The 144,179-nt window shown below is 37.3% G+C and overlaps 1 protein-coding gene across 1 annotated transcript; it reads left to right on the top strand.

Annotated features, from left to right (window-relative positions):
- Positions 1 to 32,454: 32,454 nt before the first annotated feature.
- Positions 32,455 to 118,077, top strand: NPFFR2 (neuropeptide FF receptor 2). The gene is made up of 4 exons (XM_045992402.1): positions 32,455 to 32,541; positions 104,733 to 105,067; positions 114,262 to 114,361; positions 117,228 to 118,077. The coding sequence occupies exons 2-4, from the start codon at positions 104,740 to 104,742 to the stop codon at positions 118,075 to 118,077; spliced, it is 1,278 nt and encodes a 425-aa protein (XP_045848358.1). The 5' UTR covers positions 32,455 to 32,541; positions 104,733 to 104,739.
- Positions 118,078 to 144,179: the final 26,102 nt, after the last annotated feature.

The following is a 144,179-nucleotide window of genomic DNA, read 5'->3' as shown; positions in this document are numbered from 1 at the left end:
TGTGCACTAGTCATGCTAAGACTGATTGTGCTTAGGTGGAAGAAAGTATAATTTATAAATTTGCAATTATCTTGTATTGTTTAATCATAGCAAATGGCATTTTTCAAAGAGTGCTAATATAGAATATATTGTTGAGTTTCTCTACTTCATTGAGAAGCATATTAAATTTAAAACTCATTCAAATTTTGAATCTGAATATTAGCTGTTACAGCTTTTCTGCATCAAATCAATTATTTCTTTTTTGTGCATAAGTTATTATCCTGAAGAGCATAGAAAGGTGACTTTCAGTGAAAAGTGTACATAAATATATTTGGTTGCAAAATTTTATTTTTATTTTTTAAATTAAAAAAAAATATTTGATAGAACAATCAGGGAGAGCAGCAGAGGAAGAAGGAGAAGCAGACTCCCCGCTGAGCAGGGAGCCCGAAAATGTGGGGCAAATAAAATAGCCTTATTTTTAATGATAAAATGACCAATTAATCTCATAAGCATGAGTAAGAGAGTGTGCTTATCACTTATAGTTAGTGCCATAAAACTTATTTTTAAAAATTTAATGTATCATAATTTTAAATGAGCATGAATCATTTAAGCAGGAGGGGAAACAGGAGGAAATGATTATGTTAAAATATTCTAATGAATAATCATTACAGATTTGAAAGCAGCCTAATATTATGCAAGTTTTGATAAATTATCATGGAAACTTTCTGCCAGTAATAGATTAACAATGAAATACTGTTATCTACTTCTGTTTGCAAACCGACCCCTTCCTTACTCTTACTGCATGTGCCTGAAGTACAAGTATTTATTAGTAACTAAAGCACTCTATTGAAATGTAATTCTATGATCAGAAAAGATAGACTGGCAGGGATATGTTGGCATCAGGATTAGCTGAAGGGGACGGAGAGCTGATTTTATTATTATGAACCCTCTGAGTCATGGTATGGAAATAATATTTTTATCAGTTCTTCCTTCTGGAGATGGTACTATAAAAAGAATTCATTGCCTGTCTGCTTCTTTCCATTTATTGATTCTATAACTATGTACTCAATAGCTACCAGGTGCTGTGTTATGGTTGAACAGGCACGAAGAAGACATTTCCTGTGAAGCTTATATTTTCATGAGAGAGACAAATGATAATCTGATTTATGTAATAAAATGGCAGATAGGGACAATTACATTAAATGTTAAGGATAAAGAATGATTAAAAATAAAAGGGGCTTTTGTACCGAGTGATCAGGGAAAACACCTCTGTTGACATTTTAGCAGAGACTGTTGGAGTGAGATGGAACCATGAATTGATTTAGGCGAACAGAATTTAAGGCACATGGAAGAACTAGCATAAAGGCCTTGAAAAAGGAGAGATTGGTGCATTCATAGAAAGCTGAGGAGGTCAACGATGCTAGAGCAGAATGAATGAGGAGAAAATGAAGGGCTATGTGATGAATGCAGGTTAAGAAAAGAACTGGGATTTTTATCAGCATGTAAAGGAGAAAGCCCTTAGCAGTAGTAGCAACCCCCCTCCCCAAGAAGGTACAGTTGGCAATGTCTATAAAAGTGGGTTGTCATAACTGAGGGTTTGGTAACGACATTAGTGGGTAGAGGTAGGAGATGCTGTCAAACATCCTACAATGCCCAGGATAGCGATCAATAACAAAGAATCTTCCCTTCCAGAATGGCAATAGTGCTGAAGAAGAGAAACCCAGAGAATCACAGGACAAAGATCTTTGGGGTTACTCTGTAGAAATGGAGGTACAGGTAGAATTACAGGAATAAAAGTAGGGTGGCCAGATAGGAGATTATTGCAGAATAGTGGCTTGGACTATAGGCAATAAAGGGGAAAAGTAGCAAAGGAGCAATGCCATCAGGTGGTGATTTAAATATATGATCAACGGGCCTGGCTGTGTGGCTCAGTCTGTTGAGCAATGACTCTTGGTTTTGGCTCAGGTTGTGATCTCATGGTCCTGAGATCGGCCCTGGATTGGGCTCCACACTCAGCAGGAATTTTGTCAGGAGCTCTCCTCCCCCTTGCTTCTCCCCTGCTTCTGTGCGTGCATACGCATGTGTGTGTGTGGTATACACACACACACACACACACCCTCTTTTCTCTCTCTCTCCTTCCCCTTTCTTCCCCTCCCTCTCTCTCTCTTTGAAACAAATATTTTTTAAAATAAAATATTTGATCAAACAACTACAAATCAAAGGAATGGAAATTTTAATAATGAGATGTTATTTTTCATTGACAATACTGAAGGTAAGTGTTAAATTGTCCCAGGCTGTTCTGTGCTATCCAGAAAAAGTCAGTCTCCACCCACTCATGCAAAGCCCCATGGAAAAATGTCCTGATCAGCCCAAGGAAATGGACCCTAGTCCAATATGCCAGGACAAAGACTGGTATTTACACAACCATAGAGGCAAATCCTGTCAGAATCTTGATCTGGTAGCTACATGTCATGCAAAGCTTTGACCCCAAACACATGGATACTTTAGAAAGGGGCAGGGTGTGACTGGTGTTAAGCTTCTGACATATATTGCTACTGTAACCTAGTCCCCGATCCCACCAGAGGAGGGGTTAATGCTTATATTTTACTATTTAAAATGTACTTTATAATATAATTTCTCCCTTGTTCTTTCTTTTGAATTTTTGCTTACAAAATTATAGTAGATAGCGCTAGAGATTAAAGGCTTCAAGATATAAAGCAAACATTATATTGATTAGGCTGGGCTAAGGATTAATCTGATGATTTTTGGCAATGATACGATTCCTTATCATTCCCTAAATCTGATGTGGTGGCAACCTTAACTTCATTTTACTAATCAGTTAATAAAGGCTATATATATTGATGCCAGGGTTTTATTTTATTTTACTATTATTATTATTTTTTAAGACTTTATTTCTTTATTTGGCAGAGAGAGACACAGCGAGAGAGGGAACAGAAGCAGGGGGAATGGGAGAGGGAGAAGCAGACCTCCTGCCCAGCAGGAAGCCCAATATGGGGCTCGATCCCAGGACCCTGGGCTCATGACATAAGCCGAAGGCAGTCACCCAACCAACTGAGCCACCCAGGTGCCCTGATGCAAGGGTTTTAAATAAATAGAAAGAAATTGACAGCACACTGCAATCAGGATAAGTTCTTGAATCCATGGACGCATCCTTGCCCAATAAAGATGGTTTAGAACACGGAAGGCTAGTAATCAAGCAACACAGGGCAGTGAAGATCAGGAAACTTTGAACAGAGCTGATATCCCTTAGCCTCACCTGATAAAGTCCATACTAACTAGTCAGAAAGGCTAGGAAGTTACCACCTGGCAGTTTTGGTTTGTATGATATTTTACTCTATTGTCTCCCTCTGTGTTCATGGTTATGCTACCTATTGTAGAAGTCAAGGAATGTTTAACCAGGGATCTCTACGTTATAGAACCTTTGGCTAGGATGAAAGCACTATGTTTTCTTTTGGACTTTGCAAGCCCAAGGCAGCAAAATGGGAGAGGTGAAAGTGAGGCCAAGAAAAAAGATAAGTGTTAAAGAAGTTATACTTGAACTTGCTGTCTGCCACTCCACCACCAGCCACTAAGCGACACGGCGTATTTGTGGGAGGTACTCGTCCTTAACTTGGGAGATTTTTCTCAGTGCCTGGAAAAACCATGGAAGAGAGGGAATTAATTTGCCTAGCTCCCTCCATTCTCCCACTTCCCATTGGCCAACTACCTTCAACTTCTGGGTTTCATTTTATTATTTGGTTCCTTTTGTGGTTATCTGGAATACCATATTTCAATCCCTGTCGTACGGTGTTTCACTGAAACGCAGAAGTGGTGGCAGGAATCAGAAACTCTAGGCATGTGGCTGGTCAGCCTAACTGTTTCAAAGGGAAAAGCTCCATAGTACCCCTCCCCCAACTCTCCTAGGGTAGGTGATTGGTTGGTCACAGGCAGCAGAGGCCCTAGGAGTGAGATGGTTGGGTATGGAGGAAACAGAGGAAGAGACAAGTGGCTCAGGGTTTAGGGAATCTGAAGAGGTACATGACTCTTCTGCAAAGTCCTAATAAAAAAACACATAAAACACTGCAGTTTGGTTAATTTGGGGAGAGTTAATTGCTAAAGCTGTTTATTTGAAAAGCTTATTCCACAGAGGGGTGGGTGAGTTGTATAGGAGCTGTAGGCAATAGTATAACAGCACATAGTCCTATAGTACAGTAGCAGGGAACCTGCCACTACCCCAAGGCCCAAAGGCCAACAGGGGAGGGAGCTGGTACTAGGAGCTGGAAGAAGAGAACCTTAGAGCAAGAACACCTTGAAAAGAGAAAGGCCCTGATCAAAGGACACAGGCAGCCCTTGGCAACCCCACAGAGAGGGAACCAAATAAACTGACCTCATAACCTTCTCTTTTTTCATTGTCCTGCCGGAGCTCCCCATGGGCTGAATACAAGAAGGAGCCAGGAGCCCTTTGATGCTAATCAAAAGAGCTTTTCCTTTCCAGGGCACAGAACAGGGTAGAAGAGTGGAGTGGATCAGAAGGGACAAAGAAAAGCTCTGGCACACCATTTAATAAATGGAATTTGTTATTTTGTAATATGAAATTATTTAATTTTCCAAGTAAAAGAATCTCTTCAGGTTTTTCTATAGTGCACTCTGTCTCCTGCTTTTAAACGAGTCTTACCTACAAATCCAGTGGTTTTTAAATTTTAGTAAACATCAGAATCACCTGGAGGGTCTATTACAGCACAGACTGTAGGCCATTGACCAGAAGCCCAGTTCCTGACTGAGTAGTTCTGAGACTGGCTCAAGACTTTACAGGTCTAACAAGTCCCAGGGGATCCCATCGCTGCTGGTCTGGGACCACACTTTGAGAACGACTGCACTTGAGTATCACAAAAGCAAGCCTCAAATGCAAGCATCGTCTGAAGCAAGTGCTCAGGCTTCCCCTTCGCCTTTCACCATTTCTTGCCTGGCAATCTGTTGCTGGCCAAACCTGCTGTTCTTTCTCTCTCACCCTTGCCCATACATAAAGTTTTGATCCTTATTTATTTTTATATGAGATAGTTATAAATTCATGGCTTTAATGAATTCACTGACTTTAATCTTTGCCTTCTGTCCTTTCTGAACTAGCCTTGTAACCATTCCCCTGCATCTGGATTCTCACTCTCCTGCACTGTTTCTGGTTTAGCTCCATTGGCAAGGCTTTCCATCTCCTATTCTTTTTTTTTTTTTTTTTTTAAGATTTTATTGAAGAGAGAGAGAGAGAGAGAACGTACAAGCAGGGGGAGAGGTCGAGGAAGAGGAAGAAACAAACTCCCATGCCAAGCAGGGAGCCCTAGTCTGGGCTTGATCCCAGGACTGCAGAATCATGACCTCTGTGCAAGACAGACACCTCACCAACTGAGCCACCCAGGCGTCCTGTTCATCTTCTATTCTTTGCCATTATAGCTCCCCTTGCCTCTGATCTTTGGAAGGATTCCAGTTCACAGACTTTTAAAACCCCATTTTTGTTCATTCTAGAGTTTCCAGACATTCCACAGTGTCTTCCCCACCTCTGGGACAGGTAGGGGTGAAACAATCAACCACTGGGACTCTGACCCCGATCAACAAACACGATCACAATTCTAGTACCCAGAATGAGCAGACAAAAATGTAATAAATGCTACAATATAATAGAGAGGGAAATGATATTTTTCTCTAAGTCTAGGGGTCTTACACAGTATTTAAACAGTTTTGTTTGCTTACTTTTTTGGGTAGATTAAGCTGGAAGCAGTATGCGGGATGGATGGGAAAAGTGAAGAGCCAAAAGGGCTCTTTAGAGATTCAGAAAGAGAAATGTATTCTGGCGAGAACATTTAACATATGTTTAGTTTGTGTGATGACATACTCTTTGGAATCAGGGGAACAAATGTAGAAAAAGCCATTACTTGGTATACTAAGAATAAGTTTTCCAGTAGAAGAGATTTTAGGCTACATTACAGTCTTGTTGATAGCTAATATTTGGACTCCCCTCTCTGTAAGTAGTTTTAAGGCACCCATTCTGCTTTCCTTCCCAGAGCTCTGACTGAGATCATACACAACCTCTGCAACTGTGCATGTCCTTCCCTCCTACTCTTATCTATATGCGGTTGATCCTTGCTGTCCTGGACATGATAGTCAAGTTCATTTATCTTCTCTTAATTTGGGTGAAACCACAACCATTCTGATTAAATCATGTTGTTAAACTTCCCATGGCATATTACAAAGTAATGCTGACATTCGTAGTGATGCTGGAACGAATTCTGAGAGTAAAATCAGCATCTTGTCCACGCTGACAAAATTACAGCCTCCTGAGAAAGAAAACATACCTTAAACTTTGTGTTTAAGTTCTTGGACACCTAACACAAAAATCTCTGAATTAAATATATAATAGTGACTTTTGCCTCCCTGTTGGTTAAAAGTCTGTATTCCTAGTTTTGTATACTTAAACCTCTAATTTGGCATTGGTGTTGATTTATCTTTAACTGTGGTTCCCTAGAATTCACTTTATCTTTCATTTTGGGGGATATAAGGAAATCCTTCTGTTGAAAAAAACTCCAAGATTTTCCAACAAGAATTCTGGGAAGATAATGACATCAAACACCGCATGAAAGAAGTTCTTTCTCTAAGGGCCTTGTCTTGATTTGTGTATGGTGGGTCCCAACCTAACCCACTCAGTTTCTCAACTGAAAGCCTGAGCTAGAAATTCATGGAGGGTATAATATTTCTTCAATCTCCAACTTAAAAATTTGGCAAAACTAGAACATCTTCTAACTGAAGCTTACACACCATCAAATAAACTCTGTACATCCTACTCCTCCTGAGTACCCATCAAAACCACTCACCCACTTTCTCCCTTTCAAAATGCTGCTTAATCCCAGACATTCAATATGTTTGGCCATACTGAAAATTCATAATGTTCAACTGGTTGCCTGATCACCGAGTTCCTGTGCTTTTCCCTATTTCAAAGAAATAGCCGTAGAGCGAAGTTTTTTTCAAAACTTTTGTTTCAAGATGTTTATATTAAGCTAACAAATTTTTTGATATTTGTTTTCCACAGTGAGGTGGCTGAGCTCTTTTGAGGAAACATAATTCAAGAAAGTTTCGCAGTTGATTAAAGAACATAAAGTAAATGAAGTAAAACTGCTTATGAAGAGAAATGTTAATCCTGAATAAAGGAAGTGGGAAAGCACATTAGCAAATGAGAGTAAGAAGTGAGTAAAAAGTTCTCTATCCCAAATAACTGTATTTCCCAGATTCCATTCTCCCATTGGCTTCTAGGTGGGTTGGCTAATGGGAGGCGCTGGCCAGACTAGAAAGTAGAAGGGGAGAAGTAGCCAGAATATTTATCTTTTCTTTTTGTACCATCTGACTGTTTTTCACGGTTGCAATCCAGTTTCCCACCAGATTTTCCTTCCTTCTGTGGTCCCAGCTCCCTCTGGACAGGCTCTCTATTCTTCCAGCTTCTTCTGGGGGCTTTAATGCTGCCCCCCACTCCTTGACCCTCCGGTCCTCAGAGTGATGGCAGCTTCCACCTCTTTTCTCTCTGGTTTCTTAGCTTTTCCATCTCTTGTATATAATTCTTGACATTAAATTCTTTTTGATTGCAGTATCTCAAGTCATTTCAGTTATGATGTATATAGCGAGTGATTTCTTTCTACTGGCTTTTTTTAAAATATTTTATTTATTTATTTGACAAACAGAGATCACAAGTAGGCAGAGAGGCAGGCAGAGAGAGATGGAGAAGCAGCCTCCCTGCCAGCAGAAAGCCCAATGTGGGGCTCGATCCCAGGACCCTGGGATCATGACCTGAGCCGAAGGCAGAGGCTTTAACCCACTGAGGCACCCAGGTGCCCTGCTCTCTACTGGCTTTTAAAGTAAATTTTGTATTTTATTTTATTTTATTTTAAATATTTTATTTATTTGACAGAGAGAAATCACAAGCAGGCAGAGAGGCAGGCAGAGAGAGAGGAGGAAGCAGGCTCCCTGTGGAGCAGAGAGCCTGATGCGGGGCTCGATCCCAGAACCCTGAGATCATGACCCGAGCCGAAGGCAGAGGCTTTAACCCACTGAGCCACCCAGGCGCCCCTAAATTTTGTATTTTAGAGCAGCTATGGATTTACAGAAGTTTTATGAATATAGAGAGTCTTTGTATATACCCTGTACCTAGTTTCTCCCATTATTAACATCTTACATTAGTATGGTACATTTGTAATGATTAATGAATCACTATTAATGTACAATTATTTATTAAAGTCTATATTCATATTTCCTTTGTTTTTTACCAAATGTCCTTTTTCTAGCCTAGGATTTTATCCAGGATACCACATTACATTCAATTGTTTTCTAGAATCCTCTTGGCTATGATATCTTCTTAAACTTTGCTTGTTTTAAACAATCCTTACAGTTCTGAAAAGTACTAGTCAGGTAGAATTTTGTAGAATACATTGTATTTGGATTGATCTGATGTTTTTCTCATGGTAAAACTGCTTTTTGAGGAGGAAGATTAGAAAAGTAAAATACCATTTTTATTTTCTCATATCAAAGATACTACTATCAACATGATTGATCACTATCAAAGTTGTCCCTAGTCATTTGGCTATGGCAATGTTTGTCAATTTTCTCCATTGTAAAGTTGCTCTCTCTGTTTTCACACTGTACTCTTTGGAAGAAGATTATTATGTGTAGCTAAGGAATATGGGTACTGTATCAGTTTAAAAGCCTTTATCTTATAATTCTACAGGATTAGTAATGTTACTTAATTGTACAGTAGGTTGGCTGGCCTCAGTCTGCTCTAGAGAGTTATCTATGTTTATCTTAGCTGTGAGCTGTTTCTCTCATTTAATATGTTAAAAGCAGTATGTCGTGCTATGGTGAGTGCTGTGAAGTGTGTAAACCTGGCGATTCACAGACCTGTACCCCTGGGGATAAAAATACATTATATGTTTATTAAAAAAAAAAAATTTTGGAAGGGGAGGCGAACCATAAGAGACTATGGACTCTGAAAAACAACCTGAGGGTTTTGAAGGGTCAGGGGTGGGAGGTTGGGGGAACAGGTGGTGGGTAATGGGGAGGGCACGTTTTGCATGGAGCACTGGGTGTTGTGCAAAAACAATGAATACTGTTACGCTGAAAAAATAAATAAAATGGAAACAAAAAAAAAAAAGCAGTATGTCTGTGGGTTATCCACAATACCTTTACTCTAAAAGGAGTTGCCACCTTCTCTACTTCAAATTAAAAAATCTTAAATCAGCCAAAGCTCTTTTATTCAATTATTAAAAATTAAAATATTTGGATTACACAGCTTAAAGCAGGATTCCAGAGCTATACAAAGTTTAAGCCTCAAAGACTCCCCCTGGAAGGGCACTAGAAGGACAATTAGTTTTTTGTATGATAGAGTTGTCTTATTGTCCTCACAAGCATAGATAATAGAAAACATTCCAATGGCACACGTGTAAGAGACTCAGATGACTGTAAGTCGCTGACCAAGCAAACAGCAATAAGGACCAAGTGGGGTAATACTTAGCTTCTTTGCTTTTAATAGCAAGCATGACACAATTCTGCCACAGTGAATGGGTCATTAGTTTTGGAAATAAGTAGCTTGAATCAGAGGAATTAGTCATAATATTTTGAATGCAATATTCCTTTTGAGGGTATTTAAAAAGTGTTCCTCTTAAAGGATTTTAACAACCTTACTTGACAGATACATTAGGTAGTGGTATAGTATTGATATAAAAATCCCTTCTGTTAAATTTTGCATGTTACAACACTGGGCATTGAGTGAAAGTTCTCATTCAACAAAAACCTACAGACCATGTACAATGTGCTAAGCATGTCTAAGTTCTGCAGACTCCAGGGCAGTGGTACTGAAGGTGCTCGTCCTCAGTGAGACAAGCAAGGGGCTATGCCAGGATAGAAACCAAGACACAGTTATCTTTATCAAGCGTCTTGTTATCATTTTTCTTAATCTCTTATAATGTTTCATCATTTAATGGCATACTATTTACCTTCATGTATTTGCGTTCTTTCCAGACTTTTTCTTATGATTGGTTTCTAGTTTCATACCGTTGTGGTCAGAAAAGATGCAAAATATACTTTCAGAGTTGTTTTGTAGCCAAAATTGGACCACCCAGAAGAAAAGGGTAAATTTCTGGAAATATATAACCTTCAAAACCTGAATTGGGAAGAAATAGAAAATTTGATCAGACTGACTACAAGTGGAAATTGGTATAGCCACTGTAGAAAACATGGAGGTTCCTCAAAAAATTAGAAATAGAATTACCATATGATCCAGTAATTCCACTATTGGGTATTCAACCAAAAAAAACCAAAAACACTAGTTTGGAAAGATATATGCATCCTATGTTTACTGCAGCATTATTTACAATAGCCAAGATATGGAAACAACCCAACTGTCCATCCATACATAGATCAATGAATAAAGGAGATGTGTATTAAAATAATGTGGTATATATATACATGTGTGTGTGTGTGTATATATATATATATAGATATAGATATAATATTACTCGGGCTGCTAAAAAAAGCTATTGAAATCTTGCCATTTGCAACAACATGAATGGACCTAGAGGGTATAATGCTAAGTGAAATAAACCAGAGAATGACAAATAATTTCACTCATATGCAGAATTTAAGAAATAAAACAAAGAAAAAGGAGACAAACCACAAGACCCAGACTCTTAACTATGGAGAACAAAGTGGAGATGGCCAGGGGAATGTGGGAAGGGTGGGTAAAATTGGTGAGGGGGATCAAGAGTGCACTTATCATGATGAGCGCTGGGTAACATATAGAATTGTTGAATCACTATATTATGTACCTGGAACTAACACCGTATGTTAATTATAATTCATTTAAAAAAAAATCTGTTACAAAGAAATGTCAGCTTAACTTGAAGGGGTGGGGGTGGGAGGTTGGGGGAACCAGGTGGTGGGTAATAGGGAGGGCACGTATTGCATGGAGCACTGGGTGTTGTGCAAAAACAATGAATACTGTTACACTGAAAAAATAAATTAATTAATTAAAAAAATATCTAATTCACAAGCTCACCAAAATGGAAATTCACAGGCTTCCCCTTCTGATTTTCCTTTTATTTTTTAAATATCATGATGAAAAGATGTATGGTGCTGCTTTAAATCATATCCTTTTCTAATTTTATAGGGCATTGACTTACTAATTTTCTATGGCTTACTTTTTTTTGTTTTTTGTTTTTTGTTTTCATTTTATTTATTTTTTCAGCGTAACAGTATTCATTCTTTTTGCACAACACCCAGTGCTCCATGCAAAACGTGCCCTCCCCATTACCGACCACCTGTTCCCCCAACCTCGCACCCTGACCCTTCAAAACCCTCAGGTTGCCCCAACCTCCCACCCCTGACCCTTCAAAACCCTCAGGTTGTTTTTCAGAGTCCATAGTCTCTTATGGTTCGCCTCCCCTCCCCAATGTCCATAGCCCGCTCCCCCTCTCCCAATCCCACCTCCCCCCAGCAACCCCCAGTTTGTTTTGTGAGATTAAGAGTCATTTATGGTTTGTCTCCCTCCCAATCCCATCTTGTTTCATTTATTCTTCTCCTATCCCCCTACCCCCCCATGTTGCTTCTCCATGTCCTCATATCAGGGAGATCATATGATAGTTGTCTTTCTCCGATTGACTTATTTCACTAAGCATGATACGCTCTAGTTCCATCCACGTCGTCGCAAATGGCAAGATTTCATTTCTTTTGATGGCTGCATAGTATTCCATTGTGTATATATACCACATCTTCTTGATCCATTCATCTGTTGATGGACATCTAGGTTCTTTCCATAGTCTGGCTATTGTAGACATTGCTGCTATAAACATTCGGGTACACGTGCCCCTTCGGATCACTATGTTTGTATCTTTAGGGTAAATACCCAGTAGTGCAATTGCTGGGTCATAGGGTAGTTCTATTTTCAACATTTTGAGGAACCTCCATGCTGTTTTCCAGAGTGGTTGCACCAGCTTGCATTCCCACCAACAGTGGAGGAGGGTTCCTCTTTCTCCACATCCTCGCCAGCATCTGTCATTTCCTGACTTGTTCATTTTAGCCATTCTGACTGGTGTGAGGTGATATCTCATTGTGGTTTTGATTTGTATTTCCCTGATGCCGAGTGACGTGGAGCACTTTTTCATGTGTCTGTTGGCCATCTGGATGTCTTCTTTGCAGAAATGTCTGTTCATGTCCTCTGCCCATTTCTTGATTGGATTGTTTGTTCTTTGGGTGTTGAGTTTGCTAAGTTCCTTATAGATTTTGGATACTAGCCCTTTATCTGATATGTCGTTTGCAAATATCTTCTCCCATTCTGTCAGTTGTCTTTTGGTTTTGTTAACTGTTTCCTTTGCTGTGCAAAAGCTTTTGATCTTTATGAAATCCCAACAGTTCATTTTTGCCCTTGCTTCCCTTGCCTTTGCCGTTGTTCCTAGGAAGATGTTGCTACGGCTGAGGTCGAAGAGGTTGCTGCCTGCATTCTCCTCAAGGATTTTGATGGATTCCTTTCTCACATTGAGGTCCTTCATCCATTTGGAGTCTATTTTTGTGTGTGGTGTAAGGAAGTGGTCAAATTTCATTTTTCTGCATGTGGCTGTCCAATTTTCCCAGCACCATTTATTGAAGAGGCTGTCTTTTTTCCATTGGACATTCTTTCCTGCTTTGTCGAAGATTAGTTGACCATAGAGTTGAGGGTCGATTTCTGGGCTCTCTATTCTGTTCCACTGATCTATATGTCTGTTTTTGTGCCAGTACCATGCTGTCTTGATGATGACAGCTTTGTAATAGAGCTTGAAGTCCAGAATTGTGATGCCACCAACTTTGGCTTTGTTCTTCAATATTCCTTTGGCTATTCGAGGTCTTTTCTGGTTCCATATAAATTTAAGATTATTTGTTCCCTTTCTTTGAAAAAAATGGATGGTATTTTGATAGGGATTGGATTAAATGTGTAGATTGCTTTAGGTAGCATAGACATTTTCACAATATTTATTCTTCCAATCTAGGAGCATGGAACATTTTTCCATTTTTTTGTGTCTTCCTCCATATCTTTCATGAGTTCTTTATAATTTTCTGTGTATAGATTCTTAGTCTCTTTGGTTAGGTTTATTCCTAGGTATCTTATAGTTTTGGGTACAATTGTAAATGGGATTGACTGCTTAATTTCTCTTTCTTCAGTCTTGTTGTTGGTGTACAGAAATGCAACTGATTTCTGTGCATTGATTTTATATCCTGACACTTTACTGAATTCCTGTACAAGTTCTAGCAGTTTTGGAGTGGAGTCTTTTGGGTTTTCCACATATAGTATCATATCATCTGCGAAGAGTGATAGTTTGACTTGTTCTTTACCAATTTGGATGCCTTTAATTTCTTTTTGTTGTCTGATTGCTGAGGCTAGGACTTCTAGTACTATGTTGAATAGCAGTGGTGATAATGGACATCCCTGCCGTGTTCCTGACCTTAGCGGAAAAGCTTTCATTTTTTCTCCATTGAGAATGATATTTGCGGTGGGTTTTTCATAGATGGCTTTGATAATATTGAGGTATGTGCCCTCTATCCCCACACTTTGAAGAGTTTTGATCAGGAAGGGATGCTGTACTTTGTCAAATGCTTTTTCAGCATCTATTGAGAGTATCATATGGTTCTTGTTCTTTCTTTTATTAATGTGTTCTATCACATTGATTGATTTGCGGATGTTGAACCAACCCTGCAGCCCTGGAATAAATCCCACTTGATCGTGGTGAATAATCCTTTTAATGTACTGTTGAATCCTATTGGCTAGTATTTTGGCGAGAATTTTTGCGTCTGTGTTCATCAAGGATATTGGTCTGTAGTTCTCTTTTTTGGTGGGATCCTTGTCTGGTTTGGGGATCAAGGTGATGCTGGCCTCATAAAATGAGTTTGGAAGTTTTCCTTCCATTTCTATTTTTTGGAACAGTTTCAGGAGAATAGGAATTAGTTCTTCTTTAAATGTTTGGTAGAATTCCCCTGGGAAGCCGTCTGGCCCTGGGCTTTTGTTTGTTTGGAGATTTTTGATGACTGTTTCAATCTCCTTACTGGTTATGGGCCTGTTCAGGTTTTCTATTTCTTCCTGGTTCAGTTGTGGTAGTTTATATGTCTATAGGAATGCATCCATTTCTTCCAGATTGTCCAATTTGTTGGCGTAGAGTTGCTCATAGTATGTTCTTATAATTGTCTGTATTTCTTTGGTGTTAGTTGTGATCTCTCCTCTTTCATTCATGATTTTATTGATTTGGGTCCTTTCTCTTTTCTTTTTGATGAGTCTGGCCAGGGGTTTATCAATCTTATTGATTCTTTCAAAGAACCAGCTCCTAGTTTCATTGATTTTTTCTATTGTTTTTTTGGTTTCTATTTCATTGATTTCTGCTCTGATCTTTATGATTTCTCTTCTCCTGCTGGGTTTAGGGTTTCTTTCTTGTTCTTTCTCCAGCTCCTTTACGTGTAGGGTTAGGTTGTGTACTTGAGACCTTTCTTGTTTCTTGAGAAAGGCTTGTACCACTATATATTTTCCTCTCAGGACTGCCTTTGCTGTGTCCCACAGATTTTGAACTGTTGTGTTTTCATTATCATTTGTTTCCATGAATTTTTTCAATTCTTCTTTAATTTCCTGGTTAACCCATTCATTCTTTAGAAGGATGCTGTTTAGTCTCCATGTATTTGGGTTCTTTCCAGCTTTCCTCTTGTGATTGAGTTCTAGCTTCAGAGCATTGTGGTCTGAAAATATGCAGGGAATAATCCTAATCTTTTGATACCGGTTGAGACCTGATTTGTGACCCAGGATGTGATCTATTCTGGAGAAGGTTCCATGTGCACTAGAGAAGAATGTGTATTCTGTTGCTTTGGGATGAAATGTTCTGAATATATCTGTGATGTCTATCTTGTGCAGTGTATCATTTAAAGCCTTTATTTCCTTGTTGATCTTTTGCTTGGATGATCTGTCCATTTCAGTGAGGGGAGTGTTAAAGTCCCCTACTATTATTGTATTATTATTGATGTGTTTCTTTGATTTTGTTATTAATTGGTTGATATAGTTGGCTGCTCCCACATTAGGGGCATAGATATTTAAAATTGTTAGATCTTCTTGTTGGACAGACCCTTTGAGTAGGATATAGTGTCCTTCCTCATCTCTTATTATAGTCTTTGGCTTAAAATCTAATTGATCTGATATAAGGATTGCCACCCCAGCTTTCTTCTGATGCCCATTAGCATGGTAAATTGTTTTCCACCCCCTCACTTTAAATCTGGAGGTGTCTTCGCGTCTAAAATGAGTTTCTTGTAGGCAACATACTGATGGGTTTTGTTTTTTTATCCATTCTGATACCCTGTGTCTTTTGATTGGGGCATTTAGCCCATTAACATTCAGGGTAACTATTGAGAGATATGAATTTAGTGCCATTATTAGCCTGTAAGGTGACTGTTACTATATATTGTCTCTATACCTTTCTGATCTACTACTTTTAGGCTCTCTCTTTGCTTAGAGGACCCCTTTCAATATTTCCTGGAGAGCTGGTTTGGTGTTTGCAAATTCTTTCAGTTTTTGTTTGTCCTGGAAGCTTTTTATCTCTCCTTCTATTTTCAATGATAGCCTAGCTGGATAGAGTATTCTTGGCTGCATGTTTTTCTCGTTGAGTGCTCTGAATATATCATGCCAGCTCTTTCTGGCCTGCCAGGTCTCTGTGGATAAGTCTGCCGCCAATCTAATATTTTTACCATTGTATGTTACAGACTTCTTTTCTCGGGCTGCTTTCAGGATTTTCTCTTTGTCACTAAGACTTGTCAATTTTACTATTAGGTGACGGGGTGTGGACCTATTCTTGTTGACTTTGAGGGGGGTTCTCTGCATCTCCTGGATTTTGATGCTTGTTCCCTTTGCCATATTAGGGAAATTCTCTCCAATGATTCTCTCCAATAGACCTTCTGCTCCCCTCTCTGTTTCTTCTTCTTCTGGAATCCCAATTCTTCTAATGTTGTTTCGTCTTATGGTGTCACTTATCTCTCGAATTCTCCCCTCATGGTCCAGTAGCTGTTTGTCCCTCTTTTGCTCGGCTTCCTTATTCTCTGTCATTTGGTCTTCTATATCACTAATTCTTTCTTCTGCCTCATTTATCCTAGCAGTGAGAGCCTCCATTTTTTATTGCACCTCATTAATAGCTTTTTTGGTTTCAACTTGGTTAGATTTTAGTTCTTTAATTTCTCCAGAAAGGGCTTTAATATCTCCAGAGAGGGTTTCTCTAATATCTTCCATGCCTTTTTCGAGCCCGGCTAGAATGTTCAGAATCGTCATTCTGAACTCTTGATCTGACATATTACCCATGTCTGTGTTGATTAGGACCCTAGCCTTCGGTACTGTCTCTTGTTCTTTTGTTTGTGGTGATTTTTTCCGCCTTGTCATTTTGTCCAGATAAGAGGATATGAAGGAGCAAATAAACTACTAAAAGGGTGGCAAAGACCCCGGAAAAATGCGCTGTAACCAAATCAGAAGAGACCCCAAATTGTGGGGGGGAGAAAGGGGATAAAAACAGCTTCTGAAAAAAAAAGAAAAAAAAAAAAGAAAGAAAAAAATTTAAAAAATAAAACAAATAAAAACATATAAAAAAGAAAGAAAAAATATATTTAGATGAACTAGTCAAAAAATGTTAAAAAAGAAAAGGGTAAAAGTTTTAAAAAATTTAGCAGAAGAAGAAAAAAGAAAAAAGAAAAAAAATTGAAAAAAGAAAAAAAAATTGAAAAAAGAAAAAAAAATTGAAGTAGCCACAAGACTAAAGAATCATGGGGAGAAAGCCATGAGTTCCGTGCTTTGCTTTCTCCTCCTCTGGAATTGCGCTGCTGTCTTAGGAATTGAATCTGCTTTCTCCTTGATAGATGAACTTCGTCCTGGCTGGATATTTTGTTGATCTTCTGGGGGAGGGGCCTGTTGTAGTGACTCTCAAGTGTCTTTGCCCGAGGCGGGATTGCACCGCCCTTACCGGCGGCCGGACTAAGTAATCGGCTCGGGTTCGCTTTTGGGAGCTTCTGTTCCCTGAACGCTTTCTGTAGAGTTCCGGAGGACGGGAATGAAAATGGCGGCCTCCCAGTCTCCGGCCCGGAGGAGCCAAGAGCCTGGGGCCCCACTCCTCAGTGCGCCCCCAGAGGACAGCACCCAATCACTCCCGTATCCCCAGCCTCTAGCCGTGCTCCGAGCTCACCCAGCCCGCGACCAGTTCAAGGTAACCCCGAGCTGAGAGTTCAGTCCTCGGCTCTGTCTCTGCAGCCGGCTTCTCCGTTCTAATACCTGCGAGCTCTCTGACACTCCGACACCCCCGATCCTTCTGTGACCCTGCGGGGCCTGGGGCCACGCTGGCCCCGCATGGGCTTCACCCCGGTTTAGCCCCTGGAGCAATGTCCCTCAGTGGAACAGACTTTTAAAAGTCCTGATTTTGTGCTCCGTTCCTCCGCCGCTTGCCGGGAGCCGGCCCCTCCCCCCGCGGTCTATCTTCCCGTCGTTTTAGATTCACTTCTCCGCCAGTCCTACCTTTCAGAAAGTGGTTGATTTTCTGTTTCTAGAGTTGCTGTTCTTCTTTTCGCTCTCCTGTTGGATTTGTAGGTGTTTGCAATGTTTAGATAAGCTATCAAGCTGATCTCCTGCTACCTGATGTAGTCTCAGGCTGCTACTTCTCTGCCATCTTGACTCCTCTCTAATGCTTACTTAATAATGAGCAGATACTTATACAGAATATGATAAGACTTTAAAGCATTAATCAGTGTCTAAAGTCCCTAGTGTATCGTTTAAGAAATTGGGTCATCTAGGTTATTGCTAATCTTTTCTCTCGCTCTCAAAAGTTTAATTTTCTCTGTCACTATTATATCTAAATTTTTATATTTTTAGAATCAGCCTTCAGGGTCGAGGTTTTGTTCTTTATGCCAAATCTATTCTTTCCTTCTTAAGTGATAACTTCACTTTGTGCCTATTTGACACCTTGATTGTTAAATAGTAATTAAATGTACATTAAAAATCCCCATTTTTCCCCATTAAAAAACTTAAGCCATTAAGTATTTCCATGGATATTCTTTCTTGGGGGGTGGGAGGGAAACACCTATATCTGAGCAAAGTCTCTTTTGAAATAGTTCTCCAAAAGGGGAAACCCTCTTACACTGCTGGTGGGAATGCAAGCTGGTACAGCCGCTCTGGAAAACAGTATGGAGTTTCCTCAGAAAGTTAAAAATAGAGCTACCCTATGGCCCAGAAATTGCACTACTTGGTATTTATCCAAAGGATATAAACATAGTGATTCAAAGGGACACCTGCACCCCAGTGTTTATAGTAGCAATGTCCACAATAGCCAAATTATGGTAAGAGCAGAGATGTCCTTTGACAGATGAATGGGTAAAGAAGATGTGGTATATATACATATGTACAATGGAATACTACTCAGTCATCAAAAAAAGAAATCTTAACCATTTGCAATGATGTGGATAGAACTACAGGGTATTATGCTAAGTGAAGTAAGTCAGAGAAAGCTAATTATCATATCATTTCACTCATATGTGGAATTGAAGAAACAAAACAGATGATCATAGGGGAAGAGAGGGAAAAGTAAAATAAGATGAAATCAGAGAGGAAGACAAACCATAAGAAACTCTTCATTATAGGAAATAAACTGAAGGTTGCTGGAGGGGAAGCGGGGGGAGATGGCCTAACTGGGGTTGGGCATTAAGGGGGGCACTTGATATAATGAGCACTGAGGGTTATATGTAAATGATGAATCACTGAACCCTACCTCTGAAACTAATAATACACTATAGGTTCATTAATTCAATTTAAGTCAAATTTAAAAAAAGAAATAGTTCTCCAAATGTTAAAATAATAACAAATAATTTAAGATAAATGGTCTAGTGATAATAATTTCATAATAATGTAAATTTATGTGTATATAGATTGATAGGTTTAAGTGAAAACTGCTGTAATACTCCTTTGAAATTCAATGTTAAAAATGTTTACTGTTTGGTCTAGCAGACTCTTGCTGTCCCCAAAAAAGTGTTTGTACATTTTTTCATAAAAAACAGACCTGAAAGGTTATATGACTGCCTGGGTTTTTCTTTCTTTTTGTAATGGTAGTATAATCTTCTAATATCAGAAACATCCATCTGAAAAGTTTAATACTTTAGGACGTGTTCAATGGATCTCTTTGTAGACAAAAATATTTAAACTAAATTTTAAACTAAATTTTGTTTCTCCTCCAAATTGAAAATATTTATGTTTATCTGATTCTTTAGAACTTTTGAGGACTGATTTGTTATTCAGAGTAAAACAGAGAGTATAAAGAAATAGACTGACTAATCTATTTTCCTGTTCTATGTAGTCAAAATGGACCAATCAGATATTTTTCAATAATTTTAGTGCCTATATTTCATCAAAAATGTCAAAACAATGAATACATCCAATAAGTGGTAAATTCTTCTAATTTAGATACAGAGTACAATATTTTTTATTTAAAATACATTAATAACTTGGCATAGGGCTAGTATTTTAATAGGACATCTTGATCTGTTACTGGGTCAGGCAGAATGACATTATTAAATGAATTTGTTGTCAAGAGGCACCTTCTACAGATTTAATGTAAATTATGAATAAATCACTAATCTAAAGACATGTTAAAGCCTTAATCTAATTATAATGGCATTGAAATTTCTCAACTTTATATTCTTATAGCCCACATCCTTTGTTATAAACATGTAGAAAGAGAAATATTAGCTAATTGTTTTTTTTACATCCTTTAAAGTGTCCAAATTTCTTCATTTGCATAAATCGAGAACTCTTCATGGGTATGAAAAGTGACACTAAACATAAATCCTCATATCTTCTTTAATTATAAAAAAAATATAATATAACACATGTAATTCATATCTTTTAAAAATGATATAAACCTTATTCAAGTCTGCTGAGAAATTTGATCTTTGGTGACTAGTAAGAAAATACTTTAAGAAAGCAAGAGTTCAGAAATAAAACATTTATTCTGAAAGAAGCACAGATCTGTTACCTGTCTTGTATTGATTTTTTAAATTATGTAATTGACTCCTTATCTCTTGTATCAGTACATTTTAAAAGAGGGAAATGGGGATATATTTATCATCCAGCCCTCTGATAGACTGCTGTGAAGATTAATAGGATACTGTTTACAATGGAATGGCAACCATTAAGTAGTGTAAATTCTACTTCCCTCAGAGCTGGGTGGTGAAGAGTATTTTTCATTATTAAGTGTATAACTTTTTTTTTCCTCTTAGATCCCAAGAAAAGGGCAAAAATCATCTTGGAAGAGAGAGAGAAAGTAAATTAATAGGAATTGGGAAATTAGGAAATTAATAGCTAATCATTGAGGTCTCTAATGTATCAGACATTGTTATACATTATATCAGCTAACTTATTTAGTGGTCTCAAATACCTTACCTTATGAATAGATAATACTATTATCCCCACTTTAGAGATAAGAAAAGCAAATAACATGTTAAGTAACATGTTCAAAATTCACAAAGATGATAGCTATGGAACTAAGATTCAGTTCCAGGTAGTCTTGTCTCAAAGTCATGCCCTCAACTATGATGCTCAGTTGCTTTTACAACAAATATTACTAGTAACTATGTATTAATGACTTCTTATCTGTCTTTCTAGTCCTGACTTCCTAAAGCAATTAGTTCAACCAACTTGCTTTCCTGTTATATACCAATAACAATTTTAATCAAAAGTGATTAAATCAGGACCCCCTTACTTGAGGCTAATATGTAATAAAGGAGGCAGACAGGTAAATATAACCACGAAATGAGATGAATTTTAATAGATGAATGCATGAAGTACTGAGAGGGCACCCTTTTTAGAGGAAGACTGAGATAATCGAGCATCCTATGCAAATAGCTGGTATTGAAAGAGCAGGGCTTCATTTAGCAAAGCCCAAGCTCAGAAGGGATAGAATTTGAAAGCAAAGACATACTGATGAGAAATGAGAATGCAGAGGAGGGAGAGAACACACTAGAAAGCATACAGTGTTCAGTCGTCTATTTGGTATTTTTCACTTCTTTGAAAATCACATGTTTAAAACAGAGTTCATTTTCTTCTGGTAAAACGTGGTCCTTTTGTAGTGGTTCCCATTTTGGTTAATCATGCTCTAAACGACGACCTGACCAAGGGAAAACTATGTGAGCTATCTTCATTGCTTCTTTTTTGTTGTTGTTTCTTTTTTTTTTTTATTCGTTTATTTGTTTATTTGCAGCATAACAGTGTTCATTGTTTTGGCATCACACCCAGTGCTCCATGCAGTACGTGCCCTCTTCATTGCTTCTTATCTTCTCATTTTATACCAACAAGCTTCCAAGCTCTATCAATTCTACACCCTAAATATCTAGTCTCCATCCCTCTCTCGATCTAGGCTGCTCCCTCTTTAGTCATTACTGCATTTGTTTTCGGTATCTTCTGAGGCTATTCCTTATGCTTGTTCTCCCTCAGTGCCCTGTATGTATATAGGAAGCAATCATTCTTAAATACCAACCAGTCATTACTCTGCTTAAATCTTCAACAGCTCCCTATGACCCTTGGTAAAAATCTCCAAATCTTTAGCACACTCGGCTCTTTGCCTTCTGCTGCAATTTGTATTTCTAGTGGTTTCTTCACTACCTAATGCAGGCACACTGGAGTCCAGCTTTCCTGAACTATTTACAGTTATTCTAACACGGATATAGAAGAGCTTAGTGAGTACGCTTGTGGCCTACCTGCTCAGTCTGACTCGATTTCAAATCCTGTCAATTCACTTGTTAGTTGTGTGGTTTTAAGAAAGTTATTTAACTTCTCAGAGACTACCTATTTTCATCCAGAAAAGAAAAAATATACAGATTTTTTGTAAGAAGCAAATAAGCTCATGTACTTTACAAATTCCTAGCATTAAATTAGCATTTACTAACTTTTGTGTCTTTTTTCTTTTCTTTTTTCTCCTTGCTATGTGCAAATATGCTGTTCTGTCTCCTTGGAATTCCATCGTTCTACCCCAGGGTTTGTCTGATAATCTTTTCCTCATGCTTCATTATTATTTGATGTGCTATAGTACTCCAGTCGCAAATGGATGAAATATCCCTGCTCCCAGGGGATCTTGCCTGGAGTCCTGAAGGAGGATCTAGAGAATCTTATTAAGTCTCCCCATACTGCCTCTATTACAGTAGTGATCACACGAATGTAATGATTCATTTGCCTGCTTCTGAGCCCTGGAAAAGGGACAGTCTTTGCACTTACCGTGCTCTGGAAATATGGTAAGGGCACAATAAATACTTGTTGACTGAGTATTAACAACACGCTCAAGTAGATGTTTTGTTGGCATCTTACCAGTTTCTGCTATTTTCTCGAGATAATTTTAAGACTACCAAAAATCAGATCTTTGCACATTTATTCATTTATTAAATATTCATTGGGATTCTGTGCTAGGACACTTTGCTAGGTTCAGAGATAAAAACAACAACAACATCCAAAAAATATTTCGTTCATATTGTTGATATTTGAAGTCAAGGTTTGTTGTGTTAATAACCCCTGAGCCTGAAATAATGCTGCAACTATTGGTTAATAAACTATCCAGTTAAGAACTGATTTATCAATCTTGCAGACCCTTCCACAACCACTGTTCTTTTTTCTCATGTACATATGCTTGATGTACAGGTAGTATTACTAAAAGACCGAGTTTACCAAAATAACATGGTAAATAGCCTTTGCATGACTTTGTATATCAGTTGGGCCAAATTTAGCAGGTAATTTTGACACTGGAAATACTTACGAATCTATACAAGCATCCGCAGGTTGGAATAGGACATCTCAGGTATAGCTGTATAGATGCAGGTGTAAAGTGTACAGGTGAGATGTTTAGCCCTAGGTCCTCGATTTGATTTTGAGCAAAACACTTAGTTTCTTTTTCTCTTACCCTCCTCAGCTGGAAAAAGAGAAAAATGATCCCTTTGATCTCTTAGACCTCTCTACAGTTCTTCAGTATATGGGTTCGAGATGCATGACTTTATGCGTTTGCCCCCAACCCCTTGTCACTGAAATCCTCCAATGAACTTCTCTCAGTGCTCATTCTCTTGACTTCTCTAGGCACTGGGTGTTACTGTGTCCTTTTTGAAACTTTTCTGCTTCGATTTGATTTCCATGATGTTGGACACATTCTTTTCACACCTTTCTATTTTATCCTCATTTATTCCCCAGGACTATCCTGTTTTTTTCTATCATCCAGAGATCTCTTAAAGGTCTTTATTCAAGCTGTTTCTCTTTTCAGCTTTTCCCTTGCTGAGTCAACTTACTCCTACTACTTTAACTGTCACCTCATGTGGATGACTCCCAAAATCTCTATCGGAAACCGAATCTCTCTGGCATACTCCAGTTCTCTATTTCAGCTGCTTATTTGGCATCACCATCTGGCTCTCCTGGATTCACCTTAAATTAAGTGTCTAAAACTGAATCAGCATTATCTCCAGGGTGGACATCTTTCTCTGGACTTTGTTGACATTAATTGTATTAGCATCCTCTGGTTCCTGAAATTCCAAATGGAGTTACATAGCAAGTTCCTGCAGCATGTACCAACATCCAGAATCCTCCCTTATCCCTTCTTTTCCATTTCGCTGGCTCTTTAATGCAGTTCTCTCACCAAGACTACAGAAAAATCCCTGCCCACATACTCTCCCTGCCTACTGCTGCTCTCAACTTTATTCTCTCCCTAGGATTTGGTGTACTCAAAGTTTAGGTAAGGCTCCTTCTCCTCAGCTAGCCATGGCCATAGGGATCCACACATGCCCAGCTAGCCACCCTCCCATCCCAGGTCCCTAGCCGTAGTCCTTAAACCATGGGAGTAAAGACAACACAAACCATCCTAAATAATAGATAACCTAATGCATAGGACATACAGTAGAGATGCTGAAAGTAATTATTAAGATAGTTTAAGATATGGTCCTTTTATAGAAAAATGTTTTTCCTATTCATTCTAAGGATTCAAGAAATACATGTCAAATCAAATGCGTACAAATTATAATATATTGATCACTGATAGCACCATTGATTATATTCTCTTTTCCACTTCCCTATTCCCTCAAGTTTCTACTTTGGGGCATTTCTCAAAAGAATTCCCTCAAGTTCCTACTTTGGGGCATTTCCGTAGCAGCTTAAAATGTTAGGAGGAATGGGTGGTGCAGTTGCTGGAGTGTCCAACTCTTGATTTCAGCTGGGGTCATGATCTCGGTGCTGTAGGATTGAGCCCCACATGGGGCTCTGTGCTCGGTGCAGAATCTGTCTTAGATTCTCTCTCCCTTTGCCTCTTCTTCTCATGCTCTCTCTCTCAAATAAATAATCTTTTTTTTTTTTTTTTAATATTAAGAGAAGAAAAACATTAGATCTGGAACCAGAGATGCCTTCTGTTTTCAACATCACAGTCAGTTCTGTGAACTTGGGTCAATTTTCTGAGTGGGTCTGTTGTTGCTTTCTTTCATATCCGTATAATATGGAAATAATGCTTGTCCTGATTACTTCTCAGAGTTATTGGGAGGCTCTAATTAGATGTAAAAAGATCTTCAGAGACTCTCAAACCTCTGGGAATTTGGCTAATTGTCTAAATCAACTGGGAGATTTTTCTGAGGTCCTGTCCCCAGAAATCTCAGCTTTAAAGTCTGTCCTGTTGATCTGCCATTTGAAAACCTTATTATACAAAATTTTAACAGTGAGTAATATAACTTCTGGAGTCTAACATTTGTCTTTCAACATCTTTCACCATCATCATTTGTGAGTTCAATAGCCTTGAGATCATCTTTGGACTGCTTTTAGTTCTGAATTATATATATGTAATTCTGAGTTAAAGCTCAAAATTTTTTGATAAAGACAAGTTTTGGTCTTTACCAGAAAGGAAATTCTTCCTTCTGGCAGAAGGCTGATAAATGGATTTAGTCATTTCAGATGATTAGAGCACTTTACAGTCTAAGTTGACAACATAAACCCACTCTTACATACCATGGATTAAGCTAAATTCTCTAAAGTTATGGGTACTTCAGAAAACCTAGAAACATAGATATTTCAGAGGTAATAAAATGTCTTGAATGACAAAATGCTTCTCACTCTAATACTTCTTTGTGGTTTTGAATATCATCTTTCCAAGTACTATAAGGGTTTTATTTCCTAAGCATTCACCATAACATGATACATTTTTCCAGTAGCAGTACATAATTTTACCTGTCAAATAATTGGTACTGGAGCTTTGATAAACCATAATTTTTTAAGGCAGTAGCTTAAATGTAAGACTGAGCTGTTAGAATAGAAATCAAGCATATAACTAGAAATTACTCTGTAATTCTTTCTACAGTTCAATCTAACACAAAAGAGAGGTTAAGCAGGAAAGAAGTCCAATAATATCATTCTTTGATTTTTTAACATTATTCCATAGTATTTAGCAAAGCACTCATCACACTGTGGTGACATATAAAAATGGTCAAATACATATTGTTTAGAAATCACATTTGACTCTTGGACAATGCAGGGCTAAGGGTGCTGATTCCCATGCAGTCAAAAATCCACATATAACTTTTGACTCTACAAAAGCTTAACTATTAATAACCTACTGCTGACTAGTAGCCTTACAGAAAACACAAACAGTTGATTAACACATATTTTGCATATGATATATATTACATACTTATTCTTAAAGTAAGCTAGAGAAAAGAAAGTGAAAATTAAAAGAAAATGTTATTAAATAAATGATAAGGAAAAGAAAATATATTTGTAGTACTATAGTGTATTTATGGGGGAAAAATTGCATGTAATAAGTGGATCCACACAGTTCAAACCCAGGTTATTCAAGGACCAACTGTGTTGATTGATTATGACTTTACGTTTTCTATTGTAAAAAGAAACTGGAGTTGCTTAAACCCCAATTTGTTCCATGTGCATAACCTCCCCATTGCTTTGACATATTTCAAGTTTTAGCATACCCATGCATTCATGATCAGGCCTTATTTATTTATTTGAGAGAGAGTATGAGAGGGGAGAGGGTCAGAGGGAGAAGCAGACTCCCCATTGAGCAGGGAGTCCAATGCAGGACTTGATCCTGGGACTCCAAGATCATGACCTGAGCACTGAAGGCAGTTGGCTAACCAGTTGAGCCACCCGGGCACATTAAGTGAATGAATTTCAATTTCCTTTTGTAGAGTTAGCATAATAGACAACCACAAAGTCTTGGGGCTCAGGCAAAATTGGGGTCAAACACTGTCCCTATCACTTACTAACTGTGTGACTTTGGTTATTAACTTCTGTAGGACTGTGCTGTTCACCTTGTGTCTCTGGATCAGCAGGACCTGTATCATCTGGGAGTTTGTGAGAAACGCAGACTCTCATTTCCACATAGAACTACAGAGTTAGAATCTACACTTTTAAAAAATTCTCCATTAAAATCGAGAATCATTGTTTTAAGCTGCAATTCTTCCACCTGTAAAAATAGGGTAAAATAGAATCCTTTTTGTCAGGATTATGAGGGGTTTGGCATATTTCATGAAAGAAGCTTGTAAATGAATATTTAATTTTAAAAGCACTTTTTGAGATATTCCCATTTAAAAGGATGTTATTATTCCATTTTAAAGGAAATGAAATTTAAAGTTTAGTAATTTATTTGTGATCATAAACTAGTAAATAAAGCCACCAGGATTTAAATCTCCATAGCAGGGTCTCACAATGATATACTAAGATGTACCTCATAAATGTAATTTCTTTATTTTCTAAAACTGCTGTGCTATTCTTTATAGTGGGAAGGGAGAGAAGAGACAAAACTGTAACACATGTGAATTCATAATCTCACAATTACTTCTTGTTTGGATAAGATCTTACAGCAATACAGTCTTCTCTCCCCTGTCTCCTACCAAGATGGTACCTGTCCATTACAGGTAAAAGAGAAAGGACTCCAGGCATTGATGGGTCCAGGTCTGGTTCCTTGAGCTAGGACTAACTTCATCAGGCCTTTTAGAGAGAAGGAGGGGCTGCTCTCACTGCTGAGACCGATTCTTTTTTTGCTTGACTAATTTGTGTGCACAGATTTTTTATCTAGACCCAAACTCTCTCATTGCTTTGAATATCCTCAGTAGAGAATGTAGGTTTTGGTTTGGGATTTTTGTTTTGTTTTGTTTTGTTTTTTGGTTCTGCTGCATTCTGCACACAATTTATGGGGAATGAGGAACAAGACTTTGGATTCATCTGCTTGGTTACCTTACTCCATAATGGTGACTCTATCCCTCCCATGTCATGTTGGCTGTGTTGTTGAGCTTCAAACATGGAACACCTTTTAGGGTTGATGACAAGCAACTGAAAAGCCCCCCCACATCACTTCTGTGAGCAGCTGCGCAGACAGTGTTACAATATAGGGTAGCCCTGGTCCTAAGGAGTCTAACACCCTCTCTCCTCTCTCATATAGCCTATGCTTCTCTCATATACCCAAGCAAGGAACTGTTTCCTCATATCCCTGAGTTCCCTAAAACCTTAACTTTGCTGCTACCGTTTCCTCTGCCTGACCTACTTAATCCACCATGACCCCCATCTCCACATTCCCAAATGGAACTTATTCCTTGATACTTAGCTCAAATGTCAAGTCCTTGCTCATTCCATCTGTAGTAATCTTTCCTCTTTGAGTCCAAACTTCTTTTCCTAATCACGTTAATCTGTTTTATGTATTTAAGTCCCACCCATTTCCCCCTCTCCCTCCAAAGTACTAATACATGATTTTACCCAATGGCAAAGAGTCAATAAATATTATTTAAGTGAATGAAATAGACTTCTTTCTAGAAAGAAAAGGTAATAGGCTAATTTGGAAAGCAAGGTAGATGGTTTGTTTTGCTGGAATAAGTAGGATAACTAGTTAGATTTTAACTGAGAATTAGACCATAGGCCCTTACAACTGAAAACCCTTATTGAATCCCTTTATACTATATATGAAAAAGCTGAAATGCATGAAACACTAAGATAACAAAACTGAACCAGATTCTAGGACTCCTGATTTTCCATTCTCGTGTTTTATCTAATTTAGTAACATTTTTCTTTTTTTTTAATTTTAAAAATGTTATTATAGAATAATTAATAAAAATTCTGGGAAAAAAATATACTCACTGTACAATCATACCACCATGAGAGTATACTGTTTTGTTATTCAGGAGTCTATTCGGACATTACTTAGAAGAATTCATAGTTTTGTATAGATGAGATTCTAACTTACCTAAATGTCCTATTTATTTCACTTAACATTTTCTAATTTTTTCTCTATGTTGGTACATTGTAATAATTAAAATTTTTCATGTTCCTATAAACTTCATTGAGTTTGTATACCAAATTGCCTCTTGTTTTCCACCTTTTAGTTAATACAAATGAGGAATTTTCTGATTGAAGCATTAATTCTTTTGACCTATTTGATGTATATATTTCCAGGAATTTGTTTACTAAGTCAGTCTATGAACACTTTTTGTTGGTTTTTATACATATTCCAATTGCTTTTCAAAAGGACCATGTTAGTTATGCTACCTTCATAACAACATGACAAACCCACAATATATTTTAATCGGGAAAAGGAGCTTGAGTGTTGCCTTAATATGCATTTTTCTGATTATTAACAATATCCATTTCTTTATTCTTTGTAAATCTAATTATGCAAATTTTTATCTAAGTTTTTCTTAATATAAATATAAGCCTTTGTTATGTCAATGCAAATATTCTTAATCAATCTTTTTTTGTTTTGTTTTGTTCTTGCCACCAAAAAACAACTAGGTCAAAACAATGAAGTCAGAAAATATTGGATCAGAAATGATTACAATTATAGTTATGTTCTCCCTCCCCGTCTCCTTCCAACTAGTCACTTAGTTCATTTCTGCTCTTTTCTGGGGTCCAGATTCTCTTTCTCTTTCCTGCTATACGCTCTTGGTCCTGTTTTCCCAAAGCTACCATATGGTTAGCATGTTTGACCCTTCCTTCTTTACCACAACATATCAGTTTATTATCATACTATGTAAGAAAATGTTTCCAAAGGTAGAATACAAGGCAAGATCTGCTTGGGGGAATACATGACCATCTTAAGTGTCATGTGGACAAACTACTTCAAAATTTATTTCTTGTTTTGTATCATGTATTAATGTGCATCTTCTATTTATATCAAGTCATACTGATTTTATGCTTTCATGAGGATTATACTAAGTAATATGTAAGGACATGTAAAGATGTATATGTTTCTTTTGAGGTGAACTTTTATTTGTCTCACAAGTAAAAGAAGTCAGAGCTAAATTAGTGAAAACTGGAAAAGTTGTCCAGAGCAGACAGGACTCAAACTTCTTTCGTCCTTCTTCCCTGCCATCCTCAACATGTAGTTTCTGTCATCCCATGGTGCAAGCTGGTGTCTTGGGTTCCAACACATTTAAGTTAGCAGTGAAAAGAATGGATGGAAATGCTATTAACTGAGCTGGGAAACAACGTTTTAGGAAGAAGACCATGACTTTACTTTTAGACATGTTGAATCAGAGATTAACTTTGAGACAGCAATTGGAAACGTCACGTAAGAGTCTGGAACTGTGAGGAGTTACAGAGGGGTAAATGTGTGTATCTCCTGAATATATGTGGTAAGAGAGGGCACTGGTGTGTATAAGAATACCTAGAGTTTAATCCAGAATAAGGAGAGGAATGAGCCTGGCACTGAGCCTCAAGGTAGTGTGTATATTAAATGACAGTGTAGGAAACAAGGAACCCATAAAAGACACAAAAAGTCATTAGTAGATATGCAGGTTAAACAAAAAAAAAGTGAAATATTATAAAACAGATGTCTAGAGAAGAAACTATTTCATAAGGAAGCCAAGCACTCAATGACCAAGTAGAAATACTGCCTGAAAAAATATCCAGTATATTTATCAGCATGGGGAATGCTGAGGATCTTTGCAAGGTTATTGTAGAGATGGGACATTTAGAATGAGAGAGAAGCTTGGTTGGGTCATGTTGATGAGGGAAAAAGAAGCAAGAACATGCAAATAGTAGAACTGGACTGTAGTTTACAGTATGGATGTGCCTGGGAAGGACTGACATGGGTACGTGTACTTAAAGCCTTGCGGGGACTTATTTTAATGGGAGAGATCAAGCATAGTTAAAAGCAAGAAGGAATAATTCATTTGACAAGGAGAGGAGACCTACACAAGAGAGAGTGTGTGAGAATCCTGAAAATGTGGGAGAAGGTTGGGAGTGAAGCTTACAGTTGCAGAGATAAACATTATCTAGCAGGAAGGCTAGCTTTTCTACCAAAACTGGGTAAGGTAAAGCAGAATAAATGAAAATGTGGTTAAAGCAGCGTGTTTGGGCTTTAGGGGAAAGTAGTAATAGAAAAGCATATTTCGAGGAAGTGGAGATGCAACATGGGGGGTTTGGTGGGTAGGAAAAGAATAAATGAAACAAGATGGGATCGGGAGGGAGACAAACCATAAGTGACTCTTAATCTCACAAAATAAACTGAGGGTTGCCGGGGAGAGGGGCGTTTGGGTGAGGGGGAGGGGGTTATGGACATTGGGGAGGGTATGTGCTATGGTGAGTGCTGTGAAGTGTGTAAACCTGGAGATTCACAGACCTATACCCCTGGGGATAAAAATACATTATATGTTTATAAATAAATAAATAAATAAAAGAAAAGCATATTTCAGGTCCCTCTCTGTATATAATTTTCTCCTGCTTATGGACATGGTCTGATATTTCCAGTAGGGTTTGGGGAGTGGATTCAGGACAGTAGTACACACTGTGATTTTATAAGATACAGCAAGTGACTCCTAATTTAATGACTATCACATGGCAAGTATTGTATTTCTTTTAATTTGTAACAAAAGTCTCACAAACTAGACATTACCTCACTGTCTCATCAGAAAGCAGTGCTATTATTCCTATTTATTTTGATGATCTATTTTTCCAGTAGAAGCAGGAAGACAGATTATATGGGATGATGGGCCACATTTTTTTCTTTCAAGTAGGCTTCATGTCCAGTGTGGAGCCCATTGTTGGGCTTGAACTCACAACCCTGAGATCAAGACCTGAGCTGAGATCAAGAGTTGGTCACCTAACTGACTGAGCCACCCAGGTGCCCTCCGCATTCTTTTTTGCCCTTTGATATGAGAAGCTCAGATTAAACACAGAATGTTTTTCACGTCTTACCTTCATTTTCCTGAATTTATTCTTCTAAGACTTGCCTCCAGTTAGTTACTGTTTAATATCCTTTCCCCCCTACGACTTTCTGTGCCCAGGGATAGGTAGACTTCGCAGAAGTAGGAAGGCGTCTCTCCCTTGAACCTGGTAAGGCCTTGGGAGAGATTCCTTTTTCTACTTCCTCAACATGGTCATAATCCAGGTTTGAACAGACACAGATCTGAATCTACAACCTTAATCCAGGACCCAGGAATCCTGTTTGAAAAGGTCTCTTCAGGCAGCTTTTTCCTGTATCCCACATTTATCAGTGATTCCAGCAGAGAGATTTAATAGTGAGAGAATGGAATCTGTCTTCCAAAGTTGGCTTTGTCATTTGAAAACCACCCCTGTGGTTTTGGACTAGCCACTGAACCTTGATGCCTCTCTCTGTATGGACTGGGAATAATTACAACTACCAACTGTTTCACAAGCTTACTGCTGTGAGGGTCAGACCTGATACCATATGCAAAGGCTTTACCTGCACTTGACCCTACCTATGTTGCTGTCTTAAAGTACCTTTAAATATTACGTCTCAGTAATTATATAAACCTCTACGTTAATGCATTAATTTTTAGGCATGATCTATTAGCGATTTCCAACAAAGCAGATTTTCTTGTCACAATCACTGGGCACTTATCCCAGCTCTCTCCTTTTGCCTTCTAATTATGATGTGAATTTCCATTTCAGAATTTCAGAGAGGTTTTCCTGTAACCTGAAAGGCCTTCACAAGGATGTGATGAGAACTTTAAAACAACAGCCAACCTTGACTGAATGCTTAATATGTCCCAGGTCTCATTCCAGGCATTTTGTGCATACACGTTCATTTACTTCTCAGATTCCCCAGTTATCATCATCATCTCTATGAAAGAGGGAGCTGAGGCACCGAGAGGCTAAATCAATTGCCCAAGGTGTGGAGAAGCAAACAGGCACACAACAATCAGTCGTAGGGATGCTTCCTTTTCTTTGCTGCACGCAGTTCTGAATTTCCCAAGAAGGTATCGGGATGGCCCTTAGTGGGCTGAGAGAATATCTTCTCCGGAATCCCAGCAGCTAGCTGGTGCCCCCTGGAGAGTGACGTTTCAGCCAAGGGGTCCTCGAGGTAAGCAGGAAGCACAGAGCACAGGCGCCCAGAAGGCGGGCAGGGACCTGCTGCGCTGAGCCGCTCCGCGGGGGAGCGGGCAGGTGGCTGGAGCAGCCCAGCGGTAGCCGGATAGGGACGGACCTGTTGCTGAAGCCCGGCAAGGGATCTGGGGCTGACGTTGCAGGGACTGAGTCGCCGCGGGGTGCAGGTAAGGGGGCGGCCAGGCTTCTGTGGTCTGCAGTGCTTCCGCTGCCTTGGAGGATTCCTGTTAACCACTGGGGACTGCACCCTTGGATTTTGCACCTTTTTGCACCTTTACTCTTTTGACTTTTCCTCAATCCCATTCTAGTTTCTCGGGCACCCTCTGTGGGATCACAATCCAGGAAGGTGTCACTCTGGTCACCAGCCCCACTTTTGGGGGGTCTTCCTTCCCCGAGCTCGCCAGCCCATGAATGCCTATTCCCAGGCCGGCAGCGCGAGCACCGAGAGGCGCTTTCTTAACCATAAAGTTCAAAAACCCTCTCCAGGGCTGCGTTGGTATAACTTGGCTAGATCTTAGAGAATGTGTGTGGGGCTAGCGAGACTTTTCTAAACTGTTCTCTTCATCTGTGGGCATTCCGAGGCGATGATCTTTGTTTCCTGTGCGTCTTGTCACGGAGGCTAAAAATGCAGCTTCTGGCGTTGGTACCCGACACGCAGAGCCCTCAGTGAAGCGCCGGGAGAGATTTTTAGCTCCTCTTCGGGCTGAGATGGGGTTTCCGGACAATACGGGTGTAAACTCTCTCCTGCCAAACCGCCAGGCATTTTTCCAGCAACAGAGCAAGTTAGGGTCTGGTGTGGGAGAAGAGGAAAATTATCTGCTCTGCGCTGTCGTTTTTGCTAAACACAGAACCAGAAGGAGCGAAGATGCATTTGTTTAACTCGCATTTCCCCTCAGCGAGGCTGTAGATATTTAAAAGATTTATTTATTTTGAAGACTTTTAATATAATATGATGTAAACTATAAGATGCTGGGTTTTTCTTTTTCTGATCAAAGTATTCACTGTTGTTCTAACCATGCGTCTAAATTCCTCCTTCCATTATACAACCAGACTTGGATAACAGCTAATAAGGGAGATGAGCCAACTGTGATTTGTAAACTCTGAATATCCTTGTTTTCAGCAAGAATCCCAATTAAACCAAAAGGGCTTATGTAAAATTATTTTAATAATGATATTTTAAGTTATGGTTGAATTTGCAAAATTGCTATGAAATGCCCAAAGATAGAATCATGATCATGAACAGAAAATTGAGTGGCAGTTGTATACAGACTTCAATAGAAAGTCTCATCTGTTAAAAGTAATCAATCAAGAAAACAACTTCACTATCCACTATGCTATTTCTAAAGGTGCTAAGGTATTAAAGGTATTAATATTATTGAAGAGTAGATATTGTAATAATCTAAAATGTGCTTTCATTATTGCTTGATAATGACATATTATGCATATATCATTATCCCATGCTTTTTATCAACATAGTAAGTTTTTCTAAAATCCATTTCATGCAATTAGACTTTTCAATTCGTGCCCCCCCTTTTGTTTTTCTTGACGTTTATAAGCCTCATCAGGAGAGCTTGAATCTCAGGTATTTTTTCTGCATTTACCTATCAATCTATCATCTTGTCTGACATTTTCATTCTTGAAGATTTTGTGAATATATTACTTATATTCATGAATATATTATATTTTTGAATATATTTGTGAATATATGACTTACATTTGATTAATTATATATACAAATATATTTGTGAATATATTACTTATATTTAATTACTTATATATAATTATTTAAAAGTATATATTAGAAATTTCTTGTTTCATTTTTTATTCTTTTACCTTATAGCTCCTGTTAATCATGCTGCTCACCAACATTCTCTTTCACAGATGGCAAAGGCTATGGAATATATAGACATAAATTCACTAGTATCAGTGAATGACTTACTCCTGGAAAATTAGCTCATTTATTGTTCTTGGCTGTTATGTGTGTGCTTTTTTTTATGAGAATCCCATGTAATTGCTTCTGGGATACATATTCATGAACTTTTTCACTGTATTGTATTCAAATTAATTTGTAACTGCAAGTGGAGACACAAGATGAGAATTTTGTTCCTCAAAGCTTCTTACATTTAAAAATAGAATTTTGTAAGATACTATCCTCTTATTATGAAAAGGGGGAATTGATTGTAGGTGAACACTTTAAAGCTGTCATATATAGTCAGAGAAAGTAAGGTTAAAAGAACCTCACATTTCTAAAGCATATCTATATGCACTCTTAATAATCTTAGTAAGTTTTTTTCTTAACCACTATGCTTACCACTAACCCAGTGTTGACAGCTGATAGTTTTCTTTGCCTTTAGTTTCAAGTTCGAACTCTGTGGGGCAGACTGGCTCTTAAGAGAATTTTCCAGTTGCCTTGCAGTTGGACATTAAGGGTCCAGAGAGTCCCTCAGTCTACTGAACCAAAGGCAAAATGCTGTAAGTAGACTGCCCCAGCAATGAGTTGGAATGGTCGCCACAGCAGACAGCTGTTTAGGATGGATCATGTGTCCTTCCTGTGCCTTGTGGGATTTTGAGATATAAGACTTCTAAAAGTGAAGTGATCTGTTGTTCTTCCCAGACAGGCTTCTGACTGGCTCTCTGCCTGGGGCAAATCATTTAACCTCGAGTCAGATTTCTCAAAGTAAATGGATGAGATAGAATAAGTTTTCCAAAAACTCTTCACCCCCCTTGGTTTCCCTGTTTCTATAGTCAGTGGGCAAAGGATCCAGGGTGAGAAGGCTCAGATATTTTTATTTTGCCACTTGAGAGCAGCTGTCTGAAAATTCTATGACCTTCATGCCTCCTGTACAAAATGGGCTATTTGAAGAAGTGAGTAGGATAGTATCTATGGCTGCTGAATGTGCCTTTTGACACATAGGAGATGAACAATGCTTTGTTTGGTTTGGTTTGGTTGTTTGTTTTAAAGGCACCCATCTCTGATAAATCTGAAGATTTTTCTGGCTCTGGCAGGGGAGGTGATAAGCAAAGGGCAGAGAAGTCCCTCCTACATGGTCAGGTGGCCGTTACCAGTATAGCTCCTGTGGTAGCAGCAGAGAGCAGGGGATGGGAGGTGAGAAGCTCAAGCATGTGATGAACGCTTCTTTGATGTCCCGCCCCTAAACACACAAAAAAGTCAGAGTGAATCAGGAAAGCACAAAAATTGCAATGCCAGACCAGGGGGAGAAGACAGTTCTAGCTCTCTTGTCAAACTAGGTTCAATTCTCTGTTACAAGTAAGCACACCTAACATGTTCCATCAGGGCATCAGAATAGCAGTACAGCCCAAATTACACCATGCCAGTAATATGAAGGAAAAAAAGCCCACAGAAACAAAATAACGCTTATAGTGTCAAGAAGTTGGTTCCTTCTTAATTTCGTTGCCACTGAAAATTTAATGTATTTCACCAAAGTACCTTCCTTATTTTCTTCTTGGCTCTTAAAAGGGTCTCATTTAAATGTCTGCATGGAGTCTGGGTCCTACTGTAGCAATAGGAGACCGAAACATCCTCCGCAAGAACTTGACGTACCTTTTCCAGTTCCTCACAGAAATCTCAGTTGGCCTACGTTTTCAAGCCTCCAGAGGTCTACTAAGCACTTTCGAATATTAAAGTTAATATTAATTAATAATATTAAATTGATATTTAATAATATTAAACACCCTGGTTGCATTCCCACCAAATTTAAAAGATAACCATTTTCCACAGGCAAATGAGATGGTATTGGCTAACCTTGAGTGAGTGTAACTATAATATGAGATAACCTGCATTAATTCATTTAATTTTTATGATTTTAGAAATTGAGTACAATTACAGGTCCCATTTTGTTGATAATGAAACTGAAGCTCAGAAATCATTTGCCCCAAGTAAACTTGTTAACTAGGCTGAGAAATCAGGATAATGAACTCGGGCAGCCTTCAGGTCCACATGCGGAAAATCTATACCGCAGGCCCCCAAAGCATATAATAATAGCAGTTTGGAGCCTAAGTACTGATTTGTGGCTATGCCAAGATTTTCCAAACAAAAGCTGCATACCTGGGAATTAATAAATATTAGAGCTTTGACAAACATTCTTATAGGTAGAAGAAGCCTCAGTCACTTGTAAAACTTTTTGAAGATTTAATTTTTTGAGAGAGAGAAAGAGAGAGAGAGAGAATGCCCAAGCAGAGGGAGAGGAAGAAGGAGAAGCAGACTCCCTGCTGAGCAGGGAGCCCAGTGCAGGGATCCCAGGACCCTGGGATCATGACCTGAGCCAAAGGCAGATGCTTAACTGACTGAGCCACCCAGACGCCCGTGAAACTCTTCCAAATACCCGCGCCTAGGTCCCATCATGGGAGACCAGTCGTTCTGGGGTTGAGTCTGAATGTAAATGTATTTTTGTGATTCTGAGTGAAAATATTCCTCCTGATTTCTCAGAGTGAAAAAAATTGGTCTAACCCACTTTGCTGTTTGCAGCCATAGACAGTAGAAACTTCATTATCATCTAGGAAAGAATAATGAGGATACACATTTCTTCAATCTTGCAGGAACTCGAGTTAAGTCAAAGTTATCTTATTAGAGTTTATCACTTACAAAACATAAAACCCAAAAAAGGAAAATTTCAAGAGCTTGTTCATGACTTTATGATTCCTATAACCTAGGAGGGAGGGACAGGGATCTGTCACGTACACAACTGCTTCCTCTTTCAGAGACTGTTATCTCAAACATACTTGTCTTCTTGCAAAATTTAGACATTTAGAGAGGTTTCTCCTATAGTACCTAGGATTTCACTGAACTTCCCTTCTTTCTCATAAGGTAAGGGAATCTCATTTAAAGTCTTTATATAAAGGTTTTAATTTAATTAAAAGTACCTATTTAAGTTTCTAAATATTCCTTTCCATTTTATTTCCTGTCCCTGAATTCTTGGCACACGGGTACTGAAGTGAATGGGGGCTTTCTCTGGGAACTTAGCTTCTGACCCTTCTTATAAGCAGGATGTGTCAAATTGGTTTATAGGCAGCCTCTCAGCAGTGGGTAGCCTTGCGTCTCCCTTGGGCCCTTCCTCATAATCTCCTGGTCATTTCTCTGGAATTCCTCATCTCTACAGGTTTGCAAGCTTTATTTTGGTCCCCAGGTAGCCATTATATCATATATATCACAGTGCTACTTCAGGCCTGGATGTCTTTGGCTAGAATCATGCCTCTCTGAGGAGGTTCTCTTTGTCTGTACTTAATTCATTTGGAATAGCTCCCTCAGGGGATTTTGACCTGTAGTGCACTTGATGCTCCTTAAAGCTAATGGTCCTGGGGGCTCCCAGAAGACCAACCTGAGTTTGATCAAGTTCCCCATCCTGGCCTTGCCTTTCTTGATATTTTGATTATCCAGATTTTAGCAACTTGTTCTAATTCATGTTTTCCAACAGAAGTGGGGCCTTGAAAGTTCTACAGCAGAGCCTTCTGGTTCTTTCTGACATTGTTCTCAGGCCTGTTGTCTTCATTTGGTCCCATCGGGCCTGGAACATAGGAGACTTAGTCCTACTTACAGCTTTCGCACTCGCTGTTCTCCCCGCCTGGGAATGTTCCTTTCAGAGCTGCATGGGGAGGGATTCCTTTTGCCCAGTCAGTCTCAGGTCAGCTGAGGTCATACCATTTGTCATTCCAGTATCATCTGATTTGTCCTAGAGCCCACATGCTCTTGGCAACTACCTCCATTGTTTCCTTATTTATGATCATACTCTCCAGAAGGAGAGTCTAAGCTCTACATAATGAACTCTGTGCTTTCATTTTTACCTTGGGCATCAGTGCCTAGAACAGAGTCTGATATCTGGTGGATTCTCAGCAAATATTTGCTCATTGAAAATTTCGTTTCCATTTCCTTATCAGATTCCCCTGCATCTTTTTAAAGGTCCAATCAAGCTGTTGAAATTTCAGTCTCAGACTGGACCCATTCTCCCCTTCTGCTATTTATTTTCTCCTTTCCACTGATCCTACCTTAACTAAAAGACCAATCTATATTTTTCCTTTTAATGTGGGAGAAAAAATTTTGAAGAAGCTATTTATTTGACATTGATTGCATTATTTTAATATACATTCAGATTCTGTAGTATCATTGTATGATGATTTTTAAGAAAATCTGGATTTGAGCTAGGAAAAAATACATGCAACATTTACTTTAGATTTAAGTTAAATCCACCCATTCTGTTATTTTCTTTCTTTTTTTTAATATTTTATTTATTTATTTGACAGAGATCACAAGTAGGCAGAGAGGCAGGCAGAGAAAGAGGAGGAAGCAGGCTCCCTGCTGAGCAGAGAGCCCAATGCGGTGGGGCTCGATCTCAGGACCCTGAGATCATGACCTGAGCCGAAGGCAGAGGCTTTAACCTGAGCCACCCAGGCACCCCCATTCTGTTATTTTCATCAGCATGGTAATTTTTCATCTCTAAAAATATTTTATTTTAGAAATATATACACATGTAATTTTACATAAATTCCCAAATTATATCCCAATGCCATTGTTTTGAATTTGTAATTCCTCAGTTTCCTTTAATTGCTTCTGTCCACTCTTTGTTCTCTTCAGCTTCCATATCACAGATAAACCATGTTAGCAACTGAGTTCTATTATTCTAGATTTTTCTACACTTTTGTAACCATTCACATACATACATTAAAAAACATGTTTGTATGTGCTAACAGGCACATCAGTCTTTTTGTCATCATTTTTCAAAACTGTCCATCTTTTTTTTCCTTATTCATTGATACCTTGTGGAAAGCTTCCCTGTTGATTACTATAATGAAATTAAAATTTTACCTGTCTGTATATCCCATGTATTATCCCATGATACAGATAATAAGAAACAATCAGTTCAACCAAATTACTGTTTTATAAATCATTCACTTTGTTTCTAGAGGTTTTATCAAAAAATAAGGTTATAATAGAGATTATTTATAAATTCTCTTACCTTCTAAGTTCAAGAAGTAAAAATATAAGTTTTAATGTATGTTGCCCTATTACTTCTGAAGTGTTACAAATATTCACATTTTTAAAAAAATTTATTTGACACAGAGAGAGAGACATCATAAGCAGGCAGAGAGGCAGGAAGAGGGGGAGGGGGAAGCAGGCTCCCCGCAGAGCAGAAAGCCCGATGTGGGGCTGGATCCCAGGACCCTGAGATCAGGACCTGAGCCGAAGGCAGAGGCTTAACCCACTGAGCCACCCAGGCGCCCCAAATATTCACATTTTTATGAGAAAATTATGAAACTACTCATGTCCTTACAACCATATATAACTCCTCAATTTATAACTATTACATTTATTTAAGTCTCTTCACTTGTGAAGTTAGTATCTTTTCATGCTTTTCAGATATGTGGATTTGCTTTTATATAAATTGTTTCATCAGTATCCTTGTCCATTTTTTCTGCTAAGGTATTTGCCATCTTCTGATGAATTTTTTTTAAAGATTTTATGTATTTATTTGACAGAGATCACAAGCAGGCAGAGAGGCAGGCAGAGAGACAGAGAGGAGGAAGTAGGCTCCCTGTCAAGCAGAGAGCCCAATGCGGGACTCGATCCCAAAACCCTGAGATCATGACCCAAGCTGAAGGCAGAGGCTTAATCCACTGAACCACCCAGGCGTCCCTCTTCTGATGAATTTTTAAGTGTTCTTGAGTATTTTGAATGTTAACTCTTGTATAGTAAATACATTCCAATTTATCTACGGTTTTTGTTCATAGTAACTTCTACTATGCACATTCAAATTATTTTTTAATAATCAACACACTTAATTCTTATTATGTAAATTCTAAGATTTTAGTGTTTGATTACCAGAACTTTGTAGTATATCTTGAAACCTGGAATTGTGATACCTCCAGCTTTGTTCTTCTTTCTCAGGATTGCTTTGGTTCTTTGGAGTTTTCTGTGGTTCCATACAAATTTTAGTATTATTTGTTCTAGTGTTATGAAAAATGTTGTTGGCATTTTGATAGGGATTGCATTGAATCTGTGGATTGCTTTGGGTAGTATGAACACTTTGACAGTATTAATTTTTGCAGTCCATGAGCATGGGATATCTTTGCATTGTTTGTATCATCTTCAGTTACTTTCATCAGTGTTTTATGGTTTTCAAAGTACATGTCTGTCATCACTTCGTTAAGTTTATTCTTAAGTATTTTTAATCTTTTGGGTGCAATTGGAAATAGTGTTGTTTATTTAATTTCCTGCAACTTTGTTGTTAGTATATAGAAACCCTACAGATTTCTAGGTATTGATTTTGTATCCTGCCATTTGATTGAGTTCATTTATTACTTCTAGTAGTTTTTTGGTGGAGTCCTTAGGATTTTCTATGTAGTATCATGTTGTCTGTAAAGAGTGAAACTTTACCTTCTTTTCTAATATGCCTGTTACTATAATGACCCTTCTCCTGCCCCTCTTTTTTTTTCTTTTTTTGAGAAAGAGAGAGAGAGAGAGAGAGAGAGAGAGAGAGACAGAATGCATGAGCACAAGAAGAGGTTGGGACCTGTACAGAGTTAGAGGGAAAGTCTTAAGCAGGTTCCATGCTGAGTGCAGAGTCTGATCCAGGGTTCAATCTCATAACCCAGAGATTATGACCTAAGCCAAAATGAAGAGATGGACACTTAACCAACTAAGCCACCAGGGTGCTCAGGATGCCTCTGCTGAGACTAGGACTTCTAGTACTACGTTGAATAACAGTGATAAGAGTAAAATAAAGAGCTGTCCTAATAATTCTTTTTTTTTTTTTTTAAAGATTTTATTTATTTGACAGACAGAGATCACAGGTAGTCAGAGAGGCAGGCAGAGAGAGAGAGAGGAAGGGAAGCAGGCTCCCTGCTGAGCAGAGAGCCCGATATGGGGCTTGATCCCAGGACTCTGGGATCATGACCTGAGCTGAAGGCAGAGGCTTTAACCCACTGAGCCACCCAGGCGCCCCTGTCCTAATAATTCTTTACAATTATCCTAAATGAGTATACAGTGAGGTTTCACTTAGAGAAACAAATATTTATAGGTATTTTCATGGAAAAAATATATGGAATTGGTTATCCAGTTGATAGAAATTTGATTCTTGTGATACAGAACACAGTTGTGTAAGGAAAGGTGAAGATGTTTGTAAAAACAAACAGCAGCTGACCAGCACATTGGCAGCTGCTCATAGAGTTCTTTGTGCCACCAAGTTAAAGAGGGTATTAGAAGAAACTAAGACTCTTTCTAGTGCTGTATTTCTATGATTCAATAAAATAAAACTTCATCAAATAATAAACTAAAAAAAAAAAAGAGGAGACACCCTTGTCTTCCTAATTTTAAAGGAAAACTGTTTTCACCATTGAGTATGATGTTAGGTGTGAGTTTCTGTATATGTCCTTTATTGTGCTGGTTTAAGTCTAAACCCACATTGTTGAGATTTTTTATCATGAATAGTTGTTGAATTTTGTCGAACACTTTTTCTGCATCTATTGAGATGATTGCGGTTTTTAACCCTTGTTTTGTTTACGTGGTATATGATACTGATTAGTGTGTACTGAAATATCCTCGTACTTTTGGAATAAAGCCCACCTGATTATGGGGAATGATCTTTTTAATGTATTGTATGCCATTTGCCAATATTTTGTTGAGGATTTTTGGATCTATGTTAATCATGTTCATCAGTGATATTAGCCTGTAGTTTCTTTTTCTGAGGTCTTTTCCTGGTTTTGGTGTCAGGGCAATGCTGACCTCATAGAATGTATGTGGAAGCTTTCCTTTCTCTTCTGTTTTTGGGCATAGTTTGAGAAGAATGGGTATTAACTCTTTAAAGGGAGAGTTCACTTGTGAAGCCATCTGGCCCTGAACTTGCATTTTTGGTAGGTTTTTGATTACTCATCCAACATCATTACTTATAACTGGTCTGTTCAGATTTTCTCTTTCCTCCTGGTTGTGTTTTGGAAGACTGTATGTTTCTAGGAAGTGATCTATTTCTTTCAAATTGTCCCGTTTGTTGGCATATAATTTTTAATAGTACTCTTATCATTCTTTGTATTTCTGTGGTTAGTTGTTACTTCTCTCTTAATTCTCATTTTATTTGGGTCCATTTTCTTTATATATTTATCAATTTTGTTTATCTTTTCAGAGAACAAACTCTTGGTTTCATTTATTGTTTTTATTTTTTCTTAGTCTCTACATCATTTATTTCTGCCCTAGTCCTTATTATTTCCTTTCTTCTGTTCACCTGGAACTTTGTTCTTTTTTCAGTTCAGTGTAAGGTTAGACTATTTGATTTTTTTCTTGTTTCTTGAGGTAGACCTGTGTTGCTATTTACTTCACTCTTAGAACGGCTTTTGCTATGTCACAGAGATTATGGACTGTTGTGTTTTCATTTTCACTTGTCTCCATGTATATTTTTTTCTTCATTGATTGCTTCATTGACCTATTTTTTGTTGAGTATCATGTTGTTTTAGCCTTCACTTCTTTGCATTTTTTCCAGTTTTTTCCCCTTTATTTCTAGTTTCATAGGGTTGTGGTCAGAAAAGATGCATGGTATGCTTTTAATCGTCTTAAATTTATTGAGGTTTGTTTTATGATCCAATATGTGATCTATTTTAGAAAATGTTCTATTTGTACCTGAAAGAATGTGTATTCTTTTTTTTTTTTTAAGATTTTGTTCATTTATTTAACAGAGAGAGAGAGCTCACAAGTAGGCAGAGAAGCAGGCAGAGGGGAAGGGGGAAGCAGGCTCCCTGCTGAGCAGAGAGCCTGATGCAGGGCTTGATCCCAGGACCCTAAGATCGTGACCTGAGCCAAAGGCAGAGGCTTAACCCACTGAGCCACCCAAGTGCCCCAAGAATGTGTATTCTCTTTTTGTTTGGATGGAGTTGTCTGTAAATATCTGTTGTGCCCTTCTGGGGCAATGTGTCATTCAAAGACATAGTTTCCTTATCGATTTTCTGTCTCTATGATCTATCCATTGTTTTAAATGGAGTATTAGAGTCTCATACTATTAGTATATCACTATCAATTTCTCTGTTTATTTCCATTAATATTTGCTTTATGAGTTTAGGTGCTCCAGTGATGGGTGCATAGATAATTACAATTGTTATAGCCTCTTGTTGGATTAATCCCTTTATCATTATGTGATGCTCTTCTCTGTCTCTCGTTGTAGTCTTTGTTTTAAAGTCTATTTTTCTGATATAAGTATTGCTACCTTTTTTTTATTAAACTTCCATTTGCACGGTGAATGTTTTTCCACCCCTTTACTTTAGTCTGTATGTATCTTTAGAACTGAGGTGAGTCTCTTGTAGGCAGTATATAGGTGGGTCTTGCTTTTTTAGCCATTCTGCCTCTCTGTGTCTTTTGAAAACACTTAGACATTTGCATTTAAGATAATTATTGATAGGTATATTCTTTTTGCCATTTTAAAATTTTGTTTTCTGGCTGTTTTTATAGTAGTTCTTTGCTCCTTTCTTCTCTTGATCACTTTCTTTGTGATTGAGGAATATCTATAGTGTTTGACTTTCTCTTTATTTTTATATATCTCTATATATTTTTATATGTCTGTATATACATATATATACATGGAAATATATATATATATATATACATGGAAATATATATCTGCATAGACAGATATAATCTGTTTATCTGTATTCTGTTTGGCTTTCTTTCTCTTTATTTTTATATATCTGTCATTGGTTTTGAGTTTGTGATTAGCATGAGGTTTATCTGTAACGTCCTAAATAAATAACAGTCCATATTAATGGTCATTTAAGTTCAAACACATTCTAAAACAAATAAAAACAGAAAAATAAAAAACCCTTTGTTTCCTTTTCCCTTTATGTTTCCTTTTTACTCCTTTCTCCACCTTTATGTATATTTGTCCAACTTTACATCTTTGCACTCATGTTTTTCTTATGTATAATTATGGTCATTTCTTTTCCACTTAAAAAAGTCCCTTCAACATTTCTTATAAGACTGTTTAATAGTGATAAACACCTTTATCTTTTGCTTCTCTGGGAAGCTCTCTCTCTCAAACACGAATGATAAATTTGCTGGGTAGAGTATTCTTGGTACAGGTTTTTCCTTTAAGCACTTTGAATATATCATGCTGCTCTCTTTTAGCTTGCAAAGTTTATGCTGAAAAATCAGCTGATAGCCTTATAAGGACTCATTAAAAGTAATGTTTTGTGGGCGCCTGGGTGGCTCAGTGGGTTAAGCCGCTGCCTTCGGCTCAGGTCATGATCTCGGGGTCCTGGGATCGAGTCCCGCATCAGGCTCTCTGCTCAGCAGGGAGCCTGCTTCCCTCTCTCTCTCTCTCTGCCTGCCTCTCTATCTACTTGTGATCTCTCTCTGTCAAATAAATAAATAAAATCTTTAAAAAAAAAAGTAATGTTTTGTGTCTCTCTTGCTGCTTTTAAGATTCTTTATCTTTCATGGGTGACATTTTAATCATTATATACTGTGGTGTGGACCTCCTTGGGTCCGTCTGGTTTAGAACTCTTTGCAATTCTTGTATTGGATGTCTATTTTCTTCCCTAGGATAGGGAAGTTTTCAGTTATTATTTCTTTAAGTAAGTTCCGTATACTTTTCTCTCTTCTTCTGCTGGGACCCCTATAACGTGAATGTTTGTCACTTGATGTTGTCTGAGCAATCTCTTACTATATCCTCATTAAAATGAAAAAATTATTTTCTCTTTTTGCTGTTCAGCTTGTGTGCTCCAGATTTCTGATATGTTCTGCTGCATCCTCTGATCTACTACCGATTCCTACTAGTATGGTTTTTATTTCCGTTATTGTATTCTTCAACTTTGTTTTTTGTTAATATTTTCTGTTCCTTTATTGAACGTCTCACTGGGTTCTTCCACTCTTTTCTCCAGCTCAGTGCATATCTTTGAGGTCATTACTTCAAATTCTTTATCAGGCATATTGCTTATTTCTGTTTCATTTAGTTCTTTTTCCGACACTTCTTTTTTGTTCTTTCTTTTGGATCATTTCTCTTCATTTGGTTGACTTTTTGTGTACCTATTGATTAGGTGAAGCAGCTACTAAAGTTGAAGGAGTGGCCTTATGTATGGTGTCCCCTATGTAGACTATGTGTGCGAAGTGACCTTTCCTGGTTGGCTGGAGCTATGGCCATATATACTAGTTCGTCTTTTAAATGATGGCATATCTCTGTCTCTCTTCCTATACTCTTGTCATACTCTTTATCTTTGGTTGTTCAGCAGCTATACATTCAGGCCTCAGTTTTTCAAGAGGACTTGTTCTAGTAATAGGTATAATTTGGTGCGTTCTGTGGAGGAACACAGTCTTTCTAGGTCACCATCTTGAACTGGAACTCCTATGATATTGTTTTAAAAACTGCTTTTCACCTGGTGATTCACAGACTTGTACCATGGGGATAAAAATGCATTATATGTTAATAAAAAAATTTAAAATTTTTTAAAAATTAAATAAATAAATAAATAAATAAAAACTGCTTTTATTGCTTTCTGTAGGTTTTTTCCCCCCACCTGTGTTATGTTGAATTGGATCTGAGCTTTATCTAGAATTAACATTGTTAGTTTCCAAATGTTCACCTTTTAATTATTTCTAACTTTATTATTGTATAGCCACAGATTATGCTGAGTATACATACATAGATAGCTCCTAAAATGAATACAAAGACCATTAAAAATAAACCAAGCTGTCTTGGTGATCACAGCTTTGTAGTAAAGCTTAAAATCAGGCAATATGAATCCTCAAGTTCTGTTTTTATTTTTCAACATTTCCTTAGTAATTTGGGGTCTCTTCTGATTCCATACAAATTTTAGGATTGTTTGTTCCAGCACTTTGAAAAATACCAGTGGAATTTTGATTGGGATGGCATTGAAAGTATTTATGGTTCTAGGCAGTATAGACATTTTAACAATGTTTATTCTTCTGATCCAAGAGCATGGACTGGTCTTCCATCTTTTTGTGTCTTCTTCAATTTCTTTCATGAGTGTTCTGTAGTTCCTCAAGTACAGATCCTTTACCTCTTTGGTTAGGTTTATTCCCAGGTATCTTATGGTTCTTGGTGCTATAGTAAATGGAATCGATTCTCTAATTTCCCTTTCTATATTTTCATTGTTAGTATATAAGAAAGCAAATGATTTCTGTACATTGATTTTTTTAATCCTGCCATATTACTGAATTACTGTATGAGTTCTAGTAGTTTGGGGGTGGAATATTTGGGGCTTTCCATATAAAGTATCATGTCATCTGCAAAGAGAGAGAGTTTGACTTCTTCTTTGCCATTTTGAATACATTTTATTTCTTTTTGTTGTCTGATTGCTGTTGCTAAGACTTCTAGTACTATGTTGAACAACAGTGGCAGGAGTGGACATCCTTGTCATGTTCCTGATCTCAAAGGGAAGACTGTCAACTTTTCCCCATTGAGTATGATATTTGCTGTGGGTTTTTCTTAGATAGATTTTATGAAGCTGAAGAATGTTCCCTCTATCCCTATACTTTGAAGGGTTTTAATCAAGAATGGATGCTGTATCTTGTCAAATGCTTTTTCTGCATCAATTGAGAGGACCATGTGGTTCTTCTCTCTTCTGTTACTTATCTGTTTTATCACACTGATTGATTTGTGAATGTTGACCCACACTTGCATCCCATGGATAAATTCCACCTGGTCATGGTGGATAATCTTTTTAATGTACTGTTGGATCCTGTTAACTAGGATCTTGTTGAGAATCTTGGCATCCATATTCATCAGGGATATTGGTCTGAAATTCTCCTTTTTTATGGGGTCTTTGTCTTGTTTGGGGATTAGGATAATGCTGGTTTCATAAAAAGAGTCTGGAGGTTTTTCTTCTGCTCTATTTTCTGAAACAGGCTCAGAAGAATAGGTATTATTTCTTCTTTGAATGTTTGATAGAATTCTTCAGGGAATCCACATAGACCTGTGGAACAGAGTAGAGAGCCCAGATATGGACCCTCAACTCAACTCTATGGTCAAATATTCTTTGACAAAGCAGTAAAAAATATATAGTAGAAAAAAGACAGTCTCTTCAATAAATGGTGCTAGGAAAATTGGACAGCTATGTATAGAAGAATGAAACTCTTACACCATACACAAAGATAAACTCAAAATGGATAAAAGATCCCAATGTGAGGCAGGAATCTATCAAAATCTTAGAGGAGAACATAGGCAGTAACATCTTCAACATCAGCCACAGCAACTTCTTTTAAGACATGTCCCCAAAGGCAAAGGAAACAAAAGCGAAAATGAATTTCTGGGACTTCAGCAAGATCAAAGTTTTCTGTACAGTAAAGGAAACTGTCAATAAAACAAAGAGGCAACCCACGGAATGGGAGAAGTTATTCACAAATGACACTACAGACAAAGGGCTGATATCTAAGATCTATAAAGAACTCCTCAAACTCAACACACACACAAAAGATAATCACATCAAAAAATGGGCAGAAGACATGAACAGACACTTCCCTAAAGAAGGCATACAAATGGCTAACAGACACATGAAAAAATACTCATCATCCTTAGCCATCAAGGAGATTCAAATCAAAACCACATTGAGATACCACCTTACACGAGTTAGAATGGCCCAAATCAACAAGACAGTAAAAAAGTGTTGGAGAGGATGTGGAAAAAGGGGAACACTCTTACATTGTTGGTGGGAATGCAAGTTGGTGCAGCCACTTTGGAAAACAGGGTGGAGATTCCTTAAGAAATTAAAAATAGAGCTACTCTATGGCCCTGCTATTGCACTATTGGATATTTACCCCAAAGATAGAGATGTAGTGAAAAGAAGGGCCATCTGTACCCCAATGTTCATAGCAGCAATAGCCACAGTTACCAAATTGTGAAAACAAACAAGATGCCCTTCAACGGATGAATGGATAGAGAAGATATGGTCCATATATACAATGGAATATTATGCCTCCATCAGAAAGGATGAATACCCAACTTTTGAATCAACATGGACAGGACTGAAGGAGATTATGCTGAGTGAAATAAGTCAAGCAGAGACAGTCAAGTATCATATGGTTTCACTTACTTGTGGAGCATAAGCAATAACATGGTGACATTGGGAGATGGAGAGGAGAACTGAGTTGGGGGAAATCAGAGGGAGAGAAAAACCATGAGAGACTGTGGACTCTGAGAAACAAACTGAGGGTTTTGGAGGGGAAGTTGTTGGGAGTTTGGGTGAGTCTAGTGGTGGGTATTAAGGAGGACACAATTGCATGGAGCACTGGGTGTGGTGCATAAACAATGAATTTTGGAACACACACAATAATTTAAAAAATAAATAAGGAAAATGGGCAAGAGAATAACATGTAAACTTGTAAAAAAAAAAACAAAACCTCAAACTCTCTAGTAATCAGAGCAGTCAAATTAAAACAAGATAGTGATGTCACAAGAAGGCTAAATAAAATGTCCCTTGCTCATATATTCCACTCAACAACCACAGTTTGGCATCCTTGCACCAACAATAGCACCTTATTGGCAACTGTAGGATCCAGATAAGAGATTGTGAAACCTCATGCAGTCTATGGAGAGCGGTTCAGAAAAAAAAAAAAACAAACAAACAAAAACAGGCACTCACCCACGCAGGTGACTGTCAAATATGGTCCCAGCTACAGACCCAGAAATAGTTCTCTATCCGTGAGGATTTGTCTACAGCTGTTTGACTTTGATTCTGTTAATGACACTTGAAAGCCACTTGGGAGTCTCACTTATGCACCTAGTAATAGGCAGGCTTCAGTCCCATTTCTGGACCTTGATGGGGCCTGTGAACTGGCTCTAGCCCCCCTCAGCCATGGTTGAGGAGCCCCTGGAGAATACTGATTTAACAATCAGCCACAAATAAGAGGGCTTTTGTGGAGGTCCAGGAATCCATGTGGGGAAATTCCTGCACACCACTGAGAAAAAATATCAGAGATTTGACACATTGTAGAGAATAAGAACAGGTTCACTTTACCCACACCACCCTCCCATGAAGGGGGTACAACTCCGTCCCAAGGGAGTCCTCCTTGACCCATGATTGCTCCTGCAGGGGAATGTGAGGGCATGAGAGTGAGCATCCAGCTTTCCTGGATGTGAGGGATGCTGCCAGATAAGCCCATGTATCTCCTGCCCCCTTCAGAGTACTGGGTCATGAGCTGCCAGCTGGGACCACAACAGCCAAGGCTTGAAATGGATGCAGATCCTAGTAACTGTGTCACAGACTGCATTGGGAGAACCACCTATGAACCACTGGGGACTCCTCACCTGCATATTTCCCCAATTGGCCCACTGGCACCCCCCAAAAATCTTTGCATGCCTCACCTACATATCTAACCACACACCTTGTGGCTAGCTCCCATTGGGAGATTCATGGAGCAGAGAGAAAGCTTTTGCAGCTGGTAACTGGGCATAGTCAATAAGCTAGCCTAATATGTGGGCCTGGAAGAGATCACAAACTTGAACATTAAGCACTGCTCTCAGGAAAATAAAGGAGAGGTTGTCTGCACTCAGCCTGGCTTGGCAGGATCAAGAGGAAACCTGTAAGTTTAAGAATCCTGCTACCAAAGGAAAGAAGAAGCATGAAGCAAGTGTAGCCATAAGATATGCAAAAGTCGAAGAATACTTAACAGGGCTAATGGAAGGTTTCTGTCCTGATATCTGTCAACAAACACTGGAGGAAATGACTGTTCCTGTAAATGTGAAGTCAGCCACAAAATATTTTAAGAAACATGAGAAATTAAGGAAACATGACACCACCAAAGGAACATAGTAATTTTCCAGTAACTGACCCCAAAGACAGAGATTTGTGATTTACTCAATTAAGAAGTCAAAATAGTGGTTTTAAGGAAGTTCAGTGAGCTACAAGAAAACAGTTAATTCAAAGAAATCAGGCAAATAATACATGAATAAAACTAGAACTTTAACAAGAAGATAGAGATCAGAGAAAAAGAACCAAACAAATTCTGGAGCTGAGGAATACAGTACATCAAATGAAAAATACAATAGAGAGTGTCAACAACAGAAAGGACCAAGCAGAAGAAACCATGATGTAAAGGACACAAGGAGATGTATATAAGTCTCACTGTTACACAATATTAATTCCAGTATTGTTTGTAGTAAAATAATGAAAGTTATTAGAAAATGAGTAAATATTCATATGATGAATGTTAGATGATAATATATGGTATAATATTCATAATAATGATATGATAATATATGAATAATATTCATATGATGAATTTTAGACATAGGTGAAAGGACAGCTGTCATGTGTTGGTTACATAGAGAAACTCTGAATGGATCTGAGACCTGCTCTGTCATAACGTTAGTTAGTTCTTTCTCTGTAGCATCTCTGTAAAACGTGGATAATAATACCTACCTCAAGAGTTACTTACAGAACGAGTTAATCCATGTAAAGCACTTAGGACAATGGCTGTTACACAGAGAGAACTCATTAAATATTATTAAGAGTAAAAAGAGTAAACTAGATCTATCTATATGTACATGGGGGAATCTTGAAAATACTATATTGAGTCCAAAGGAAAAAAGTTCCAGAGTTAAGTATGCACTATGCTAACTGAAATCAATAATAAATCAAATCCCCACAAATCAATACATTTTAATGTTTGCAGATTTTTTTGAAAGAATGTAAAAAATGGAATGTAATTATATATAAGTGCATATAATGATTGCCTGAAACAAAAGGACAAAGTATTGGGAGGATTTTTAAACTTACATTTTGTTTCATTCATAAAAATAATAGTCTTGCAACAAATATGACAAAAATTAATACTTGTCAATACATAAGTCTTGCCCATAATATAAAATTATATTTAATTTTTTTCAAAAAATTTAAAAAAATAAAATTTTAAAGCTAAAAGCTAAAAATGAAGTCAAAGTGGAAAAATTTTTATAAAAATGTAAAAAGGAGGTGCCTGGGTGGTTCAGCTGGTTAAGCATCTGCCTTCAGGTCAGGTCATGAAGGCAGGTCCTGGAATTGAGCCCTGCACTGGGCTCTGTACTCTGCAGAGACCCTGCTTCTCCCTCTCCCTCTGTTGTTCCCCCTGCTTATGCATGCATGCTCTCTCTCTCTGTCAAGTAAATAAAAAATCTTTAAAAAAAGTAAAAAGAACAAAAATATCATTTAATAAAGATCTCATGAAATTAAGAAAAACACTAAAACCTCATATATTCTTTCTTCTTTTCTTTTTTCTATTTTTAGAAGAATTAACATTGTTAAAACATCCATGTTATCTATTTTTACAGTTTAATTCCAGTGTAGTTAACATACAGTGTAAATTAGTTTCAGGTGTACAATGTAGTGATTCAACTGCTCCATATACTACTCCATGCTCAAGATAAGTGTAGTTTTAATCCCCTTCAGCTATTTCACTCATGCCCCCCCCCCCGACTGCCCCTGTGGTAATCATCTGATTGTTCTCTATAATTAAGAGTTGTTTTTTTGGTTTGTCTCTTTCTTTCTTCTCTTTATTCATTTGCTTCTTAAATTCCACATATGAGTGAAATCATATGGCATTTGTCTTTGGCTGGCTTACTTCACTTAGCATTATGTGCTTTAGATCCATCCATGTTGCTGCAAATGGCAAGATTTCATACTTTTTGTGGCTGAATAGTATTCCAGTGTGCGTGTATGTGTACCACTTTTTAATCCATTCATCTATTTGTGGACATGTGGGTAGCTTCCATAGTTTAGCTCTTATAAATTATGCTGCAAAAAGACATAGAGGCACATATATCTCTTTGAATTAGTGTTTTGAGGTAAATACTCAGTAATGCTCTTACTGGATCACAGGATAGTTCTACTTTTAATCTTTTGAAGAGCCAACCTTCATACTGTTTTCTTTTTTTTTTTAAGATTTTATTTATTTATTTGACAGAGAGAGACACAGCAAGAGAGGGAACAGAAGCGTGGAGAGTGAGAGTGGCAGAAGCAGGCTTCCACTGAGCAGGGAGCCCGATGCGGGGCTCGATCCCAGGACTCTGGGATCATGACCTGAGCTGAAGACAGACACTTAATGACTGAGCCACCCAGGTGCCCCTTCATACTGTTTTCTGCAGTGGCTGTACCAGTTTACATTCCCAACAGTGCAGGATTCCTTTTTCTCCACATCTTCACCAACACTTGCTGTTTCTTGAGTGTTCTATTTTAGCCATTCTGACTGGTGTGAGGTGATATCTCATTGTGGTTTTAATTTGCATTTTCTTGATAAGTGATGTTAAGCATCTTTTCATGTGTCTATTGGCCTTTCTTATGTGTTCTTTGGAAACATGTTTATACAAGTTTATTATTTATTTATTTATTTAATTTTAGATTATTTGAGGTTTTTCTGATGTTGAGATGTATAATTTCTTTATGTATTTTGGACACTAGCTTTTTATTGGATATGTCATTTGCAAATATCTTTTCCCATTCAGTAGGCTGTCTTTTAATTTGGTGGGTTGTTTCCTTTGCTATTCAGAAGGTTTTATTTCAGTTTAGTTCCAGTAGTTTATTTTTGCTTTTATTTTCCTTGCCTGAGGACATACTAGAAAGATGATGCTAAGACCAGTGTTAGAGAAATTACTGCCAGTGCTGTCTTCTAGGATTTTTGTGGTTTCAGGTTTCACATTTACATCCTAATCCATTTTGAGTTTTGTTTTATGTGTGGTTAAGAATGTGGTCCAGGTTTATTCTTTTGCATTTAGCTTTCCATTGCTCCCAACACTTTTTGCTGGAGAGATTGTCTTTTTTCCCATTGTAGATGCTTGCATCTACATCTACATCTACATCTACATCTCTCCTTTGTTAATGATTAATTAACCATATAATTGTGGATTCATTTCTATTCTGTTCTCTTGATATATGTATTTATTTTTGTGTACAAGACAGTACCATACTGTCTTGATTACTACAGCTTTGTGAGGCCTCCAGTTTTGTTTTTCTTCAAGATTGCTTTGACTATTCAGGGTTTTTGGTGGTTCCATACAAATTTTAGGATTGTTTGTTCTAGCTCTGTGAAAAATGCCATTGGTATTTTGATAGGGATTGCATTAAATCTGTAGATTGTTTTGAGTAGCATGGACATTTTAACACTATTTGTTTTTCTAATCTGTAAACATGGAATATCTTTTCCTTTTCTTTGTGTCCTTTAATTTCTTTCATCAGTGCTTTATAGTTTTCAGAGTACAGTTCTTTTACCTTTTTAAGTTTATTCCTAGGTATTTTATTATTTTTGGTGAAATTATAAATGGGATTTTTTAAAATTTCTTTTTTGTTTAAATTCAATTAGCCAACATATAGTACATTAGTTTCAGATGGAGAGTTCAATAATTCATCATTTGCATATAACACCCAGTGCTCATTATATCACATGCCTTCCTTAATGCCTATCATCCAGTTACTCCATCCCCCCACCCATTTCCCCTCCAGCACCCCTCAGTCTTTTTCCTATAGTTAAGAGTCTCTTGTGGGTGTCTCCTTCTCTGATTTCTTCCCATTCAGTTTTTCCTCCCTTCCCCAATGATCCTCTGAACTATTTACTTTATTCCACATGTGAGTGAGACGATATAATAATTGTCTTTCTTTGATTAACTTATTTCACACAACATAATACCCTCCATTTCTATCCACGTTGATGTAAATAGTAAGTATTCATTTTTTTTGATGGACTGAATAATACACACACGCACACACACACACACACCACTTCTTTTTTTTTTAAGAATTTCTTTATTTATTTGACAGACAGAGATCGCAAGTAGGCAGAGAGGCAGGCAGAGAGATAGGGGGAAGCAGACTTCCTGTTGAGCAGAGAGCCCGATGCGGGGCTTGATCCCAGGACCCTGAGATCATGACCTGAGCCGAAGGCAGAGGCTTTAACCCACTGAGCCACCCAGGTGTCCCACACATGCCACTTCTTTATCCATTCATCTGCCAGTGGACATCTGGGTTCTTTCCATAGTTTGTCTATTGTGGGCATTTCTCTTTCTGCGGATTCATTATTAATGCATAGAAATGCAACAGATTACTATATATTGATTTTGCAATATATAGTATAGTATATAATGATTTTACTGAATTCATTTATCAGTTGTAATAGTTTTCTAGTGAAATCTTTAGTGTTTTCTCTATAGAGTATCATGTCATCTACAAAGAGTGAAAGTTTTACTTCTTCTTTACCAGTTTGGATACCTTTCATTTATTTTTGTTTTCTGATTGCTATGGCTTGGACTTCTAGTAATATGTTGAATAAAAGTGATGAAACAGAATCCTTGTCTTGTTGCTTACCTTAGGGGAAAAGCTCTGTTTTTCTCCATTGAGTATGATGTTAGCTGTGGGTTTTCATATAAGGCCTTTATTTTGTTGAGGTACCTTCCTGTTAAATCCATCTTTTTGAGGTTTTTCATCATGAATGGATGATGAATCTTGTCAAATGCTTTTTCTGTATCTGTTGAAATGGTCCTATGGCTTTTATCTTTCTTCTTGATGTTTATGATATTGATTGATTTGTAAATGTTGAACCATCCTCACACCCTGGGAATAAATCCCATTTGATCATGGCTAAATGATATATGATTAATGTATTGAACTTGGTTTACTAATATTTTGTTGTAGGTTTTTGCATAATTTTTTTAAAGATTTTATTTTTAAGTAATCTCTACATCTAATGTGCCACTCAAACTTATAACCCTGAGATCAAGAGTCCCATACTCTGCTAAAGGAGCCAGCCTGGCACCCCTGCATCATTTTCATCAGAGCTATTGGCCTATGGTTTGTTTATTTGTTTGTTTGTTTGTTTCTGTAGTATCTTTATCCGTTTTTGGCAGCAGGGTAATGCTGGCTCCCTAGAATGCATTTGGAAGCCTTCCTTTTTTTTTTGGAATAGACTATTCCAAAGAAGAATAGGTATTAAATATTCTTTATTTTTTAAAAGCTTTTATTTATTTATTTATTTATTTATTTATTTATTTGAGAGAGAGAGAGAGAACATGAATGGGGGAGAGAGGCAGAGGGAAAGGGAGAAGCAGGCTCCCTGCTAAGCAGGGAGAATGATGCGGGGCTCCATCCCCAGACCTGGGTGATCATGACCTGAGCTGAAAGCAGATGCTTAACTGACTGAGCTACCCAGGTGCCCCTTAGCTCTTCTTTAAATCTGGCCCTCAACTTTTTTGTTGTTGGGAGTTTTTATGATTACTGATTCAATGTCATTACTGGTCATTGCTCTGTCAAATTTTCTATTTTTTCCAGCCTCACTTTTGATAGATTATATATTTCTAGGAATTTATCCATGTTTTCTATGTTATCCAATTCTTTGGTATATAATTTTTCATAATAATCTCTTACAATAGTTTGTACTTCTGTGGTATTGGTTGATATTTCTCCTCTCTTGTTTGTGCCTTTATTTATTTGCGTCCTTTCTCTTTTCTTTTTGATAAGTACAGCCTGAGGTTTATCAATTTTATTAATTTTTCCAAATAAACAACTCCTGGTTTCATTGATCTGTTCTATTATGTATTTGTTTCTATATAATTTATTTCTGCTCTGGTATTTATTATTTCCTTCCTTCTGCTGGCTTTAGGCTTCATTTGTTGTCCTTTTTCTAGCTCCATTAGGTGTAATGTTGGGTTGCTTATTTTTTTTTTATTTTTTTATTTTTTTGTTCTTGCTTCTTGAGATAGGCTTGTATTGCTATAAACTTATTTCTAGTTTCATAGCATTGTGATCAGAAAAGATACATGGTATGCTGGATTAGGGTTGGTAACTGGGTGATGGACATTAAGGAGGGATGTGATATAATGATACTGGGTATTATAAGCCTGGTGAAGCACTGAACCCTACCTCTGAAACAAATACACTATATGTTAATTAATTGAATTTAAATTTTAAAAACAGATTTGAGCAAGAAGAGATTAATATAGATAATTAGATGCTTGCAAAATTGTTGGGAGAAAGAGAGGAATGAAAGTCAGGGAAAGCTACTGCTAAATCTCAGGCTTACTCCAAAATTTTAAAGAACTGGGAAGTTTCAGGACACATAAGAAACTACCACCAGTTATCCAAGCTCCCTGTTATAGAGAGTGCATGGCTTGCAAGAATGCTGTGAGTCCACCAAAGCACATGCTACTTCCCTCTGCTGTCAGAGGAGCAATAGTATCACTTCTCTCTTCTGCCCTCCAAACTTCATTTGAGTAGCTCTTGTTGTCAGTGTCTAACATGGAGCTCTGCTGGCAAGGTTAGGTATAAAGAAATGCGGTGAAGGATATGGGAATGCTGGTGAGCTGGTAATAGCCATGTGAGATAGTCTATTCTTTTGGCTACTCAGCATTCTTTTGTTTGTTTGTTTGTTTGTTTATTTTCAGGTAACAGTGTTCATTGTTTTTGCACCACACCCAGTGCTCCATGCAGTACGTGCCCTCCCTATTACCCACCACCTGGTTCCTCAACCTCCCACCCCCTCCCCCGCCCCTTCAAAACCCTCTGGTTGTTTTTCAGAGTCCATAGTCTCTCATGGTTCATCTCCCCTTCCAGTTTCCCTCAACTCCCTCTCCTCTCCATCTCCCCATGTCTCAGCATTCTTACACATTTTTCTATGCATGTTGAACTTCCAAATTGCAAGATTAACAGCATCAGTCTTCTGTCTAAATTGGTGAAAATCTCTCTCATGGAATTGAAGACGTGCTTACCCTCTTTCCAAATATAGAAAACCTATCACTTTATCCATTTCTGTGTGGTGCTCATTCCTCTTTCATAATCCTCCTTGTATATCCAGTAATCTTAAGACTAATTATAATTTTAATCACTACCAACATGCATTGTATGTTATACTAGTAGAAGAGAAAGAAGGTATAAAATAAAAGAGAAAGACTATTATGCACTACACAGATATTACCTAAGAAAGCAAAAGGAAAATATTCATAATTAATGTACCCTTCATTTATGTACTTAGTATTACTAAGTATATTGAATGAAGGGTATATTAATTATATTAATCTAATAGAATAGAGAATAGATTAGATTAGATATTATCTATCATATCATATTATCTATCATTATATTAATATATATATTAATCTAATAGATTAGAATTGGTATTTGTGGCTTATTTATTGTCACTACTTATTTATTGTCAGTTTGATCTCTGTAGGGATGTTTATTGATTTTGTTCTTTACCAACCTGACTGATCCAAACTTTCATTCTTGATGTCCCACCTGTACTGGGTTGTTGTAGATTCCATTTAGTTTTAGCACTGGATATTCTAGATATTCTAGAATCTAGACATACCTTCACTGTATGTAACAACAAGCCTACATCCCCATAATAATCTGATAATTCCCTTCAAATGGTACAGTAATCTCCTTCTTTGCCTCCTGGTTAAATGACACTATGACGGTTAAATGAGTTCTCAACTACCCATTCATTGGAGCTATTTTTATGTTCTCTGGCGATGACACTCTTCATTTGGAACAAAAAAGTTAAACCAGAAATGCTTAAAGATGTAGGATTGGGATGGAAAATTTTTTTGTTGGATTACTATGAGTACTAGGGAAAGGAACTATTGCTGTACTCTGGTATAAGGCCTGTGTATTCTGCTATGGGGAATACACAGCATAAATGGTTGTGTTTCAGAGGAAATAGAGCAATTTGTAGGATTGGCTTCAGTCTGAAAAGGGTTTCCCAAGGAGCTAGTTGACTGTTCTATGAAGTTGTCCATTGTTCCTGAGTGATAGATTCCATGAAAAGACAATTGGACCTACTGCATACCATGTGATTGCTTTCCTTATTTTTCTGTAAAATATGTCTGGAGAAGAAGCACAATGGGCAGTGTGCTATGGAAGTGACTCGTGTATTTAATAACTGTTAGATAATACTATGACAAAAGTATTGCAGGAGAAAAAATAAATTGATATCCATAGTAAGAGTCCATTTTAGTAAGGAACAAACCTTATTGCAATGGTGTTAGCCATTGCATCAAAAAGTGAAACTCATTGAACCCATATATAAGGGTTATTGAACCCATATATAATATTCAATGATATTCTATTGATAAACCACTTAAGTAAGCACAGGGTAGCTTGGGAAAGAGACTGGGTAACTACCTGGAATAGGTCATATCATATACCTCAGTATAGAGAGTCTCCATTTGGTGGAGATTCACATGAAACATGACTTCACAAACTTGTGTTCATTTATTTTTAAAAAATATTTTATTTATTTATTTGAGAGAGTGATCATGAGAGAGAGAGCACACAGGCAGGAGCAGAGAGAGAGGGAGAAGCAGACTCCCCACTGAGCAGGGAACCAGACACAGGCTTGATCCCAGGACCCTGGGATCACGACCTGAGGTGAAGGCAGATGCTTCACTAACTAAGCCACCTGGGCACCCCACTTGTGCTTATTTAAATTGCCTGACCTATGTATTTCATTTCCAGGGCCCATACCACCAGTAATCCAGTATTGGTCCATTAGTCATTGATAATTCATCACTATACACTCATATCTTTGGTAATCTCTCATGGCAGATAAACTACACAACAAGATTACTAATCGATTTTCTATCCACCAGGAAGATTTCCTTTTCCTGATGCTCCTCGGAGTCACCCCTAGACTGTCTTTTTCTGGTTTGTGTCCACATCCTATGGAACCATTCAGCTTTTCATAAGGAATTCTGCAAGATGCCTTCAGTGTAGATATAGAGCAAAAGTAGATGTGAAAATTGTGGGAGCTTACTTGTATAACTCATTTGTAATTTCAGGACCTATTCAAATCTGGTCATGTATATGCCAATTCAACAAGTTTGGTAGATCAGAAAATACCCAGAGTACAAATCAGGGTACATGGTCATTTATTTTTGCATTGTCAGGAGTTCTGTCTAAACCTAAGCACAGTGACAAGATAGAAACTATTTTTGAAAAGGTCATTTGCCAGTTTCAAAGGAGAATGTGTACATGCTGCAAAACCCTTGCACCTGGCTCCGTTTTTCTCACCCTAGTTTTGCCTGAATTTCCATTCATCATTCCTTCCTGTCACAGATCTTTCAAACACAACTGGATCTCTGTTAACTTAAGGCCGTTTGGCACAGCAGCTTATACCACTGCTTTAATCTGCTGCAAGAACCTTCCATTGTTCTGGGCTCTGCTAGAATTTAACAACTATAAGGGTTATTTAGCAAATACATCAGTAATCCATAGTAAATATTGTTTATAGAGGTCATATGGTCTCATCAAGTGCTATGCTTTTTAGTTGTTGAAGGATTCAAGATGAAGCAACTTCCTTTTGGATCTTTATTCCCCTAAAAACTTCATTAAGGTGGCAGGTCCTTGAAGTTTTGTGGAGATTCTCTCTTACCCTCTGACACCTATATGTCTTATCAAGGCATCTACTCTATTAATTAATTTCTGTTCACCAGTTCTGATTATTATTATTAATTATATTAATATTAATATTATTATTAATATTATTTCATCATTTTAATAGACCAGTAACTAGAATGCGAACAAGGTCCCTGCAAGCTAGGTTATGAAACAGAACTGAAGAATTTACAGAAGTCAACATAGACTTGAGATGAAGGAATGAAGCTGTATTATTGTCTATGCACAGTGAAAGCAAATTGGTTTTATTGTAGTCTTTGGCCATGGCATAGATGAAGAGATTTTTCAGACAAAGAACTACATAGAAGGTTCCAAGGTTTTTGCTGATTCATTCCCATACCTGTAATACGTGTACTTCTGTATATGTGCTGCCGAAGCGAGCACATACGTGTACTTCTGGAATAGTAAACTCAATGAGAATCAATACTGGACTTAAATTACAATGAGACTCTGTCATTCTCTAAGGTCTGTCTTCTTTTTTTCTCCATTTAAAAAAATCCATTTTAGATTTGTGTATAATTGATATCTAGAGAACCGTACATATTCAATGAACACAATTTGATCAGTTTGGATATACCCTGTACATCTATGCTACCATCAACACAATCAAGGTAGTAGATCTATCTAACACACCCCAGTTTCCTTGTATTTCTTTGTTTTGGTTTTATTTTGTGTTAAGAATACTTAACATAATATCTATTCCTTTAACAAATTTTGAAATGTGTGTTAAAGGTATGTACTATATTGTATAGCAGATCTCTGGAATTTATTCATCTAGCATAGCAAACTTTATATCCATTGAATACTAACTTCCCATTTCCTTCATTCCCTAGCTCCTGGCAACCACTATTATATTCTTTGCTTCTATGGATTTGACTATTTTTGATACCTCTTGTACTATTTATCCTTCTGTGACTGGGTTATTTCACTTAATATAATGTCCTATAGCTCCAAGCATGTTGTCAAAAATGGCAAGAGTTTATCCTGTTTTCAGGCTGAATAATATTACTCATATGTATATACCATATTTTCTTTATCCTTTCATCTGTTATTGGACAGTTGGGTTGTTTCTATATTTTAACTATTATGAATGATACTGCAGTGAACATGGGAGTGCAGATATCTCTTTAAGATCTGAATTTCAGTTCATTTGGATATATATCCAGATAGCTGGATCATATAGAAGTTCTATTTTTAACTTTTTGAGGAAGCCCCATGTTTTTTTATCTTCCAAATTTCTTTCTAAATTCCAGTTAGTTAACATACCGTGTAATATTTGTTTCATGTGTAGGATTTAGTGATTCATCACTTAAAAGTGATACCCAATGCTCATCACAAGTGTCCTCCTTAGTAGCCATTACCCTTTTAACCTATCCTCCTGCCCACCTCCCTTACAGCAATCCTCAGTTCATTCTCTATAGTTAAGAGTCAACTTTATGGTTTTCCTCTATGTTCATCTGTTATGTTTCTTCGATTCCACATATGAATGAAATCATATAGTATTTGTCTTTCTCTGACTGACTTATTCTGCTTAGCATAATAGTCTCTATCTCCACCCATCTCATCACAAATGGCAAGATTTCATTCTTTTTGATGGCTGAGTGATATTCCTATGTGTGTGCATACACGCACGTGCCACTTCTTTATCCATTCATCAGTCAATGGGCATTTGAGATCCTTCTGTAATCTGACTACTTTTGATAATGCTGCTAAAAACATTGGGGTGCAAAAAAATTGGGGTGCATGTAACCCATCAAATTATTATTTTTATATTCTTTGGGTAAATACTTAGTAATGCAATTGCTGGATAATAGGTTAGTTCTAGTTCTAACTTTCTGAGGAAGGTCCATACTGTTTTCCAGAGTAGTTGCGCCAGTTTGCATTCTGACCAATAATGTAAGGGGGATCCCCTTCTCCACATCCTTGCCAACATCTTTGCTTCATGTCTTGTCAATTTAATCATTCTGACAAGTGTGAGCTAACATCTCATTGTAGCTTTGATTTCTATTTCCCTGATGATGAGTGATGTTGAGCATCTTTTCATGTGTCTGTTACCCATCTGGATGTCTTCTTTGGGAAAATGTCTATGCATGTCTTCTGCCCATTTTTCAACTGAATTATTTGTGTTTTGGGCATTAAATTTTATAAGTTCTTTATATGTTTTAGATCATAACACCTTATCAGATAAGTCATTTGCAAATATCTTCTCCCATTCTGATGGATGACTTCTAATTTTGTTGATAGCTTCTTTTGCTTTGCAGAAGATTCTTATATTGATGAAGTCCCACTAATTTATTTTTGCTTTTGTTTCCCTTGCCTCAGGAGACCTATCTGGTAAGAAGTTGCTATGGCTGATGTCAAAAAGGTTACTTACTGCTTGTGTTCTCCTCTAGAATTTTGATGGTTTCCTTTCTCATATTAGGTCTTTCATCCATTTTGAATTTTTGTTTATGGTGTAAGCAAATGGTCCAGTTTCATTCTTTCACATGTTGCTGTCCAGTTTTCCTAATACCCAACACCATTTGTTGAAGAGACTATCTTTTTTCCATTGGATAGTCTTTCCTGCTTTGTCAAAGATTTGTTGACCATAGAGTTGAAGGTCCAATTCTGTTCCACTGATCTATGTGTATTTGTGTCAGTACCATACTGTTTGATCACTAGAGCTTTTTAATATACCTTGAAGTCCAGAAATTGTGATGCCTCTGGCTTTACTTTTTTTTCAAGATTGCTTTTGTGATTCAGGCCAATTTATTTGATAAAAAGCATCAACAAAATAAGAATAGAGACAACATACCTCAGCATCATAAATACAATATACAAAAAACCCACAGCTAATATCATCTTCAGTGGAGGAAAGCGGAGAACCTTTCCTCTACAGTCAGGAACAAGAAGGGGATGTCCACTCTCAGGACTGTTATTTAACACTGTACTGGAAGTTCTAGCCTCAGCAGTTAAACAACAAAAGGAAATAAAAGGCTTTTAAATCAGCAAAGAAGTCAAAACTTTCACTATTTGCAGATGACATGACACTCTATATAGAAAACCTGAAAGACTCTACCAAAAATTTGCTAGAACTGATACATGAATTCAGTAACATTGCAGGAAACAAAATCAATGTACAGAGATCTGTTGCATTTCTTTCTATACACCACTAATGAAGCAGTGAAAAGAGAAATCAAGGAATCATTTCCCTTTGCAATTGCACCCAAAACCGTAAGATCCTCGGAGTCAAGTTAATTAAAGAGGTAAAAGACCTGTATTCGGCAAACTATAAAACACTTATGAAAGAAACTAAAGTTGAGACAGAGAAATGGAAAAACATTCCATGTTCATGGGCTGAAAGAACAAATATTGTTAAAATGTCTATCCTACCCAAAGCAATCTACACATTTAATGCAATCACATCAAAATATCACCAGAGTTTTTTACAGACCTAGAACAAACAATCCCAAAATTTCTATGGTTCCTTATGTTTTCCATAGTTGCTGCACCCATTATATTCCCACCAACAGTGTCCAAGAGTTGCAATTTCTCCACAACCTCACTAACACCTATTATTATTTTAAAAATTGAACAGCCATCTGTCTTCTTTACATCACAAATAGGTAAACTTGAATGTTAGAATGAACAACTCTGTGTCTTTGAGATCTGGGGTAGTGGCACCAATCTTTACCTTGCTTCCAGGGATTTGGTAATTGGTTTTGGTTATCTTTGCTGAGAAGAGGAAGTTACAGCGTCATAAGCTTGGCTCTTCCTACCCTAATATCAGCAACTCTGTGGATCAGGGAACCAAGATTCCAACTACTGAGCACAACTATTCCAAATTTATATGTAGTAATTGAGGGGAGAAAAGAGCCATTGTGTGTTTGCAGAGCCATTATAAGAGAGACCCAGGCTGAAATCCCATTATCACCTGACCTCTCCAAATCTCCACTATGACCTGTGATTTACATTACCATTTTGGGAACCCACATTTTTTTAAAAGATTTTTTAAAAATTTTATTTATTTGATAGACAGAGATCACGAGTAGGCAGAGAGGCAGGCAGAGAGAAAGGGGGAAGCAGGCTCCCCGCTGAGCAGAGAGCCCGATATGGAGCTCTATCCCAGGACCCTGAGATCATGACCTGAGCCAAAGGCAGAGGCTTTAACCCACCCAGGCGCCCCAAGGAACACACATTTTAATAATACAAGAAATCCCAGAATATCTGGTTATTATTTTGCCCAGAGAATCATCACCTTGATAGTTAGAGAATCATTATCTTTACAATTAACAGGTTTCTCTTATTAAAATGTTTATGAAAATATTTGAGGTAGTGATACATAATACTTATTCAAGTGAATCTAACTTTCATTTATTTGAGATACTTTGAGTCTGTAATCTGGTTCTGGTCTGGAAAATGGGTGAAAGATTGTGGTTTTCCATTATAATGACTTGAGGCAGCTATTCTATCTTCATTCCTAAAATATGACTTTAAAAATTTGAACTACTTTAGCTCAAGTCAGTAACCTTTTGCAGTGATCTCTGTGAGTCAACAATTCTTACTACCAAATTGAGCATGCTTTCAATATTAGGAGAGGACCATTCACTTTTTGTTATGTGCTGTTCTTTGGTTTCTGTGACTCCAAGATCCTGGAGGTGATACCTGGAGCTGAGAATTTAAAGCTCTGAGCTTGTCATTATTTTGGGAAAAGTCAGAAACCAGATCACCTGAGTCCTTTTAATCATAATTCCACCATATATATAAATATATATATATAAAAATAAAAAAAAAATAAAAATAAATCATAATTCCACCATAAAGCCCTAATACAGAAGCTGCTTGGACATTCTAAATCTTGTCTTCAGTAGACACTTCATTCCATTCAAACACCTGTGATAATTTAACTTGTTTGCTACTACAGGCTATAGCTTACAAGTATTCCATTTTCCAATGGTAGTGAGGTCATCATTTAATCAACCTGTGTTAAATAACCAATGTTTGATTGCCATTTTTGAACTTTTATTTCCTCAAACCACTTAGATAGTTAACGTAATGGCCAGTCATGTTTCCATCAAAAGAATAGTCTCCCAGGTTTTGAAGGGTCAGGGGTGGGAGGTTGGGGCAACCTGAGGGTTTTGAAGGGTCAGGGGTGGGAGGTTGGGGGAATAGGTGGTGGGTAATGGGGAGGGCACGTTTTGCATGGAGCACTGGGTGTTGGAAAAAAAAAAAAAAAAAAAAAAAAAAAAAAGAATAGTCTCCCAATAGGAGAAAGGCATTTAATTCAGGGAATTTTATGTTCACAAAAGCATCAGATTTTGTACTGGAGAAGCAATAATCAGGGAAAGCTGCTACTGGCTGTGTTCTCTATCAGGCATCTGAAAATCAGGAAGGTGTAGAACCAAAGATCTTATCTGACTGCAAAGCTGAAATTCACAATTTAGAGAGCTCTCAGAGGTTAGTGAAAGACTTGTATCTGCCCATACAGCAACCTGTTATCGGTTGAGGAGCAAATTCAGGTTTCTGTCTCTCCTCCACCTTCCAAATCTCATGTAACTGCCTTTCACTACTAGACCTAACCTAGGGCAAAAGAAATTTCTTGGTTTCTAGCTCTTGTGATAAAGGAAGAATATAAACAAGGGTAAGAATGGTGCCAATCTATTACCAGGCAAACTGACACAGTCATTAAGAGTATAGCTATACTACCTGAGTTCAGATTCTGGTTCCATCATCTCCTAGTTGTGGGACCTTTGGTAGGCCACCTAATATCTCTGTGCCTCCATTGTGCCAGCTGAAATGTAGATAACCATCCTACTTCAAAGAAATTTGGGGAATTAATGCACATAAAATATGTGTAACAATGCCTGGCATATAGTAAGGATTAAGGCATTAAGGAATTATTATTAAAACTTGTAAATGCAGTTTTGTGCAAGTCTTTGTTAAGGTTATGATCTTTCCAAAATCCAAACAAAGTTACTAAGCATTAGATAACCTGTTTGGTACCTAAGTTTTTGTTTTTGTTTTTAGGTGCTCCTTCCTAGAGTCATTCCATGAGTCATAATAATTTAACTTCTCCAAGTATACTTTATGTTTAAGGCTACATATTGTAGTAGCTAGTAGGTTTAATTAGCATTGTTTTTAGGAAGAGAAGCATCACTATGTGAAGATTTGGGATAACATTAATTAAATCAGTATTTTTTTTTTTTTACTTTTTCATGAAGACCAAGAAAAAATTTTTAAAATATCACAATTTCGGGGCACCTGGGTGGCTCAGTGGATTAAGCCTCTGCCTTTGGCTCAGGTCATGATCTCAGGGTCCTGAGATCGAGCCCCGCATCGGGCTCTCTGCTCCGCAGGGAGCCTGCTTCCTCCTCTCTCTCTGCCTGCCTCTCTGCCTACTTGTGATCTCTCTCTCTGTCAAATAAATAAATAAATAAAATCTTAAAAAAAAAAAATATCACAATTTCTCTTCTGAGTAGGAATACAAATGTGTTCTTAGAAAAAAGTCTGTCTTAGGGATCTTTATATACTGAAAATACCCCCAAAGTTTTCTCCCTACCCATAAAATAATAAAACACAAACTAATGACCTTATAATTTTAATTTCTCTAAAATGTTTCTCCAGAAACATTGATTGGAATATAATTAAATATTTCACCCACTGAGTTTATAATTCCTTAATGTTTTAAAATCCCTTAAAAAGTAGACATATTTTAATAGATTGACTGCAAAAAATGAGTGTAATTCTTTATTCCTCTCTGTATCAGTGCCCTTTGTATATGAACTTGGAGATTTCCTCAGAAAGAGAGACTTTCTCTAAGCATTGTGCTTGTGACTTGTTATTGGTCAATATGAAGTGATGGCACTCCAAGACTTGAGGTCTTGTAACTTACACGCTCTCTTACTCCTCCGCTTTTATCACCAGAACATGCCGAAGCCCCAGCTAGCCTGCTAGAGGACCAGACTTATAGATACACATGGAGGCAGAGCTGAATCTCCCCATTTTTCCAATCAAAGGTCAGACATGTAAGATAAGCCCAGTAAAGAGTAGCAAAGCTGACCTATAGTTGACCAAAGATGCCTGGGGGAGCCCCACCAAACAAAGTTCAGATTAGCAGATTTTCCAATAACCTTTAGAGGGACAAAAATTATTACAGGCCTCTAAGGTTATATGGTTGTTTGCTACACAACATTTTTGTTGCAATAGACATATACAGTAATATAAAGATTAAAAAACACAGCAGTGAGTATAATTAAATCCAAAAATTATTTTTTATTAAGCAAAGTCAGGAAGGCAGTGTTCCCATGTCTTTTTTTATTCTTAAGTTGTACTTTATTTTGGAAAAGTGTTAATATTCTTTTTTTGTTTCAAGTTTTATTTATTTATTTATTTATCTAAATAAAACTAGAACTAATGTTCTAGTCAGTTAGCTTTAGCGTAACATTAATTTTAGGTATGCAATATACTGATTCATCACTTACATATAACTCCCATGTCTTTTGATTCTTTTCTAAATATGAAATGCAAAGCTTTCAGAAACATAAGGAGAAATGTAAGTAAGACAAATTTGTTCATTCTTCACATTTTACATTCTGCATTTATTACTTGCTTATGTTGAAATTAACAAGGGAATTTGAAGAAATGGTTTCCCTTTAATATTGCTGTGCAGGAGGGAAGTCAGTCTCTAAAGAAATCTGTCTCGAAGCAACTAATGAGGAAAAGAAAAAATTTTTCCTAAGTATGTTGGAGTTGTGGAGAAGCTCTGACACATAAGAGAAAAATGTTGCAAGTGGAAAGCATGCAATTTCAAACACTGAATATACAGGCTTTCAAAGCAAAATATCAGCTGGCACAAATAGAAATAAAAACACCCTAAAAATTTGGTCAAGAAAGGCAAGCATGGTTATTTCTCAGCAATCCCACTTTTTTTTTAAATTTAATTTTATTTGTTTATTTTCAGCCTAACAGTGTTCATTGTTTTTGCACCACACCCAGTGCTCCATGCAGTACGTGCCCTCCCTATTACCCACCACCTGGTTCCTCAACCTCCCACCCCCACTCGCCCCTTCAAAACCCTCTGGTTGTTTTTCAGAGTCCATAGTTTCTCACGGTTCATCTCCCCTTCCAGTTTCCCTCAACTCCCTCTCCTCTCCATCTCCCCATGTCCACCGTGTTCTTTGTTATGCTCCACAAATAAGTGAGACCATATGATACTTGACTCTCTCTGCTTGACTTATTTCGCTCAGTATAATCTATCCCACTTTTAACTCAGTACCAAGTGAAACTTTGCAGCTGGGGTGGATAGGACATGAAAAACACTGTATGAGAGGAGGGGGCTCAACTTAATTCGAGAAAACCAAGGCTTTCATTCTATTAGGTGCTGAGGATACAGACTAGGCCAAAGGTAGTGATTGTTAATCTGTGTGAAAAGCAGAATAAAAGCATACATAAGGTGTGGGCACTAAAATTGGCTTACATAATCAGAGAATGGGTCATAGACAAAGAAATATGTGATCAGGTCTCAATTTATGTTTATAATTTACCGAATCAAAAAAGTGTTGGCAGTATAAAAGGGAAATATATTCATAAAACCATAGACATGTGAGTAAGTGAGTCCTAAAGAGAAAATTCCATCTACCTGGAGCATAGGTGCTCTGGGATAGAAGAGGATGGAGATAAGATATGATAGTAAAGATGACATGTTAATTACCTATTGTTGCAGACAAATTATCCCAAAACTTAGTTGCTTAAAACATTTGTGTCAGAGTTTCTGTGGGTCAGGAATTGGGTGTGATTTAACTATCTTCTGGCTCATGGTCTCTTGTAAGATTTTTGTTATATTCTGTCCCTTAGAAGCAAATCACTAGGTCCTGTGCCCATTCAAGGAAGAGGGCAGAGATAGCAGGAGGAAGAAGTCATTGGGGTTGTTTTAGAAACAACCTCCACAAGGGGGTAAAAGTAATTCCTTCCATCGGAAATAATGGTATTCTAGAAAAGAGGTGGGTGAGGGAAAGAGGGGAAAATGAAATTGCTGAAGTAGGCAAGTGGCAAACTGTGGAGAATATTTTCGTGTCCCAGTGAAATGACAGCAGACTTTGTATAAGGAGACGCACTGCTCCTGTGTTGAGGCTAAGGAATGCTAACGTTTGTTACCAGAAAGATTCTGGAACAAAAGGTCTTCAAGTGCCTCAGCAAAGGCCTGACAGCTTACAGATGAACACAGCACTGGCCTGAAGTGGCGGGGACACCTGTTCCTATCCCACAGGTGTGCTGCTGCCAGAGAGATGTTTGTAGCCCACCTCCCTGCCAAGTCTGAACAGAGACATATGAAGCAAATGACAGAGGGAAATATCAATGCATCCAGGTGCCCTGTGGTCAAAGAAATGTGAAACAAAGCACCTGGCACAGGGGACTCAGAGAAAAACAGAACTGAACATGACAGACAGTGTACCCAAAAATAGTACTGAGAACATTACAAAATTTAAAGCATAAAAAGACTTTGTAAAATGAAAAAAAAAAATCTTTACAATGGATTCAAATTATTCTGTAGGCAAGTGGAAAGAGAGAGTATTAAGATTTGGGAACTAAATCAGTGACCTAGTATATCAAGTTAAAGAAATAGTTCTCTGAAAAAAAAAAAAATACGAGACACAAAATACAATGAGATGGAAATAACAGATGCTTAAATTGTAAATAATATAAATTCTAGAAGAAGAGAAAGTAATGGAGAAATAACAAGCAATTAATAAATAAAGTGTGTGAATAATGCTGCAATGAACATAGGGATGTATATTCTTTTCAAATTAGTGTTTTCATATTCTTTAGGTAAATACCCAGTAGCAGAATTACTGGATCATATGATAACTTTATTTATTTTTATTTTTTGAGGAGCCTCCATACTGTTTTCCCCTGTGGCTGCAGCAGTTTGCATTCCCACCAACAGTGCACAATGGTTCTTTTTTCCACATTCTTGCCAACACTTGTTGTTTTGTGGTTTTGGTTTTAGCCATTCTGACAGATATGAGGCAATATCTCATTGTTTTTGTTTTTCAAGATTTTATTTATTTATTTGGCACAGAGAGAGAGAGAGTGAGAGAGAGAGAATACAAGCGGCATGAGATGCAGAGCCAGAAGCAGACTCCCCTTCTGAGGCAGGGAGCCCAATGTGGGCTCCATTCTGGACTCCCAGATCATGACCTGAGCTGAAGGCAGACACCCAACTGACTGAATCACCCAGGTGCCCCTCACTGAGGTTTTGATTTGCTTTTCCTTGATGAAGAGTGATGTTGAGCATCTTTTCATGTGTCTGTTGGCCATCTGAATGTCTTCTTAGGAGAAATGTCTGTTTATGTCTTCTGCCCAATTTTTAATTTCAGTTCTTAATATACTTTGGATACTAACCACGTTTTGGATATGTCATTTGTAAATATCTTCTCCCATTAAGTAGGCTATCTTTTTATTTTGAATGTTTCCTTTGTGCAAAAGTTTTTTGTATTGATGTAGTCATAATTATTTTTAATTTTGTTTCCCTGGCCTCAGGAGACATCTAGAAAGATGTTGCTACACCCAGTGTCAGAGATATTAGTGCTTGTGTCCTCTTCTAGGATTTTTTATCATTCCAGGCTTCAGATTTAGGCCTTAAATCCATTTTAAGTTTATTTTTTAGTATGGTGTGAGAAATAGTCCAGTTTCATTCTTTTCCATGTAGCTGTCCAGTTTCCCCACCATTTTGTGAAGAAACTATCTTTCCCCATTGCATATTCTTGCTTACCTTGTCATAGATCAATTGACCATACAATAATAGGTTTATTTCTGGGGTCTCTATTTTGTTCCATTGATCTTTGTGCCTATTTTTGTGCCAGTACCATACTGTTTTGATTACTATAGCTATGTAGTATATCTTGAAATTGGGGATTGTGATACCTCCAGTTTTTTTCCTCTTTTTCAAGATTGGTTTGGCTATTTGGGATCTTTTGTGATTCCACACAACTTTTAGGATTGTTCTAGTTCTGTGAAAAATTCTGTTGGTATTTTGATAAGGATTGCATTAGATGTGTAGATCACTTTGGGTAGTATAAACATTTTAACAATATTTGTTCTTCCCATCCATGAACATTGGAATAGCTTCCCATTTGTGCCATCTTCAATTTCCTTCAGTGTTTTATAGTTTTCAGAGTATAGTTAGCTCACCTCCTTGGTTAAGTTTATTCCTATGTATTTTATTCTTTTTGGTGTAATTGTGAATGGGATTGTCATATTGCTTTTTCTTTCTATTATGTCATATGAGTATATAGACATGCAAAAAATTTTAAAAATGTAAAAATCTTGTTTTTTGATTTGGTTTTTATCCTTTCTTTTGTTGATGTGGTGTATCATGCTGATTAGCAAATATTGAACTATGCTTGCATCCCAGGAATGAATTACACTTCATCATAGTGAATGATTTTTTTTAATGTTTTGTTGGATTAGGTTTGCTATTATTTTGTGAGGATTTCTGCATTTATGCTCATTAGGGATGTTGATTGGTAGTACTCTCTTTTTGTAGTGTCATTATTTGATTTTGGTACCAAGGTACTGTTGGCCTTGAAGACTATTTTTGGAAGCTTTCCTTCCTCTTTAATTTTTTGGAGAGATTTGAGAAGAGATTTCCTCTTTGATTTCTTGGTTGACCCATTTCTTATTTAGTAACATGCTGTTTACCTCCACATATTTGTATTTATCTCCAGACTTTTTCTCTTGGTTGATTTCTAGTTTCATAGCACTGTGGTCAGAAAAACTTTAATCTTTTTGTTTTTGCCAAGACTTGTTTAGTGACTTAAAATATACTCTGTTCTGGAAAATGTCCCATGTGAACTTAAAAAGAATGTGTATTCTGCTGTTTTACAATGAAATGTTGTAAATAGACCTGTTAGATTCATCTGGTCCAATGTGTCATTCAAAGCCACTGTTTAGTTGTTGATTTTCTGTTTGGTAATCTATCCTTTGATGTAAGAGGGGTGTGAAAGTATCCTACTATTATAGCATTACTATCAATTTCTCCCTTTATGTTCTTTACAGTTGCTTTATGTATTTATGTGCTGTCATGTTGGATGCATAAATATTTGCAATTATATCTTCCTTTTGGATTATTCCCTCTGTGATTATGTACTATTCTTTGTTTCTTATTAACAGTCTTTGTTTTAAAGTCCATTTTTTTTTTCTGACATAAGTATTGTTACCCCAGCTTTCTTTTCATTTCCATTTGCATGATAAATGTTTTTCCATCCTTTCACTTTCAATCTACATGTATCTTTAGGTCTGAAAATTGTCTCTTGTAGGTAGCATGTAGCTTGGTTTTGCTTTTTTTTTTTTTTTTTAAGATTTTATTTATTTATTTGACAGAGAGAGATCACAAGTAGACAGAGAGGCAGGCAGAGAGAGAGAGAGGGAAGCAGGCTCCCTGCTGAGCAGAGAGCCCGATGTGGGACTCGATCCCAGGACCCTGAGATCATGACCTGAGCCGAAGGCAGCGACTTAACCCACTGAGCCACCCAGGCGCCCTTGGTTTTGCTTTTTTATCCATTCCATCACACTTTGTCTTTTGATTAGAACATTTAGTCCATTTACTTTCAAAACAATTACTGATAGGTATGTACTTAGTGTTATTTTGTTACTTGTTTTATGATTATTTTTGTAGTTCTTCTCTGTTCTTTTTTTTAATTCCTTTTTTTTATTCTATTTATTTATTTGACAGAGAGAGAGAGATCACAAGTACGCAGAGAGGCAGGGAGATAGAGAGGGTGAAGCAGGCTCCCCAATGAGCAGAGAGCCTGATGAGGGGCTCGATCCCAGGATCCTGAGATCATGACCTGAGCTGAAGGCAGAGGCTTAATCCACTGAGCTACCCAGACACCCCTGTTCTTTTTCTTTTCTCACAGTCTGTTGGCTTTCTCTAATGATATAGTTGCACTCCTTTTTCTTTATTTTTTGCATATCTATTTCTGGTTTTTGATTTGCACTTACCCTTATGTTTATATAAAACATATTGTTCACAGACCTGTACCCCTGGGGCTAATAATACATTATATGTTAATAAAAAAATTAAAAATTTTTAAAAAATCTTATGCATATAGCAGTCTATATTAAGTTGATGGTCATTTAAGTTTGAACCCATTCCAAAAGCATTACATTTTTACTCTGCTTCTTTTACTTTAGGTGTGTGGTGTCATACTTTATATCCTTTTGTATTGTGAATCTCTTAACTGATTTTTATGGATCTATTTAATATATCTTTTCTGTTGCTTCTTAATTTTCTTACTCCTGCTTATGCTCTTTTCTTTCCACTTAAAGAATCCCATTTAACATTTCTTGTAAGGTTGGTTTAGTAGTTATGAATTCTTTTAACTTATGTTAAATGTGCAGGGAACTTGTTATCTCTTCTATGCTCAGTGATAGCCTTGATGGTAGAGTATTCTTGATTACAGGTTGTTGTTGTTTTTTTTTTTCTTTCACCACATTTAATATATTGTGCCCTCCCTTTGGGCCTACAAACTTTCTGCTGAAAAATCAGCTGATAGCCTTATGGGGTTTCCCTTTTATGTAATTGTTTTCTATTGCTATTTTTAGAATTCTCTGTTTATCACTTTTTTTTTGCTATCTTAATTATTGTGTATCTTGGTGTGTGCCTCCTTGAGTGATTTTATAGAGGACTGTCTTTGTTTCATGGATCGTGATTTCTGTTTCCTTCCCACATTTGGAGTGTGGGCAAAAGGAACATATCACACAGCCAAGGCAGGCAGGAAGGAATGAAGCACTTTATATATTTGGGAATTAGCAAAAGGGCCACTAATGTTAGAGGGTATAAGTGTTCAGCACTAGAAGATAGCATTAAATGCCAAATGTAAAAATTTGTTGAATGCTCCTCTGTGGAGCCTTTTTCTTACAGTTTATCATTAATCCATTCTTATAGTAAAGAATGAAATGATATAATTTGGTTTATGTCTTGGAAAAAAAAAACTCTGAAAAGATGGATTGCAAGAAGAAAGTGAGTCAAGTGAGAGAGTATATTTTATATTTTTGATATTTGGGAAAAACTCATTTTATTTTTTTAAACTAAATTGTTATATTCTAATAAAATTGATTATACACATATATTTATATCTCATTTTAAGAAAACTTTATACAAAATACTCCCCTAACAAGAATGTATCCCCCAAATGAATGACCATTAAGTGTCAAATATGTTAGAGTAAACAAGAGTCAAGATTCAGACTGAAAAGCAGTCATTGGCTTTGAGGTTTAGGAAGTGACTTTAGCAGGTACCGATTCCATGAAAAGTAGAGGCAGGAGCCAAGTTGCTGTGCACTGAGGAATGAATGAACTGAAGACAGAACATTATTCTTCTGCAGGACAAATAAGTGTGTGCTAGATAAGGAGGTAGGCTCCAGAGTAACCAAATCACTTTAGCACAAATACAACCTGATACATCTGAGCTAGGAGAGAGTGAGAGTTCATGCAGTAGTCCCCTGAAGAGAATGATCACTCATCACTTACTATTTGCTGATCTATAATGTAATCATATGAGGTAATTGAAGAAACAGTGTCCACTCTCAGTTACACTGAAAAAAAAAATTAATAAAAAAAAGAAAAAAAAGGGGCGCCTGGGTGGCTCAGTGGGTTAAGGCCTCTGCCTTCGGCTCAGGTCATGGTCCCAGGGTCCTGGGATCGAGCCCCGCATCGTGCTCTCTGCTTAGCAGGGAGCCTGCTTCCACCTTCTCTCTCTGTCTGCCTGCCTCTCTGCCTACTTGTGATCTCTGCCTGTCAAATAAATAAATAAAATCTTTAAAAAAAAAAAATAAAATAAAAAATAAAAAAAGAAAAAAAATTATTTAAAACACGTGTTTATTGTAGCTGCCTATAGCAAACAGCATTTCTTAGAAAAAGTGAAATATTGTCATTTTAATTGCAAGATAATAAATTATCTAAATATAATCCTACTTTTTCTTCAAAATGAGAAAATGTGCCCTTCCCACAACTTATGTAGTGATGAATTGCCCAAGTATGTGTGATCAAATTCTTTTTAAAAATATATTTTGTGTTCTGAGATTTCTGCTGTCTTCCCCTACATTTATGCTCATATTCAGCCTATTTAGAGGTTGATAATTAATTAGCGTCTCCAAAAGGTTGTATTATTTTGTCTCTTTAACTCAGGAACTGAAAGTGTTACAGATTGTAATAGGCATCTACTTAGAGCACTCAATTAAAAGGACTCTGCTCAGGTAAACTTCACTGGGAACCATTAAATCGCTTAGCACAAGTGTGTCCTGATAATTTAAGACAAACTTCCCACAAGGTTTTAATTTTCACTTTATTCCATTAGCCTACTTTGCTGTGGTAGTTCTTTTATGCATTTTAGCTCTTAGGGAACCAGTATTAACTGACATATTCTTGTAAAAAATAGATTTGCTTCAGAAGATATTTTACTCAGATAAAGTGAAAGTAAATTTGGTTTAGTTTTCAATCTCCATATAGAGATTTTAAAGGTCATGGATATTGTGTGTGGTTAGGGTGTATGTTGAGGGACATTTATTCTTTTCTTTGCTAGAGCCATTGTTATATTTAAAAAGCAAATACAATATGATCTCCCTGATATGAGGAAGTGGAGAGGCAACGTGGGGGGTTTGAGGGGTAGGAAAAGAATAAATGAAACAAGATGGGGTCAGGAGAGAGACAAACCATGAGAGACTCTTAATGTCACAAAACAAACTGAGGGTTGCCGGGGGGAGGGGGATAGGGAGAAGGTAGTGGGGTTATGGACATTGGGGAGGCTGTGTGCTATGGTGAGTGCTGTGAAGTGTGTAAACCTGACAATTCACAGACCTGTACCCCTGGGGCTAATAATACATTATATGTTTATAAAAATATTAAAAAAAATTTTTAAACAAATACAAATTAAGAAATAATAGTATCTGATCCTTTATAATGTATACTTTTGTTATCTAATAATGTTTGTTCCGCAAGTTGTATCATGGGTTATCAGGCATAAATTATAGTGCTTTAGTGTTTTGGGGTTCTTTAGTATGACTGTAAGGCTGTATTAACCATTACTAAAATTTAAAAAATCATGTTATTTCTTAATTTCAGTTGCTGGTTTATAATAAATATTGATTATCCTGATTAGCTATATATTTCATTTTAAAGTGGAGATTTGCATTATAATACCACTAAAATTTTCATAAGGCTTTCATCCAAACAGTATTAATTTGAAAGCATACAGTATATATATTTTCATGAGAAATTACAAAAGCAAAGATGAGTAAGACCAAATCATTTCTCCTCCATCCTTTTTTTTTAACTTTGAGATACCTGTAGGTTCTCATGCAGTTGTAAGAAGTAATACAGATTCCAGTACCTTCCACCAAGTTTCAAAATGGTAGATGGTATAATGTATAATGGTATAATTGTATAATTCTAATACAATATCACAAACAAGAATTTGACATTGATACAACCCATTGAAATTACCCAGGTTTTACCCGTTTTATATATTCTTCATGTATTCAGTTTTGTGCAATTTTATAATATGTAGATTTGTTTGACCATCACTACCATCTGTAGCAACAGCAAACTCCCACCTTCCTAAACACTGGCAACCACCAATCTGTTCTCCACCTCTAGAATTTTGCCATTTCAATAATGTTACATAAATGGAATCAAATGATATGGAAAATTTTGAGATTGATCATATTTACTCAGCATAATTCTATTGAATTCGGATGTGTGTGGGTCTATTTCTGCATTCTCTATGCTGTTCCACTGATCTATGTGTCTATCCCTTCACCAAAACCACATTTCCTTTATGACTGTAGCTCTATATAAAGCCTTAGCATCAGGTAGATCAAGTCCTTTCCCCTTTATCCTTCTTCTTAAAATTGTTTTAGCTACTTTAGATCTGATGATTTCCATATAAAGTTTAGAACAAACTTCTCTATGTATGCACACACACACACACACACACACACACACACACACCCTTGTGTAGATTCTGATGAAAATTGTAATTAATTTATTGGTCAATTTGGGGAATCTTCTGTTCTCTTTTAAAAGCCCCAGATATTTTTTTTTAAAGATTTTATTTATTTATTTGGCAGACAGAGATCACAAGTAGGCAGAGAGGCAGGCAGAGAGAGAGAGAGGAAGGGAAGCAGGCTCCCTGCTGAGCAGAGATCCCATGCGGGGCTCAATCCCAGGACTTTGAGACCATGACCTGAGCTGAAGGCAGAGGCTTTAACCCACTGAGCCACCCAGGTGCCCCAAAAAGCCCCAGATATTTTGAAGCTCGTGTCATAACACAAAACTCCCTCTCACAATCCTTATTACTATCAGCTGCTCTCACTTATTCAGTGACCTCTTTAGCTCTACTCTCTTTTTCTCAATTGTTTTTCTAGGTGTTATCAACACAGTGCAGAGGACTTGTTACAGCTTTAGGGTTTCTTAACTGCCTTTTCCAGAATGGCATTTTTCTACATGCTGTCACATGATTTTTATGTTTTACTGCATCATCTAGAAATCTGTGTATCAGGAAACACTCTTTAACACTTATCTTTAAAGATAAGTTAATTATCTTTAGCACATCATCTCACCCGTCCTTCACCTATATTAAAAACTTCTTTCCAGTAGTGATAAAACAACAGGATATCAATATGTTAAAAAAAATAAGTAAAAAGATTCTTAACCCTTACCTCATACCTGATACAAAATTTAATTCAAAATGGATCAGACCTTAATGTAAAACTTCAGACAATGGTGATGGGCATTAAGGAGGGGATTTGACATAATGAACACTCAGTGTTACATGCAAATGATGAATCACTAAAGTCTACCTCCGAAACTAACAAGATACTATGTGCTAACTAATTCATTTTAAATAAATGTTTTTGAAAATAATACATCTAGAAGAAAATATGAGGAAATACTTAAGATTTTTGGCTAGGAAAAAATAAAATTCATTAATTGGACATCATAAGAATTAAGAACTTACACTCTTCAAAGGTCAGTGCTGAAAGAGTGAAAAACAAATGACAGATGGGGAGAAAATATTTGCAAGCCACACATCTGATAAGTGACACATAGAGATAAATAAAAATCTCTCAAAGTTCAGTATTTAGAAAGCAACCCAGTGAAAACTTGGCCAAAGATTTAAGTAAAAACTTAACTGAAGAAGATATATACATAACAAATAAGCTCACCACCATTATCATTAGGGAAATACAAATTAAAAGCACACCAGTATATCTCTACATACCTATTAATATGGCTAATTTTGAAAAAATGATACTATCAAGTGTTAATAAAGAAACAAAACAGCTAAAATCATATATTGTATATAAGAATACATAACAGTATAGCTACTCTAAAAAACAATTTGGCTATTTCTTATAACTACCTATACATTTATCCTATGACCTAATAGTCCTACAAGTAGACATTTATCTATGTGAAATGAAAAACCATTCAGATAAAAACCATAGAGAAATGTTATAGTGACTTTAATAGTAATTGCCTCAAACTAGAAAAAAACTTTAAAATGTCTCTCAGCTGGAGAACAGGTAAATGTGGAATGGGCAAAATGGGTGAAGGAGAGTGGGAGACACAGACTTTCAGTTTGGAGTCTGTAAGTCATAAGAATAAAAGGCCAGCACTTGGAATATAGTCAGTGATCTCACAGTAACAATGCTTGGTGACAAATGGTAGCTACAATTCTGAGCACAGCATAACATACAGAGAAGTTGAATCACTATGTCGTACACCTGAAACTAATATAACATTGTGTGTCAACTATACTCATATCAAAAACAATGTTTTAAATGTGATACATTCACACTGGAATATTACTCAACAATAAAATGGAATGTATTTTCAATAGATGCAAAAATATGGATGAATTTCAAGTGTATTAGGCTAATTGAATGAAACCAGAATCAAATGGCTACATCGTATGATCCCATTTATATGACATTCTGGCAAATGGAAAACTACAGGGACAGAAAATAGATCAGTGGTTGCCAGTGGCTGGAGCTGAGGAGCAGGGATTGACTAACAAGTGGTTCATGGAGGAATTTTGGGAGCTAAGGGAATTGTTCCATATCTTAATTGTGACAATGACTCCAAGATTATGTACCTTTGTTCAAACTCACAGACCTGTACACTAAAAAAGGTAAACTTTACTGTATATAAATTATTTCCAATAAACGAAAACTAAAACCCACTTCTGATCCAATGACCTTACCATTCTGTCATTACTCATACAACCGTTGGGTTCTATTATCTACACTTGATTCTATGTCATTCATAAGTAAATTCTTTGTAAATAAATACTCTGAACTCATTTACTCTCTCCTATTTTTTAACTTTTAATTTCAGAATCATTGTAGATTCACATGTAATTTTAAGATATCTCCACAATGAGATCTCATAGACCTTTCACACAGCTTCTTCTCAATAGTCACACCCCCCAAACTATACAATATTATGAGGACATTGACATTGATAGAGTAGATGCAGAACATATCCATCCATGAAGATCCCCTTGCACTTTTATAACTACATCTACTTCCCCCTCACCTGTACCGCCTCAGCCCCTGGCAACCACTCGTCTGTTCTCTCATTCTATAATCATATCATTTCAAGAATGTTATAAAGATGGAACCATACAATTTGTGATTTGGGGATTTTTTTTTTTCACTGAGCATAAAACCCTGGAGATTATCCAAGTTGTTGTATCTACTGATAATTCATTTCTTTTTATTGCTAAGGAATATTCTGTGATTTGTATGTATCACGGTTTGTTTCACAATTAACTCTTTTTACTTCCACGTAGACATAAAAGTCTAAGTTTCCCACTCAGAATGAGTTCAAGGGTAAATGGTGACGGTTATTGCTGGGTAGGGGGTAGGAGAACTAATTCTCCAATAGCTCTCTGTTGATACCTTCCTGACTCTGAGAGCTATGTTTGTTTCATAACTGCTTCCCAGTAGCCATCACTGACATTGGATGGGCAGGGTTTGTTACCACCTGCAGTGATGAAAGTTCTAGCTCTCTACTTAGTTTCTTCTGATGCGACCATAGTAAGGAGTAGGTTTTGCTAGAAGTTTAGTCTAATCTCTTGGCCTTTGCTGGAGCCACAGTTTTTTGTGTGTTTTTGCCTGGAGGAGGGTGATTACTATTTAAAAGTTTGGTGTCATTTTCATTCTTTGGCTAAGGGGAGCAGACTTGTGAGCACCCGTTGGCATTTCTAGTTTTCTTGGTTCTACAGTTTCAAGTCTGAAATGCAAAGAAAACCCAGAGAGCTATCCATTATGTCATTCTTTGAATCCATATATTTCTAGCTGGTCTGTTTTCTTCTTTCCCCTATTCAGAATCTTCTTGCATTTGCTTTATGTAACATCCAGGGTTTTCAGTTGGTTGTATGAAGACATACATGAAGTCATGTAGTCTTCATTCAGTTGCTTTTAGTGGGAAAAATAGGGGAACGATGGATACTCTTCTTTTCCCAGATGCAGAAGTGTTTTCCTACTTTATTCTTTTGGGAAAAAGAATTTCCAATAAATGAAAACTAAAACCCACTTCTGATCCAAGTGGGTTTGTAAATGATCCCACATTTAGTTAAAACTAAATGTCTTTCTAATCTGTGTCTATATGGAGTAACGTGATTTTGCTGGAGAAAAAAAAAGATACAATTACTAACTGATAACTTAATTTTGTTAATGAAGGCTTGGTCTTTGCCTTTCATTCTACATTTCTTCTAAGTTCTATTTTTCTCTTCATTAGATGACAATTTCCTAACCTCTTTTTTAATCTCTAGTAAACTTTTCTCCCTATACTTTGCTCTCAACTGGTAGCTTTACTCATTAATACTGTATTTTATCCATTCTAAGGATAAGTATAAATAACTAAGAATATCCATAAATGAGGACATGTCTTAGAATTAGTGGTGCCTAACAATCACTTTCAGCAAGGAAACAGTCATTATATAGTTGTCATTGGTTATATTGGACAGTTTTAGCTATTCAAACTGTTATCATTTCTCTGTCTAAATCTAAAAGCGTACTATTAATAAGCTCAAAATAATATAAGCGGTAAAAAGTGTGGAGAGTTTAATTGTCAATACTTTTTTCTTTCTTGGCAGTATGTAAAATAAAGTGGCATCTTACATTTACCACATCTTAGATGTGATGAAACATAATGTATTATGAAACTATAAACAAGCTGAGGTGTCACCTTATTTGTGCAAATACATATTTCGACATAGATAGATGGTTGACAGACAGATAGATGGATACTTCAAACACATGAGGTGGCTGGATCAGGGAGAAGAGCTTTACTTATATTCACAGAAAGCAGCCGGATTAACATTACAAAAAAGGTCCTCTATGCCCAGCAACTCTGTAGATTGGTACAACGTGAGCCAGACGGAGAAATTACCTACACAGTTGGCAGATTTCGTTTGGTAGGTGAAGGAATTAGAAAAAAAGGACATTTTTTGGCATTTATAAATAAAAAAAAAAAAATCCCTGCCCCATTGCCTGGGAGAGTCTGCTGAAGACGTAATGGAAAGAACCTGTACTCTGGTTCTTTTGTATATAAATAAATCTCTTTAGGGGCCAAATAAGTCTGGTGTGTCCAGGATTCACAGCCTAGAGATGTTACCAAGGGCCTGGGATTCATCTCTTTTGAAGCATAAACACCTAGGAGGATAACACTAAAGTCTTCTGGCAATCTCTGGGATATTCAGTCACTTTGGTAGTTAACATAAATGCTTATCCCACTATGTAACCATTTGGCTCTTGGGGAAATGCTAGAAGATTTATTAGCTTTTTGTGAGAGCAATTAACTTCATCAAGGAAACAAATGGCTACGTATCTAATCTAAATGTTTCTAAAGGAAGTAAAAGCAAACATTCTGTACTTATATTATATACCTCTCTCTGTTTCATGGACCTAAGGCATTGTTGTGGAAACGCTGAAAAAATAGAGGAAAGATTGATTCTCCTGCAGTTACATAATGCTGAAATGAGACTCTTTCTGTCTCAGTTTCATCTGCAGTTCCAAGATAAAACATACCAATTTGTTCTAGTGCCAACTATATTTGTTATACTCAGAACTGTGTTTCCTAGAATTTCCTTAACCTGTATATTTCTACCTTAGACTTAGATAAGAGGAGGAAATCTCATGAAATTAGGGAGGTTAAAGGGAAACAGTAACCATTACTGTTGGAAGGACCTAAAAGTGAGAGGAGTGACAAACAGATGAAGTGCTCAGCTTTTACTCATTCTACTCTGCTCCACATCAAGCTCCACATCAAGCTCTCCTTCCTAACTGCTGATCTTGAGGACACGCAGAGGCAGTAGCCACACTGAGACCCCAGCTTCACACAGACCTCTCTATAATTCTCTTTATACTGCCTTGGTAAAGCAGTTGAACTTGCTTGTCTTCCCAGGTGTCCTCTGCACCAGTATTTCAGGAATGACAGTTTAGTGACATTTCTGTGATCCCACAACACTCCCCTCTATAAGTTCACTCTCCCAGCAACACCCACTCTTATGTAAAGCAGGGGTGGGCAAATTATCTATAGCCCCATTGCCTGCTTTCCTTTTTTCAAAATAAAGTTCTGTTGAAATAGAACTATGCCTACTTGTTTATGTATCATCTATAGCTGTTCTGTGTTGCAGAGGCGAGCTGAGTATGTTGTAACAGAAAACTTTTTGGTCCACAAAGCCAAAAATATGTACTATCTGGCTCTGTACAGAAAAAGCTTTCTTACCTGTGATGTAAAGTATAATTCCTACAACAAAGACCATATCCTACATGGTTCTTGGTCTGGACAGAATCCTTACTGATATGCCATCTAACTAGGACAAATAAAGGAGGTGGCTAATCACTGACCTAGTAATTCTTTGTTGACCTCCCACTACCCACCTCTGAAAAATTTTAGAGGCCCAGAAGGCAGGGAACAACTGGAGAAGGAATTTTTCTGGAAAAAAATGGTGAAGGTCTGTAACATTTCCCCCTGTCCACTGTTGCCCTAACCTCCTCACAAATGCACATACACACGTCATAAGCAGGGATATTCCTAATAACATCAAGCCTAGTTAGGGAGTGAGATGGAGATGAGAGTGAATTTAAGAAGACTACATGAGTTTGAGACTGAAGACCCATGACTGATTCGGACTTAAAGTGTGGGGAGTCTGGTTGATGCTGCCTATGGTACCAAATAGATACCTGTGTTAGGAAAGTAAATTTTCTCCCAATATAACTTCAGTAAGGATGCATGTTTCCCGTGGAACACATGGAAGAACTGTAGAGACATTAGCATGGGATTAGCTTAGAAATATCTTCTTCCAAGATGGCTTCCTTCAAGGAACAGGAGGAGCTCAGCAAAAAGATCAGAAATATTCCATATGATGGAAGAGACAGAGTTGCGTATCTTCTCTCAGGATTACTCCTTGTCATTGCCATCAAACTTTTTTCCTACCTACTCTAGCCTAGATAATCTTGTATAGCTTATCCATAACATCTATTTTGTCAAACTCAATGACCATTCTTTTGTTCTCATCGTACTCCATAGCTTATCAGCTTTTAAGTATTTGACATAATTGACTATTCTGTCCTTAAAGGACTAGCTTTAGTAACATACAATTGTCTGGTTTTTGTTACCTCACTAAGTGCCCCTTGTCAATATCCTCCACTGGTTTGACCTGCTATGCCTAAACTCTAAATATCGGGGGACCTTGATTGTGGCTCTGGACCTCTCTTCTTCCTATGTATCTCTTCCTTTTTATATCAGATTCCATAACTTAAAATGTCATAAATATGCTAGTAATTTCCAAGTTGATCTCATCAGTTCTTATCTCTTCCCTGAGCCCCAATTCATATAGCCAATACTTTGCACCTTCATTTGGGCTTCTAAAAGGTATCATATATATAATATATCCAAAAGCATACACACTTCCTAATTTAAATAAATATTACCGCATCCCATTCAGTTCTCAAGCCAACCCAGAGTTGTTTGCTTTTTCTATCCTTTTCTACTCAACTCATATCCAATTCATTGGCAAACAAAATTCATACCACCATGACCAAAGATCACCAATTCATCCCTCTGTCTATATTTGCAATGCTGTCACCTAATGTAAGATATTGGCAACTTCCACGTGAACTGGAATCACTTCTTAACTGACTTTCCTTCTTCCATTCCTGCTCCCTACTCTCCCCAACCCATTCCACATATAACAACCAGGAAAATGTTAAATTGTAGATCAGACCATTTTCTCCCTAGCTTAAAACAATTTCTATTAGAATAAAATTCATTCTTTTTATTATGACTTGTAAGAATTTACCTGATTTTTGTCTTTTTTCTCCTCTCTCAATTCCTCAAAGAAACAGGAAAGAGCATGATGCACCTAGGAAATTGCAGATACTTTAGTATGGTTGAGGATAAAGTATACAGAAATTTGGAAAGTGATGACACTGGAAATATATGAGGGAACAAAGTGAGAAAGACTTCGGAACTTAAAAGTTGAGATAATCTTTTTTTTTTTTTTAAAGATTTTATTTATTTGACAGACAGAGATCACAAGTAGGCAGAGAAGCAGGCAGAGAGGGAGGAAGCAGGCTCCCTGCTGAGCAGAGAGCCCAATGCAGGGCTTGATCCCAGGAGCCAGAGACCATGACCTGAGCTGAAGGCAGAGGCTTTAACCCACTGAGCCGCCCAGGCACCCCCAAAGTTCAGATATTCTGAAGATTTTGAGCAATACAATGACTAGATCCAAAATTACATGAACATTTTTAAGACCAACTGATTGCAACTAAACCAACTTTTCTTATCTTAGTGATGTTTTAAACAATAGTTCAGATTCATATGCTTTAAGTGACCCACTCATTCCATCAGCCTTCCTCTGATTTCAGCAGCAGCAGCAGTGGAGAGTTCCTGCCCAGTACCAGCTTTCTATTCCAGACGTCTCCAGTCTGGATTCTCTGCTTTAGAGCTTCCCTGCAGGCAGTAGTTCTTTCAGTCTGGGATGTGGGGCACTTAACTATCCTGACAGGCAACACTCAAGTAACGAGTCTGCAATCTGACTGGTATGCTTTCAACACATTTACTCAATGGTAACCAGCTTGAGAACTCATCTTTAGTGGTTTTTCTTCTTTACTTTCTCGTTCACCCTACTCATTCATTCTTAATTCCTGGAACTTCCTCCCAGATAAACTACCTTCACCCAAGTCCCTGTCTTAGTCTCTGCTTTAAGTGGAACCCCAGAATGACATTCATTTTTTTTCCAGAGCTATTAATTGAGAACATTGTGCAATGTGTTAAAAAGTCATTAAAAAGACATGTCATGTAATAGTGGCAAGGGTTCTAAGAGTATAATTAGACATCTATGGGACAAAAAAAGAAAAACCAACAATGTTAACACTCCTTTCCACAGTCTGTAGCCACATTGGTTTTTTCCCCCTAGTTATTACAACTGACATGAGGTGGGTTTCAGCTAATCATAGAATTATCTGTTCCAAGATTTATTTCTTATGTCATTGTTATGTCAAACTTCTGTGAAACTAAATAATCTTCAGCTATGAAAGAAGAGAAAAGAAAATGTATTAGGACAACGGGTTTACAGTTGGATTTGCTTTTTTATATATTGCATTTCAAGATTCAAGACTGGTGGCGGTATTGGTGGTGGTACTTTTCCCAATATGTTTCTGTTTTGTTTTGTTCTTATGCTCCTTCCCTTCCCCTATATGCTTTAATCTATTTTTTTCTTCGGTTCAGGTAGATATATATCTTGTTGAGATAAGCATAGCATAAAACATGTCTTTTAATTTTACAGTTGCTGTTTCTGCCTAATTGTGTTGGCAAATGGTGTTCTACTATTACATTTTTCCACTTTTTATTGACATAAATTACTGATTAAGGAAATCAGCTGAATTGTGAATTAGGTTCAATGAATTGATCTATAAGACAATTTAGACATAAAGAAGTGTTAATCATTATCTAATTAAAAAAGAAAATCTTCTGAGCCCTCCTACACTGACTACCCTTTCACCCTACTCTATAACACATGATTTCTTTATAAAGAAAATAAAATTGGGGGATGAAATTAATGGGTAAAAATCAAGTGACCTTTTGGTAATTTCTAAGACTACCAGTTTAGATGTACATGAATATTGCCACAGCAAGCCAAAATCTAAGATGAAAGAATGGAGTAGAAAGGTGTCTTTCCTCATCCTATAAGCTGCAGGAGTGCAGGGGCTGGTCTGGCTTATATGATACATACTAGGATGCTTGGTAATGACTGCTGGTTCTCAACGTGTCCTCACAAGGACACGTTGAGCATTCTTTATATAAAGCATATAAGATTACTGAGTACCAAGCATATATATAAGTGAAAAATACTTTTTTTTTGTATTCCCTATTTCTTCTTGTTTGGTGATCAAAGTATCAGTCACTGCTCTCTGTTGAAGGTTAAAAGTAGTTTTCGTCCATGAACTAGTTTAGATAGGATACGAAGATTGAGACACCTTTTGTCGTGAAATAAGACAAAGTTTTTAGCTTTTGAAGCCCTTGAAGTCTTCTAAGTAAGTAGGACTTTAATGGTCCAGAACATGGATGTCATGAACAACTGTGTTTCTGTGTGCCTATAGGCAGGCTACATAATTTGAAGCTATTCTTGCCACCTGTAATGTTCTATTTACATATTTTAGCATATAAATAGTTTTAGCATATCATTAATAAACTGATAATTAAAAATTAGTTCTTAATTTTAAGTAAGGGTCTTGTGGAAATTCAGATACTGAGAAGTAATCTACATGTTTTTAGGATTTTCTTACTGATTATAAGGAGATAACCCTTTGTCTATTTACTTGAATATTTTAAGCTGTATCTCAGAAAAAATTTGAAAATGATTTATTACATTAATTTTGTTTAGTATTCAGAATACTTTAAAATCAGATTACTGCTATTGTATGCCACTCTTCAAAAATGGATCCTCTTAGAGTTATTTTGGAAGAGTATTAACAGCTTATTGCTAATGCAGGAAAAATGGCAAAATGATTGTTGATAGAGACTGAATTGAATATAAACAACAATTCTTATGAATTGCTAGAATTCATAAGATTCTAGCAAATCTTATGAATATAAGATGACATGGTGCTTAAGAAAAAGGTGTGCATCCTTTGGGAACACAAAAAATATGACTTTTAGATAATTAAAATGTTGATAAACTTTGATATGAATAGTTAATGACCAAAAATTAATATTTTACAGGTCTCTAATTTCCTTATAAACATTGTTAGAAAGATTGGGGAAAAATTTTTTTTTAATTTTATTTAGCATTAGAAGAGTGTTAGATTCCATCAGAAATGCCAACTGGAGTTTGGGTGGTTATTTCATGCTAACATTACTTCAGTGACGTGCATGAGTATTTTGACATATGGTTTGTGTCCTGAAGGTACTTGAAAACTTGTAGGATTTCAATTTTTAACACTCACCTCTGATCACTAAAAAATCTGAGTTGTGGTTCACATATCAGCTTGCTAGAAATATGTCTAAGACCCACTAGAGATTCTGTGAATTGTTTTACTAAAATATTTGCTTGCCACTGTCCCTAATGCACTGGGAAGAAAATCAAAACAAAGTAACATTAAAAAAAAAATTTCCCTGACTTCTGGTGTTTTCCCTGGAAAGACAGATAATACTATTTTTTATTGCCTTCTACTCACAGAAGTTGTCACAAGGGAAAACTAAGCTAAAAACATAATCTAGAAAAAGTTACATTAAAACTTGAAATTTTGTGGGGCGCCTGGGTGGCTCAGTGGGTTAAAGCCTCTGCCTTCGGCTCAGGTCATGATCCCAGGGTCCTGGGATCGAGCCCCGCATCGGGCTCTCTGCTCAGCAGGGAGCCTGCTTCCTCCTTTCTCTCTCTGCCTGCCTCTCTGCCTAGTTGTGATTTCTCTCTGTCAAATAAATAAAATATTAAAAAATAACTTGAAATTTTGCTGGTTATTTGCATTGCCAAGTGTTAGTAAATGATCAAGCATTAGTAAATGATTCTCTTGTTTATATAAACTTTCTTCAGTTATGACTGAAGTGCCCTCTAAAGGATGTAGAAGATACAGAGAACTAAGCTAAATTTCTGAATAATAAGATAACAAGAATTGGAGAACATTCCTTAGGCTGAAGATGAAGAGGGATTTGTTTGCTTTTTGGAAGCAGGTGGCTAGGATTGATGGAAGAGAAAATTAAAGGGACCAAACGCAGAGTAAGAGCACTTCCCACCAGTTGTTGCTATAGGAAAGGAATTTCCTCCAAGGGAAACATCAGTTCATGGTAGACATGGTTGAGACTTAGTACTTTTAAATAAAATGTATTCAGTGTAAGGGACACCTGGGTGGCTGAGCTTCTGACTCTTGATTTCAGGTCAGATCGTGATCTCAGGGTTGTGAGATAAAGCTCTGCATCAGGCTCTGTTCTTGGCTCAGAGACTGCTTGAGATTCTCTCTCTCCCTCAGCCCCTCCCCTGCTCACGGGTGTGGCACAGTCTCTCTCTCTAAAATAAATAAATAAATCTTTTTAAAAATGTATTCAATTAAAAATTACTCTTAAATTTTGTAAGGAAAAAAATGGAAGTGAAACTAAAGGAATTGCCATACTTTACTGAGATTTTCTAATCTGGTTGGTGAGAAGAATCACTCGCCCAGATCTTGTGTAAACCTCAAGAACCTCTTATCTATCCTTTTGGGAGGAGAAGGAGAGAGTTCCTCTTCAGTATTCCATCTTGAGAGCTCTAGTCACCTCAGTGTCCATGATGACTGTCTTCCTACCTGATGTTCACTATATTTCAAACCATTATTTTGATATATTTTGTCCATTAGTTGCTTGTTTTAGGTAGGAAAGTAAATCCTCCCCATTATTCTATCTTGGCTAGAAGCAGGGGCTCCAACTTGATATTTATGCACATTAAAGATTGTTTTTCAAATTGTGTTGTTACTGTGAATGGTTTAGCATTGTTTTTTTTTAACTGCTTCACTAATATCTACCTTTTAAAAGACTAATTGAAGCATTAAATATTAAATGCTGAAGGGCCCCCTGTAGAGCACTCCTTAAACAGTGTCCATTCCCTCGGTGTCCACAATATCTCCTTTCTTGTAGGTTTCCATATGTGTGGCCAAAGGAACAACTCCATGTTTTCTAAAAGGCCTAGAAAACATACGGCTGGTGCCTCTCCTCTTTCCCTTTGTGTTGGTCATTCTAGCAAATTACTGGAAGATGGTGGTTTGGCCAAAAGGCTTCCATTTTGTTCTTACCACTATACTCTAAAGTGTTTTCTTCATATAATCATTAAATTACAAATATAGAAAGCTCATTCCAAGCAAGAAAGTGTATCATAACAATCATATACATGGATCTTAGCTCTGTTGAGCTCTTATTCCATCCACTTTCTGATAAATTGTATGTAAATATTATATCAATGTCTGTTGAACCCATATGATGCATCTGTTAAAATTGATTTCAATGAGATACATAGGGTGAAGTTTATCTTTCCCTTATTTTACCTTTTAGGAAATACCAATAGAACCATTCATTTTAAAAAATTCAACGTTTTATTACTTTAATAGGGGTTATTGGAATAAGCCTTCATGCTACTATTCCTAGAGAATAGACAGGTGTACTGTGAATATATGACACCAGTACAGAAACATACAAATGGCACACATAAAGTTAGCAATCTAAGAATGAAAATATTAATTTTAAAAGATATTTGCACCCCTGTGTTAGTTGCAACATTATTTATAATCGTCAAGATACAGATGCAACCTAAGTGTCCATTAATAAAGACATGGATAAGGAATTATATATACAATGGGATATGAGGTAGCCATGAAGAAGGATGAGATTGTGCCATTTGAGACAATATGGATGGACCTAGAAGCTATTATGCTAAGTGAAATGAGTGCAATTGAGAAAGACAAATATCATATCATATGGATATCTAAAAATATCATATGGAATCTAAAAAATAAATGAGAAAAGAAAAAGCAGTATCAGACCCATAAATGCGTGAGGTGATATCTCATTGTGGTTTTGATTTGTATTTCCCTGATGCCGAGTGACGTGGAGCACTTTTTCATGTGTCTGTTGGCCATCTGGATGTCTTCTTTGCAGAAATGTCTGTTCATGTCCTCTGCCCATTTATTTTTTTTTTTTAAAGATTTTATTTATTTATTTGACAGCGAGAGAGAGATCACAAATAGGCAGAGAGAGAGAGAGAGGGAAGCAGGCTCCCTGCTGAGCAGAGATCCCGATATGGGACTCGATCCCAGGACTCTGAGATCATGACCTGAGCCGAAGGCAGCGGCTTAACCCACTGAGCCACCCAGGAGCCCCCCTCTGCCCATTTCTTGATTGGATTGTTTGTTCTTTGGGTGTTGAGTTTGCTAAGTTCCTTATAGATTTTGGATACTAGCCCTTTATCTGATATGTCGTTTGAAAATATCTTCTCCCATTCTGTCAGCTGTCTTTTGGTTTTGTTAACTGTTTCCTTTGCTGTGCAAAAGCTTTTGATCTTGATGAAATCCCAATAGTTCATTTTCGCCCTTGCTTCCCTTGCCTTTGCCGTTGTTCCTAGGAAGATATCACCTCACACCAGTCAGAATGGCTAAAATTAACAAGTCAGGAAATGACAGATGCTGGAGAGGATGTGGAGAAAGGGGAACCCTCCTCCACTGTTGGTGGGAATGCAAGCTGGTCCAACCACTCTGGAAAACAGCATGGAGGTTCCTCAAAATGTTGAAAATAGAACTACCCTATGACCCAGCAATTGCACTACTGGGTATTTACCCTAAAGATACAAACATAGTGATCCGAAGGGGCACGTGTACCCGAATGTTTATAGCAGCAATGTCTACAATAGCCAGACTATGGAAAGAACCTAGATGTCCATCAACAGATGAATGGATCAAGAAGATGTGGTATATATACACAATGGAATACTATGCAGCCATCAAAAGAAATGAAATCTTGCCATTTGCGACGACGTGGATGGAACTAGAGCGTATCATGCTTAGTGAAATAAGTCAATCGGAGAAAGACAACTATCATATGATCTCCCTGATATGAGGACATGGAGAAGCAACATGGGGGAGTAGGGGGATAGGAGAAGAATAAATGAAACAAGATGGGATTGGGAGGGAGACAAACCATAAATGACTCTTAATCTCACAAAACAAACTGGGGGTTGCTGGGGGGAGGTGGGATTGGGAGAGGGGGAGTGGGCTATGGACATTGGGGAGGGGAGGCGAACCATAAGAGACTATGGACTCTGAAAAACAACCTGAGGGTTTTGAAGGGTCAGGGGTGGGAGGTTGGGGGAACAGGTGGTGGGTGATGGGGAGGGCACGTTTTGCATGGAGCACTGGGTGTTGTGCAAAAAGAATGAATACTGTTATGCAGACCCATAAATGCAGAGAACAAATAGGTGGTTGTCAGAGGTGAGGGGTCTAGGGATGTTGGCAAAATGGTTGAAGTGGAATAGGAGATACAGGCTTCCAGTTATTCAGTAAATAAGGCATTGGGATAAAAGGCACAGCATAAGGGAATAGTCAACAATATTGTTAATAGTGTTGTATGGTGACAGATGGTACCTAGACTTGTGGTGAGCCCAGTATAACATATAGAGAAATTGAATCACTATATTGTACACCTGAAACTGATGCAATATGTGTGTCAACTATACTCAAATATTTTTAATTATTTTAATATTTTAATTTTTTAAAGGACATGAAAGATGAAAAATGAACAAAATTAAGAGTTGCAAAATACAAAATATTTGAATTTTTTAAGTTAGCAATTTGAGCACAGACCCACTGTCAGAATTTGTGCCTTCTACATTACTGAAATATTTTGATCCCTAAAAATAAGTTTTGGTCATTTGTACTTAAATTCAAACTTCATATTTTATGTAGAAATTTGATATCGAACTTAATATATGATAATTCTGCTCAGATAATGTATTTTCAAAATTCCACATTCTGCGCTTCAAAAAGTCAATTTTGGGGGCGCCTGGGTGACTCAGTTGGTTTAGCAAGGACTCTTGATTTTGGCTTAGGTCATGATCTTGTGGTTGTGGGATCAAGCCCTGCATCCGGCTCTGTGCTCAGTGCAGAGTCATCTTCAGATTCTCTCTCTCTCAAGTAAATAAAATCTTAAAAAAAAAAAAAGTAAATTTTCATTCCAAATATAACTGTAAGAAGTATAAAGAAAACATTACAAAATAAAAGCAGGTAAGATTTGGTCTCCATAGTATACAAACAAAGAGACTGCTTACTACTGGCTAAGATGAGTCTGTAACTCAAGAACTGAGTTGATAACTTAAGAATTGTGAAGAGGGGGGCACCTGGGTGGCTCAGTGGGTTAAGCCGCTGCCTTCGGCTCAGGTCATGATCTCAGGGTCCTGGGATTGAGTCCTGCATCGGGCTCTCTGCTCGGCAGGGAGCCTGCTTCCCTCTCGCTCTCTCTCTGCCTGCCTCTCTGCCTACTTGTGATCTCTATCAAATAAATAAATAAAATCTTTAAAAAAAAAAAAAAAGAATTGTGAAGAGGGGTGCCATGGGGGGTGGGGGCTCAGTCGGGTGAGTATCTGACTCTTGATTTCTGTTCAGGTCATGATTTCAAGGTTGTGAGATTGAGCTCCTCTCAGGGGGTGGAGCCTGCCTGAGATTCTCCTTTCTCTCTGCCACCCAACCCCCACCGCACTGGCATATTCTTTCTCTCTTGCTTTCAAAAAAAAAAAATTGTGAAGAAAACTGTACAAACTCTGGATTCAGACACACTTGGATTCAAATTTTGGTTCTTTTGCTAAATTTCTGTGTGATGGTGTGTACGTTATTTAATCTTCCAAACTCAGTCTTCTCATTGATAAATAGGGATAATAATACATGAATTTCAGAGTTGCTGAATGTTTAAATGAAATAATGACTGTAAAGCAGCTAATACATGGCTCAATAGAATTTGTTATTACCAATAAATTCCTGTGTCTGATAGTAATAATAATAATATCATTTTTTTTCCAATTTGTAGATCATCTTCAAACTAAGATAGTATAGGAAGGTTTGCTTGGTTTTGTTTTCCTTTGCATACCATTATTAGTGGATTGAATTTTGGCAAGGAGGTTTCCTATTAATATAATTTCTTGAAACTGTTTAACACATAAAATGTGTTATCCAAACACAGAAGTAATTATATTGTAATTGAACATAACAAAGAGCAGAGATTTGATAGTGATGTAGACTTCAGAAATTTCCTGTGTTAGAAAACTGCCAGCAGGAAGATGGTTTATTTTAGGGCTGCTATCATTTTAAACCATATAGGTAGAACTCAGAAGTCTGAGAAGTATCTTTCCATGCATTTTTTATTTTCAGAGCTTTACATTGAGAGAAATAGTTCTATTTTCTTATAGTGATAGTATCCAGTTGCTAAAATATAATTATTTGAAAACAGTCTTCAAGAGCTATTTTTCACTTCATAGGAAAAAGAAATATCTATGCTATGTCCCCTTACTTACACATTAAATAATAAAGTTCCATTAAGAAAAATAAAAAATGCTTGGTCACAAAAATCAGTCTTTGTTCTGCACATTATTTTAACACATTTATTGAGATAATTCACATACCATGCAGTTCACTAATTTCTGCTTATTACTTCTTGAACAAGATATACCTAAGCCTGTGCAACTTTAGCTTCCGAACATAAAAGCTAAATAAATAGGTATTGAATAATAAATCCATTTTTAAAATTCTAGAGTAGAACAGAGATGCACAGGAGGAGACAGATATTTATAACTTTTTTTTTTCTTCAAGGCATTAACATTTAGAGGACATAGACATATGTACACAGATATTTAAAATACTGAAACATAATGTTATATGTAACAAGAGTGATCATAAGATAGTCAATGATTAATAATCAATACATAACATAAAACTGAGTTAGGAATTTGAGGGAAGAATACACATTTCACACTAGGTTAGTCACCATTTCCTACATGAGATAATAATCCTTATTTTGGGGATTTAAAGAAGATAAAGGGGAAGGAAAATGTTCCTGGGTAAAAAGGAAAGAAGGTGTAAAATCATGAACAGAAACAAAGCAGTGGGAAATAGTAAGACCCCCTCAAGGAACAATGGGAGAAAAAAAAATCAGTTGGAGTGAATTGCTCCTCTTGAGGAGAACTACAACATATACTCCAACTAGGATAATCCTGAGTAAGGTTGTTAGCACTTGCACAAAGCCACGGGTATGGGCTCATTCGCCTTAACCATTTGAGTCATTTTGTGGACAAACCTGAGTATGGAGACGTGAAGGAGACATGGCTGATGGGATCCATCAGGTTCAGCATGTGGAGGAATGTGAATGCCAGATAAACAAATGGACTTCACTCAGTAGAAATGAGAGGCCTTTGAAAAAAGCTAAACAGCTGGGAAAACACACAAAAAAATATTTTATGAAGTTACTAAGGCAACTTAATATACATAATGGATGAATAAGGAGAGATTATAGGCTGAGACCAGCTTAGAAGATGCGAACACCCGTGATTTATTGAGAGTTGCTCTGTTGTGAGAGCCAGTCCTGTGATTGGATTCCTAAAAAAACGTTTAGGGCCTTTTCTTACTAATTTAAAATCTAAGAACTGTTTGTAGTCAAAGAGAAATACTACAAGGGCAGTTGCCTTGCCTTTAGGGAAACACAGTGACACTAAATTAGTGATAGTGCTTTGTTGTTTCTAAACTGGACTAAGAGAAAATCTTAGCCACTGATAATCTCTGTTGAGTTCTTCATCAGGAAAAAAAGTGCCTTCCAAAAGTCATTCAAGAAATACATCTCAGTTTATATGAGAAATTAAACTCAATCATAAACTACCCTAAGTCACAAATGTTCATCTGATCATCTATTTTTTAAAATTTTTATTAACATATAATGTATTATTTGCTTCAGGGGCACAGGTCTGTAAATCATCAGTCTTACACAATTCATGGCACTCACCATAGCACATACCCTCCCCAATGTCCATAACCCAGCCACCCTGTCCCTCCCCTCCCCACCCAGCAACTCTCAGTTTGTTTCCTGAGATTGTGTCTCTTATAGTTTATCTCCCTCCCAATCCCATCTTGATTCATTTTTCCCTCCCTGCCCCATACAACCCCCCACCCTGCCTCTCAAATTCCTCATATCAGAGAGATCATATTATAATTGTCTTTCTCTGATTGACTTATTTCACTAAGCATAATACCCTCTAGTTTCATCCATGTTGTTGCAAATGGCAAGATTTCATTTCTTTTGATGGCTTTATAGTATTCCATTGTGTGTGTGTGTATATATATATATATATATATATATATATATATATATATACCACATCTTCTTCATCCATTCATCTGTTGACAGACATCCAGGTTCTTTCCATAGTTTGGCTATTATGGACATTGTTGCTATAAACATTCAGGTGCACGTCCCCTTCAGACCACTGCATTTGTATCTTTAAGGTAAATACCCAGTAGTGCAATTGCTGGGTCATAGAGTAGCTCTGTTTTCAACTTTTTGAGGAACATCCATGCTGTTTTCCAGAGTGGCTACACCAGCTTGCATCCCACCAACAGTGTAGGAGGGTTCCCCTTTCTCCATATCCTCGCCAACATCTATCATTTCCTGACTTGTTAATTTTAGCCATTCTGACTGGTGTGATGTGGTACCTCATTCTAGTTTCGATTTGTATTTCCCTGATGCTGAGTGATGTTAAGCACTTTTTCATGTGTCTGTTGGCCATTTGGATGTCTTCTTTGCAGAAATGTCTGTTCATGTCTTCTGCCCATTCTTGATTAGATTCTTTGTTCTTTGGGTGTTGAGTTTGACAAGTTCTTTATAGATTTTGGATTCTAGCCCTTTATCTGATATGTCATTTGTAAATATCTTCTCCCATTCTATCAGTTGTCTTTTGGTTTTGTTGCTGTTTCCTTTGCTGTGCAAAAGCTTTTTATCTTGATGAAGTCCCAATAGTTCATTTTTGCCCTTGCTTCCCTTGCCTTTGATGATGTTTGTAGGAAGAAGCTGTGGTGGCTAAGATCAAAGAGGTTGCTGCTTATGTTCTCCTCAAGGATTTTGATGGATTCCTGTCTCACATTGAGGTCTTTCATCCATTTTGAATCTATTTTTGTGTGTGGTGTAAGGAAATGGTCTAGTTTCATTCTTCTGCATGTGGCTGTCCAATTTTCCCAGCACCATTTGTTGAAGAGACTGTCTTTTTTCCATTGGACATTCTCTTCCTGCTTTGTTGAAGATTAGTTGGTCATAGAGTTGAGGGTCCATTTCTGGCCTCTCTATTCTGTTCTGTTGATCTCTGTGTCTGTTTTTGTGCCAGTATCATACTGTCTTGATGATGACAGCTTTGTAAGAGAGCTTGAAGTCTGAAATTGTGATGCTGCCAACTTTGGTTTTCTTTTTCTTTTTTTTAAGATTTTATTTATTTATTTAACAGAGAGGGAGAATACAAGTAGGGAGAAAGGCAGGCAGTGGGAGAGGGAGAAGCAGGCTCTCTGCTGAGTAGGGAGCTTGACAGAGGACTCAATCCCAGGACCCTGGGATCATGACCTGAGTCGAAGGCAGCCACTTAACTGACTGAGCCACCCAGGTGCCCCAGTTTTCTTTTTCAACTTTCCTCTGGCTATTTGGGGGTGATCATCTATCTTTTTTAAGAAAAATATCAATGTCTTGAAATCATTCCCCCCAAATTAGGGATTATCTCAAGAGGTAGTAATGTTTTTGAGGATTAACATAAGGAGCAGTTTAGTCATGGTTCTTTAGCATAATGAAGAGGTCTTGGAATGGTAAAAACCATGAGCAAGGAAATAGCAAAGTCATGTTTTTGGATCTCTGCTGTAGCAACATAAGCTTTTAGCCAAATTTAATTCTCTCCATTTCTGCAGATAGTAAAAGATTCACAGGAAGTAAAAAAGCTACCATGAGAATAAATGATCTTAGGGTACGTCACCAGGCCTAAGTTCCCCTTGGCGATAAGTCTGTTATTTGGGGCTATTATTCATCTTCGTTGGAGCCTGGAATCTTGATTCATAATAAGTAAGACCTCAATTTCTTGAAGCTGCTGGGACAACATATATTCTAGCTATTTCTTCTTTACAAATGCTTACTACATGATGTATGATAAAAATCCATGGTTGAAAATATGAAATGTTTTTATACATTTCTGAAGAGTGGTAAACTACCTAGTGGTAAACTACCTAGTTTGAATGCTCTTGTGTTCATTTTCCACTCAAATCAACCAAGATTCAAACCTCATAACCCCAAGGTGTATATAGCTTGTAGTAGAATAAAGTGGGCCAGGGATGCCTAGGACCAGTTATGTTTGCATTAGGAATGACTCAGAAAAGTTTCTCCTCTTTATTCTTTACTTGTGCTTCTCCTCATACTGCATTTCCAGAAAATATGGGTATTGTTAACTCCTGGAAATCAGTACTTCCTTCAAAATGGGTCCAAACATAAAACCAGAATTGTGTTATTAATGTCCAAGGGATATTCAAGTTAAATGTTTTATATGCAAAGTATGTATATTGACAGGGCATTGTTAGGTGCTCCAGGAAATTGGGAAATTTGTTATCTTTCTGTAGTCCAAATATTTAAGGATCAACTATAGAAACATATATAAGAAAGAATTATAAACAACTGTAGTACAATGGCAGTTTTTGGTCAGATTTTAGAAGTGTATGAAGTCCTGACAATTAAGTGGTATGATTTATATTTGATATTTTAAGGGATATATAATTGATATATCTGAAAAACTTTTGCTTAATTTTCAACATAACATATATACTTTGACAAGTAAATTTAGGTGTTCAGAAGGAAAACAAAGAGCCTCCATATTTCTTTGGATTCACAGGAGCACATGTATTTGAGTAATGCTAACTCATAACATGAAGGAAATTTAGTTAAGATTCAGATTTAAGATATTTTCATTTGAAAGGTCTTTTCAAATGAGTAATATAGAAGTGATACATAATTGTAATTATAAAATATAAAACATATGTTAAATACTATAAAATGTGATTACTTATATACTTTCAGAAAAAAATCTGAGAAAATACAAAGAAATAATATAATAAATTTTACTACATAAACATATAAATATTTTTTACCTAAAACACTGTAAAATTTAAGTGGCAAATTGCTAGATGGAAATGGTATATGAAATATATGTAACAAGGACAAAATGTCTAACAAAGCTTTTATGAACCATTAATAACAACCAAAAAATGAAGATTTCAATATGAAAAAAAAATTGAACAGTTCACTTAAAAAATACAAATTTCAGAAATCTGGAACTAATGTTCAACTTTATTACTGTTTTTTAATGTACGTTTAAATAAGTTAGCCATTTTTTAAAAATAGTAAAGTGGCAAAATTTAAAAGGGGGTAGTGCCTAGTATTGGCAAGACAAAACATTTTCTTAAAAGATTTATTTATTTTAGAGACAGTGAGCAGTAGGGAGGGGCAGAGGGAGAGAGAATCAAGCAGACTCCCCACTGAGCATTGGACCCCATGTAGGGCTCAGTCTCAGAATCCTGAGATAATAACCTGAGCCCAAATCAAGAATCAGGCACTTAACCAATTGAGCCACTGAGGCCCCCCATCAGAAGGAATATTTTTAAGCACCACTGGGATAAATGTGAATTAAGATCAACATTTTAACAAACAATAAGTAATATCTGTCAAGAGCAGAAAAATGATCATGATTTTTTATCTAGTCCCATCCTAAAAATATTCTAGAAAATTCTAACAAGTGACAAAATATCAAAATATTACTTTAATATGAGAAAACTTGGAAATTTTTAAACTGTCCAATACCAGGTGAAAGATCAAATAAATTGTACCTCTTGTAAAAGATCAATTTCCAATGAAAAATTATTCTTGGAAAGAGTGTTTTTTGATATGAACAAAAACTTCCAGTATATCCTTAAATGACAAAAATAATAAACTTTTTTTAGTACTATTCTGATTTCAAGCATGAGTACTATTCTGATTTCAAACATTTCTGCTTGCTAGGCTATTCCCAGATCCTCATGTCTTTAGGGTTTATCCTTCTGATAATTATATAACAGAATATTAAAATTAAAGTATTTGGGGGGCACCTGGCTGGCTCAGTCATAGAGCATGCAACTCTTGGTCTCCTGGTTGTGAGTTCAAGCCCCATATTGGGTGTAGAGATTACTTAAAAATAAAATCAAGAAAGAAAAGAAAAGGAAGAAAGGAAGGAAGGAAGGAAGGAAAGAAGGAAGGAAGGAAGGAAAAACTATTATGGGTTTAGTTTCAGCTAAAACCCCAAGACAGTTATGTGGGACCACCATATAGACTTGTAAAAGAAGGCACCAAGAAACATTTATCCTCAGGCTGAAGAGACTAAAAGGCCAAGAATTACAGATTAGAAAAGGATTTAGAGGTTTGCTAGGTGTAGATCATCCACTTAGAAGATGGAGAAGTAGGGGTGCTTGCCCCCAACTCATGCTTAGAAAAGGGACTGACAGAGACATGCAGAGAGTTTAACATATGAACCTAGTATTTCAGAGCACACAGTGAACTTGTCTGCTTCACACGCAAGACATTCAAAGTGCCCAGAGCTTGCTGAGTGGCCTGTTTCTCTGAGAGCAGTTGGTGGCACTGGCCAGCCTACACTCTTAAAGCCTTTCTGGGCAAAAGATGTACGTGTTAACTGTGGGCCAGGATGATTGTCCCACCTGCGTGAGGGTTAACAGGATGCTTTATGGCAGGGTTAACAACTGAATTTCATGAGGCTGAGGGAAGAGGAACCAGTCAGAGATTAATTTCCTCACACGAAGAGAACTGTGCCTACAAAAGTGAGGGTCAGCTTTAAAATTCTTTCTAGTCCCAGAACACCTCAAACCATGCTGGAAAGAAAAGTAGGACTTTTCTTGCCCCTGTCCATCACCCTAACATGGTCCACCCACAACTCTGGCAAGGATGGGAACCGAGAATGACAAGATGGGGTGGAGAAACTGCAGAGCAGGTTAGCAAAGAGAAAAGTCAAGGAGCCATCCTTGCTGGAAATTCAAAATTTTGTTCATTATACTAGACTAGACATATTAATTATTGTACTGTTTTTATTATTAGAAAATAGCATTTCTTTCAGATTTTACCTAGAGTCAAGGAAGAAATCAGCCTCAAAAAAAAAAACAAAAACTAAAGGATCAACAGAATAGGAATATGGTGCTTTTACATTGCTATAGCTGTGTTGCTTCCTTTCATATTCTTAGGAGACCCTCTTTATAGGTTTCCTGACTCTTCCAGCTACTAGTTGCGAAACCCGTATCGGATTTCTTTTTTTTTTTTTTTTTTTTCCGTATCGGATTTCTTAACATCCTCTGCCTTACCTTCTTTATATACTAAATTTAGTTCTTTATATACTAAATTATAATAATTTATGTAATACTATATATAAATTATTTATATACTAAATTTAGTAGCTACTTTGTACTGGAAGATTAAAGGGGTCAACACATATAAAGCAATTCATAGAATGGCTCAGCACAGAATAGATACCAAAATACTCGAAGTTAATACTCAAAGATAATAAAGTCTGAGCAAGTATCATGACCCTACTTTGAGCTACAGTTATTATGTCCATGAGAACATTAGTCTGAATCATCAGTTCTCCTTTCTTTCCCTGGAGGCATTCTCCTGATGTCTGCGGGCTTGGATTGCAGGCTCGCTGCTTTAACATCTTCCACTATTTCTTTCTGACCCATTTCTTTGCCACACATTTCTCATTGTTATTGTATGTCTTGCAATAAAGAATAGGGTTTCTAGTGCCATGATGAACACCATGACTTGATTGGAAGGCCCAGTGAGGAGTAGGAATAAAGCACGTTCATAGTGACTGTGTCTCTATCTTGATATCATTTTGGTTTCTCAATTACTGTTCATCTTCAGTTGTGCAGTTATTTGAAACTTTTTGTGTGATTTGATGGAGACATTTAATTGAATGTGCAACGTTTCTAAAGGCCAACTCTCTTCCTCCCCTGGATAACCCATTTTAACGTGTTTTCCATCAGCCAGGTTCAGCTCAGCTTTCTAATGTATTACCTTATCCTAGGGAGCATCATTTGCAGAAGTCCGGTTTTCATTCAATTTTACCAATGAAATTACAGACCGTCTAATACATGATTTAGCTGCGGCAGAGATTTATGCAATATTCGGCACACCATGCATTAGTAAAACACAGTGTCATTCAGGACCATGTGTTGCTTCTTTTTTTCAGATTATAGATTAATGGGAACCCAGTTTTTTGTTTGTTTTTCATTTTTTTTCCAGTGAAAAGAAGTCGACCGATTTTTCTCCCAATCTTGGCTATTAATCAGAACCAGATCCGAGAGAGTGGTACTGGCAAAGTTCCTCCTCCCCTCTCCAATGCTTCGAGACTTGTTTCTGGTTTTTGTGTGTTTTGCTCCAAGAGAGTGCTGGAATCTCTCCTCAGGAAACCTGGACTTCTACAAAATTCATTCATCCTCCCAACTCAGCCCTGTTCAGGCTTTATCCCAGGGTGGTGGAAGGGACTGGGGCCAGCCCACGGTCTCCTGCTGGTTCCTTAGCCATATGAGGTCGGTGTGACTCGGTCTGACTCTTACTCAGTGCACAGGTGGGTGAGACTCCTCCTCTACAGTTTTGGCCTTTGGTGCTGGATCCCACAGCTCCCACAGATGCACTTTTGTTCACAGACCAGTGCTGAATTTTAGTTGTTAAAAGGGCGTGCATAAAGGAGTGATGTCTTTTGCTTCCATGAGATGCTGATGTCCATGATGATACTTTTTTTTCTTTAAAGATTTTATTTATTTATTTGACAGAGATCACAAGTAGGCAGAGAAGCAGGCAGAGAGAGAGGAGAAAGCAGGCTCCCCGCTGAGCAGAGAGCCCGATGTGGGGCTTGATCCCAGGACCCTGAGATCAAGACCTGAGTTGAAGGCAGAGGCTTAACCCACTGAGCCACCCAGGTGCCCCCATGGTGATACATTTGAAAGTGCTTTAAAATTTAAACATTGGGCATTATTATGATCTCATAATGATTGCCAGTGATTCACCCCCAGTCTGAGCTTGTGCATTTATAAAATTTCTGTCCTTCCCATTTTCCCTATCTCTCCTTTTCAATTATTTTAGCAATTTAAGTTGTTATAAATTAGTAACTGTAATACCTTTTGGTGCTAATTATCAGAGTGTAGTTTAGATCATCCAAGTAGATGGAAGTAAATACTGCCAACTTCCTGTGCTTGAATCCTATATGGGGGGAAGAAAAGGAAAAAAATGAAGAACTCAGTAAAATTAATAATAAATACCCTAGTAATAGAGGCAACAGGGCCAAGCCCAAGGAGAGATAGTTGACCAAAATGGGGAGTGGTGGCCATAGTTCACTTCTGTGTGTCTGGCAGTCTGGGTAGACCATGACTGGTGACAATTTATTGGAGTCTTGGTCATTTTCATGAGTATTTGATATAGGAATGAAGAATATAGACTCTTCTTTCAGAGGACTAATTCTTCAGATGATATGTATGAAACAGTGCATTTAAACTTCATAGGTTAGAGTATTTATGGACTCTTTCTTAATTGAAATTGGAAGACATATTTATTTTAGGTAAAATGATACCATTGCTAGCCAGTATATGACTTACTATGATTGTGAATTTATAAGAATTTAAGCTATGTTATGGAGGGCATGTATTGCATGGAGCAGTGGGTGTGGTGCATAAACAATGAATTTTGGAACACTGAAAAAAAATTAAATTTTTAAAAAAGAATTTAAGCTATGTCATCTGCTTTTATTCTGTATAATTGAATTCAGATAATGATATGATAACACATTTTTTCCAGATTATAAAAAAAATCTGGAAACAGGAAAGGTATTTAATTGAAGGAAGATTTTATTTAAAGCTTTTAAAATCAACTGTATAGAACTTTTAAGTGCCCAGTGGAAAAGATGCCAGATGCACGAATACCAAAGAGCAATTTTCCTTGTTATATTAAATTGAGATAAGGGGATCTTCCCAGGATCAATCAGAAGCTGGCTTTTCTCTGCCTCACTACCATAGAACTATGAGTGATATTATCCTATCCCCCATTATAGGTTAATCTAGTAGCCGAAACTCGGACCACATATACAAAATTCTTACAATTATGTGTCAGGAGGAAAGAACACTTAAATATTACATGTCCTTCTGCTACTCCTCTGTACTGCATGCTGCTATCTTCCCACGTAGAGTTTTCAAGCCAATAATAGGAATAGTGAAATCTTTCTTACTCAAATTCCATTCTGTTTCTCTCTCCAAGCCCTCACCCTACCCCACACTCACTTTCTTTCTTTTTCATTTTTATTCAGGCTTAGGGATATTAAATATTGATAAGCAGAGATGAGCTTTAAAAATTAAAGAAAAGGGAAGAAATAAAATGGCAAAATATTGGAGAGAAACGTTTTTATTGGCTTGTTTTATATTTATATACTTGTCTTATAATAACTTACTTACTCTTTACTGTACCTAAAATAGAGAAAATGATCCAAAGTCAAGTATCTGAAATGAATACTACGTACCTTAATCTTTATGCAGTATTTATAAGAACAAATACACTCCCCCATAAAATAATAAAGTATGCACTTGAAACACTGGAAAACATAGTGAGAATGAGGTATGCAGAAAAGAGTTAACAAGCAGGCCTGAACCTGCTATCTTTAGAAAGGACTGCTCACAAGGTCTGCCTTGGTTAGAGTCTGGGAACTTAAGTCAAATACAATTCCTTATATTGCTATAAAGTGTCCATAAATGGTGAGAGTGCTCATTATGCCTAATCTGTACAAACAACATCGTTTCATGCTGCACACCTGCTTTCCATCAAGGAGTGTGAAATTTTGATACCGCTAGGAGGAATGTATCATGTGACTATTCTCCAATTAAAAACCTAGGGCACTGAGTTTCTAATGAGCTTCCTTGGTAGAAAACACTTCATACGTGTTGTTGAACTCATTGCTGGAGTAATTAACTCACCGTGTGATTCCACTGAGAGAGAGTCTTAGAACCTGGTTTACTGCAGGTTTTATCTTACGTGCCTTGCTATTTGCTGATCTTGCTTGGTATCCTTTTGCTATAATAAATATTAACTGTGGATACACCAAATGCTAAATCTGCTGAAGCCTTCTAGTAAATCACCAGATCTGAGCATGTTCTTGAGGACCTCAGACATATAAGGTTGACCGACATGTCTACATGAAGATATATGGATTCCAAATAAAAATATTTATTGAATACATACTATATGAATGGCATTATGTTAAGTGAAGCCAAGGCAAGTATGGGCTTATTTTAAGAAATTCACAGTATAGTGGCTATCCATGCATATATGAAAGACATATTCAACTAACTGAGTCAAAGCAGAATAAGAAATCTACAAGAAGCTTATTTCAAAGGCAGTTTTGAAGATGGAGACACCTCATCTTGTTTAAATTGCCAGGAAAGCTAAAAACATGTAAGTTAGCCTTAAAGGAACAAGTAGGTTTTGACAGATTATGATACCTAGAGACAGGAGAAAGGAAATTTCAAAAGGTTTCACTTACAGAGTTTCCCGTGAAACTTTGCAAATGGATAGGAGGTATAATAAAGTGAAATGCAGAGCATATTGAGGACATAGAAAATATACTAATTGTTATTTATGAAACAAAGTGGAAATTTCAAGTTCTCTTGGTTAAAATCCTAATCCTAATTAAATTTGACTGCATTATGTACAGCTCTGTTCCATGAAGAATTAATGGATTATTATAGAAGGACCATCAAAATCTCCTTGCACTTTAAAAGTGTTCCTTTTAAACTCATGTATATAACTTATGTTCTACTGGCTTCTAATTATGCTTTTTCTTTTCTACCTCTCCTTTGTTCAGGTCCATCATGAGTGAGAGATGGTACTCAAACTCTTCAGAAAACTGGCATGACATTTGGAGTGTCAATGACACAAAGTATCACCTCTACTCAGATATCAACATCACCTATGTGAACTACTATCTTCACCAGCCTCAAGTGGCAGCAATCTTCATTATTTCCTACTTTCTCATCTTCGTCCTGTGCATGGTGGGAAATACAGTGGTTTGTTTTACTGTGATGAGGAAAAAGCATATGCACACCGTCACTAATCTCTTTATCCTGAACCTGGCAATAAGTGATTTACTGGTTGGCATATTTTGCATGCCTATCACGCTGCTGGACAATATTATAGCAGGTATGTTGACTTGTGCATGGTGCAAGGATGAAAGGAGGGAATTTCTGTCTCATAAGCCTGCGCCCGTGGCAGGGCCATTTATCCATTCATAAATACTTATGGAGTTCCAAGAAAGGCTCCAGGTACCTACCCTCATAGGATCTAAATTCTAAAGGAGGAGAAAGACAATAAACAAATAGATACAGTATAACTAGTCAGAGATTGATAGGAATTAGGGATAAAAATAGAGCAGGTGACAGAGATGAAGAGTAGAAAACTCATTTTTAGAGCATTCACTGAAGGTCATCAGAGAATGAGATCTAACACCAACATCTTTTACTAAAGACTGAATTTTCTTGGTGTGTTTCAGGGCACATATAATGTAGAAATATTATTGGTAATAGTATCAATGTAAAGTTCAGAAACTGATAAATCTGGTTTCAACTGACCCAATGTCTTCAATGTAACAGCAGGCATTGAAGCCCTCTTGTGGTTAGCTAGGGAGATTTCCGATAGTTTTTGAGGGAAGATGAGCAGCAATCCCAATGATTTCTCAAAAAGTGGTAGTTCATCCATGATAAGGGACGTATACAACACAAGTAACTCCACATTGTAGCGGTTCGGGTACTACCGTAGAGTCCCCCCAGCCTGTATGACTACTTCTCTAGCGCTACATCGTGTACTCTGAAAGTGCGGTGTATCTCCCGCTCCCAGAACCATTTTGGTGCATAGTGCCTGCCTACTAAGTATTTGTTGTATTAATTAATGAATGGTACCACGATATTCATAGTCCAAATCTGTAGAAGAAAGAAAATGATGGGAAGTAGGTGAGGGGGTGGGGTGACTGGGTGATGGGCATTCAGGAGGGCACCTGAAGTAAGAACTGGCTGTTGTATGCAACTGGTGAATCGCCGAAGTCTACCTCTGAAGCTATAACACAGTATATGTTAATTAAATTGAACTTAAACTTAAAAAATTTTTAAATGATACCGTAGTTGCATAAAAAAAAATATTTAGAGCGGGGCGCCTGGGTGGCTCAGTGGGTTAAGCCGCTGCCTTCGGCTCAGGTCATGATCTCAGGATCCTGGGATCGAGTCCCGCATCGGGCTCTCTGCTCAGCGGAGAGCCTGCTTCCCTTCCTCTCTCTCTGCCTGCCTCTCTTGTGATTTCTCTCTGTCAAATAAATAAAATCTTTAAAAAAAAAATATTTAGAGCAACATGAGCTCTAGCCTCATAGTTCTTAGCCTTTCATAGCATTTTCAGTTTACTGAAGAATAAGAGGTTTCTCTTCGGGTTTCTGTTTCCTTCCCTTCTCTGGAGTGGGAGCTGGGGAGAGTTGAAGAGTGCCTCTCTTAGCATCTGTACTCATCGATTCTGCATTTTGTGAGGTCTGGCATTAAAAATAAATTTTCAAGAATGTACATTTTTAAAAAATTTTTATTAACATATAATGTATTATTAGACCCAGGGGTACAGGTCTGTGAATCGCCAGGTTTACACACTTCCCAGCACTCACCATAGCACATACAAGAATGTACATTTTTTTTTTCCATTTCTTTGAACCAGTCTTTCTTTTTTTTTTTTCCCCAGCATTTTCATTTTATTTATTTTTTCAGTGTAACAGTATTCATTCTTTTTGCACAACACCCAGTGCTCCATGCAAAACGTGCCCTCCCCATTACCCACCACCTGTTCCCCCAACCTCCCACCCCTGACCCTTCAAAACCCTCAGGTTGGGAATGCAAGCTGGTGCAACCACTCTGGAAAACAGCATGGAGGTTCCTCAAAATGTTGAAAATAGAACTACCCTATGACCCAGCAATTGCACTACTGGGTATTTACCCTAAAGATACAAACATAGTGATCCGAAGGGGCACGTGTACCCGAATGTTTATAGCAGCAATGTCTACAATAGCCAGACTATGGAAAGAACCTAGATGTCCATCAACAGATGAATGGATAAAGAAGATGTGGTATATATACACAATGGAATACTATGCAGCCATCAAAAGAAATGAAATCATGCCATTTGTGACGACGTGGATGGAACTAGAGCGTATCATGCTTAGTGAAATAAGTCAATCGGAGAAAGACAACTATCGTATGATCTCCCTGATATGAGGACATGGAGAAGCAACATGGGGGGGTAGGGGGATAGGAGAAGAGTAAATGAAACAAGATGGGATTGGGAGGGAGACAAACCATAAATGACTCTTAATCTCACAAAACAAACTGGGGGTTGCTGGGGGGAGGTGGGATTGGGAGAGGGGGAGCGGGCTATGGACATTGGGGAGGGGAGGCGAACCATAAGAGACTATGTACTCTGAAAAACAACCTGAGGGTTTTGAAGGGTCAGGGGTGGGAGGTTGGGGTTGCATTTGTACACAATTCCAGCCAATCCTGCTTTCCCAACTTCATATTCAGCAGTATCTGACAGTTTCTATGCATTTATGTTCTTTTGTTCTATGTCATTTCAGTGGAGTCTGGTGAGGGAAACTACCTCTTGTGGTAAGAGAGGATTCAGACAACTAATGTACCTCTCCTGCAATGTGAAGATAATACATTATGGAAACATTATGGTTTCATTATGGAATACATTATGGAAACAAGTTGCTTAGAAATAGGAGAGTAACTACTATACAGTATAGAGTAACTAGGGGGCAAGGAAGGGTAATAATGTGTATGGAGAAGCTGAGATAATAATTTCATTATAAATATTTATAGGAGGAAGATACCGAGAGCATTTCTTACTGGCAAAATAAGTTTTTGAGAGTGATGACAGTAATTTAAATCAATTCTTTCACTCTTTTTGCCTCACACAATATCTTAAAATGTACCTTGTTTTAAAAATGTACATTCTTCAAGACTAAAGAATCATGGCTTTCCCATGTCTGAATCTTCTCTTACCACAAGAGGTAGTTTCCCTCACCAGACTCCACTGAAATGACATAGAACAAAAGAACATAAACGCATAGAAACTGTCAGATACTGCTGAATATGAAGTTGGGAAAGCAGGATTGGCTGGAATCGTGTACAAATGCAATCAGATGCATTTATACAGACGTACAAATACACATTCACACTCTTTGTCTCCTCTCATTTTCCCAGTGTAATTAGAATTCTTTAAGTCAGTATGCAGAGAATACATTCCTATTGTTACATGTATCTTAGCCTTGCTGAGGCATGCCGAGTGCTAGGATATCAATGTCTTTCTTATAAGATGTTTTCTTGGATTTAATAAGAGCATCATATTTTGATTTGCTTAGTTTGGGGTATGTACCTATAAAGTAATATATCCTCAAATTCTCTTCCAGGAGTGTTAATATCTTGTAAACACCTTCAAATATATCAGGCAACCTGTGAATTGCATCTTTTTTCTGGAAAGCCCCCCCCCCCCCCGGTGCTCTCCACCCTTGTGTTCTATTCAGGCATGGAGCTCAGCGGCTACTGCTCTGGGATGTCTCTTCACTGAGACCCTAATGATTCTCTTCATGTCTCTTTTCTGGAGCCATGTCTTCTTTCTTGGTTAATTCTCTATCACTTTCCTGAGAAAGTGTGCATTAAGAGTTAAAAAAAATGAGATCTGGTTTGTCTGCAATTATACTTATTCTGCCCTCATATTGGATTATAGTTAGCTGTATAAAGTATTCAGGGATATTGTTATTGCTGAGAAACCTGATATTACTGCTAAAAAAATCTAATGACATTACACCCTTGCTTCTTTTATCCTGATTTGCATTTTGTTTTTTCTCCTGAAAACTCCTAGGACTTCTCTTTATCTTTAATGTTCTGAATTTCAGGCAATTTTGCCTTGAAAAAATCTTTTTTATTTTTTGTTTATTGTGTTGGACACAAACCAGGTCCTTTCAATCAAAAATAGAATGCCTCTTAATCCTGGGGAATTTTCTTGTATAATTCCCTTCCATTTTACCTTTTTCAATTCCTATTAGATATTGGAGGTTATGGGTTGCCGTTTTTTAGAAAATCTTTTTCATCCTCTCTTCCCAATTGTTCCATTTTCAAAGATTTTCTCAATTTTCTCTTGTAGCCATTATATTGAGTTCTATGTTGTCATGTTTTAAATTCTTTGAGCTATTTTCATTTTCTGCATGTTTCTTATATGATCAGGCACATTTCATCGATGAAATGTGTTTTTTGTTTGTTTTTTTGTTTTTTTTTTTAAGATTTTATTTATTTATTTGATGGAGAGAGAGATCACAAGCAGGCAGAGAGGCAGGCAGAGAGAGGAGGAAGCAGGCTCCCTGTGGAGCAGAGAGCCTGATGCGGGGCTCGATCCCAGGACCCTGAGATCATGACCTGAGCCGAAGGCAGCGGCTTAATCCACTGAGCCACCCAGGCGCCCCTCGATGAAATGTGTTGTATCTGAGGTTTATGTTTTATGTCTTTATTTTAATCCCAGTTAGTTGTTTTATATTACTTTCAGGTGTACAAGATAAGGATTCAAAAATTACACACATCACCTGGTGCTCCTCATGACAAGTGCACACCTTAATCCCCACCACCTGCTTAACCCAACCTCCCACACTTCTCCCCTCTGATGACCATTAGTTTATTCTCTATAGTTAAGACCCTGTTTCTCAGTTTGTCTTTTCCCCTAAGCTGGTTTGTTTTGTTTCTTAAATTCTGCATAGGAGTGAAATCATATGGTATTTATCTTTCTCTGACAGGCTTATTTTGCTTAGCATTATACTCTGTAGGTCCACCCATGTAGTTGCAAAGATTTCATTCTTTTTTGTGGCTGAATAATATTCCATTGCATGTATATATATGTGGGGGGGGTTGCATGCATATATATGCATATATATATAAAGCTATATATATAAACACCACTTTACATATATATATATACACATACCACATTGCATATGTATATATACACACATATACACATCATTTTGCAGATCCATATATGCCACATTGCATATATATATCACATTGCATATATATACCACATATATGTATATACCACATTGCATATGTGTGTTTACCTCATTGCATATACACACACACACACACACACACACACATACCACATCTTCTTTATATCTATCTATATACAACATCTTCTTTATAGCTCTCTATATATACCGCATCTTCTTTATCCATTCATCAATCAATGGGAAACTTGGCTGTTTCCCTGATGCTAAGTGCTGATGAACATCTTTTCATGTGTCTATTGGCCACCTGTACATTGTCATGGGAGAAATGTCTGCTCGTGTCATCTGCCCATTTTTTAATGGGGTTATTTGATTTTGGGGTATTGAGTTGTTTAAGTTCTTAAATTCTTTGTTAAGTTCCTTATATATCTTCTTCAATCACATAGGTTGCCTTTTAGTTTTGTTGACTTCCTTCATTGTGCCAAAGCTTTTTATTTTGACAAAGTCCAAATATTTTTTTGTTGTTGTTTCCTTTGCCTCAGGATACATATCAAGAAAAAAAGTTATGATGTCGGAGAAGTTACTTTCTGTGTTCTCCTCTAGGATTTTTATGGTTTCAAGTCTTTAGTCCATTTCAAGTTTATTTTTGTGTATGGTATAAGAAAGTGGCCCAGTTTTCCCAACGCTGTTGAAGAGACAGTCTTTTTCCCATTGGATATTCTTCCCTGATTTGTGGAAGATTAACTGCCAATATACTTGTGGGTTTATTTGTGGGTTTTCTATTTTGTTCCATTGATCTATGTGTCTACTTTTTTGCTAGTACAATAATACTGTTTTGATTACTACAGCTTTGTGATATAACTTGAAGTCCGGGATTGAGATGCCTCCAGCGTTGCTTTTCTTTTTCAAGATTGTTTTGATTATTTGGGGTCTTTTGTGGTTGCATGTATATTTTTGGATTGTTTGTTCTAGTTCTGTGAAAAAATGCTGTTTGTATTGCGATAGGCATTGAGAGTATAAACATTTTACCAATATTCGTTTTTCTAATCCATAAGCATAGAATGTTTTTCCATTTCTTTATGTCATCTTTCATCAGTGTTTTATGGTTTTCAGAGCACAGGTCTTTTACCTCTGTTTAGGTTTCTTCTAGGTATCTTATTTGTGGTGCAATTTTAAATGGGGTTGTTCATTTCTCTTTCTGCTGCTTCATTACTAGCATATAGAAATGCAACAGATTTCTGTGCACTAATTTTGTATCCTTTACTGAATTTGTGTACCAGTTCTAGCAGTTTTTTGACTGTCTTTCAGATTTTCAGTATAGATTATCAGGTCATCTGCAAATAGTGAAAGTTTTACTTCTTCCTTACTGATTTGGATGCCTTTTATTTCTTTTTCTTGTCTGATTTCTGTGACTAGGACTTATGGTACTATGTTGAATAAAAGTGGTGAGAGTGGACATCCTTCCCTTATTCCTGATCGTGGGAGAAAAGCTCTTAGTTTTCCTCATTAAGGATGATGTTAGCTGTGGGCTTTTCATATTTAGCCTTTATTATGTTGAGGTATGTTCCCTCTAAACCTATTTTGTTGAAGGTTTTTATCATGAATGGATGTTGAATCTTGTCAAATGTTTTTCTGCCACTATTGAAATGATCGTATAGTTGTTATCCTTTCTCTTATCGATATATCGTGTTGATTGATTTATGAATATTGAACCACTCTTGCAAACCATGAATAAACCCCACTTGGTTGTAGTGAATGATTTTTTAATGTATTATTGGATTCAGTTTATTAGTATTTTTTGATGATTTCTGCATCTGTATTCTTCAGAGATACTGACTTATAGTTCTCTTTTTTATGGTGTCTTTATTGGGTTTTGGTATTAGGGTATTGCTGGCCCCATACAGTGAGTTTGGAAATGTTCCTTCCTTTTCTATTTTTTGAAATAGTTTGAAGAGAACATGTATTAACTCTACTTTAAAAGCTTGGTAGAATTCACCTTGAAGCCATCTGGTCCTGGAGATTCTGTTGGGAGTTTTGTGATTACTGATACAATTTCTTTGTTGGCAATTGGTCTGTTCAACTTTATGTTTCTAGGAATTTATCCATCTCTTCTAGGTTGTATATCCTCATAACTGCTTTATATTTCTGTGGTGTTGGTTGGTTGTTTGTTTTTTCTCATTTGTAATTTTATTTGTGTCCTGTCTCCTTTTTTCTTGATATGTCTGGCTATTTTCCTCCATTTGATTTATATTGGTTTTCTCTTAAGTTTCTTTTTTCCTTTTTGTTATAGTCACTTTTATATTTGAGGTTTTTCCCTTATGTCAGTTGCTACTTGGATGCTTGTGTTTCAAAGTGAGACACAATGTGGCTGACTTGGACCCCTCTGTGCCTTAAGCTCGAGGTCAGGCCCACTCTCAACTTCATTAGTTTGGGCCATTCACTGGGAAATCCACGACTGTCAAAATCTGCACAACAGTCTTCTTGGAAGGATCACATTCCCCAGAAAGAAATTCTTTGATCTATTGCCATAGGAATCCTGACTGGCTGCTACGGTCCAGAGCCCAGTGGGTCTCTGGGCAACAGTACTGGATGGAGAATATTTTTACTTAATCCTTGGGCATCACTGCAGTACCTAGTCCACCTGCACCTAGAGAGTCAGAATCTAGAGCCGCTTTGCTTCCACCTCCTGAGACGAACTTCCATCCTCCTGCTGGCCGGGGACAAGCAAGGGGCATCTGGTTACATTTATTCATAACTCAGCCAACTGTGTTATTTTCCCAGCTTCACATTCTTTCTATTTGAGTTTTCTTTTCCCTAGTGCTTTCATTTTAATGGAATTTAGTGAGGGAGGTGAGATAAATCATGTGCTGATGCTTTATTTTTGACCAAAGGCTATTCACACTCTTTTTGTTTAATATTATAACAGCCAAATAATTCTAGGACTGGGAAAACATGCTCTCTCTTGGTTTCTATTCAGTAGAGTCATTCAAGCATCTATTTTAAGATGGTCTGGATAGACGACAAAGTTTTTTTTGTTTTTTTTTTAGATATACTTGGATTAGATTTGGGGGAGTATTTAAAATTAGTAAGAAATCTTAAAAATAAGTTGCACAATCTTTTAAAAAAATGAATGTTGCATATTTCTCAGGTTTTTAAAATTTATCTTTTGGGAAACTAGAACAGTTACTAGTAGAAGAATAGTACTTTCCTATAATAGTAGATGGGTGGTTATATCAACCTGTTATATTTCTTTTATAAACATTCTAGTAAATGAGGCTTGATTAGAAAGTAATTCAAATGGACTGATTTTGTTCATGCAAAGTGCTCTTTATTCTCAAAATATGTCTTAGTTAGTTCAGGCTGCTCTAAAACAGCACCACAGGACTAGGTGGCTTAAACATTCGACATTTATCTTCTCACTGTTTCAGAGTCTAGAAGTCCAAGATCAGGGGGATAGCATGGTCAGGTTCTTGGTGAGGGTCCTTTTGTTGGTGTGTAGACAGCCACCTTCTTGCTGTGTGCTCACATGGACTTCCCTCAGTGCTGTTCATGTGCTCATGGAAACGAAAACTCTCTTTCTTCTTCTAATGGCAGTAATCCCATCATGTGGGCACTACTCCTGTGGCATTATCTAAATGTAGTCACTTTCCAGAGGCCCCTCCTCTAAATACATTAGGGCTTAAGGCTTTAATATATGAATTTAAATGGGGGGGGGACACAAACATTTACTCTATAACAATGTAAATTGTCTCATTACATAATATATGAATAAATACTAATCTTATTTATTCTACATGTACCTCCTGTTCCTCATAAATTATGGGGTAATTTCCAAATTATAAAACCAATATACTTCCTGTCTTATTCATTTAAAGGGCTTTATTGCATAAGGGTTAATGGTTTAGGCTCTGGAATGATACAGCTGGGGTTGAAATCCTAAATATGTTGCTAAGTAGCTGTGGCAAGATATATGATATTTGTATGTTTATTACCTAGTCTATATCATGAGGAGGAGAATGAAGCCTTCAAAAGCCTGTTTGGGGAATTAGCTAAGTTAATAGATACCAAGCACTTATCACAATGTGTAGAATGTTATAACTACTGCATTCTGTTTTGACATTATTATTAGTATACTAAAAATAGAGCTCTGGAGATATTAATGAAAATAATAGAAAACAATGATTGTTCCCTGGATATCATTTAGGAAATAGTTGCATCAGTCTTGATTTCATGCTTTTTGTTCATATTTTTGGTGAGAGTAAAAAATATATATATATATAAATGATCTATTCAAAGGCTGTTTCTTATCCCTTTCAGGATGGCCCTTTGGAAGCACAATGTGCAAGATCAGTGGCTTCATCCAAGGAATATCAGTTGCGGCTTCAGTCTTTACTTTAGTTGCCATAGCTGTGGACAGGTAAGTCAGCACCAAAATCGGAATCTGGTGAAAAACATTTAATCTACTATATTTGCCAAATCTGCCCCAAATTTTATCCATAATATACACTCTTTTTTTTTAAGATTTTATTTATTTATTTGACAGAGAGATCACAAGTAGGCAGAGAGGCAGGTAGGGAGTGGGGGGGGAGGGGAGAGCAGACTCCCTGCTGAGCAGAGAGCCCCATGTGGGACTCCATCCCAGGACCCTGAGATCATGACCTGAGCCGAAGGCAACAGCTTAACCCACTGAGCCACCCAGGCGCCCCCATAATATACACTCTTTTAAGAGCACAGCTTATATCTGCTAAAGGTTCAGTAATAAAACTACTAAAGTTTCCGTTTTTAAAATTAAATAATTAGGGATGACACGTGTCTTATTTGGGGCTGTTATAATAAGATACCATCGACTGCATGTCTGAAACAACAGAAATTTATTTCTCACAGTTCTGGAGGCTGGGGCCAAGGTCAGGATGCCAATAGCATCTGTGTCTGGTGAGAGAACTTTCCTGGTTTTCAGAGGGGCACCTTCTCTAAGGAACCAGGAGCTCTATTCTCCTCTTTTTAAAAGGTCACTAATCCTATCATGAGGACACCACCCTCTTGATCTCATTTGAACCTGGTTAATTCCAACTACCATCCAATCAGGGTTAAAACCCTGACACTTATTCAAGGTGTGAATTTTGAGGGGACACAAAGTCTACAACATCATAGTTATACTATTTTTCACTACAATCGAATTTTCTAGTGATAGAAATGTGAAATCTAAGATTTTATCCAGATTTTAAGAGAAAATTAAATCATCATTTACACATAGTGTTGAGGTGTGCCTGTACTGCTCTGGTCTGTATATCATCTAAAACACATGAGACAGGGACGCCTGGGTGACTCAGATGGTCAGGTGTCTGCCTTTGGCTCAGGTCATGATCTCCAGGTCCTGGGAATGAGCCCCATGTTGGGCTCCCAGCTCAGCAGGAAGCCTGCTTCTACCACTGCCCCTCAAATGAATAAATAAAATCTTAAAAAAAATAAAACAAGTTAGACAAAGTGCTGCCTAAAGAAGTTCACATTCTGGTAGAGACAGAGAGATATGTTAACAAATACTTATAAATAATACTCTCTACTATAACAAACTGTGCAAAGGAGAGAGTGATCAAGTTATCTCTCAGGACAGGGAGTGTCAAGTTCACAGAAGAGGTCATAACTGATTGCTCAAGATTTAGAAACTAACTTTGGGAAGAAATAGAGGAAAGAGCATCCCTTAAGACAGGGATATCTATCTATCTATCTATCTATCTATCTATCTATCTATCTATAGATATCTATCTCTATCTATCTCTATCTATCTCTATAGATAGAGATAGATAGAGATAGATATATCCTGGCAGAGAGCATTTTCTATCATGTTCATCTTTGTCTCTGAACACACACAAACACACACACACACACACACACACACACATATTTGTTGAATGAATGAAAAGAGATTGAAGCCCCAACAGTTGGTTTATAAAAAGAACAAGATACCTAGAATTGTATGTATGAAGTTACCCATAATTTAATGATGAGTAGATGGGGAGACTCTTTAATTAGAAGATTAAAAGAGAACTTGGAAGTTAAGATAGCAGAACTTACACATGCTGCAATAAAGGACAAGAGAGCAATCAACGTTCAAGTTAATTAGTATATGAAGCTTGTGAGATAAATTAATATGGAGCTGCTGCTGAGCCATTCAAAGCTTTAAGTTTTCTTACCTGCAGGTCTAGAAAGTAATAATTTTTTTTCCATTTTATTTATTTTTTCAGCATAACAGTATTCATTCTTTTTGCACAACACCCAGTGCTCCATGCAAAACGTGCCCTCCCCATTACCCACCACCTGTTCCCCCAACCTCCCACCCCTGACCCTTCAAAACCCTCAGGTTGTTTTTCAGAGTCCATAGTCTCTTATGGTTCGCCTCCCCTCCCCAATGTATTTCCACTTTACAGAGTCATTACAAAAACCAAAGATTAAATAGGTGATAGTACTTTGAAAAGTATAATATTATATAGTTGTATATGGTATGACTATAATTGTCATAGTGAGTATGAATAATAATACCAAGACTCACAATGGCAAAATTGCAGTTAAATGCAATCAGGGTTATGCTCTGTACTGAGATTGAATTTCCTTGCTTACCAGAGGACATACAACGTCTGGAAGGCATGTAATAGAACTCATAATGGAAACTCTCAGACTGTCAATGCTGTGACTCAAGCCACCAAAACACTTAGTGGGCATGAAACAAAAATGCTTAAATGAATCTATGGTTTGGTTGGGTGCCTCTGTGTCATCACTCAAGCTTCTATTTACGTCATACTTGCTAATGTTCAATTGGCCAAGCACAGAGATGACATGGGATGGGGCCACAGAAGGTCACGAGGGAGAGTTTAACAATGCACTCTGGATCCAAACTACCTGTGTTAAAATTATGTGTAGTTGTGGACAAGATTTTTTTTTTTACTTTTTCTAGACCATTTTGATATTTTTTTAAGTGGGGAAGTTTAAAGAGACAATTAATGCAAACCAATGAGAAAGAGTCTGGAACAGAATACTAAGCATTCATGTTCAATATCTGCTAGTTACAATGGTCACTTTTATTATTAATAGTGACTAATATAGTGTCTAATACTCAACTTATTCATATTTTGAGATGAAATTTATATCTGTCACAAAAAAAACACCAATGCATGCCCCTCTGTTGCTAATGGTAACTTCATTTTTTGAGAGGAACATGAATGGGAGAATTAAATTTCATTCACAACTTGGTCAGAAGTGATAAGGCTGATATTTGCTTTTAATTGCAGGTTCCAGTGTGTCGTCTACCCTTTTAAACCAAAGCTCACTATCAAGACAGCATTTGTCATTATTGTGGTCATCTGGGTCCTGGCCATTGTCATTATGTCCCCATCTGCAATAATGTTGCATGTAGAAGAAGAAAAATATTACCAAGTGAGACTCAACTCCCAGAATAAAACCAGTCCAGTCTACTGGTGCCGGGAAGACTGGCCAAATCAGGAAATGAGGAAGATCTACACCACTGTGCTGTTTGCCAATATCTACCTGGTTCCCCTGTCCCTCATTGTCATCATGTATGGAAGGATTGGACTTTCACTCTTCAAGATGACGGTACCCCACACAGGCAAGCAGAAGCAGGAACAGTGGCACATGGTGTCTAAGAAGAAGCAGAAGGTCATTAAGATGCTCCTGATCGTAGCCCTGCTTTTTATTCTCTCCTGGTTGCCTCTGTGGACACTGATGATGCTCTCAGACTACGCTGACCTGTCTCCAAATGAAATGCGGGTCATCAACATCTACATCTACCCTTTGGCACATTGGCTGGCCTTTTGCAACAGCAGTGTTAATCCCATCATTTATGGTTTCTTCAATGAGAATTTTCACCGGGCTTTCCGAGATGCTTTTCACCTCCCGCTCTGCCAAAAAAGAGCAAAGCCCAAGGAAACCGACACTCTAAGAGCTAAAGACAACGTGATCATAAATACGTCTCATCAGTTAGCCCAGGGACTTACCATTCAAAAGTCACATGAGGAAAATTTACCTTGTAGGAAAAGTACTGGAAAACCCAAACAAGAATTGATGATGGAAGAATTAGGGGAAGCTGCTCACAGCAATGAGATTTTAAAAGAGCTGGTATGATGATTTTAACTATACTCTGTGTTATATATAGAAATACTCTTGCTTTTATAGCTTTGTATTTCAGTTCTTTCTGAGCATGTTCTACAGAAAACATGTACTGAAACCCTCTCTGGACAGAAGTGGAAAAAGCGGTCTTATGTTCATATTCAATCTTACGTTATACCAACTATATAGAGACTCACATACGAATTTGCCTGGATGAATCCATTTTCTAGGAAAAATTTTCAAAGCTTGACCTTTTCCATTTTAGCCATTTGCATATGAGTCAAGCATGTCCATTGTGGGTATACCACTAAAGACAACACACACCCATTTTCCCCAAATGGTGATAAATGGGCAGTTCTTTGCATAAGAGTACATTTCCTCAATTCCATCTTTGTTTTTGGACTTGAAATTTTAGACTAGAGAATTGCTTGTGTTTTTAAAATATACTTAGGTTTCTTAGAAATAACAGCAATAACAAATAGAAGCTATTTCTTTTAAAGAGTACAGTTAAAGTTGGTGAGAGAATAACATTGTTGGCTTTTTCATATTTTCATAAATAGGGGCACCTGTGTGGCTCAGTTGGTTAAGCATCCAGCCCCCTTTTGTTGTCGATAATTTTTTTATTATTTTCAATTAGCCATAGTATAGTATGTCATTACTTTTTTTATTTCAGCTCAGGTCATGATCTCAGGGTCCTGTATTGGGCTCCCAGCTCAGCAGGAAGTCTGCTTCTCCATCTCTGTCTGCTGCTCCCTCTGCTCAGGCTCTCAATCTCTTTCTTTCACAAACGAATCTTTAAAAATTTTTTTCATAAATAAAATTCAGGCCCTAGCTACAACCATGTTTCTTACAGAGGTGACTCAGGACCCCAATTTGACCCCCTCTCTGGTAGAATCTCTGACACAAAGACGCAAATCCTTTAATAATGCAGTGGTTGGTAGAAGAATGACCACTGTCCTTTGTAGTGTTTAGGCAAAGATGTTCAACAATCATTATAAAACTCCCATAAAGTCTATACAGAACAGGACCAATTATTCCAGATTTCCTGCTGGGCACAGCATTTAAATCCGGCACTCTTACTGAATTTGTAAATTAGTACCACTGTTAAAAAGAGACTTACAAACCCTTGGATTCTGCTGTGTTTCAATTATATAATAATAACAGCTGTAAATGCTAGCTTTTATTCTAGGGTGAAGTTAGTCCCTAGAAAATTTGAAAATATAATAGATAATTTGGCAAACAAAAATAAATCTCTTGGTTTAGACCTAATGTGTTTTTCCAGTCATTTATGTGGTTCAAGCTAAAAGCCTTTCAACATTATGGGCCTTTGAGAAAATAACTGTTGAGTTTTCAACTGAATTGAGCTACGTGAGATCTGAATATACAAGTGTTATTCCTACAACCAGGAAGGGCAACTTTTGAAGTTTATGTACAGAATCTGACCTTATCTTCCTTTGCCCTCATTTACTAAAATACTATGTACAGTAGATGTTGAAGTTTATTTTGTTAGACTATTTATTGTTTTCTGATGGGCATCCTCACATTCTATCAGGACCTCAAACTCAAACTAAACCCCACATCCTTGCCTGTCATCAATCTGCCTTTTATCAACTTCAACCCCTTTTCACATGGGTGTTTCCACCAATAGTCTGCTTATAACAAAGTACGTATTATCTAAGGTGGTTTATTTTCTTTATCGTGCTCATTTTCTTGAGTCCTCATAAGCAGAGTTGTTAATATCCAGATTTTTACTAACAGCCTGTTCAAGACAACCTAAGTCAGAAGCCCTAGAGAATTGTTTCCAGACCTTTAAACCTAATGAAATTTGCCTGACTGGATTTCAAAATTTCTTGGGAATAGTGAACACTTTTTTCTTCCCATTTTCTCCCTTTTTGAACAGATATGGCTATAACTGTTACTCCATGCTTGTACTACCATTTTAGGAACAAAGAACCTGCTTCTTTAGTTCCATAGATGTTGCAAGATGGACAGAAATTCTGCCGCTAAATTTGTGGTAATTTGTTATGGCAAAAATACATAGTAAATACACATTATTTTCTTTTTTATAGTTAATTCTTTGGTACACTTGAAGAGTATTTTTCTTTTTTTTAAGATTTTTCTTTTAAAGATTTTATTTATTTATTTGACAGACAGAGATCACAAGTAGGCAGAGAGGCAGGCAGAGAGAGAGGAGGAAGCAGGCTCTCCACTGAGCAGAGAGCCCGATGTGGGGCTCCATCCCAGGACCTGGGGATCATGACCTGAGCAGAAGGCAGAGGCTTTAACCCGCTGAGCCACCTAGGCGCCCCTCGAAGTGTATTTTTTAAAAGAGAAAAATATAAATGTTTTATAGTATTTAAGCAGCTTTTCCATTCAATCGTCTCTCTGCCTGGTTTCTTCTCTAGCTCATTAAGGGATTTTAGGTAGAATGCGCTTCCTTCTAGATGGCAGCTGCTATACCAGCTCTGCCTGATCTGTTGACGGTGCTACTCCCTTGCTTAGGGACTGTGCTGTGATACATTGCCTCCCTCTGGGTAGGAAGTTTGGCAGGGGGTGGGGAGGAATGGCCTTTGAATTATAGGCACAGATTAAACACAAGCTCAGTTCAGCAAATTCATAAAGTGAGAAAAATCCACCTTTGATGAACTTATGCAGAAAGTTATATTCCAAAGAACATTAAAAGCTATATGAATTTCAGTATAGATATGTTCTGTGTTTGTTTCTAATCACAACATGGAACAAGGATCAGCATGGTCAGTGGTTAAGGCCAGCATGGCACAAAGACAGTATGTGTGGTAGTTAGGAGGACAGGTATTAGAGAAGGACAGACAGGTTCAAAATAAGGATCCTCAGCTTGTTACCAGTTGCATGAGTATGTGCAAATTACTCAGTCCCTCCCTGTGTTGGTGTCTTCATCTATAAAATTCGGTGATACTAGTACCTGTTCAAAGGTTGTCCTTAAATGAATTGTATCACATAATGCATTTGAAACAGTGCTTAGTCTCCAAATAATCACGTGTGTGATTTGTGTATCAAATATTCAGGTGGAAAAAGTCAAATTTCATACTGGATGAAAAAAAAAAAAAAAGAATAAAAGTAAAGGGAGTTTCTTGACCTGAAACATAATCCCTGAGTACTTGTGTATAAGCTGTTACCTATGTCACATAGTAATTGCCTTACTGAGGCTGACGTATATGTAACATATAAATACTAATTAAAGCAAAAATGGAAAAAAAGCAAATGTAAGTGAAAGTCTCAAGCCTGGAGGAATGACAGTGGGTTAAAAATGGACAAGAAATATGCATCGCTTCTCTGTACATAGCATATGTGTTTTCTCATGTATTTGTCTTCCTCTTTAAACTAAGGCCAAAGAAGCAGCTTTTTAATCTTTGTATTTCTAGAGCTCAGCATGTTGTCCTGAACACATAGGTGAATAATAACTGATTTTAAGTAAATTGAATATCAGAACAAGTATCCTTATGAATTTGTTACTCTACCATCTTCATTAGGATAGAACATTATGATCTGTAACTGAGAATTGTAATAAAACATTTTCCTGATAATAACTACTGTTTCTCAATTAAATATTTCTCATAAACAAATACATTACTGAAAGACTCAGAACAGTACTTTTGATTTTACTGTGAAATCCAACATATTATGATGAGTAAAATTTCAGATAAAGAAGTTTGCCAGGAATTATATTGCTAGTTTTTAAAATTAGTTATTTAATATAATTTCTGAAGATGTATTTTAAAAATTTTAGAATCTGACTCCTGGGTTAGATGGTGGAGTGGGAGGATCCTAAGCTAACCTCATCCCATGGACAGATCTAGATAACACCCATATCAGTTTAAATAACCCAGAAAACAACTTGTTAGAGTTAACAACAGTTAACAAGACTGTTAGAACAGGACACCTGGGTGCCTCAGTGGGTTAAGCCTCTGCCTTCAGCTCAGGTCATAATCTCAGGACCCTGGGATCAAGTTCCACATCGGGCTCTCTGCTCAGCAGGGAGCCTGTTTCCCTCTCTCTCTCTGCCTGCCTCTCTGACTACTTGGGATCTCTCTCCCTCTCTCTGTCAAATAAATAAGTAAAATATTTAAAAAACAAAAAAGACTGTTAGAACAGTTAGAATCTATTAGAACAGATTCTCTATACCTAAATGTAGATAAATTGGCCGCATTAAAAAAAGTAGGAAGGGCCCATGTGTAGTCAGGAATCAAACTGGCAAGACTGTCCATGGCAGGGAGGAACATCACAGGCATCAGAAGGGAAAGGAGCAGACCTCACATCAGCCACCCAGGCCACCCCAGGCACAGAAGACCCACGCACAGAGACAAATCCCTACAACATCTGGCTTTGAAATCGAAGGGGCTTAACTTTGTGAGTTCTTACAGTCAGTGGGGCTTAACAACTAGAAGTTTAAAAATAGTGGACTCCCAGGGCACCTGGGTAGCTCAGTGGGTTAAGCCTCTGCCTTCAGCTCAGGTCATGATCTCAGGGTCCTGGGATCGAGCCCCACATCAGGCTCTCTGCTCAGCAGGGAGCCTGCTTCCCCCTCTCTCTCTACTTGCCTCTCTATCTACTTGTGATCTCTCTATATATACCAAATAAATAAAATCTTTTTTTTTTTTCTTAAAGATTTTATTTATTCATTTGACAGAGAGAGCGATCACAAGTAGGCAGAGAGGCAGGCAGAGAGAGAGAGAGAGGGGGAAGGAGGCTCCCCGCTGAGCAGAGAGCCCCACGCAGGACTCGATCCCAGGACCCTGAGATCATGACCCGAGCCGAAGGCAGCGGCTTAACCCACTGAGCCACCCAGGTGCCCCTAAATAAAATCTTTAAAAAAAAAATAGTGGACTCCCCTCTGGGAGAGCTGAAAGGTGATAGGAAACTGAATCCCTGTCCTGAAAGAGATAGTATGACAAACAGCTCCACTGATAAACAACATAGAAGCAAAAGTTTGAAAAACACCTAGGGCATATGAGAAAGAGATTTATTTACTAATCTCAGAGTATGTGCTAGAGAGGCAGGGATCGATCCCTCCCACAGCAGACCAGCACACTAACACCACACCACTTGCCCCCATACTGTCCTGTAGACCTGACTCCCACAACCCACCATCAGCAAGTCCATTACAGCATGACATTGTGCAAGCAACACCTAGAGGGGCTGGGACCAGCTCAAAATGACTCCAACCCAGAGAGAAGGGAATAAAACCACACACAACACTTTGGGTCCCAGGCATCTGGTGTGACTACACCCCCGCCTACCAACAAAAGCTTCTCAGAGCACAACAGGGAGAGTGCCCTGCAGATCAGTGTGACCACAGTTCTGACAAACCCTGGTCTGACCCAAGTCAAGCCCAACATGACCACCAACACCGCAGGGCCCAAACTGTGCCCACAACAGGCAAAGAGAACTATTTTAGATAATTGGACTGAAGATGAATGCAGCTTGGTCATAACAGCAGGGCATACAAGAGCACACAGAGGAGACACCCCTGAAGTACCAGGTTCCAGTGATCAGGGGCACTGCATGACCACACACTATAAGGCCTCTTTTTCATATGGCCATGACTTTCAAGAACAGGAGACATGGCTGGCTTTACAAACACACAGAAACAGACACAGAGAGTTAGACAAAATGAGGAGACAGAGGAATAGGCCCCAAATGAAAGAACAGGACAGAATTATAGCAAGAGAGCTAAATGAAATGCACATAATGTGTCTTATAGAAAATTTAAAGTAATGGTCATAAATATACACAACAGACTTGAGAAAAGAGTGGAGGACCTCAGTGAGACCCTCAACAAAGAGAAAAACATAAAAAAGAACTAATTAGTGAAGAATTCAGTAAGTGAAATTAAAAATACATGAGAGAGAATAAATAGTAAGCTACAGGAAGCAGAATGGATCAGCAACCCAGAGAATAGGGTAATAGAAATCAAGCTGAACAGGAGGAAGAAAAAATAATAGTTAAAAAATGAAATAGACTAAGGGGACTCACTGACACCATCAACTGTAATAACAATTGCATTATAGGGATCCCAGAATGAGGAGGGATAGAGTGGGGTGGCGGGGGGCAGGTAGAAAATTTATTTGAAGAAATAATAGCTGAAAACTTTCCAAATCTGAGGACGGAAACAGAAAACCAGATTCAGGAGGCAGAGAGAGTACCCAATAAAATCAACCCAGGGAGGTGCACACCAAGACATACTGTAATTAAAATAGCTAAATAGATAAATAGCTAAATGATAAACAAAATTCCAAAAGCAGCAAAAGAAAACAGTTACATACAAGGGAAACCCCATAAGTCTATCAGCTGATTTTTCAGCAGAAACTTTGTAGACCAGAACAGAGTGACATGATATATTCAAAGTGGTGAAATGGAAAAAAAAAAAACAAAAAACAAAAAACAAAAAACAAACAAACAAAAAAAAAACATACAAGCAAGAGTACTCTATCTCTCACGGTTTTCATTAAGCATACAAGAAGAGATATAGATCTTTCCACAAAAAACACAAGTTAAAAGAATTCATCACCATTAAAACAGCCTTACAAGAAATGTTAAATGAGATTCTTTGAGTGGGAAGGAAAGACCATAAGTAGGAGTAAGAAAAGAAGGACACATGGGGTAAAATAAGTATACCTATAAAAAGGGATTCACAAAATAAAATGAGACAAAGTATGACACCATATATCCAAAATATGGGGAGAAATGATCAGTAAAAATATAGTACTTTAAGAATGGGTTCAAACTTAAATGATTTAAATGACTATTAAATAACATTAGATGTTATATATAAACATAGTAAGCACACACACACACACACACACACACACACACACACACATCCAGAAATACATAATGCAAAAAATAAAGAGAAAGGAATACAAGTGTATCACTAAAGAAAGCCAGCAAACCATGAGACAGCAAGAAAACAAAGGAAAGAGGACTATAAAACACAATCATAAAACACATAACAAAATGGCTATAAGTACATATCTATTACTTTGAATGTAAATAGACTAAACACCCCAATCAAAAGACATACGGTGACAGAATGGATTAAAAAAAAGCAAGTGCCATTCATATGCTACCTATAAGAGACTCATTTCAGTCCTAAAGACACATGCAGATTGAAAATGAAGGAATAAAAACCATTCATCATGCAAATGGAAGTGAAAAGAAAGATGGGGTAGCAATACATACATTAAAAAAATAGACTTTAATAAACATATAATGTATTTTTATCCTCAGGGGTACAGGAAAAAAAAATTTGGAAGGGGAGGTGAACCATAAGAGACTATGGACTCTGAAAAACAACCTGAGGGTTTTGAAGGGTCAGGGGTGGGAGGTTGGGGGAACAGGTGGTGGGTAATAGGGAGGGCACGTTTTGCATGGAGCACTGGGTGTTGTGCAAAAACAATGAATACTGTTACACTGAAAAAATAAATAAAATGGAAAAAAAATAGACTTTAAAACAAAAACTATTACAAGAGACAAAGAAGGATACTACATAAAGGAAATAATCAAACAAGGAGATGTAACAATTGTAAATATTCATGCATCCAACATGGGAGCACTGAAATACATAAAGCGACTTCTAACAAACATAAAGGAAGAAACTGATAATAATACAATAATAGTAAGGGACTTTCACACCTCACTTACATCAGTGGGTAGATTACCCAAAAAGAAAATCAATAATTAAACAGTGGCTTTGAATGATACATTGGACCAGATAGACCTAACAGGTATATTCAGAACATTTCATCATAAAACATCAAAATACATTCTTTTTAAGTTCACATGGGACATTTTCCAGAATAGATTATATGTGAGGCCATAAAACAAGTCTTGGCAAATACAAAAAAAAAAAAAAAAAAAAAAAAATTAATGTTTTCTCTGACCACAGTGCTATGAAACTAGAAATCAACCAAAAGAAAGTCTGGAAAGAACACAAATACATGATGGTAAATAACATGCTATTAAACAAGAAATGGGTCAACTAAGAAATCAAAGAGGAAATAAAAAAATACTGGGTGGCAAGTGAAAATGAAAAAACAATGGTCCAAAATTTGGGGGATGTAGCAAAAGGTATTTAAGAAGGAAGTTTACAGCAATACAGGCTTATCTCAAGAAGCAACCAAAATGTCAAATAAACAACCTAACCTTAGACCTAAAGGAGCTAGAAAAAAACAAAATCCAAAACCAGTAAAAAGAAAGAAATAATAAAGATGAGAGCAAAATTAAGCAAAATAGAAATAAACAAACCAAAAAAACCTACAATGAAACAGATCAATGAAGCCAGGAGCTGGTTCTTTGAAAAGATCAGCAAAATCAATACATTTAGCCAGGCTCATCAAAAACAAAGACAAAAGAGACAGACAGACAGAGAGAGATAGGACTCAAATAACCAAATCAGAAATGAAAGAGGTGAAATAACCACAGATACCACATAAATATAAAGGGTTATAAAAGATTATGAAAAACTATATGCCAACAAAGTGGATAACCTAGAAGAAATGGATAACTATAGAAACCTCTAACTTCCTAAAACTGAATCGGGAAGAAACAGAAAATTTGAACAAACCAATTACCAAAAATAAAAGAGAATCAGTAATCAAAAAAATCCCAACAAACAAAAACTCAGGACTGGATGGCTTCACAGGTGAATTCTATCAAACTTTTAAAGAAAAGTTCATACCTATTTTTCTCAAATGATTCCAAAAAAATAAAAGAGGAAGGAAAGCTTCTAAATTCATTCTATGGGACCAACATTACCCTGACACCAAAACCAGAAAAATATACTGCAAAAAAAATGGAACTACAGGCCAGTATCTCTCATGAACATAAATGCAAAAATCCTCAACAAAATACAAGCCAATAAAATCCAATGATACATTTAAAAAAATCATTCACCACAATCAAGTAGGATTTATTCCTGGGATGTGAGGCTAGTTCAATATTCACAAATCAATCAGCATGATACATCACATCAACAAGGAAAGGATAAAAACCATATGATTATTTTGATAGAGGCAGAAAAGGAATCTGACAAGTACAACATCCATTCCTGACCAAAAAACACTTAACAAGATAGGTTTAGAGGAAAACATGCCTCAACATAATAAAGGCCATATATGAAAAACCTGTAGTCAACATTATACTCAATGATGAAAACCTGAGAACTTTTCCTCTAAGATCAGGTTCAGGACAAGGATGTCCACTCTCACCACTTTTATTCAACATAGTACTAGCAGACCTAGCCACAGCCATCAGACACCAAAAAGAAATAAAAGGCATCCAGATTGGTAAGAAAGAAGTCAAACTTGCCTTATTTGGAGGTGACATATTATATTTAGGAAACCCTAAAGATTCCATTAAAAAACTACTAGAACTGACAAATAAATTCAGTTAGGTCACAGGATACAAAATCAATAGAGAGAAATCTGTTGCATTTCTGTAGACTAATAATGAAGTAGCAGAAAGAGAAATTAAGAGAACGCCACTACTTACAATTGCACAAAAAATAGTAAGCTCCTAGGAATACACTTTACCAAGGAGGTGAAAGATTTACACTCTAAAAACCAGAAAACAGTGATGAAAGAAATTGAGGATGATGCAACAAATAGGTATTTCATGTTCACAGATTGGAAGAACCGTGTTAAAATATCTACACTATCCAAACCAATCTACACATTTAATGCAATCCCTACCAAAATACCAACAGCATGTTTCACAAAACTAGAACAAACAATCCTAAAATTAGTATGGAAGCATAAAAGACCCTGAAAAGCTAAAACAATCTCGAAAAAGAAAAAAAAAACTGGAGCTATTACGGTCTCAGATTTCTAGTTTTATTACAAAGCTGTAGTATTCAAAACTTTATCATACTGGCACAAAAATAGACACACAGATCAACAGAACAGAACAGAGAGCCCAGAAATAAACTCACAATTATGTGGTCAATTAATCTTTGACAAAAGAGGTAAGAATATGCAATGAGAAAAAGACCATCTCCGTAACAAATGGTGTTGGGAAAACTGGACAGCTACATGCCAAAGAATAAAAAATGAACCATTTTCTACACCATACTCAAAAATAAACTCAAAATAGATGAAAGACCTAAATGTGAGACCTGAAACCATAAAATCCTAGAAAAGATCTTGGGCAATAATTTCTCTTACATCAGCTATCATCAGCTTATAGCAGCATTTTTCTAGATATGTCTCTTGAGGTAAGGGAAGTAAAAGCAAAAATAAACTATTGGGGCTACATCAAAATAAAAAGCTTCTGCACAGCAAAGGAAATAACCAGCAAAACTAAAAGACAACTTACTAAATAGGTGAAGATATTCACGAATGACGTATCCAACAAGGGATTACTATCCAAAGTATATAAAGAATTTATACAACTCAATACCAAAAAAACAAATAATCCAATTTAAAAAGGGCAGAAGACATGAACATTTCTCCAAAGAAGACATACAGAGACCAACAAACACATAAAAAGATGCTCAATATCACTCATCATCAAGAAATGTAAATCAAAAGTACAATGAGATTCACCTCACTCTGTCATAATGGCTAAAATAAACAAGACAAGAAACCAAGTGTTGGCAAGGATGTGGAGAAAACAGATTAGTCTGAGATTAATATGCATTGTTTATCATTGTGTTCTCTCCCCTATTGGTTGGAATGCAAATTGGTGCAGCCACATGGAAGACAGTATAGGGGTTCTTCAAAAACTTAAAAATAGAACTACCATATGATCCAGTAATTCTATTGCTGGGTAATTACCCAAAGAAAAATTTAAATATTAATTCAAAGAGACAGATGCATCCCTATGTTTATTGTAGCATTATTTACATTAGCTAAGTTATGGAAGCAACCCAAGTGTCCATCCACAGATGGATGAATAGAGAAGTGGTATATATACACAATGGAATATTCCTCAGCCATAAAAAAAAATGAAATCTTGGGGCACCTGAGTGGCTCAGTCATTAAGTGGCTGCCTTCGGCTCAGGTCATGATCCCAGAGTCCTGGGATTGAGTCCTTCATCGGGCTCTCTGCTTGGCGGGGAGCCTGCTTCCTCCTCTTTCTCTGCCTGCCTCTCTGCCTACTTGTGATATCTCTCTGTCAAATAAATAAATAAAATCTTTAAAAAAAAAAAAGAATGAAATCTTGCCTTTTGCAACAACATAGATGGATCTAGAGGGTATAATGCTAAGCAAAATAAAAAACAGCCAGAAAAAGACAAATACCATATGATTTCTTTTATGTGTTGAATTTAAGAAAAAAAAAATAAAAGTAAAAAGAGTCAAACAAAAACATAGACTCTACTATAGAGAACAAACTGATGGTTACCAGAGGAGAGGTGAGTGGGGGGATGGGTGAAATAGGTGAAGGGCATTAAGAATACACTTACCTTGATGAGCACTGAGTAATGTACAGAATCACTGAATCACTATTTTATACATAGGAAAGCAGTATAACACTATATGTTAATTATATTGGAATAAAAACATTAGAATCTATGTTGGGAAATTGTCTTTAAATGCCACAATAAAATAATTTCTCATTTAAAATTACAGTCATCGGGCATTATTCCATATTACATTTTTTCAGACAAGCCCAAGTAGTTTTTTTTTTTTTAAACATTTATTTGACAGAGACAGATCACAAGTAGATAGAGAGGCAGGCAGAGAGAGAGAGAGAGGGAAGCAGGCTCCCTGCTGAGCAGAGAGCCCTATGCGGGACTTGATCCCAGGACCCCGAGATCATGACCTGAGCCGAAGGCAGCGGCTTAACCCACTGAGCCACCCAGGCGCCCCCAAGTAGTTTTTATTATCCAAATTTTTGTAAAAGGAAATGAGGCCAAAAGTTTTTAGTGATAACACTTTTACTAAGAGCTATGAACTGTTTATGATCTTTAAATCTCCACAGCATCACCATAGAGTAGCAATTAGTACCCACATTTTATGGATAAAGAACTGGCCTCACAGAATTAAAGGGAATTGATCAAGATCGCATAACAATTGAGCAATGGAACCAAATTCCTCCCCATATCAGCATTTAATGAGTGCTTAGCTTCTGCTAGGCACTGTTCTATGCTTTCTATAGTCATCATCCATTTAATCCTTACGCAGTGAAGTAAGTGATATGATTATCCACCTTTAAGACAGACACAGAAGCTTAGAAATATTAAATACTAACATAGGGGAGTAGTTAAGAATATTTATTCAGAATTCAGGGGCACCTGGGTGGCTCAGTGGGTTAAAGCCTCTGCCTTCGGCTCAGGTCATGATCCCAGGGTCCTGGGATCCAGCCCCGCATCAGGCTCTCTGCTCATCAGGGAGCCTGCTCCCTCCTCTCTCTGTGTCTGCCTGTCTCTCTGCCTACTTGTGATCTCTGTCTGTCAAATAAATAAATAAAATCTTTTAAAAAATAAAGAATATTTATTCAGAATTCAGATTGTCTGGTTTGCATCTACCATGTATATATTACTTATCAAACTCAATACTTCAGTTTCCTCATCTGTACAATGGATACAATAATAAGATTATTTAAAAAATTCATGTAACACCATATGTCAATAGATTAGAATTATACCTACTACTCTTCCATTTACCAAAAGGAAATACACTTATCAGTCTAGTACCAATTGTTAAGAGGCTCAGTATTATTTAGATAAAACTAAGAATAAAAGGGGGAGGAGTCAAGATGGCGGAGAAGTAGCAGCCTGAGACTACATCAGGTAGCAGGAGATCAGCTCGATAGCTTATCTAAACATTGCAAACACCTACAAATCCAACGGGAGAGCGAAGAGAAGAAGAACAGCAACTCTAGAAACAGAAAATCAACCACTTTCTGAAAGAAGCTGTTTTTATCCCCTTTCTCCCCCCCACAATTTGGGGTCTCTTCTGATTTGGTTACAGCGCATTTTTCCGGGGTCTTTGCCACCCTTTTAGTAGTTTATTTGCTCCTTCATATTCTCTTATCTGGACAAAATGACAAGGCGGAAAAAATCACCACAAACAAAAGAACAAGAGACAGTACCGAAGGCTAGGGACCTAATCAACACAGACATTGGTAATATGTCAGATCAAGAGTTCAGAATGACGATTCTGAACATTCTAGCCGGGCTCGAAAAAGGCATGGAAGATATTAGAGAAACCCTCTCTGGAGATATTAAAGCCCTTTCTGGAGAAATTAAAGAACTAAAATCTAACCAAGTTGAAATCAAAAAAGCTATTAATGAGGTGCAATCAAAAATGGAGGCTCTCACTGCTAGGATAAATGAGGCAGAAGAAAGAATTAGTGATATAGAAGACCAAATGACAGAGAATAAGGAAGCCGAGCAAAAGAGGGACAAACAGCTACTGGACCATGAGGGGAGAATTCGAGAGATAAGTGACACCATAAGACGAAACAACATTAGAATAATTGGGATTCCAGAAGAAGAAGAAACAGAGAGGGGAGCAGAAGGTCTATTGGAGAGAATCATTGGAGAGAATTTCCCTAATATGGCAAAGGGAACAAGCATCAAAATCCAGGAGATGCAGAGAACCCCCCTCAAAGTCAACAAGAATAGGTCCACACCCCGTCACCTAATAGTAAAATTGACAAGTCTTAGTGACAAAGAGAAAATCCTGAAAGCAGCCCGAGAAAAGAAGTCTGTAACATACAATGGTAAAAATATTAGATTGGCAGCAGACTTATCCACAGAGACCTGGCAGGCCAGAAAGAGCTGGCATGATATATTCAGAGCACTCAACGAGAAAAACATGCAGCCAAGAATACTCTATCCAGCTAGGCTATCATTGAAAATAGAAGGAGAGATCAAAAGCTTCCAGGACAAACAAAAACTGAAAGAATTTGCAAACACCAAACCAGCTCTACAGGAAATATTGAAAGGGGTCCTCTAAGCAAAGAGAGAGCCTAAAAGTAGTAGATCAGAAAGGTACAGAGACAATATACAGTAACAGTCACCTTACAGGCTAATAATGGCACTAAATTCATATCTCTCAATAGTTACCCTGAATGTTAATGGGCTAAATGCCCCAATCAAAAGACACAGGGTATCAGAATGGATAAAAAAACAAAACCCATCAGTATGTTGCCTACAAGAAACTCATTTTAGACGTGAAGACACCTCCAGATTTAAAGTGAGGGGTGGAAAACAATTTACCATGCTAATGGGCATCAGAAGAAAGCTGGGGTGGCAATCCTTATATCAGATCAATTAGATTTTAAGCCAAAGACTATAATAAGAGATGAGGAAGGACACTATATCCTACTCAAAGGGTCTGTCCAACAAGAAGATCTAACCATTTTAAATATCTATGCCCCTAACGTGGGAGCAGCCAACTATATCAACCAATTAATAACAAAAGCAAAGAAACACATCAATAATAATACAATAATAGTAGGGGACTTGAACACTCCCCTCACTGAAATGGACAGATCATCCAAGCAAAAGATCAACAAGGAAATAAAGGCCTTAAATGACACACTGGACCAGATGGACATCACAGATATATTCAGAACATTTCATCCCAAAGCAACAGAATACACATTCTTCTCTAGTGCACATGGAACCTTCTCCAGAATAGATCACATCCTGGGTCACAAATCAGGTCTCAACCGGTATCAAAAGATTAGGATTATTCCCTGCATATTTTCAGACCACAATGCTCTGAAGCTAGAACTCAATCACAAGAGGAAAGCTGGAAAGAACCCAAATACATGGAGACTAAACAGCATCCTTCTAAAGAATGAATGGGTTAACCAGGAAATTAAAGAAGAATTGAAAAAATTCATGGAAACAAATGATAATGAAAACACAACAGTTCAAAATCTGTGGGACACAGCAAAGGCAGTCCTGAGAGGAAAATATATAGCTGTACAAGCCTTTCTCAAGAAACAAGAAAGGTCTCAAGTACACAACCTAACCCTACACGTAAAGGAGCTGGAGAAAGAACAAGAAAGAAACCCTAAACCCAGCAGGAGAAGAGAAATCATAAAGATCAGAGCAGAAATCAATGAAATAGAAACCAAAAAAACAATAGAAAAAATCAATGAAACTAGGAGCTGGTTCTTTGAAAGAATCAATAAGATTGATAAACCCCTGGCCAGACTCATCAAAAAGAAAAGAGAAAGGACCCAAATCAATAAAATCATGAATGAAAGAGGAGAGATCACAACTAACACCAAAGAAATACAGACAATTATAAGAACATACTATGAGCAACTCTACGCCAACAAATTGGACAATCTGGAAGAAATGGATGCATTCCTAGAGACATATAAACTACCACAACTGAACCAGGAAGAAATAGAAAACCTGAACAGGCCCATAACCAGTAAGGAGATTGAAACAGTCATCAAAAATCTCCAAACAAACAAAAGCCCAGGGCCAGATGGCTTCCCAGGGGAATTCTACCAAACATTTAAAGAAGAACTCATTCCTATTCTCTTGAAACTGTTCCAAAAAATAGAAACGGAAGGAAAACTTCCAAACTCATTTTATGAGGCCAGCATCACCTTGATCCCAAAACCAGACAAGGATCCCACCAAAAAAGAGAACTACAGACCAATATCCTTGATGAACACAGATGCAAAAATTCTCGCCAAAATACTAGCCAATAGGATTCAACAGTACATTAAAAGGATTATTCACCACGATCAAGTGGGATTTATTCCAGGGCTGCAGGGTTGGTTCAACATCCGCAAATCAATCAATGTGATAGAACACATTAATAAAAGAAAGAACAAGAACCATATGATACTCTCAATAGATGCTGAAAAAGCATTTGACAAAGTACAGCATCCCTTCCTGATCAAAACTCTTCAAAGTGTGGGGATAGAGGGCACATACCTCAATATTATCAAAGCCATCTATGAAAAACCCACCGCAAATATCATTCTCAATGGAGAAAAACTGAAAGCTTTTCCGTTAAGGTCAGGAACACGGCAGGGATGTCCATTATCACCACTGCTATTCAACATAGTACTAGAAGTCCTAGCCTCAGCAATCAGACAACAAAAAGAAATTAAAGGCATCCAAATTGGTAAAGAAGAAGTCAAACTATCACTCTTCACAGATGATATGATACTATATGTGGAAAACCCAAAAGACTCCACTCCAAAACTGCTAGAACTTGTACAGGAATTCAGTAAAGTGTCAGGATATAAAATCAATGCACAGAAATCAGTTGCATTTCTGTACACCAACAACAAGACTGAAGAAAGAGAAAGTAAGGAGTCAATCCCATTTACAATTGTACCCAAAACTATAAGATACCTAGGAATAAACCTAACCAAAGAGACTAAGAATCTATACACAGAAAATTATAAAGTACTCATGAAAGAAATTGAGGAAGACACAAAAAAATGGAAAAATGTTCCATGCTCCTGGATTGAAAGAATAAATATTGTGAAAATGTCTATGCTACCTAAAGCAATCTACACATTTAATGCAATCCCTATCAAAATACCATCCATTTTTTTCAAAGAAATGGAACAAATAATCCTCAAATTTATATGGAACCAGAAAAGACCTCGAATAGCCAAAGGAATATTGAAGAACAAAGCCAAAGTTGGTGGCATCACAATTCCGGACTTCAAGCTCTATTACAAAGCTGTCATCATCAAGACAGCATGGTACTGGCACAAAAACAGACACATAGATCAGTGGAACAGAATAGAGAGCCCAGAAATCGACCCTCAACTCTATGGTCAACTAATCTTCGACAAAGCAGGAAAGAATGTCCAATGGAAAAAAGACAGCCTCTTCAATAAATGGTGCTGGGAACATTGGACAGCCACATGCAGAAAAATGAAATTGGACCACTTCCTTACACCACACACGAAAATAGACTCCAAATGGATGAAGGACCTCAATGTGAGAAAGGAATCCATCAAAATCCTTGAGGAGAATGCAGGCAGCAACCTCTTCGACCTCAGCCGTAGCAACATCTTCCTAGGAACAACGGCAAAGGCAAGGGAAACAAGGGCAAAAATGAACTATTGGGATTTCATCAAGATCAAAAGCTTTTGCACAGCAAAGGAAACAGTTAACAAAACCAAAAGACAACTGACAGAATGGGAGAAGATATTTGCAAACGACATATCAGATAAAGGGCTAGTATCCAAAATCTATAAGGAACTTAGCAAACTCAACACCCAAAGAACAAACAATCCAATCAAGAAATGGGCAGAGGACATGAACAGACATTTCTGCAAAGAAGACATCCAGATGGCCAACAGACACATGAAAAAGTGCTCCACGTCACTCGGCATCAGGGAAATACAAATCAAAACCACAATGAGATATCACCTCACACCAGTCAGAATGGCTAAAATGAACAAGTCAGGAAATGACAGATGCTGGCGAGGATGTGGAGAAAGGGGAACCCTCCTCCACTGTTGGTGGGAATGCAAGCTGGTCCAACCACTCTGGAAAACGGCATGGAGGTTCCTCAAAATGTTGAAAATAGAACTACCCTATGACCCAGCAATTGCACTACTGGGTATTTACCCTAAAGATACAAACATAGTGATCCGAAGGGGCACGTGTACCCGAATGTTTATAGCAGCAATGTCTACAATAGCCAGACTATGGAAAGAACCTAGATGTCCATCAACAGATGAATGGATAAAGAAGATGTGGTATATATACGCAATGGAATACTACGCAGCCATCAAAAGAAATGAAATCATGCCATTTGCGACGACGTGGATGGAACTAGAGCGTATCATGCTTAGTGAAATAAGTCAATCGGAGAAAGACAACTATCATATGATCTCCCTGATATGAGGACATGGAGAAGCAACATGGGGGGGTAGGGGGATAGGAGAAGAGTAAATGAAACAAGATGGGATTGGGAGGGAGACAAACCATAAATGACTCTTAATCTCACAAAACAAACTGGGGGTTGCTGGGGGGAGGTGGGATTGGGAGAGGGGGAGCGGGCTATGGACATTGGGGAGGGGAGGCGAACCATAAGAGACTATGGACTCTGAAAAACAACCTGAGGGTTTTGAAGGGTCAGGGGTGGGAGGTTGGGGGAACAGGTGGTGGGTAATGGGGAGGGCACGTTTTGCATGGAGCACTGGGTGTTGTGCAAAAAGAATGAATACTGTTACACTGAAAAAATAAATAAAATGAAAAAAAAAAAACTAAGAATAAAGATGACTTTTAAATGGGCCACTTGGAGAATAACCACAAAAAAACAAACAAAAAAAAAACAACAAAAATTCAATCTCTTATTGAGCCTTATGTGTCAGAAAGGTTAAATAATTTTCTATTTGTCCTTGAACTATCAGTTAAGTTCCTGTTTGTCACCATTTTCACAGGTATAAAAACTAGAACTTAGAGACCTCAAGTAACTTACCTAAAATTGTACAGCCACACTCAGAGTAAGCTCTAAATGGGACATAGGTCCATGGATTCTAAAACCTATCTTCTTTTATCAGCTCATACTTCTTGATGAAGCTTCCTTAAATACTCCAACATCATACATATTTCTTATAAATACCCACTAGCAGCAGAGTAACTAGAAATAGGCTTTCTCACCAAAATTGCAGTGGAGAGAACACAATAATAAACAATGCATAATTAATCTCAGACTAATCTGACATTATTTGTTAGACCAATTTTTTTTCCATGTAACCATTTTACCTCTGACAAAGACTACTAAGAGAATAAAAAATAAAGACAAAAGAAAGTGAAAACACTACTTCAAAAAGATATATACACCCTTATGTTTATTGCAGCATTCTTTACAATAGCCAAGACATGGAAGCAGCTCAAGTGTCTATGATATAGGAAAGGATAAAGAAGCAGTGTGTGTCTCTGTGTGTGTGTGTGTGTGTGTGTGTGTGTGTGTCCACGCGCGCGCATATACATACACAAGTATGGACTATTATTCGACCATAAAAATCTTGCCATTTACATCATGGATGGATCTAGAGTGTATAACGCTAAGTCTGTCAGAGAAAAACAAATACCATGTGATTTCACTCAAATATGGAATTTAAGAAACAAAACAAAAAGAGATAAACAAAAGAACAGACTCCTCGCTATAGAGAAAAACCGGTGGTTACCAGAAGGGAGATGGAGGGGGATGAGTGAAATAGGTGAAGGGGATTAAGAGTACGCTTATGATGAGCACTAAGTTACGCATAGAATTTTTCAATCACTATACGGTACTCATATAGCTAATATATTATACTGGATGATTTTATATATATATATATTACACTGTATATTATACTGGCATTTAAGAAATTAATTAAAAAATAATTTTATATCAAAAGTAAGCTGATGCAAAACTGAAATTTGTGTCTTCTGTTAAAATGAAAATGTTTGAGGACTTTTAGTCTTTTTTTAAGATTTTATTTTATTTGAGAGAGAGAAAACAGCTGGAGAGAAAGAGGAAGAAGCAGACTCCCTGCTGAGCAAGGAGCCCAACGTGGAACTCCATTCCAGGACCCTGAGATCATGACCGGTCAAAGGCAGATGCTGAACGGACTGAGCCACTGAGCACTGCCTAGAATTATTGGTTTTTTTTAATTAGAAATTATAAACAAACATTTTTCTTTACCTTTTACGTAATCTACCTGGAAAAACAAAGATTCTCTTTTGTCTATTAGGCCTCTGATTACTTAGTGGAAAAAGAAACTGAGTCTATTCAATGTTAGAAGAACTAAGACTTTGTAACAGCTAGTTAACTTTCTGAATTTGCCTGTGATATCTTTAAATGCCACTGTGGTTAAATGGATAACTATGTATTGTCTCCTAATGACCAGTGATTCTATTTAATCAAATGTCCAGATCTTTTGGTATTTGTTGATACACTCCTCAAAATCAAACTCTAAAATACCGTCTTATAACCTCAAAAAGGGTCCCTGGAACAAGTCAAAGGATTTATTCTCCTCATAAAAAAGAAATACCAAATAGATTTATTTGATATGTTAAATTACATGGGAAGCATTGTCCAATAATTGGTGCTCAACCTTCTTAGATTATATTTGTAGAAATGAGTATTATTAAAATAAACATTCTAGAAATTATAGGGAAATCCTAAAAATCAGATCTTTCCTGGCATGTTATCCCTTATAATTCTACTTATTATCCCGAAGTGCTGTATATCACAGAAGTAACAAAACTCCTTCCTTGCCAATTGCATATTTAAACACTGCAAAAATAAATAAATAAACAAATAAATAAATAAATAAACCCTTTTCAGAATTCTTGTTTGCTGGTTAATCTTCTAAAATAAAATAATGCTATTGCTCATTTGAGGCAGTTTGGTGTAAAGGGCACAGACAGGATTTATAGGCCCTGGGATTTTAACTCTGCAACGTGCCACCTGTATAATTACAGGAAATTTGCTAAGCTGTTCTACGACTTATTTTCCTTATTAATGAAAGAGAAAAAAACACATTTATCACACTATTTATAGCAAATAACATAGGATTTCATATATACAGAAAACTGTGGCTATTATCAGTATAAGCAACAATTAATTTCCAGATATCTGAGTTTGTATGTGCCTAAGTAGCAACTTATTTTTTAAGCCCAAGGTCCAGAGACATTAGTGCAAAGATTATCTATTAATATTTAAAAGCCTTAAGTAGGCTTACTGGAACATAAGTAAATGTTTTCCACTCTTGAGTACTTAAAAATCGATCATGTTCCAATTACAGCATATCTCATCTTATAATGTTCAAAACAAATTTATCTTTATTTTTATGAAATTTCAGTTTTTCAGGGGTGCCTGGGTGGCCCAGATGGTTAAGTGTCTGCCTCTGGCTCAAGTCATGATCTCTAGGTCCTGGGATGGAGCCCCAAGTCGGGCTCCTAGCTCAGCAGGAAGTCTGCTTCTCCTTTCCCCTCTACGTATCATCCCCTTGTGCTCTTTCTGTCTCTCTCTCTCAAATGAATAAATAAAATCTTTAAAAAAATAAATTTCAGTTATTCTAAAGGAAATGATGCTTTGTACGTTCATATTTTTTTGGACTGATTGTATTGCACTCTGTTATTACTCATGAGTAATAGGAAGTGTACGTGCCGTTAGATAAATATTCCAAAGGTCTCTATATGAAGACAATTTTGAGGGATGGTGGTCAATTACAAGACATTTCCAAGTTTCATTACTCTAGCAGATGTAATACTGTGTAAGTGTTTTAATATAAATTTTAAGTTATGGAATTAAAACTCACATCAAGCTATCAGAAATAAAGCCACATGGATTACTCTAATTTTGTTATTTAAAAATCTAAAAACAGGGCGCCTGGGTGGCTCACTGGGTTAAGCCTCTGCCTTCAGCTCAGGTCATGATCTCAGGGTCCTGGGATCGAGTCCCGCATCGGGCTCTCTGCTCGGCAGGAAGCCTGCTTCCTCCTCTCTCTCTCTCTCTCTCTCTGCCTGCCTCTCTGCCTACTTGTGATCTCTGTCAAATAAATAAATAAAAAAAATCTAAAAAAAGAAAATCTAAAAACAAATACCCGGGGGTGGGAGGGGAATGCAGTTTCTGAGAAAATATTCTCTAATTTTAAAAGATATACAATTTTTTTCCCCTCAAAGAGTCACGGAATATAGAAGCTTAGACACCAAGTGTGTCCTTATAACTCCAATAATTTCATTCAGTCTGAAAAACATCCAAACTGGCATAAAATAGTTTACCAGCCTGAATCTCGGAGCTAAAACACCTGTATCCTTTGGGAGAAAAAGGTTTTATTTTGAAGAAGAGTAAAGCAAGAAGATAAAACTCCATAAATGAGGGAAGACAGAAAGAGGAAGAGAATAATGCAGAAACATTGCCCTAAAGAGAAATTTAGAAAGCTAAGGATTTCCTTGGCTATGATTGAGGCTCTGCATACGAAGCACCTGTTCCTGCCATGGCAGAGCAACATGCAGAACAGACAGTCCTCAGCTGGGCCCTGCGAGGCCCCTTCCTCAGCACTGGATCTGTCATTTCTGCACCTTCAGGCTGCTAGTCGCCCCTTTTTTAGGGCTAGAGCCTTACTCAGCTGTGAGTTCACTAGCCTGTCTTGTCCTTTCTAAGGTACTGCCCCATCTCTAACTGGGCAGCGTGGAAGAAGTCTCTGGTACCAGGAAGGACAGTGGGAGAAAAGTTCAGGGCCATTGTCTAATTCTGGGTTGGAAATCCCATTCGTTTCTTTATTCCTGGTGTTGAGAGTCCTTGAAAACAACAAATAAATGCAAGTTGGTCCTTAGCAAAGACCTATACTGGCTGTCTGATTTTTTCCTTCTCCTGCCATCAGTCAGCTGCCTGATGATCATTGTCAATTAAGTAAATAAACACTCTGATCACCTAAAATGCCTGAGGAACTATACCAGATTCTAGAGATTTAAAAATGAAGAAGAGGGGCACCTGGGTGGCTCAGTGGCTTAAAGCCTCTGCCTTCGGCTCAGGTCATGATTCCAGGGTCCGGGGATCGATCCCCTCATCGGGCTCTCTGCTCAGCAGGGAGCCTGTTTCCTCCTCTCTCTCTCTGCCTGCCTCCCTGCCTACTTGTGATCTCTGTCTGCCAAATGAATAAATAAAATCTTAAAAATAAATAAAATAAAATAAATTCTTTCTGGGCCTTCTCAGCAACTAACCTATTTTGCTGGGTGCCAGAATTTCAGTCCAATCAAGTACAATCTAAATAAAACTGCACCCCTTGTAGCTCATGTGCGCTCAAGGCAGAGAAACACACTGAGCCGCGGATGCCTCCTCATTTCTCCTTCCCTCTCCTGCCAGTGGCTGTTTGCGGCTCCCCCAGGATCATCGAGCCTGGAGACACGACCACGTTATTATTGGTGGAGAAGAAGTAGGGAAACAGGAAAATGTCCTACTTGATGGGTGACAATTTCTTACCGCGATCTGGTTTTATGCGCCTTGTGTGCGACAGCCGTACAGTTAGCAAGTGGCTAATTCGTTCTCACACAGAATAGACATGACCGTTTCCTGGCTGCAGGGCGGCTTCGGCCCGCTGGGGGTTTCTATACTCAGTTTCCTCCTTCGGTCCTGCGTATCTAGCCTCCCGCACGCTGGGGTCGCCTGGTAGGACTGCTCCAGGGAGGGAGGAGTCCTCTTTGGCATGAAGCTACTCAAGAGAGATGTGTCAAATGGAATTGAAACTGAGAGCTTTCATACAAAACTTGTCATGACAAACCTATCTTTATGGTCTGAAAAGGACATTTCGAGAAGAAAAAATATCCGTGCTCCTGCCTTTAGGATTTTACACTTGCTGTTCTCTTTATCTCCAGTCTCTTCCTTGGAACTGCATGCCTTGCTCCTTTACTTTTTAAGAAACATTCCCACTTGCAGCAGCTTTTCCGTGGAAGACATCAAAGCTGAATTCTGTGTTTCATTGTGGCTATCCTCACCAGCTAACATTACTCAAGCACTGGGAGCTTGGCCGGATCCTGGTACGCCAGACTCTGATCCTAATTGAGGACCCTTTCCTAACCAACCGACACCTCGGACACATTCCCTCCTCTCCCATGTAGTTTACAATCCTCTATTAGCATACGCATCACCACGCTCCTGTGGCAGAGCCATAACACGGAGCACTTAACATATTCTTGTTGAACATAGAACTGAAACAATGTAAATCAAGTTTTCTTCCTACCCCCGAATGTCAGGTGCCTTCATGACAGGTTTTTATTCAAAGAGTAAATTGGGAAGGAAAATAATTGCGTGGCTTTTAAATTAGATTGTGGAAAGTGTTTACAAATTTTTGAGAGATTTTGTGATGATGTACATATTCCTTCTTTGATACCGTTATCATAAAAGAAACAAAATAGAGCTTTCCAAAGAATCGTACAAGTAACCCAATTACTGTCTACCACTATAATTTGATGAAATGAAAAGGTACAAATTTGTACTAAAAGGGATCTTGGTTTTAAAATACTGTACTTAAAGAATATGTAACAGAACGAGCTGAGCTAATCTACATTGGCAATTACGATGAATCTAGCTCATTCAAAAATTATACACAGAGTGCTGTGTGTATATTTGCATACATGTGTTTTTCTGTAAATTTTCCAAATATCTACTGGCGTCTTAGCTTGAGGAAGACATTTCCAACAGAGACACCAAAACTTCCCAGGTTGAAAAAAATCGATTGGTTTTAGGCTTTAATGGGAGCTTATCACATTTGTTTTCTGACTTCCTTCCAAACATCTACAAACCCCTTTTGAAAACACATTTCTGGTCAGCCCATTCCCCTAGTTAACGATTCATGATAATGATAATTTCCCAGCATCTAAATAATAAAGCCCAAGGTGGGAACATATTGAAATGTACAAGGCAATGCTCAATTCATCAATAACCTACTTGGCTCACCTCACCTCTTGCTATTTCTTGCCATGTACCAGATGAGCGCAGCTTCCAAACCTATGAACTTCTGGACAATCTCAAGCTCTTTCATACGCCTGCATTTTTGTTCGCGACGTGGTCTTTGTTAATGAATAAACAAATAAGCAAAAAATGATTTTAAAAAAGTTTTTTTAAAAATATTGGAACGCATGAAAGCTGGTAATTCTGTTAATAATCTCGCTATTTTACAGATGAAATTAAGAGGGTCAGAAAAGATCTTCCATGTATAGTTACCCAGAATTTGTTGATTTTACGGCCATTGACTGATCTTGTCCAATTATCTAGGAGCAAACTTTCCACGTGTGCACTGCCCGGCATGCCTCTCACCGATTCAAGGACTGAGTCTCCTGTGACATCTGCTTCTCTCTTACACATCGTAAATTCCCCACCTCATTCTTTGCTGGACTGGCTGCAGAATCAAACATACTATATAATCGGCCATCCACAAAATACCACACACAAAACTCCTGATTTCTCATCTCTTTCTAGGTCTCTCTGCTTCCCTTCACAGCAAAATCCTCCAGAGGCTTGTTAAAGTGACTGTCTCCACTCTCTCTAGTCATTCTCTGTGGGGAGGACATCAATCTTTCACTTCTACCACTCCATCAAAAGTGTTCCAGTCAAGGTCCAGTCAAGGTCACCCCTCAATACCACGTTGCTGCCCAGTGGTCCATGATCAGGCCTTATTTTATTCAGTATCATTATTGCCATTGATCATTCCTTCCTCCTGACAACACCTTCTCTACTTGGCTTTTAATTATTACTCCCAAGGAGTTTATCTCCTCCCTTATTTAAAACACACTCCCATTGTCCTTTCTGGTTCTTTTCATCTGTTTGAGACCAGGAACTCAATTTTTTTTTTCTTCTGAAATTTCAATTTCAGAAGCCAGACAATAAAAAATTTACATGGTAATTAACAGCATTATATGGTAAACCTGTGGAGATGATGTGATTAGAAGACACAAATTATTTCCATTTATAGGAAGTTAACAGACAAAAACCCAATCCAGTAAAAAGGAAGAACATTTTGCTTGTTTTGCAACGGCTTTAACGGACATGGAGAGAGAAATACTTGAAAGCTTAACAGAGAGAAAAATCCATAACAATTAGAGGTTGAAAGGCAGTGAGAAGAGAAAACAGAATAATTTAAAATTGTTCATTTGATAAACTAATCCAGTAGGATTTGAAATATTTTTTGCTTTACATCTTTACATACATAAAACAATAGGGGCAAATGATTTGTAGGGAAAAATCCCACAGTCAAGTAGAATCATTGTAACAAATTAAACATGTCTTGGCTCCTGGGGTTTGTGGAAGAAAATGGTTGAAATGTTTTTTGCAGATGATGCTGCTGGCAAATCAGGTTGAAAGAAACATACTTTCACAGAAGCCCACGTTGCCTTTTTGTTTTAAAGAAAAAAATAAATGCATTTTGGTTACTAGTGCCGCCATTTTCAGCCTCCAGTGAAACCTGCAGGGGGGAGATCCCCTCGCTGTGTTTTAAAGAAACACTGATTCTCTGGGTTATCTTCAATGAACACCTTTCAGAGCTCCAGGACAAGACATCAAAGGGCCTTAGCTCCTCTTTTCTAGGTTTTCTGGGGGGAATTAATTAGAAGGTGTCCTGCACCAGTTCTCAGTTTCGGGCGGAGAGTGGAAAAGGTCGGCCTGACATGAAGTGCTGTGTTACTGACAAAGGAGAAA

The sequence above is a fragment of the Meles meles genome, chromosome 2, assembly GCF_922984935.1.
Source record: "Meles meles chromosome 2, mMelMel3.1 paternal haplotype, whole genome shotgun sequence".
Taxonomy (NCBI): domain Eukaryota; kingdom Metazoa; phylum Chordata; class Mammalia; order Carnivora; family Mustelidae; genus Meles; species Meles meles.
This window is presented reverse-complemented; position numbering and strand designations above follow the sequence as displayed.

Excerpts from the sequence above, each read along its gene's own strand:
- NPFFR2 (XM_045992402.1), top strand. The coding sequence starts at position 104,740 with ATGAGTGAGAGATGGTACTCAAACTCTTCAGAAAACTGGCATGACATT. Across the intron at positions 105,068-114,261 it reads GCTGGACAATATTATAGCAG|GATGGCCCTTTGGAAGCACA; the intron begins GTATGTTGACTT and ends TATCCCTTTCAG. Across the intron at positions 114,362-117,227 it reads GTTGCCATAGCTGTGGACAG|GTTCCAGTGTGTCGTCTACC; the intron begins GTAAGTCAGCAC and ends TTTTAATTGCAG.